Here is a 121,896-nt window from a genome sequence, read left to right on the forward strand (position 1 = left end):
CTCTATAAGCCTGAGTTTCTTAATCTTTAAATGGGAATAATTATAATATTACACTACCTACTTATCAGGGTTGTTGTGAGGAGAATGCTTTTTTAGACTTTAAAGCATTATATAATAGTAAGTTGTTATCATCATCATTATTATAGTTATTCTACATGATTTTCCTGTTTCCCTTTCCCTCATCTTGTTTACAGAGTTCAGAAAAAAAACAGAATTTACATCCAACAGCAGAACTTCAGCTTATTTTGCATCAATTTATAGTTTCCTACCCCACCCTCCTCCAGCCTCTTCTGGAAAGAGGAATGGTGCTTTCTAAATGATGAACAGTTCACAATTGATTATACCCTACACATCCCAAAGACCCCTGAAAGTCATCATCCAAACCTCATTCTCCTTCTCCTACCACCTGATTACTTATTCCCATCCCCCTCCACTCCAAAGACCCAACAAAACACTATTCACTCTTTCCACTGTGCCCTCTGGAATGCCTGTTCCATAAGCAGCAAACTTCCCTTCATCTTAAATCTTTTCCTTTCCCACTCCTTCCATCTTCTAGTAATCACCATGATACAGTCTCCCTAATGACCCTTTCCAGTACTGGCTATACCTTAATTCATTTGGCAGTAGCATTCACTTCTGAGCTCAACAGCAGGAGGAAAGTTGGAATCTTCCTTGTTCCCCATTGCCCCTTCCAGTTTAACACCCTATTTCCATCACCCAGTAATCTTTCCTCCATTGAGGTTCATGCAATTCATATCAACTACGTAATCAAAATCCTGGTAGCTGTTATCTACAGATCTCTAGGTCATTCTCCTTCTTTCCTCAATGAATTCAGTACCTGGATCACAATTTTTCCCTCCTCCCCAACTCCTGCCTTCATACTAGGGGAATTTCAACATATATACTGACTCTTCCTCAAACATCCTAACTGTCCATTTCTTGAACCTCATTACTCACTTCCCATAACCTACTCCTCCATCCCACAATAGCCATACACAAAGATGGTCATACCTTTGATCTTGTCATTACCCACAAATGCACCATTCCCATGTTTGAGAATTTTGAAGTCCCTTTATCTGATTATAATCTAATAACTTTCCAAATCTCCCTCTGCCTCCTCTTTATCCACATTGTGACCTCCAGTTCCATAACCCTTCAGTTCTCTCCCAGGCAATCTCCCCTGCACTATCCATTCTCTCTTTTCTACAACTTGACCCCCTGGTGAACCAGTTCAATTCTACACTGTCCTTTTCTACTGAATCCCCATCTGCCTCATCCTGTTGCTGACTGTACTCTGTCAAGCCTCAGCCTTGGATGACTTCCATGATTTGCTGCCTTCACTCCTAAACATGCGCTGATAAGTGAAGGTAGAAAAAATCATGCAACCACTCTGACCGGGTACACTACAAATTTATATTACAAAACCTCAACTGGGTCCTCAGTGCTGCTTGACAATCCTTTTACATTTACTTCATCAACTCACTATCCCACTATCCACAGTGACTCTTCCAAAGTTTTTCATCCCTCCCTCAGTTTATCATATCTCCCTTTCTCCCCACTCTCTCAGCTGAGAACCTTGCCTCATATTTTACAGAAAAAAAATTGAGACCATTTGCCATGAGCTCCTTCTTTCCCCTACCTCTTCCTTCACTCCTATCTCACAAGAATGGGCCGCTTTATTCCTTACCAATACTAACTCCTCTCTCTCCTCTAGTGATCCTATCTCCTCCAACAGATTGTACTCTTTTGTCATCTCACTCTATCACTTACCTTCGATTTCTCCCTTTCTACTGGCTCTTTCCCTACTGCCTACAAACATACCCATGTGTCCCTTATTCTCAAAAAACTCTCACTTGTTCTTTCTACCCCCTCTGAGCTCTGGACATTTTCTCTGGCTGTCCCCTATGCCTGTAATAATTTCTCTCCTCATCTCTGCCTACTTACTTCCTTGATTTCATTCAAGTCCCAACTAGAATCCTATATTCCACAGGAAGACTTTCTTAATCTCTCAAATCTAGAGTTTCCCCTCTGTTAATTATTTCCTATTTATCCCGTAAATAGCTTGTTTGCATATATATGTTTCTTTGTTGTCTCACTCATTAGATTGTGAACTCCTTGAGAGCAAGGATTGTCTTTTGCCTCTTCTTGTATCCCCAGCACTTAGCACGGTGCCTGGCACATAGCAAGTGTTTAATAAATGCTTTCTGACTTACTGACAATACTAAAAGAATCATAACATCTTAGAACTGGAAAGGACCTTGAGGTAATCTAGTCTAATCCCATCATTTTACAGAAAAAGAAACTGAATCTCAAACTCAAGTAACTACCTCAAATTCATATAGTCAGTAGCAGAGAACAGATATTTAATTAACCCAATATTCCTTCCATTACATCATGAAAACAATCAACAAGTTTATGGTCAAACATCGACTGAGCTTCAGCTACGTCCAAAGTAAGTATAAAACACTAGATGCACCAGATGTTGTGAAATTAAAGTAGTTTTTTAAAAAAAGGAGCCTACATTTCTTGTTTTAAAAAAAAATATACATATAAGAGATGCCTAGAAAATATTATCATGTTTAAATTGGGAAGGAAGGAAGGAAATAGGAATTTATTAAATGACTATTGTGGGCCAGGCACTGTACTAAGCCCTTTATAAATATTATATCATTTGATCCTCACAACAACCCTGTGGGGTTAGCACTATAGTAAAGTGTACCTTGTACATTAAGGTTATAGGATACAAAATGAAGGGTGAGGTTAGTCCATTTGTTTCTACCTCTTTCCAAATCCAGAAGGAACCTAGAAATAGCCCTTCTGTGAAAAGATATGGAATGTCCTCCTTTAGTGTCTTTTGAACAACTGGGCCACTAGAAGAACATCTTCAGATCATTTCTTACATTAACAGCTTTCCCAGGCATTTGACTGCCAAGGAGTGCAGAAACTTAAAACAAATTTTCTACTGAGAGAGGGACCCGAGAATCTGGAGGTTGGCCCCAAATTCCTGGAAAACCGCCACAAGGACCTGTTCTCTCAGGTCCCTCTCCTGAAGGGCATGCAAGCTACATCACCTTTTGGCATCCTATTGCCAGAATTATGCTCAAGCACAATCACTATCTTTCTTTCAAGAGAACTCAAAGCACAGATATGATCTCATTCATCCTTATAATCTGTGAGAGACAACACAAATGGTATTTCTATTTGAAAACAGGAAAAAATTTAACTACAGGGAGGATAAATGGTTTAACCCAAGACAACAGACAAGTTGTGCTAGAATTAGTCATAAAGAGTAGAAGACTGCGATGTCCAGAGGAAGCTGTCAGACTTTTCTGGGGAGCAGAACTTAAGAGACAGTAGGGAACTCCCATGATCAAATTATCTCCTTTATATTAACTTGGTCTTCTCTTCTTTTTACCTCATCAGATATCCTGAAACTCCAACCAAAAGAAACTTGATTGGGTTAATAAGCATCCTATTTTAAAACACAAACGCCCTCTTAATAATTCTATGAAGAATATTTCATGTGATTTTTTAAGTGCTAGAATTAGAGGGAGGAAGACCTAGGTTTAAACACCACCTCTGACACTTAATAGCAAAGTGACAAATGGCAAGTCACCTAACCTCCCTTAGACTGTTTCCTCATCTATAAAATGGGCATAACAGCATAGGATCATTGTAAGGATCAGATAAGAAAGTATCTAAAGTGTTTCGCCAACTTTAAAACACTATTCAAAGATCAGTTTTTAAAAAGCGTTTAGTGTCCATAAATGTTCTACACTTGTCCCAGTTTGCCTGACTCACTAATCTATATATTACATATCACTTTCACTCCTAGAAGACAGAAAGTGAAGAGGAAGACACTCCCCAAACCTTAAAACACAAGTCCTTAACTGTGCTACTTACCATCTCTGGGGCCTTAAGCAAGGCACTTCACTACTCTGAGCCTCAGTTTCCTCATCTGTAAAATGAGGGTGTTGGACTAGATGAAATCTAAATTCTATGGTCTTTGTGACCTGCATGGTCTTATTTTACAGCCCCTCTACCAGTTGATCATAATTGATCAGTCAATAAGCCTGAACTGATAGAATGTAAGAAGAAACAAAAATCTAGCATTTATATTGCACTTTAAAATTTACAAAGCACTTTCCTAATATTATATCATTTTTTCCACCTCACAACAACCTTGGGAAGTAGGTGCTATTTTACAAATGGAGAAACTGAGGCTGAGGTTGGTTAAGTGACTCAGCTAGTGTCAGAGGCAGGATCAGAACTTGGGTCTTCTTAACTCTAAGTCCAGAACTCTGTGTGCTGAAAAACTTTAACAACAAAATAATCAAAACCATGTTTAGCACATATAATGACTAAACTTGGCCACCCCTTGTTTCCAGAGGTGGAGGACTCTGGATGTGTCACTCTTCATAAAATGTCAGACTTTTTCAATATGTTGGTGAATTATGGTGAACTGTTTTCTTCTTTTTTGTTTTTAATTCTTTGTTGTAAGGGGTCGCTCATTAGGAGCTCAATAGGCTGCCCTCAATAGGCTGTTTTGTATGGGCACATAGTAGGTACTTAACAAATGTTTATTCCCTTCCTGTCTCCTACCCATATTTCCCAGCTCTGATTATGAGACACCTTTGACTTTTTCTCTGATGGTAATATGTGAATAGTTTCAGCCACCTCCTACTGCTTCACTGAAGTCCAATCAGGTATGGGGTGTTATATTCATGTTAATTACTCATATATGATTCACCTTAGACCACACAGAGCCACACCTCTTGGCAAAGACTTGCTCTACTTGAAGTGAAATCGTGACATTGTTAGCAAGCAGAGACTTGCACTGTTGGAAAGAATCTCTCAATGTCCTTTTATTCCTCATCTTAATTAAGGACAAATGCATGGGATGATGGGTTTTGGGAATTTTTCCCCAATTTAATTCCCATGTGAATGAAAATGAAAAGAAGGGTAACAAAATGTTGGCGGAGCCAAACTTATGATTGATTTCATGCCAAAGAAGGTCTATCCAACCAAAAGTATAAGAAGAGCCCTGAGAGAAAGGAAGATGAAATTTTCTAGAGTCTTCTCATTAGCTCTTGCTTTACCTTAGTAAAATATTGTTGGGAGAAGGAGTAGAGAGGAAGGGAATGAAGGAAATGAAGGTGGAAAGAAGAAGGGAACTGAAAAAATACCTAAGTTTAGAAAGTTGCCTAATGGAGTCAAATTGCAAAGCACTGCTTTAAATATTCTTTGCTAACCTTAAACCCAGTAATCAAAGACAGCAAAGGATAGACTATACTCTATACAATGATTTGGGCAAAAGCACCCAGGAGGCTGAATCAAGGAACACTTTAACATCACTTTATCTATTTGTGAGCTGGCTTTTTCAGACATATCTACAGGCAAAGGAAATCTTCAGAGTCTAGGGACCAAGGTTTCTGGGAGGTACAGTCCTGGACAGATAGTACTCTTGGTTTTTTCTTCCCACTCTGAGAGGAGCTGAGACTATTTTGAGCTCAGAGCCCTGATATAGAGCAAGCACAAGCAGTGGGATGTATTTCCATCACCACATCTGGAGCTTTTGGACTAGGTGCTGCAGCAGGTGCAGGAACAGTGGCTTGCAGCAGCAGCAGCAGCAACAGCAGCAGCAATAGTACACAACTGGAGCAAGGGAGTTGGAAGAGGGCTTCTGGTGGGAGGCTAGAGCCTGGAAGTAAAGCATCAGATGAGGCCAGCACTGAGTTATCACCAGGAAGTGAGGGTTGAGGCATATCAGCCTTTGGGGCTTTGTTGGAGTACAGCAGCTACCTACTAAAATTGGCTCAGTTGGGACAATGGTTGCCAATTTTCCATTTGGGATGAGGTATGACTAGACTGTGAAATGTGGTTTGCCTTTCTCCCTTGCCAACCTTCTTCTCTGCCTAAGTAAGAAAGGAGCTGATTCCAAAGTTTATTGTGTTCTATAAAGTTACTTTTCTAATTTCTTTTTAATCAGTTTAAATTCCTTTTGCCAGCTAGATAAATCTGATCAAATTAACTGCCATTGATCTGTGTGCTGCTTTATCTGCAAACAGGGTAGCTGCAGCACAAAGGAAATCTTGGGTATTAGTATCCTGGTCCTCCAAAGTGCCAGGCTTTCTCCTGGCTGGGGGCTGAACCAAAATGAGGAAAAATCTTTTGGTTATTATTTATTAATTTTTGAAATAAACTTTCCAAATGGCAGAACTAAACTGAATCAGGGTTTCTTTTTTGCCTGTCAGGGTAAAATGAGTTCAGAATCATTATGTTGATTGGGATAAGACTGAGTTGTCAGGTCACATGGCCTCACTCATCCATCCTTCACCCCTCTCTCCATGCATGTATAGAGAAAAGACTCTGCAGGGGGGAGTGTTGAGGGTGATAAGCAGGGAATGGGAACTGCCCAGTGGGAAGAGAAAAGGTGTGGCTAGACATGGCCCAAAAGGTAGAAAGATAAAGCATTTATTAAGTGATTACTATGTGCCAAGCACTGTGATAAATTTGGGGGATACAGAAATAAAAAAAGAAGACTACCCCTACTCTCAAACAGCTTACATTTTAGTGGGGGAAGATGACATATTAAGGGAAAGTGAAGAGATTGGAGGGAGCGGCAAGGCAGCTGGAGTATAGTTGGTACAGACAGGAGAGTAAGCCTGGAGAGAAGTGCATAACCTGGATGAGACTTCTAATGATGTGGTGGTTTGGAGCAATGATTTATTGATCACTGAATCAGTCTCAGAATGGAGTCATTGTCAGAGGGAAAGAGCAGCTGTAGTTAGTGCAAACCCATACATACTTGAAATATACCCAAGGGTATGCTGGACCCAGCTCATACCTGCTGGAGAACAGATTGCAAAATTGTCAGTGTGAGCATTTGTATCTCAGAAGTCAGCAAACACTACAAATCAGGGCTTGATTTATTATTTTGTTGATTGTCTAGATTTAAGAAAGTGATAGAGAAAATATGAATAATGCATATTAAACTTAAAAGTGTGTCCTGCATACATATTCCCTGAGAGCCAGTTGTTAAATGTTTACCAGCACGCCCTTAAATATATCCATATCTGAAGGTCAGGGTCAGAAGAGGCAGAGAATACTTTTTCCTTTGTTATCTCAGGCAAGTTGTTTCACTGGACCTCTATAAAATAAAGGAGATGTACGAGATGATCTCTAAGGACCCTTCCAGCACTGGGGTCGTATGATCTTAAGTGTAGCGCCATATGTTACATTTAAGACTCAAAGCTTCCAGTGAACAGTTATACAAAGAAGGCACAAGGAAATATCTGGTCTCTAAAGGTCTGCCAGGATATCTCCATTTGTATGTACTGCCAACACTTCATATTCAGCATGTCCAAAACTAAACTTACCACCTCTCCACAAAAAAATGCCCTTCCTCCCAACTACCCTATTTCTGTCATTGCCACCCTCATCCTCTTTGAAACTCCAGTTCAAAACCTCTAGCTCCTCCCTCCCCTTCACCCCACACATCCAAATCTGACTGTTTTGACTTTTGCAAGATCACTTTTATCTGTCCTTAACTCTTCACTCCTACTGCCATCATTCGGGGTGAGGAACCTGAGGCCTCAAGGCCACTGGTGCCATAGTTGGGGCAGCTAAGTCTTGGGTAAGGCCTTTTGACTGAGCACAAGTGTTACAGAACAAATCCTTTTTATTAAAGGAATTTACTCTGTGAAGTTTGGATTCAGTCAAAGGACTGCTCTTGAGGACCTAGAGCGACACATGTGGCCTCAAGGCTCCAGGTTCCTCACCCGTGCTCTAGTCTAAGCCACCCTCTTTTCTCATGTAGACTATTATAAAAATTATTTAATTCATCTTCCTGTCTTCAGTCTATCTACCTTTCCAGCTTATACTTCATATAACCAGAGTAACTTTTCTAAGACTCAATCACTTATCTGCTCAAAAGCCTCCAGGGATACTCCATTGACTATCAAAGGAAACATAAAGTTCCAAGCCTGGTGTTCAAAGCCATTTACAATCTATGTCAAACTTACTCACACAGCCTTATCTTCTCTTCATATATTCTGTTTTATACAAATTGGTCACCTGTTCTCATCCTGCTCTCTCATTTATATCTGTCTTTGTTCATGCTATCCTCTATGCTTACAATAGGTTCTATTAAGTCTACTAATAGGACTTAATCCTCCCACTCAAGTATTCTGGCTTCCACATCCATCAATCACCTGAAATGGCTTTCTCTATGGTTATCATTGATCTGCTGACTACAAAATTCAATAGCCTATCCTCAGTCCTCACTTCTGAACTTCTTATGGTTTTTAATACTGTAAACTGTTGACTACCTCTTCCTCCTAGATAGTATCTCACCTCTTGGCTTCCAAGACATTGTTCTGTCTTGTATCTTCTCTTGTCTGTCCCATTATTCACAGTTTCCTTTACACAAATGGCTCAAGAATTCTCCATTACAGAGAGACTGGACTACTAGAGGTTCTTTATATACTACATTCCATATCCTATCTCCATACCTTTGCACAGATGATTCCCCATGTTTGGAATGCACTCCTTCCTCATGTCTGCCTCTTGGAATCCTTAGCTTCCTTGAAGACATAGCTTAGGTGCAATCTCCTACAAAAGCCTTTCCTGATCCTCTCAGCTAATGCTCTTTCTTCAAATTGTTTTGTGTCATATTGTATAAACTTTGCATTTACTTATCAGTGTACATGTTGTATCCTCTCAAATAAAATGTAAGTCCTTTGAGGGTAGAGATTTTCATCATTCTTGTCTTCATGTTTCCTGCATCTGGTGCAGTGCTTTGCACATAGTCAATGCCCAATAAAATTTAGGTGAATTGAATTGTTGATTGAAGTCATTCTCTTCCTTTGAGGTCCAACTCGAGTACCACCTCTTCTGTGAAGCCTTTCTGATTTCCCTGGAGGAAAAGTGATCTTCTCCCCAGCTTTCTCATAGTACTTTGTCTGAGCTTCTCTTTTGCATGTAGTGTCTAATTTTTTTAATTCTAAAAGTTTTAACTCTTTAATTTTAAATTCATTTTAATTTTCCCTTGTGCCATAGTTGGGGCCACTAGATAGAGTGCTTGGCCTGAAGTCAGGAAAATTCATCTTCCTAAGTTTAAATCCGGCCTCAGACAATTTTTTTAAATGATGCAAATTAAAAAAAAATTCAAGAGCTAAAGAAAGTAGATTTCCAGAGGGGCGCTAAGTAATTTTTTTTAAAGGGGGCAGTAGGCCAATAAATTTGAGAACCTCTGATGTAGCTGATTGTAGCCTTCATAGATAGGTCACTTGCATAAAAAATCATTCAATCAATAAGGGTAATTTTCATAAAGTGGCACATACAATAGCCTGATAGCCAGTGATTAAGGTGTGATAATCAAGTTTATTCATTATACTTTCTTTACTGTTATACTTTGGAAGTATATTTATGGAACAACAAAGCCATTTACATATGTTGAAACTCACTATAAAGGAAAAAATGTTGTCTAGAATGTATTCTATGATACTTTTCCAGAGAAATTCGATTAAAAACAATTTTTTTATTTTAAAAAATTATTTATTCATTTATTCTTAGTTTACAACATTCAGTTCCACAAACTTTTGAGTTTTAAATTTTCTCTCCCTTCCTCCCAACCCCCTTCCCCAAGACGACATGCAATCTGATATAGACTGTACATATACATTCATATTAAACATATTTTCACATTAGTCATGTTGTAAAAAGAATTATAACCAATGGAAAGAAATATGAGAAAGAAGAAACAAAACAAAACAAAAGAGAGAGAAAGCAAATAGTATGCTTCGATCTGCATTCAGACTCCAGATTTCTTTCTCTGGATGTAGAAAGCATTTTCCATCATGAGCCTTTTGGAATTGAAAGACGATTTTATTTAAACCATAACACTGCATTCAGATCATGGGCTCACTTTATCTACTGGGGGGAAAAGGATAAAAATCAAAGAAAATGATCTTTTCTACTTAGTCTAAGGAAAAAGACTATCATCAGAAATACCATGTGTGAGTCATTTATTTATAATTTGTCCTAATGATTTCAACAAATTGATACTATGTTCATCTAAAAATAATGTTAAGGCATTGTAGTCTATTTTTTTTCTAGACAGAGAAATTTGTGAAGCATAAAGATGGAGATCTTTGCTGTATCTATTTACAAACTCACATATACATTTGAAAGCACTAGTAGAAAATTTGGCAGTCCGCCATAGTTATGGTAACTAGCTTTTTTTTTTAGTAATATTTAAAAATAAGGCTAAAAATACAAATGTAAACATGAGTTTTTAAAAAATTTCCATTCAATTGACATGGATTAAATTTTAGGCTTATGGTGGCAAACATTCTATATAAATATTAATCACCTATAAGACTTAAATAGAAGCATTATTGAGTGCCTTTTGTCTGTAAACCAAAAAGATTAACAAACGAATCCCTATATTTGTTGTTATAGTAAAAAAAAAAAACAAAAATAAATAAATATCAATCACCAAAAGGGCTATCGTCTTATATTTGAGCATGATCTATTTGGCTAGTGGCCTTTTTTCCACATGAGATTAATAAAAATGTATGTGATTTCATAAGAACCTCATTTTAACATAATATTTCCATTCTATTTCATGCATTAATCTCATTGCACAAAGAAATTTAACATCCTTGATAAGGCCCCAAGACTGCCCAGGGTAACTCCAAACAGGGTTAAAGGTTAAAATGCTTCTGTTAGGCACCAGCTATCTTACGAAATTAGAACTAGGGGATCTGAAGCTGTGCCATGTTAAGGATGAAGACAAGAATGTTCCCTGAGGTCTAGGGTTTATAACATCAGGAAAGGTATTGGAGAAATGAGGAAAGGAAATCCAAAGGCAAATTGATTCTTCTGGATTGTCAAGCAGGGAGCAACAAGGTATATTTTTACTTTTTCTTTAGCTAAGGAGATACACATACATATAGATCATACAGTTCATCATCATCCTCAGTCATATTTTATATAGCACCTACCATGTGCCAGGCACTGTGATAAGAGCTTTACAATTATTATCTCTTGGTCCTCACAACAACCCTGGAAGGTAGATGATATTGTTATCCCCATTTTACAGATGAAGAAATTGAGGCAAACAGATTAAGTGACTTGTCCAGGGTTACATAGCTAGTAAGTACCTGAGACTGGATTTTAACAAGTCTTCTGACTCCAGGCCACCAAGCAGCCCTCGACTCTACTATTTGCAATCTAGTTAGCCAGCTTTATATGGAATTACATGGTAAAAGCCTTAGGCTGGCAGAAGGAATTAGGTTTTCAAGATGTTTCTGCTGTAAAGAAACTTCCTCAGTAGATCTTTCACTCTGGCCTCAGACACAGATCATATCCTTCTGGCAAGGCAGTGGATAGAACAGTGGGCCTCAAACATTGACTAGCTGTATGACCCTGGGCAAGTCACTTAACATCGCCTACCCTGCAGGGCTATAGTGAGGACTAGATGAAGTAATATTTAAAAAGTGCTTAGCACAATGTCTTACACATAGTAGGTATTATACAAACGCTTATTCCCCCTTCTTAAAATACAAAATAGCCCATCATAAATGATACCTCTCTGAAGTTGGCCACTCTCTATTATTTAAATACAATGAGTAATATTTGGCATTATCTTCTGTGTCACTGGACCTTTTCCAGTTTTTAGAAGCTGTTTATTCTGACAGCAAGAGAATTTGTAATAGAAACAAACATAAGATTTTTTCAAAAGATACAGTCATCCCCACATTCAAACAAGCCATAAAAATGGAAAAAGGCAACTTGAGTGACCCTAATTATTCTCTACAAAAGTTTAACTGATCTAAAGTAATTGCCACAAAAAAAACCCAAAAGATACCAGAAACCAACTCAGCCAGCAAAAGCTTGCTCTCCTTGCTAAATAAAGAGAGATGGTGACCAAGGACAATATCAGTTTAGAATATAAACTCATTTGTAAAAACATGATGGAGGAAGATGGCCAAAGATAATCAGTGGTGTCACTGCATGAAGCAGGGAAAAGTCATGGGGGCTTGGTTTGAGACCTAAGCTACATCATTCCAAAGTGTTGGTAGATGAAGCTAACAGCTGGGCAACAAATAGAAAGAAAATGGAACACAGTTGTAATTATCTATATAATGAAATATTTCTAACATCAGTGACGGTAGAATCACCACATCTGTACCCCAATGTCACTTAAGAAGATGAAATAAAGAATAGCTAGACAAGGAGATACCCAAAGCTACAGGCCTTCATAGCCTGTTTTCTCATCTTATACACTCTTTATGAAAATGATCTACACATGCATCCAATGCATCCTTGAGGAAACAATGAAAAGAACAGGCTTTTGCAAAGGATTTTCTATAGGAGCAGGAGCACAAGGCTTCACTTATGTCTGATGATCAGTATCAGGGGAGGCATAAAATAGGAGACATTCACCAGTGTCACAGGCTCAGGGTCCAAATGGAAGAGAGATCCGTTACAGATGATGAGCTACTCCAGCTGCCCCTATTGGTATATTATCTTTTGCTCATTGCATTAAGTTCCAGAATGCTACAAGGATTCTTTCATGAAATCTATGATTACTCAAAAAAAATTGGCCTAGCAGAGGGAGCTAATGGTTCAGTAGATAGAGTGCTGGACCTACTGGAGTCTAGAAGACCTTAGTTCAAATCCAGCCTCAGACACTTACTAGCTGTGTGACTTGGCCAAGTCACTTAACCTCTTTTTGCCTCAGTTCTTCAACTGTAATGGGGATAATAATAACACTTACCTTGCAAAGCTGTCATAAGGAACAAATATTATTTGTTTTTAAAAAAGGGGAGGGGGACTTAGCATAGCGCCTGACACATAAGTAGGTACTACATAAATATTTATTCCTTCCCCCTAATAAGCCATAAAGAAAAAACTAAATCAGTGAAAAATGCAGATTGCCCATCTCCAGTTGGAAAGACCATTAGTACACATATTTGTAAGACACTGTGGATGAACAAGGAATTGAGCCCAGATTTGAATAGAAAAAAAGAGAACTAGAGGAATTAGCTTCATTTGGGAAATTATACAATTCTAATGATCTTAAGCTGTACCTTGGCATAAAAAAAATAACACAAATGTTATATGGTCACAAAACTTAGAAAGGAATATCTGAAGAATCAAAAGTTACGGCAACCCAAAGGTCACCAAAGAGACAGATGTATGTGAGCTCAGCTATGTGATATTGCATTTTCAATGATGACCTGTCCATAAGGAGTAATATAAGGGAGGTCACTCAAGAAATGTATACTTGGAAAAAGTAGTGCCTAGACATGAAGAGCTATCAAGGGATAAGTGGTGTGTGGCCTGAGTGCTGCAAGAGTACCCATAAAACAGAAAAATCTAGAAAAAGGAGGGGCAGTTCACTGGTACAGTAGATAGAACACCAGCCCTAGAGTCAGGAGGATCTGAGTTCAAATTCAGCCTCAGACACTTACTAGCTGTGTGACCCTGGTGACCCACTTAACCCCAATTGCCTCCAAAGCAAGAGCAACAACAAAAAAGAAAGGAAAAAAGGAAAAAGGACATTGGCACATTAGGTGGATATTTTGTGGAAGATCAAGGAGAGAATATGGCCAAGAATTGCACACTATACCATGGGGCAGTGAATGGGTTTCCATCCGCAAGCACCATCAACGAGGTCATAGATTCAAGCTATCAAAGTATAAGAACATGACCATACCTGTCTAAAGTTGTCTAGGCATCCTTCTCTATCATACAAATGCACAGAGGAAAGATGAGGTTTGGTTTTCTTTTTAATTCCTCCAAGTTATGTAGGATCATGGATTCAGCTTTGGAAAGGATTTTAGAGGTCATTTAATACAACCTTCTCATTTTACAGGTGAGGAAACTGAGGCTAACTGACTTGCCCAAGGTCTTACGAGTGGCAAGGCAGTGCCAGAAATAAAACCAAGTCCTTGAATTTTAAATTAACCACCTTTTCCACTAACATCAGTTTCCTAGATTTTTAAATTCTCAGCATTCAAAGATATTGAAAGAACCTGAGCCTTGTATTTATTTTCATTCCTGGCTTCAGAAAATGCCTTTTTAAAAAAAAAAAAAGTGAACAGTGGGTTTGTGCTACTAAATTAGGCTACGATTTCTTATGCAAACAATTATGCAAAATTTCCATAGGAACTTTGTTAAATGTATAAAAAACAGGAAAGTATTTTTACGTTCCTTGCTCTCTCCCTAGTAGCCAATGTATGATAATAGTCCAGTAGAATAATTAATCATTAAAATTTTTGATTTAAAAAAAATCATCTACTAAAGAGGATGTAGAACATTATGTACACAAGTTACCCAAAATGAGGTAGACTAAAATCCTATTTGCTCCAACTCCAAGGAACATTTCATGTGCCACAACCTGAATGTCTTTCTACATATTGTAAACTCTCTTTTATTCAGAATGGCTCAGGAACCTAGTGGCTTGATTCATTTAGTATTCCAATTATCATTTCCAATTCAATTCAACAAATATTTATTAAATTCCTACTATATGCCAGGCATGCGCGCACACGCACACACACGAGTCCTTGCCTTCCAGGAGATAACATTGAGGTGAAGAACCATACATAAAGATAAGCGGATATGTAATATGCAAAATTATTAGAATAGGGAAGCATTAACAACTGATAGAATCAGAAAAAGTCTCTTGGTGGAGGTGACACTTCCACTGAACCTTGAAGTAAGCTAGGTTCTAAGAAGAGGAATGAGGAAGGAGTGAATTCCAGGTATGGGGACAGCCTGTACAAAGGAGGTCAGAGACAGAAGAATGCTGTGAATGAGGATCAACAAGGCCAGCTTGGTTGGGACATATAATGCATAAAGGGAAGTCATGTGAAATCAATATGCAAATACAGGTTAGAGTCAAATTTCAAATGGCTTTACATACTGAACAAAGACATTTGCATTTTATGTTAAAGGTGACAGAGAGTCACTGAAACTTCTTGGAAAGGGAATAACACAATTAGATCTATGATTTAAGAAAATCAATTTGTCAGCCATGTGGAGGCCAGACAGGAAAGGAGGGAGACCAATTAGGAGGTTTTCACAATAATCCAGTACGAGGTGATAAGAGACTGGACTAGGAATAATGGTTTAAGAAGTTTAAGAAAATATCCAATGCTAAAATCACATTGAACACAATTCCATATTCTGCATGATTTAGAAGGCACTTGAAGATTTTGTGGTGGCTTACTCATAATTAAGGTTTCCAAGCAGAGAGTGACCAGCTGGTCCAGTATTCTATGATCTAAGTCGGTTGCTTCTTAGTGATGTTGTGACTGTTTTGTTTGGTTTTAGTTTCGATTTTATTACCCTAGTCATTATTATAAACATTGGTTATCACCAGATAGCATGGTAGGTAAGAGAGATACCAAAAACTGAGCTGAATTTGTATTGACACATCTTGAGAACTGTAACTTTGAATAAATTCCTGATACTGCTTTCTTTATTTGTCAAAGGATCATAGAATTTTAGAGCAAAAAGACAGCTTAGAAATTACCTACCTTTGTCCCTTCCAATAAAGGGAGAACATAGAAAAAAAAATTCCAATTATTTCAGCTTTCTGGTTCTTTGGATTCCAGAGATGGAAGAATTTATTTTGGTATATAGAAATACTGTCTAGATATAATTTGCTTCAAGATTGAAATGTACTTTAAGTTGGTGCTGAAGTGCTAGGAATTTTTTTAATTTAAAAGTTAGGCTCATTAAAGCATCAGCCTGGGGAAGCTAGGTAGTACAGTGGAGAAAGCACTAGCCCTGGAGTCAGGAAGACCTGGGTTCAAATCCAGCCTCAGACACTTACTAGCTGTGTGACCCTAGGAAAGTCACTTAACCCTGATTGCCTCTTTGCCCCAAAAATAAAATGTTAGCATTTATTATTTCAATATCTTTGGATAGTAGAGTTAGAGCCAAAAGGAATCTTAGTGGCTATTCAACCTCTTCGTTATACAGATAAGGAAACTGAGGCCCACAGAAATAGTGACTTACCCAAGGTCACACTGGTAGTAGACCTATGACTATGGGAAGGTGACTGAGGCTTTGTTTCTGGGGCACCAAAGACTTGTACTTCTTCATCTGGTAGAAATAACTGTGCTTAGTATCTAGTTAACAAGAATAATTAGTTAAAATAGGTCCAGATGGAGTCATAACTAGCATTTATATAGTGCTCTAAGGTTTGTAAGGGCTTTAAAAATATCTCGTTTGATCCTTAGAACAACCCTGGCAGGTAGGTGTTATTATTCTTTTCATTTTACAGAAAAGGAAAGTAAGGCAAACAGAAGTTAAGTGACTTGCTGAGCATCACAGAGCTAGTAAGTGTCTGAGGCTGTATTTGAACCCAGCTCTTCTTGACTCCTTATCTAGTTCTCCTATTTCCCAGTACATCCTGTGACCCCAGTTGTTCCTCCAGGACCCAGATATAGCCTACCCCTTTGTCGGCAATAGCCCTGTGGGATTATCTTTGCTGTGTCTCTGTCTCCCTACCATAGGGTAGTAACCCAGGGTCTCTGTCCTCTTAGGGTTTGGTATCCTGAGGTCCCAGGCATCTCCCTGGGTTTTTCCTCTAGTTGAATTTGTCTTAAAAAGTTGATTTAGGGGGGAAGAGCCAAGATGGCAGCTGGAAAGCAGGGACTTGCATGAGCTGCCCCCCAAGATCCCTCCAAAAACCTATAAAAAATGGCTCTGAACAAATTCTAGAACTGCAGAACCCATGAAATAGCAGAAGGAAGCAGGGCTCCAGCCCAGGACAGTCTGGATGGTCGCTGGGTAAGGTCTATCGCACGGAACCAGGAGCGGAGGGGAGCAGAGCCCAGCGTGAGCAGCACCTGGACCAACTAGACCAGGAGCCAGGAGGAACAGGCCCTAGCGCCCTGAATCAGTGAGCTGTGGCAGTTACCAGATTTCTCAATCCACAAACACCAAAGATAACATAGAAGGTTAGTGGGAAAAACTGCAGGGAGGGAAAGGAGTTCACGGTTTGGTCACTGCCCCGGGGCCGTGGAGGTGGTGCAGCTCTGACGACAGAGCAGCTGCAGTTGCTTCAGGCCCTAGGCCCACATGGTGGGAGGAATTAAGTGGCGGATCAGAGCAGGAATGCAGAGCCTGCTTAAGACCTGAGTCCCGTCCGGGTTGGGGGTTCTTGGGGAAGGAGGAGTGCTGGTGGGGCAGAGCTGCTGTGTAGAAATAGCTCTGAAAACAACAGCGCAACCCCTCAAGCTTGGGACAAAGTACTCGCTACTCTACAAGCAGTCATACCCCAACAAAAAACTCAGGGGTCAAGCAGTTGGCTGGGAACATGACTGGCAGCAAAAACAGGCTCAGATTCAGACTCAGACTTTGGAATCTTTCTTTGGTGACAAAGAAGACCAAAACATTCAGCCAGAAGAAGTCAACAAAGTCAGAGAGCCTACATCAAAAGAAATACATGAACTGGCCTCAGGCCATGGAAGAGCTCAAAAAGGATTTGAAAAAGTAAGTTAGAGAAGTAGGGGAAAAATTGGGAAGAGAAATGAGAAGGATGCAAGAAAACCATGAAAAACAAGTCAAGGACTTGCTAAAGGAGACCCAAAAAAATACTGAAGAAAACAACACCTTAAAAAATAGACTAACCCAAACGGCAAAAGAGCTCCAAAAAGCCAATGAAGAGAAGAATGCTTTGAAAGGCAGAATTAGCCAGATGGAAAAGGAGGTCCAAAAGACCACTGAAGAAAATACTACCTTAAAAATTAGACTGGAGCAAGTGGAAGCTAGTGACTTTATAAGAAATCAAGATATTATAAAACAGAACCAAAGGAATGAAAAAATGGAAGACAATGTGAAATATCTCATTGGAAAAACCACTGACCTGGAAAATAGATCCAGGAGAGATAATTTAAAAATTATTGGACTACCTGAAAGCCATGATCAAAAAAAGAGTCTAGATATCATCTTTCAAGAAATTATTCTGCCCTGATATTCTAGAGCCAGAGGGTAAAATAGAAATTGAAAGACTCCACCGATCACCTCCTGAAAAAGATCCCAAAAAGAAAACTCCTAGGAATATTGTCACCAAATTCCAGAGCTCCCAGAACAAGGAGAAAATACTGCAAGTAGCCAGAAAGAAACAATTTGAGTATTGTGGAAAAACAATCAGAATAATACAAGATCTATCAGCTTCTACATTAAGGGATCGAAGGGCTTGGAATATGATATTCCGGAGGTCAATGGAGCTAGGATTAAAACCAAGAATCACCTACCCAGCAAAACTGAGTATCATGCTCCAAGGCAAAATATAGATTTTCAATAAAATAGAGGACTTTCAAGCTTTCTCAGTGAAAAGATCAGAGCTGAATAGAAAATTTGACTTTCAAACATAAGAATCAAGACAAGCATGAAAAAGTAATCAAGAAAGAGAAATCTTAAGGGACTTACTAAAGTTGAACTGTTTTGTTTACATTCCTACATGGAAAGATGATGTGTATAATTCATGAGACCTCAATATTAGGGTAGCTGAGGGGAATATACATATGCATATATATACATATGCATATATATGCATATGTATATATGTGTGTGTGTATATACATATATATATGCATATGTATATATATGTGTGTGTATATACATATATATATATATATATAGACAGAGGGCACAGGGTGAGTTGAATAGGAAGGGATGATATCTAAAAAAGATCAAATTAAGGGATGAGAGAGGAATATATTGAGAGGGGGAGAAAGGGAGAGATAGAATGGGGTAAATTATCTCACATAAAAGTGGCAAGATAAAGCAGTTTTGTTGGGAGGGAAGAGGGGGCAGGTGAGAGAGAATGAGTGAATCTTGCTCTCATCGGATTTGACCTGAGGAAGAAATAACATACATACTGAATTGGGTATCTTACCCCACAGGAAAGAAGGAGGAAGGGGATAAAAAAGGGGGGACGATATAAGAGAGGGCAGATAGGGGGAGGAGGTAATCAAAAGGGACAGGTTCAAGGGAAAAAATTGAATAAAGGGGGACAGGATAGAATGGAGGGAAATATAGTTAGTCTTTCACAACATGAGTATTGTGGAAGGGTTTTCCATAATGATACACATGTGGCCTATGTTGAATTGCTTGCCTTCTTAGGGAGGGTGGGTGGGGAAGGAAGAGGGGAGAGAGTTTGGAACTCAAAGTTTTAAAAGCAGATGTTCAAAAAAAAAAAAGTTTTTGCATGCAACTAGGAAGTAAGATATACAGGCAATGGGGCATAAAAATCTATCTTGCCCTACAAGAAAGTAAGGGAAAAGGAGATGGGGGAAATGGGGTGACCGAAGGGAGGGTTGACTGGGGAACAGGGCAATCAGAATATATGCCATTTTGGAGTGGTGGGAGGGTAGAAATGGGGAAAAAATTTGTAATTCAAACTCTTGGGAAAATTAATGCTGAAAACTAAAATATTAAATAAATTTTAAAAAGAGAATTTAAAAAAGTTGATTTATGAGTACTTTACACTCCGTTTGTCACCGCACATTTTGTGCTGCTTGACCCAGAAGCCAGAATTGTTCATTATGCTTCTGAACCCAGGTCCTCAGCCTCCAGTTTGCTACACTGCCTCTTTTTTCCTAGCCACCCTCCTGCAGCACATCACTAACCAGTATAAATCACACTTCATTTACTAGAAAAAAACTACCATAATAGTGAATTTTCCAGATAACTTTTTAAACTTTCTATCTCAACAACCAATCAACAACTAAACAGACACTTAAAAATATTTACTATGTACAAAGCAACCCAATATCCAATAAACATTTATTAAGCACCTACTACATTTCAGGCAATGTGTTATCCACTGGGGATACAATTAATAAAAAGAAAGTCCCTACTCTCAAGGAACTTACAATCTAATAAAGGGAAACAACACACAGAAGAAGGCAGGAAAGGGTGGGAAACACAAGCAGTTATTGGGCACAGGGACATCTTGTTCCATGGAGTTGAAACCAGGCAGAACAGCAGATGCAGAGTGGAGTAAGCTGAGTAAGAGATGGTACCTCACCTTCCAGCCCTCTAATCAGAGGGGAGAGGAGGCTGAGGGAGGTGGTGTCAGTCAAGGCCTTGAGTTACCAGGGAGGCCATGAGATGAGAGGTGATGAGCTCAACCTGGGAGGAGCATCCTCAGAGCACAATGCCAGGAGCTGAAGTTACACGGATGAATTTTTGATGTAAAACTAGAATTCTCCCATTTTATAGATGAGGAAACTAAGGAGGCCTAGAGAAGTTAATTACCTTCCTCACAACTAGCATGTAGCAGAGTCAGGATTTAAACCTAGGTTTGGTTGGGCTCTGTTGTATTATTTAAACCAGGAGTGGGGAACCTCATGTGGCCCTCTAGGTCCTCAAGTGTGGCCCTTTGACTGAATCCAAACTTCACAGAACAAATCCCCTTAATGAAAGGATTTGTTCTGTAAAACTTGAACTTAGTCAAAAGGCCACACCCAAGGACCTAGAAGGCCACATATGGCCTTGAGGCCACAAGTTCTTCACCCTTGATTTAAACCATTTTTAATTGGCATCTTTATAAACCATATTACAAATGTCTCTATTTTCTTCAACAAAAAAGTGTTGGACATAATTTTACATTTTCTTGACAACGTGGAATTATCATTGAGAAAATAAATTGTCATGCTGGCTGAAAGAAAAAAAGAGACTTAGAATTTCTTAGGACACAAATGGCTGTTTGTCCCAATGTTCAGTAAGCCAGCCTCCTCTGCTTTTTTAGTTGCCTGCTTTTTAAATTTTATGCTTCTCCCTCAGTGTTAGCTGTCAGCTGTCACTTTTTGTGGCTCCTAATCTGCCGTGGTGTGAGAAGCCAAATAAGCAAGCTTATTTAAATTGTCTAAAACAAGAAGGGCTTTCCTAAGAATAAAGGACCTGAGTACGTGGAGTTTGTCACATCTATTTTAGCTGCTCAGAGGCTTTTTTAACTTTCTACTTCAACAACCATCACCACTAAACAATCACTTAAAAAATATTTACTATGTGCAAAGCACAGTTCTAGGAGCTGAAGTGATGAAAAAAAAATTACCAGGCCCTTGCCTTAGGGCAAGGTTCTAATCTATTCAGGGAAAGAGGGGGAGCAGACATATATGCAAATAAATATAATACGAGGTAGAAAATAAGGAGGGCAAAGGAGTGATCCTGACAAGTCTCAGTTAGCCCGAAAGACTAGCTCATTAGTACTTCAGTTCAAATGACAACATATAGGAAGAGAGGTTTACTGTTACTGAGTGGTGAAGCAAAGTTTATTTTTCAAAGATACACAGGAAAAAGGAGTCAACAGCCCTGTTAGCAAAGTGGTTACAGCAGGCCGAGAACCGGTAGCTCCACTGGTCATATTGCTCACCTTGGTCTCCAGCTTCCTGATCACTGGTGTGCATAGTGGCCCATTAATCATCAACCAGAAATCCATTGCTATAGTCAACACCACTATTCAGTGCTGAGTGAATCCACCCTTTCTGGGTCAGAGGGGTGCTATGCCCCTTAGAGCACCTGGGTTTTTCCCTGGGATACACATGATACTAGAATCTCTCCTGAAACAGAAAAATGCAGCTACCTCATCTGGGGAGTCATTATTCTCTTAAATAAGGAATCCTGTCTCAGACACTTCCTAAACTGTTTGACCCATCAGTTTCCTCATCTGTGAAACAGGTATAAAAATAGCATCTACCTCACAGGATTTTTGTAAAGATAAAACAAGATAAAGAGTTTTGCAAAGCTTGAAGAGCTATATAAATGCTAGTTATTATTATTATTATTATTATCTAGAATAATACCAGGCGATTTTCTCTTCTATAATGTGAGATATATTTGGAATTCAGCTCTCTTCTAAGCTAATCTAAGAGAGCAGTGGGCATAAAAGGAGAAGACCCAGGTGAAGTCCCAGCCCTGATATTAATTACCTAGATGACTTTGGGCAAGTCAGGGCATTTCTCCGCTTTGATTTCCTCATCTGTAAAGTGATAAGTTTGGACTAGCTGATCTCAAAGATGCTGTCCAGCTCTAGATTCTATGGCCAATACTTATGGTCTTAGATAAAAGTTCATTTTTAATTATATGTCTTTTTAAATTATAAATATTAGGGCATGGTGCTCTTGTGGATCCCTGTTGGTCTGTGAATGCTGTCAAGGACTGGTAATCTTAGGAAGGTGGTCTTGTCTTAGCAGATAAACCTGCAGGTCAATAATCTGTAAGGAAACTTGACTTAAGATTCCCGACAGTGATCTGAGACCCTGCCTTTCTTTAAGAAGATAAAATTGGATTGGGGAAACTAGCCAACCATGACAACAACTTTCATTTGTTCTACAGGAGATTAGAGCAACTAATGGAAGACTTAAATTTCCAATTTCTGGGCAACCAACTCTGGAAGTGTGTGGCTTAAGTGGATGCTTAGAATTTGAGCAGGGGAGGCCAATTAGTGTCTTTTTATATCAAATGTGGCTCTTTAGAGCTTTATATGAAGCCTTCGAAGCAAGCACAGGGAAAAATTGTCATTATGAATAGGACTTTTGATGTAACTAAAAATAATTTTGTCTTCAGAAGCACTAATATTTATAATTTAAAAAGACATATAATTAAAATATTTATTAATTCAATTTAGTAAAAAAAAGCAACTCACTATTGAGATTTGAAATGAATTTATTATGACCCTTTTTTGTTGATGATGATGAATTCTGGAAAATGAACTTTTGGTCCATTTGGTCACTTGAGACAGATTTTTATCTAAGACCAAAAATCCTGCTTTTTGCCCTGGGGAAAAAGCAGATTAGAAAGCAACCCTTTTCTGAGTCAGTTATTGAAGGCCTTACTCTGGGTAGAACCCACAAAACACACAAGAAAAAGAGGGGCAGGTTATCAGCTGCAGAGATAGAACCTAATCCCGTAGTCCTGTCAAACTAGGGTCTGTACTAATATTCTGGTTAATCTCAATGAGTTGTCGAATCTTGATGATGAGAGATGTAACCAGCACTGGATTTCAGAGTATCTGCTAGTTCATAGAATTTCCATCCTGAAGTGAATGGACAGGTACTAAAATTGTGCTGATTAATAGAACAGTCCTGCTGGCAACCCTAACTCTGAAATGCTTATTCATATAATTTTCAGTCACAAAGGCGGTCTCCATTTTCACAATTGTTGGGTGACCTAAAGAGCTAGGACAAAATCTACTAAATCGGGCAATACCCCAATAGCACTTCCTAGATAGCATTAGTTTCAGAAGTGCTAACAGGGTTTTCTCCTTTTATTTCTATCTTCACCATGTTCTGTCCCTTTTATTATTCTTTAAACTACACATTAAGGATTCATATTAGCCAGCTGATAAGATTCGAAACTGAGGTCTTTCTTGAGTTTTAGATTTATTAGAAGATAAAATGGGCTTTTTCCCTCATTCTCTTAAATATCGTCAGGTCCTAATATTGAGATATCTGTCAACAGTGATGATAATTTATATGACTAAAACTGGCCAATTATCTTTTTTTAAAGATACATATACTAGTGAACTTTTTATTTGCTTTGGTTCTTTATTTTAGCAATTCTTTAGGACAGTAGCTATAATGCTTTGAAATTCAACAATTGGACAGGAAAGACAGCAGTGTGTGTAAATACAAAGCCCAATGAACAAAGGGAATGTTTCTCCTTTTGTCAGGGGAAGTACCCTAGCATAAAGGAATTTTCTAGGATAGAGATTCCTGAGCTAGGATATTCCATTGTGAGTGAGTAATGTAGGCAATGTTTCATGCAGGGTTAGGTGAAATATCTCAGAATGAGAATTACAGAAACCAAGATTTTAGAATGGGAAGTGCCCAGAGTTCAGAAGAGATCTCTTAATGTGGAAAGACAAATTTTATGGATATGAGCCTCAGAAGAATGGTAAAAGATATCCCTAGGAAATAGTTCTGGCTAGTGATGTTGGTAGGGGATCTGATCCTGAGAAAAATTTCTATGGGTGCTTATGATGAAATAGCACTGTGGAAACCTCCATGTAGAAGGCTTCCTGATTTACAAAAATAAGAGCCATTCCCCACTTGATAAACGTTTCAAAGGATATGAACAAGCAGTTTTCAGAAGAAGAAAACAAAGCTACCTAAGGTCATATGAAAAATGCTCTAAATCACTAATAATGAAATTATTATGGAAATGGAAATTAAAACATCTGAAGTACCAACTCACACCCTTCAGATTGGCTAACATGACAGAAAAGGAAAATAATAGATGCTGGAGGGTATGTGGAAAAATAGGGACACTAATGCATTGCTAGTAAAATTGTGAACTGTCCAACCCAACCGCTCTGGAGAACAATTTGGGATTATACTCAAAGTGCTATAAAACTGTGCATACTCTTTGATCTAGCAATATCATGACTAGGTTTGTATCCCAAAGAGATTAAGGAAAAGGAAAAGGATCTATATGTACAAAAATACTTATAGCAGCTTTTTTGTGGTGGCAAAGAAGTGGAAATTGAGGGGATGCCCTTCATTTGAGGAATGGCTGAACAAGTTGTGGTATTTGATTGTTATGTAATACTAATGTGCTACAAAAAATGATAAATGGGATGGTTTCAGAAAAATATGGGAAGACTTATATGAGCTGACACAAAGTAAAGTAAACAGAACTAGGAGAGCATTGTACACAGTAATGGCAATATTGTAACAGTGATCAACTGTGAAAGACTTAGCTACTCTGATCAATACAATGATAAGCAACAATTCCAAAGGACTCGTAATGAAAAAATGCTATCTGCCTCCAGAGAGGCAGAGAATCGATGAACTCGGAGAGTAGACTGAGCACCTTTTTTTCTCTTTCTTCATTTTTCTTGCTTTTTTTTCCAATATGGCTGATATGAAAATGTTTTATTTGACTTCATATATATAATGAGTATTGTATTTCTTGCTTTCTCAATGGATGGGAAAGGGGTGGAAAGAGGGAAAGAATTTGAAACTAAAAATTCAAAAAAAAATTTTAAGAAAACTTCCCGAATATTTTCACCAATGATGTACTTTTTCACTGTAACTGCCCAAGGGGATCTCCACCTTAACATTTTTTCCCATTTTTCTTCCAAAAACCCTACTTTATGAATTTTATGAATATTTTTAGCCAGATACATGCTATGATGCAAAAAAAAAATGTAACTTAAGAACCTCTGGTCTAGAACATTCAGCTGAGTCTAACATGATGATATTAACAGGGATAAAGGCAAAATCACGTAACCAAAGAAGTATATGGAGGTCTTGGGGGTAGAAATTGTATATTAGTAGTTAATCTACTGGCATGTAGTATTGTTAATTTACCTGAAAAAGTTTTACTCTAATCAAGTTTACAGCTAGCTGTTATTCTACGGGCTCCTGCCCCTCCGGTTAGGTCAACTTCTTTAGCATAAATTCTTAAATCATACTCCTTCCTAGTCAATTCTTTGAAAGTCAGCCAGTAAGCACTTGATCAAGTACCTACTATGTACCAGGCACTATGCTAAATGCTGGGGATACAAAGAAAGGACAACAGTTACTGGTCTTGAAGAGCTCCTAATAACACACAAATACGTACAAACAAGCTATAAACAGGATAAACAGGAAACAATGAACAGGAGGAAGGCACTAGAATGAAGAGAAATTGAGAAAGGCTTTCTATAGAAGGTAGAATTTTTGCAGAGATTTAAAGGAAACCAGGGCAACCAGGAGGTGGAGATGAGGACAGAGAGTATTTCAGAATCCTAGCCCCACCGCTGATATTCCAAGCCAGGTTTATTTCTATCTCAGCTATTTTGGTCACTGAGGAAACAAGGTCCCTTCTTCTTTGGTACTCAGGACCACTCAGCTCCAGGTCAAAGTGGCTCACCCCCAGTATATATGGGTCTGATGGCTGAGACAGGATTCAAACCTAGGTCATCTTATTTCATATTTACTAGATCATGTTGCCTCCCTATAAATACTATTTGCTGCTATCATTATTATATCTTGGTCATCTTGCTTTGGATACACTCTGGCTAAATAACATCCTTCAAAGAATGTGGTTCTGAGTTAATCAAAATACTTGAGATGTGATATGACTAGGAGATAGCAGAATATGAATTCCACCTCCCTTATTCTAAATATTATACCTCTCTCGGGGCAGCTAGGTGGCACAATGGACAGAGTGCCTGGCCTGGAGTCAGGAAGACCTCACTTCAGATCTGGCCTCAGACACTTACCGGCTATGTTACTATAGGCAAATCACTTAATCCTATTTACCTCAGTTTCTTCATCTATAAAATAAGCTGGAGAAAGAAATGGCATACCACTTCAGTATCTTTGCTAAGAAAACCCCAAATGAGTTCACAGAGAGTAGGACATGAATATAGAACAACATACCTCTCCTAATTCAGTGTAAGATTGGGCTATCTTTTGGGACTGCTTTATCACACTACTGGACAAGTCCCTTCAACCTCTGTTTGTCTTAGTTTTCTTAACTGTAAAATGGAAATAATATTAGCATCTATATCCCAAGATTATAAAGCACTCAACACACTACTTGATACAGACTAGGTGCTATATAAATGCTATATAAATTCTCTCCCTTGATTCCTATTGAGTTTGCAATCTTTTTTTTTAAAGATAGCAGATTTTTGTCAGATGAACTACTATCTAGTCACACCTTCCCATCTTGTATTTGGGAAATTGCCATTTTGAACTCATGTATAATATCCAAAAATTCCAAAAGTAGTTGTCAATAATTCGGTGTAACTTGGTAGGAGGTCTCCAGAGGAGTACTGTACTAAGGCATCTGTGCTTGGGCCAGTACCATATCTAATTTTTATCAATAACTTGGATTAAGATATAGATGGAATGAATTTGCATCTGACACAAAGTTGGAAGGGATAGCTAACACAATGGATGACAGAGACAGGGTCCAAAAAAGATCTAGACAGGCTTAGAGTTGAACATAAGAAGTTGGAATTCAATCAGGATAAATGTGAAATCATACATTTGTGTTTTTAAAAAAATCAGCTTCACACGCTTAAGATGGGAGATGCATGATTAGACCATCCATTTGTCAGAAATGGATGGGGTTTTAGTAGACTCAAGCTCAAAATTAGTTAGCAGTGTGATTTGGCAGCCAAAAACCTATTGTGGTCTTAGGTTGCATTTAAAATATATATAACTTCCACCACTAAAGAGGTGATGCTCTCCCTGTACTCTGCCCTGATCTGACTACATCTGGAGTATTCCAGATGTTTTGTACTGTTATTTAAGAAGGGCACTAATGAACTGGAGAGCTTCCAGAGAAGGCAGTCCTGGGAAAAGGTCTTGAATCAACATCCTTGGTTGAAAGAACTGGGAATGTTCAGCCTAGAAAAGATAGTTTGGGAGGAGGAGCACAGAGAGGTGTTGTGGCAGGATATGGAAATGATCTTCAAGTATTGAGGGACTGGGATATGAAAGAGAGATTAAATTTGGAACCAGGAGAAGTGAAAGTTGCAAATAGGAAAATTTAAGCTACATTACTCTGTAATGTCAATGACTTGCTAAAGGAGACCCAAAAAAATACTGAAAAATACACTGAAGAAAACTTTCATGTATGGTGTTGGACTGGATTGACACCAAGGTCCCTTCCAACTCCAAACTTCTTTGGTTACGTGATTTTGCCTTTATCCCTGTTAAATATCATCATGTTAGACTCAGCTGAATGTTCTAGACCAGAGGTTCTTAAGTTACATTTTTTTTGCATCACAGACCTCTTTGGTAGTCTGGAGAAGACTTTGAACCACTCTCTAACCATGTTTTTAAATGCCTAAAATAAAATGCATAGAATTCCAAAGGAATTCAATTATACTGAAATAATTATCAGAATATTTTAAAGATCAGTTCATGGACCCCAGGTCCATGTTCTAGATGGTGGAACTCCAGTTCTAGATTATAAAGATCTTTTTGGATCCTCAAGTCTCATTTAGTATTTTAGTTATCTCTCCTAGCTAAAAATAAAAGTGAAATATTGTTTATTTCATATACCAATAAGAGGAAGTTAAAACCATCAGAGTTCTTCATCTCTTAGGTTTGATCCTTCCCATCTTTATACAACATTTAAAAATTGGCTATCTCCTCTGAGATAGATACTGGATCTTAAATAAATCTCAAACTTTGGCTTTGACACAATGAGGGGTTGGGGATAGGACTGGAAGGGAACCTGTCCCTGGTTCCCACATTTAAGTCCCCACATTGAAGAAGAATGTAGTCAACAACAACAAAATCAACCAAATAATTTGCTAAATACCTCTTACATGCAAAGCCCTGTGCTAGGTTCTAGAGATAGAAAGTTTGGGGTTTTTAAAAATATGATTCCTTAACTTAGTGAACTTACATTGTACTGGATGAGATTTGTTCTGCATAGGCAAGCATAATACAGGTAGGGTGAGATGGAGACGGAGAAGAAAGATTTAGACAAAACAATGTTCGACAATTAAAAATATATTTTATTGGTACAGTCTTCATATCATACCTCCTCTAGACTGAACATTCACTTGTGACAAAGAAAAACAATTAAGCAAAAACATAGGCTAAAGTGACCATATCTAACAGGTATATAATATTATGCCCTAGTATATAGTGACTCTAGCTGACATGTATATAATATTCTGTCCTCACATTCCATATCATGAATAAGAAAGTATGTTTTATAATCTGTTTTCCAGGACTTTCATTGGTCTTTCAATTGCTCAGAACTCAACTTCATTTTAATGATCTTTTCATTTATATTGTTGTGACATTGTACATATTTTCCTTTTGGTTTTGCTTATTTCTGTTTTTAATTTTGATGGATAGCTTTAATTTTTATGTCACCTTTATTTCTAAATTTGTCTCTTCCTCCTCCCCTATTCATAAGCTCTCTCTTGTAACAAAGGATAAAAAGAGGAGGGGGGAAAGCAATTCAGCAAAACTAAACCACATATCAACTAAATCAGACAGTATATGTTCCATACCCATGAACTCCCCCAACTCCTGCCATTTCTACAAAGAAAAAAAGAGGTGCACTGTCTTATCTTACTTGAGGAACAAGTTCGGTTATTTTGATTGCATTAGATTCAGACGTCTTATTTTATTATATTTTATTTTTTGTTTACATTGCTACAGTAATTGTGTATGTTGTTCTCCTGGTTCTATTTACTGTGTCAGTTCATACAAATCTTCTCATTTCTCTAAATTCTTCAAATTCATCATCTCTTACTATACAATAACATTCCCTTATATCCATACACTATAGCTTTTTTTGGCTATTCCCCAATTTATGGCAATCTTTAATATTTTGAAGAGAGAGAAAATATTTTTAATTGACATATCAGAGGCTTGAAGGAAGAAAATATTTCTGAAAGGCAAAGAAAAGGAGAGAATGTAATCCATATATGGAGGACAGTCTATGGATATGCATCATGTATAAAGGTGAGAGAATGCATCCCGAATTGGGGAAATAGCTATTAGTCCAACACCTTAAAAAACAGACTAACTCAAATGGCAAAAGAGCTCCAAAAAGCCAATGAGGAGAAGAATGCCTTGAAAGGCAGAATTAGCCAGATGGAAAAGGAGGTCCAAAAGACCACTGAAGAAAATACTACTTTAAAAATCAGATTGGAGCAAGTGGAAGCTAGTGACTTTATGAGAAATCAGGATATTATAAAACAGAACCAAAGGAATGAAAAAATGGAAGACGATGTGAAATATCTCCTTGGAAAAACCACTGACCTGGAAAATAGATCCAGGAGAGATAATTTAAAAATTCTTGGACTACCTGAAAGCCATGATCAAAAAAAGAGCCTAGATACCATCTTTCAAGAAATTATCAAGGAGAACTGCCCTGATATTCTAGAGCCACAGGGCAAAATAGAAATTGAAAGAATCCATCGATCGCTTCCTCAAATAGATCCCAAAAAGAAATCTCCTAGGAATATTGTCGCCAAATTCCAGAGCTCCCAGATCAAGGAGAAAATACTGCAAGTAGCCAGAAAGAAACAATTTGAATATTGTGGAAACCCAATCAGAATAATCCAAGATCTGGCAGCTTCTACATTAAGAGATCGAAGGGCTTGGAATGCGATATTCCGGAGGTCAATGGAGCTAGGATTAAAACCTAGAATCACCTACCCAGCAAAACTGAGTATCATGTTCCAAGGCAAAATATGGATTTTCAATAAAATAGAGGACCTTCAAGCTTTCTCAGTGAAAAGACCAGAACTGAATAGAAAATTTGACTTTCAAACACAAGAATCAAGAGAAGCATGAAAAGGTAATCAAGAAACGGAAATTGCAAGGGACTTACTAAAGTTGAACTGTTTTGTTTACATTCCTACATGGAAAGATGATGTGTATGATTCATGAGACCTCAGTATTAGGGTAGTTGAAGGGAATATGCATATATATATACATATGTTTATGTATATATATAAGTGAATGTGTATGTATGTATATATCTATGTGTATATGTATGTATGTGTATGTACGTGTATATGTATATATATGTGTTTATATATATGTATATATATGTGTGTATATATATATGTAAAAGAGAGAGAGCAGACACAGGGTGAGTTGAAGATGAAGGGAAGATATCTAAAAGAAATAAAATGAAATTAAGGGATGAGAGAGCAACATACTGAGAGAGGGAGATAGGGAGAGATAGAATGGGGTGGATTATCTCGCATAAAGGTGGCAAGAGGAAGCAGTTCTGTGGGAGGAGGGGAGAGGGCAGGTGAGGGGGGAATGAGTGAACCTTGCTCTCATCAGATTTGGCCTGAGGGGGAATACCATACATACTCAGTTGGGTATCTTACCCCACAGGAAAGAAGAGGGGGGAAGATAAAAAAAAAAATAAAAGAGGGGGAGGATGATGGAGGGGAGGGCAGATGGGGGTGGAGGTAATCAAAACAAACACTTTGGAAAGGGGACAGGGTCAAGGGAGAAAATTCAATAAAGCAGGATGGGTTGGGAAGGAGCAAAATGTAGTTAGCCTTTCACAACATGAGTATTGTGGAAGGGTTATACATAATGATACATGTGTGGCCTAGGTTGAATTGCTCGACTTCTTAGGGAGGGTGGGTGGGAAGGGAAGAGGGGAGAGAATTTGGAACTCAAAGTTTTAAAATCAGATGTTCAAAACCAAAAAAAGTTTTTGCATGCAACTAAAAAATAAGATACACAGGCAATGGGGCGTAGAAATTTATCTTGCCCTACAAGAAAGGAAGGGAAAAGGGGATGAGAGGGGAGGGGGGTGATAGAGGGGAGGGCTGACTGGGGAACAGGGCAACCAGAATATAAGCCATCTTGGAGTGGGGGGGAGGGTAGAAATGGGGAGAAAATTTGTAATTCAAACTGTTGTGAAAATCAATGCTGAAAACCAAATATGTTAAATAAATAAATTTAAATTAAAAAAAATTTCAACTCTATCACTTGCTGTCTTGTGATAGACAAGTCACTCTCTTTGGGCCTCAGTGTCCTCATCTGTAAAAAAAAAAAAAAAAAAAAAAAAGATGGCCTCCCTAGTCCACTTCCAGTTCCGGAGCTATGATGTATGATCCTATGACTAAATAGAAATGCTGCTACTATAAACATATAACCAATGACAAATTACATGCAAAAAGCAGCTTAGAAAAATAAAAAAGATGTGCAACTAGAAAAGAAGGTGGGCTGATCACACCACATGAGAGCAAAGGAAAACAGACAGGAAGATTGTTGGCTACACCGTTACTCATACAAGATGCCTAGAGGAAGGGCCCTAGAATGTTAAGTGGACTCCCGTAAAGGATTTATGTGAAAACATAAGAAATTCCCTAGTTGAGAAGGTATGGCTAGACTATTATCTGTATATTTTCAGGCTGTACCTATGTGCAGTGATTAGATCACAGATCCAGTGAAATGTTTAAGAAGGATATTTTAGATATGGAAATAGATATATAGACCACTACTAAAGTACTGCTCTGGTGCCTCATTTTTGTGAGAAAATAGCCCTAGGTTCTCAAAGGCTTTGACACTAGAGTCCAAACCCTGGAAGGTCCTACTCCAAATCATGAGACTTGGACTACACACCTGGCAACAGATTTAAAGTTTTTTGTCCAAGGACCAACCAAAAGACAGAGAAGCTCTTTACCAAGTTGACCACAGGGTATTGAATTTTATGATCACAGCAAATAAAAGACCGGTTACTGATCAGTAGAAAGGTCTGCAATGGTGGCAGGAAGTAATCAAACAAATGAAATCACTGATACTTGAAATATTAAAGTACATATTATATTATAGATACATGATATTTTCCTTCTATCAAACGATATATTCCTGTCCACCTGACTGATATGGGGAACTTGGAAAAATTTTGAAAGATCATATTTGTTTTACATGACATAGCTATGTGAAGACATGATTCTGTAAAAGCTAGAAATAATTTCTGCTGCTGAGTCCCAAAGTCCCTTCCCCAGGTTTCTTTTCTCTCTCCCACGGTCATTTCTCTCAGTCTAACCCTGAGGAATCCTGGAAGGTCCTTTTGGATCTTTGGTCAGGTCAAGTATGAAATATTAATTGGACCCAGTGGATAGCAATCTTTTCATCTCTGCAAGCAAGGCTGAGAGCAAATGGATCTGGGAAGAATCATAAGTCTGGAAAACAGAATGTGGTAGTGGTGCAACAAGAAATAGAGATGGGATTTTGAAAATTAGGTGAGAGAATATGGGAAGAGTTGATTCCAGAAATTTAAAATATCAAAACCATCACATTTCATTTTCCATTCTTCCTCCCTTAGCCCCAACACTCAAGTGATCCCAAGCTGCGGCAAAGGTAAACTGCCTAGGTAATATGGGACTTGAATAATTTGGAAGCTTTCCTGTTCTACTGGAGGTTGGGGTGTGGGAGCTGTCCATTACTTTTGGCTTATCTTCAATTTGTCAATCGAATTTTTTGTTTAGTGGATAGACAGTAGAGGTTGTTAGTTCTCATTATGAGCAACTTAAAAGGGTAGACAGGTATTAGAGGCTGTTAGTTCTCATTATTAGCAACTTAAAGGGTGGATGAATTGAACATATTCCATTTTCTCTTTTGTTAAGGACTTTATTTCTTGCTTCTTTATTACCCTCTTAAAATGCACTACTTGCCACTAACAAAGATTAATCAACTTTAAATTTGTTCATTCAATGAAGGAGTTATTAGATTGCTAAAAGGAAGGCAACACAACCAGAAACTACAAATATGCTGTTCGATCAACATTAGCCCCTTCGTTGCACTTAACATGTGATATCAATTTTCACTATAATATGCAATAAGATATAGAGGCAGCACAGCATAGGCAACAGAACGCTGGGTTTATAAGATAGGAAAATCTGGGTTGAAATTATGCCTCTGGCATTTATTTGCTAAGTGACCCTGGGCAAGTCACTTAACCCCTACAGCTTTCAAGCAACTTACCTAGCTCTTTTCCATTAATAGATAAGATAAATTATTACAAAATTAGTATACAATACTGCTACTAGTATTCTCATGGCATGGATATGGAGTATATGGCTCAGGGGAAAATTGTTTTTGACTTAGCTTTTAATAATTTTTCTGAAATATGTATTCATTCATTTCCTTAAAATTATTGCTCTTCAATTTGTAGTAAGGAACGAGATAATAATGACAAAATTTTCTGAAAATATTTTTCATGAATCAGCATTAGCTCTTTATTTCATAGAATTATGGAATCTCCAAAGGTAGAATAAACCAAAATTAACATTTCTTTTGCTTGGAAAAGGGTTTTCTTTCTCTCAAAAGCTAGTTCAGTGTATATTTTGCTGGCCTCCTCCTACCATGACATTCAAAAACAGGAAACTGGATCTGAAACTCTACCTGCTTTGGTCAGGGGAAAGACTAATGGATTCAAGTTAGGACTTAGGCTGAGATCTCTGTTTTGTCATTTATAATTCCCTGTATTTTTAGAAACTTAGGTAGTTTCCCATCTGCAAATGAGTGAGATTAAGATGAGATGACCTCTAAGGTCCCTTTCACCTCTGAATTTATGCTCTTATGGTTTATAGCCAGCCATCTGCACGTGTGCTACAAAAAATGCCCATCACAATAAATAACCGTCATACTGAGCCTTAAAACTATACAGTATCTGGTTCTCATCCATCTTTTCATAACTTAGTATCCTCCATAACTGACAGAGTGTCAGGACAAATCATACAAATATTCTTATGGAGAGGCACCAGAGAGTAGCAGAAAATTAGTTACTGGGCTGAAAGTTCAGTGTTCTTTTTCTAGCAGTGCCAGCTCCTCTACTGTGTGACCTTAGGCAAGTCACTTAATTGACAAGACTCAATTTCCTTATTTGTAAAATGGGATAGTTGTACTACGTAATCTCTAATGTAGCAATCCTCAAATTCTTTGGGCTCTATTACACTATTAAAAATCATCGAGAACTCCCCAAAGAGCCTTTGTTTATGTGGGCTCTATCTACCAATATTTACCATTAGATTGAAAGCTCCATGAGGGCAGGAACTGTCTTTTATCTAGCACAGTGCCTGGCACATAGTAAACACTTGATAAATGTTTATTGGATGTTTATTGATTAATTGACATTAGATATTAAAATATCTTAGTATTATTATAAAAAGTTTTGGTCTTGTAGACCCACTGAAAGGGTCTCAAGAAACCCCAGAAATCCCCAGCCCCACTTTGAGAACCACTACTTTAATGTGTCTTTTAGCTCTAGCCTTCTATTACTCTTCTTAGCACAAAGAGAAATTTCTCTAATTATTTATCATTTTCTCATTTTTTATATTACTCAGCCACCAAGACAGGGAAACCAAAAAACTTGATAAAATAATACTCTAAACTTCTACATTCCCTTTCATTATGTTATGAAAGTACTCCAAAGTGTTCATTAGTTAATTCGACCTCACAGATGGGAAAATTGTGACACAAAGATTTTATTGTGACTTGTCCATGGAAAACACAAGTGAGTTTTAGAAATGAAAATACGGCTTAAGAATTCTGATTACTAGCATCCCATTAGCTATTTAAATCAGAGGTTCTCAAACTTTCCATAGAAAAGTGGTAGAACCCTCCCATAAAGGTAGAACTCTTCAGTTTAAACAAAACTTTAGCAGAACTTTTGTAATGAAATTCTCTTTAAAAGTATTATTTCTAACGCCCATTACCAAACATTCAGGTTCATTAAAAAAAAAAAACTTGGGATGTTTCAGGATTCCTTACAGCACAGTTTGAGAGATGATGGTTTAGATAAGCATGGAGTTTTAACAGCAATAAAAATAGTTCACATTTTTATACTGTTTTGCCATTTATAAACACAATAACTCTCTTAAGGTAGGGGCAAGCATTATTCTCCTTATCTTATGGATGCGGAGACATACTCAGAGAGGGTAAGTAACTTGCCTTTGGTTACACAGCTAGCCAATGGCAGAGCCATGACAAACTAACAATATCTATAGAGGATGGCCAATACAAAAAAATTGATCATGATTTCTTTTCTGTTCAAACATTATTTTTTAAATGTTAAAAGATGCTTTACTAACTTGCTCTTGACATTTTGGAATGATATTTAAAATGTCAGATTAGACATTTGGGGCTAAAACTCTTTCGAGTGAAAGCCCAAGCTTTCAATTTGTGTGCCATTCACAGGTTTAAAATAGGAGCATGATCTGTGTTGACTATTTGTGGCCTTGGAGAACATCAGGAGGAAATGATTGCATTTGGACAACAGATGCAATGATATGGGATAAGTCTGCAAGATGATGAGACATTGGCCATGTAACTAATATCTCACATGTACAATGCAGTACCATTTATAAAGCACTTTTACATACATAGCTCATTGGCCCTTTCTAACCATCCTGTCACATAGGCAGGGTAGCTGTTATTAGGGCTGTTTGAAGGATGAGAAAAGTGAGGTTTGGAGAATTGGAATGGTTTGCCCAGGGTCACCTAGCTATTAAGTAGCATAGCTGGGACTAGACCCAAGTCTTATGACTCCAAGGCCTTATGGTATAGTGGGAACAATGATGGATTTAGAGGTCTGCAATGGACAGGTGGGATTCAAATACTGCCTGTGACAGGCGCACTGTGACTATAAGCAAGTCCTCCAACCTCTCTAAACCTTAATTTCCTCTTCTGTAGAGATACTAATAATCTGTAGTACTTCCTTCACAGGGTTGTTGTGAGGATTGGATGAAATAAGGTATGCAAAGTGCTTTGTGAACCTGGAAGTGTTTTAGAAATGCCAGTTACTGTTTGCAGCATACTACTAGGTTTGCTATTTTCAAATCCTCTGGGACTCTTCCAGATGCTTCCCATTGCTATTTTCTTCAGGGTTTAGGGGCAGCTTTGGCAACACCAGAACGCTAAGAAGGGCAGAGGTATAGAAGAGGAGCATACCAACTTCTCTTTCACATTTTACCCCTATTCCAAAGTCTCTAAAAATTGGAGTAGATTTAGTTGACAAAGGGTTGAATCAGGTTAACAAGCATTTATTAAGCTCCTGCTATGTAGGCTCAAATGAGATAATATTTGTAAATGGCTCAGCACATTGCCTAGTACATAGTAGGAACTTAATAGCTACTTCTTCTCTTCCCTGCTATGTTCCAGGTACAATACTAAGCCCTGGGGATACAAAAAAAGGCCAAAAAACTCAGATTCTTGATCTCAAGGAATATGTAATGGAGGAAGATAATGCAAACAACTAGGTAGGAACAAGAGATATATATATATAGATATATATATAGATATAGATATAGATATATAATATACATATATATATAATATACACATATATAAATACTTATATTAACGTGTATATATAGTTGTTGCTCAGTGGAGTCTGATTCTTCATGACCCCATTTGAGGTTTTCTCCACAACTGCTACTGAAGTGGTTTGCCATTTCCTTCTCCAGCACATTTTACAGATGAGGAAACTAAGGCAAACAGGGTTAAGTGACTTGCCCAGAGTCAAACAACTAGTCTCTGAAGCCAAATTTATACACACATATATATGACATATATGTATATATACATGCATATACACATATTATGACATATTTACATATACATATACATGTAAATATTTGCTGACTGATATTTTGGAAGTGAATAAATGATAACTTGGCAGTTGGCTCCTGCACACCTCTTGACAAACTTTGATTCTGGCACCCAATTAAGTCTGCACCAAATCTAAGCGCATAGTTTGCTTTTCATATATACTGAAGATAATCAACAGAGACGAGGCATTGGCCTTAAGGGGGATCAGGAAAGGCAAACTATGCACTTAGATTTGGCGTAGACTTAATTTGCTGCCAAAATCAAAGCTTGTCAAGGAGTATCCAAGAGCCAACTGTCAGGTCTGACGTTTATTAGTCTCAAAGTATCAGTCAACAAGTATTGATTAAGTACTCACTAGGTGCCAGGCCTGGGCTAAACCCTGGAAATATCGAGTAAAACAAAGTCCCTGCCCTCAACGAGTTCACATTCCAAGGGGGTGGATAACCTGCAAACAATTACGTACAAACAAAATACCTTAAGAAAGCTCTCATGAAAGAATGTTAAGGAATCTGGATTTGTTCATTGAGTGACTGTACAAACCTGATGCTAAGAGTGACGATATCTTAGGTTACCTTACAAGTAGTACGTGTGATACTCGAACTCCTCCTTTGCTGCCCTAAAGTGGGGCACAAAAAGGGGCTGAGAAGTAATAAGAATATGTGGAGTGGGCTCCTGGATGGATGGTTGTGCCCTGGAAAGTTTTACACCTGTTATTGACTGCAAGTCTCGAGCGAAGAAATCAAGCGTTTAAGACCGAGGGGATTGAAAGAGAAGAGAGAGGGATTCGTGGGGTGGGACAAGAAAGCCCTGGGTAACGCGGAGAGATCCAAGGACAGGAGCCCCTGGTGGGGTCTGGAGCAGCGTGGCTTCCCCAAGAAATCGTTCGTGGGGGAACTAGGGGATGGGCGAGTAAAAGAGGACAAAGAATTGCCGGGTGGAGTCCTCAACCTTCCCAGAAAAAAAAAAATACAACGAAAAAAACAAAAACAAGAGGGGCCTTGTCTCCCTCAACAACACTCCAGAACATCCCTTCTCCGCTAGTGTGTCTGTGGCCATGGAAACGGGAGGGGACGGCCCTAGCGCGGGCAAGCATGCGCAGTAGGACAAAGTGGCGCGGGTTGTGTGAGGTGAAGCTTCCCCTCCAGGTTCCCCCTCCTTCCGCTTGAGAACTACAACTCCCAAGAGGCCTGTGGGCTGCGGCGCGGCTCCTTTTCTCCTCCTCCTTCTACCCTCCTCCTCCCCAGCTCTTAACCCTTCCCCCTCCCCCCCCCCCCCCCCGCTTCCTATTCTCCTCCCTCCTTCCCCCGCGCGTCTCCTCCCCTCTCTTTCGCTGTGTGTCACTGACCCAGAGGCAGGGTGAGGCGGAGGGGGGACCGTGGGGGCGCCGCCGCCGCTGCGCTGCTCGGGTTCGCGGTGCGTGCGTTCTCTTCCCCCGCCGGGATCGCCCCCACGCCAGGGGGCTCCGGAGCCTCCGCGCTTTTTCTTCTCTCCCTCGCGTCTCTCCTGCTGTCTGCAGCCGATCTCCGTCGCTCCAGTTCCGGGGCCAACTTCTCGTCGGTCCGCGCTCGCCGGGCTCCAGAGAAGCCCGCGGCGGCGGCTGGAAGGACTCCGCAGCTTCCGTCGAGTCTCTCGCTTCACCGCACCGCCCCCCCCCCCCCCCCCGAGCTCCTCTTTCTCTCCGTGTCGGTGGAGGGGCTGTGAGGGATCCCAGTCACCCACGGAGATCGCCCGGTGAGTATCGCGACTGTCGGGAGGCTGCTCGCGCGCTCCTCTGAAGGGGGAGGACGGACGCTGTATGTTGGGGGGGGGGGGGGGGGGTGTTAGGGAAAGGTTTTGTTTGGAGGAGGTGGGAGAGGAAGACTCCAACTTCCCCTCGACTCTTGCTGCGTTTTCCTGGGTTTATTTCCACCCCCACCCCCCAATCTACGGCCCCCCAGAACGAAGGAGCCCCGGCTAAAGCACAGTTTCCTTCTCCTCTCCATCCCGAGCCCTGGGAAGAAAGAGGAAGTGCCTTTGTCCTGGAGCTGCCTGGCCCCGGACCCTGGTCTCCCCCCGCCCCGACCCCGCGCGGACCCCGGCCGGGAGGGGGGAGGGGGCGAGCATCCGCCAACTCTCTGCTTCTCTTCCCCCCCCATCCCCCTTCCCCGCCCCCTCACCTTAGCTCTCCTGGCTCGGGGCCTTGTGTTTTCTTGCCGAAGAAGCCGGCCCGAGTGGGCAAAGAGGGGGAAACAAAAGGGAGAGAAAGGATTGTGGAGTTGGGGGGTGGAGGGGCTCGCGGGTGTTTCTTTTGTGGTTATTGGATAAGTTCTTTTTTTTTCTCCTTCCCCTTACATAACGCCGACTCCCAACTTAGTAATTTTTTTTTATTATTGTTATGATTATTGTCATTATCTCAGCGTGTCTCTCGGGCCTCCTTTCATCTCTGGATCTCAGAACACTTTACAAATACTAATTAATTAAGCCTCCTAGCACCCCTGTGGGGGAAGTCTATAGACCCGTTTTGTAGGTGGGTATATTGAGGCTCTGGAGAAGCCCTGTAATTGATGAGTTGCGTGAAACTTGTGTTGGTGTCTGGAGAAATCTCATTGTACTTAACGCGAAATAATTCAGTTCTCAGGAGGTCCCTGGGATGAAGGTAAATATACCTACTTTACTTGTAGGTCAGCTGAAGTCTATTAGTCTTGGTAATTGTTGGGTAGTTAAAACAATGCTACCGCTTATAAAGACTTGGCTCTTAACACCAGAGAGGGTTTCTTCACTAATACTTTCTTGGTTGAGACTTAGAGAACTGTTGTGAGCCATATACTTGTTTTTGGTGGGCAGCCTAATTTTTTTTTTAAGGTTTCTGTAGAAAACTTGAGTTAGATCTTTAAACAAATTTTAATACCTCCCCAAACTCAAATGCACTTTTTAGCCATTCAACAAAAATATGTTTGTAAATATTATAGAAGGCCTGTTTAAGCAAGGTACTGTACTTCTCGTTGAATACTTAAAGGTCAGCTACCTGGTCTTGTTCAAAGTGTTCACTTTTTCCTACGCTGCAAAGTATTGTCATTTGGTTGCATAGCAGTTGAACATTTGTTTCAAAAAGTGACCAAAAAACATGGTGCGAACTTCTAAAAATTCTGGACTTTTAAAGACACTGTCGTATGTTCTGTTCTAGTTCGTAATGCCCCTTTTTTGTTTTTTTATTTCTTTCAGATAAGACATTTTGTTTTCTTAGGATGGCTAGATGTATATCTCCAGAACGTTATGTTCCGTTGTACAAATAGTTTTTCTTGTGTTTTTTTTTAATAGTTTGTATTCATCTGCGCAGCTTGATCTTGTCCGGCGTCTTAAGCTGGTCTGTGGATGCTTATGATTGTTTTTAGCCTGTTCATGAGTTCATTTTTATTTTGGTAGTTGAGCAAGTTGAAAGCTACCAGAAATGTCTTTAAATTTAATGCATTATCTCTGTGGCTTGTTTCCTGTTTCTGTAAATAATTATCACTATCACAATAACAGATGTAAAGAAGTACTTCATAGCAAATTAAGGAAAGTAATTGTTATTTGCATAGGTGTCCCCATTTGTAGGGTGCTGCTGTAAATTATGTTTCAGCCTGTTGCCCCTCATACCAAACTTATGCATTGACTGATGGTGTCTAAAAGTAAAAGTGAGTCATTGGGAGATCTACAAAGAGAGAATTATCAAAATAACAAACTGCATCCCTTTCCCTGCTCTAGTTAGATCTTGGATTAAAAACAAACAAAATAGGACTTTGGGTGTGGGAAGAAAGTAGCATTTGTGAAACCTTGTGCTGAATAAGTATAATGTGCCTTCTAAGAAATTTACCCCTTTTTTAAAGAATTAAGTGTGCCATTCAGATATATTTAAGAGCAATGGAATTAACGTAAAATGGAATGTTGTCTTGATGCTAACATTTATTTTGACATGCAAAATGAGATAGAAGTGTATTGCCCCAATAGAAACATATTTATTTTGGGTCCCTCCCCTTCCTTAACATCATCAGTTAAGTGGTCATACTTTCTGTTGGTTGACATTTACATAGCTCTGTGGCAGATTAGCAAATGAGATTTATCATGGACCCTTTGTACTTTAAAGAAGCTATTTGAACTTTCTCTTTACTCAGTCACTGGTGTCCAAAGTCAAGAAGCAGCATTGACTAGGGGAGCCTGTCTTTGCACATTCCTCAGCTTCTGTCCTTTAACCTCTGGATTCATAGCTACACTGACAAAAGGGTCTAAAGGAATGAGAGGAAAATACATGTGGAAGAATTGGGTCAGACACTGTTAAATACTACCAAAGCTGTTTTGTGAGTATGTTTCAACTTCCATTCAGCTTGTCAGAAATATGTGTATGCTGAGTATATACTGTCATGTGAAGAATATTCTAGATTGTGATAGTTTAAGTGATGAGCAGTTGTATTTTATGAACAATCATTGTTTTCAAGCTGACATTAAGTTTTGATAGCTGGTAAAATAGACAAAGCCTGAAGGACAGGTTCGTAACTTATTCACACAGATAACTACTGAAGCATAGCACAGATCCATACATGTACGTGTGTGTGTTCCTTGTCATAATAGTGTGATGAGGTTTTTTTTAAAAAGTGAGAGAGTTCTGGACTTAGCCTTAGAGTCAGAAGACATGAATTCAAGTCCTGCCTGGGAATTTTTTTTATAAGCTTTGTGAAACTAGATGTCACTTAAACTCATCAAAATCAGTTTTATTACTTGTAAAATGGGAATACCTCACAGTTGTTTTGGGAGGAAAGCACCTTGTAAACTTTCAAGCACTTCTAAATGTGAACTATCATGAAGTTATTTTCTTTTACATTTTCATTATAAAATTTTCAAAAAATCATTTTGGAATATGAAAGAAGGTAATAGGATTTTGTTGAGGGTTTCTTTTGAGAAATTACTCCCAAAGTGGAAGTTAATTAATATTTTTTTAATTGGGGGAAGCAATAGCAAAAAAAAGTTTTGAGGTCAATCTGAGAAAAGGAGAAAGGGAAAACAGTATTGTTGCTGGTAGAAAATCATGATTTTTTAATTCTCAAAATAATAAAGATTTCCTTAAATTATTTATTTTAAGCAAAATGTCTTTCTAAATCTCCAAACTATTTATAACTGAATAAGGTTGATAGCATTCTGAATTAAGACCCACAAAGTAATTTCTATGGAACACTTTAGTACAAGCCACATTTGTTGAGATTACATTCTTTTGCTTAGCATTTTATACTTTGCTGCTGCAGAGCCAGCAAAAAATTTTTCAGGTCACCTATAATTGTATCACACATCAAAACTAAATAGAAATAATAATTTCTAGGTTTGGGACTTCTGGTGTTTCATTTTTTCCTAGTTTGAACTCTGGGGCAAAATAATTCTCTAAACTGATTTTATATTAGGCCTCTAGAAGAAATAAGAGTCACTGATGTGGGTAGGATTTTCAGGACCTGCCACTAACTTTTTTTGTTATTTTGGGCAGGACACATCACTTCTCTGAATATTATATATTATGCATGATCTTACTCAATATTCATGCCTAAAATGCTATTTATCTGGCACACTAGTATAGTAAGTTAAAGCTTTCAGATATTTGTTGTTTGAATAAATTTCCAAGCAAGATACTGTTACATGATGCTATTAGGTTTAATAAAACTTTAGTTTGAAAGACCTGGGTTCACATCTAATCTCTCATATTTACCAGCTATTTGGCAACCTCAGCTTCTTTATTTGTAAAAAACAGGGTAGTGATAAATTTATAACTGCCTACCTCACAGATCTTTGAGGCTCAAGTGAGATAATGTATATGAAGCACTTTGCAAACTTTGAAGCACTGTATGAATGTCAGCTGTTAGCATTTCTTCAAGGAATGTGAGCATTTACAAGGTTTCTCTACAGTGACATTGATTATTATTAATAGCAAGTTATCTATAACATTTGATTGAAACCTTTCATTTAACATAGCTGCCTACAGAAATAAACTAAGAACAAAGACAGTAATATAGGATAACATTGAAATGAATTGTAAATTCCAAGAATTGGAAGAATCTGATTTTTTTCCAGATGCCACGATGCTTTGCCTGCTGTCATCAATACTAGGACAAGTTAATAAAAGAGCTATGTCTACGTAGTATTAACTCCTGTAATAGTCCTACATCACAAAAAAATCATTTTTAAAAGGAAAACTGATATTGATGACTACAATTGGGGGAAAACTGTGACATCCATCAGCATTATCCAGCTAAGCTAAACATTTGGAATATGATTTTTTAAAAAAATCTAAAATTCAACACATGCAGCTTCAGTGAAAATTAATTGACTTCCTTTTTCAGTGAATTTGTAGCCAATTTTTCTTTTGTAATCTGCCTCCTAAGTTGCTAATTCTAAAAATGTTAGTTCCCCACATTATCCACTACAACTTTTTGTTGTTGTTTATTTACTTACGGCTTTCCTCCCTGAACTAGGCTGTAGAATGCTTAGCTATTACTGACAATACATATAGTTGGTATAATACTTTGATTAGATCACAGCTAAATTTCAGTGACTAAAAAAGGCAAGTTTTTGTTAGGAGAAGGAATGCTACTTACAAAGATTTTTTTTTTAGAACAAACAAAATGTACAAATGAACATTGCCCTTGAGAGACTATAAGCTGCTCCCAAAAATGTTTCTGTTACTAAAAATGTGTTTAAGGATTCTCTTAAAATTGCTTTTAGAGCCAGCTTGGAACCACAGGAAAAAAAAAACTGGTCACATAGCTCCTTAGTGTTTTTAACTAAAGCTGGTAACAGTAACAAAATCACCTATTTCATCAGACATGACTGGAAAAACCCTTAGCTGTTTTCAAAAAATCAAATTTAGTGTCAAAGAATGAAGACCTCCACATGCTTAAAAGGCTTTTGCAGAAGAGAAGTTCCAAAACTATTTCAAGGGGAGGCAGCATTGTTGGAATAATGATTATTGTCTTGAAGTGTACAGAGTGATTGTCTTGAAGAGTACAACATTCTTTTGGATATATGACAATGATATGATTCTTAAAAATTGTATTGTCCTATGGCTACAGTCTGTAAAAATTCAAGTATGCAAAGCAAAGGCACTCCAGATAGATTTGTTATGTCATGAGTTTAAAGCCTGAAGAAATGGAACTTTCTCTAATTCATATGACCCTTTTCTTCTAAGTAGATATTTTACAGTATTATTCCAAAATTCTTGCGTTGATGTTGATATTTCCATTAGGTATCATAGTGATAGAGACAAAGGTTGGTTTCAGGTCTTTACACTATATCTATACCCTATTTCCAGATTTTTTTTAGTTAATTTGAGAATGTTTCTTGAAAAGAAACATTGTTGATTAGTGTTAGATGAATTGGACCCATTCCAGAAGTTTGAAAGCAATATGCCAGCACATACATACTCTGCTGCTTTTTATGTTTTTGTATTTTGCAAAGAAACTGGTTCACTCATAGAGTTTCCAACTTTTATTACTCAGGTCCCCATGATGTTTTTAAAATATTTTTTTCTACCCTAAAAAATTGAACTTATCAGTTGTACCATGTTACTTTGCCATTATTCAAGAAAGCCATCCTTTATCTTTTTTATTTATGTGTGTGTGTATAAATATACATATGTGAATAAAAAGTAATTTACCAAATAATATACCCGATTTAAAAGGAGGTTAATGAGATTTGGAATAGTTTGTGAAAACCAAACTGCACTAATGTCCTACAACAGTACTTCATTTTGGTAGGGAAATGACCCTGGATTTTAAAAGACAAGTACAAGGGAATGGAAGTGCTTATAGATTCTACCACCTGAAAACCTTTCAGGTATTGAACTAATAGTGGTGGTTTGTGTTTGTTGTTGAAAGACCAGCACAGTTGAGTTTGGAGAAGCACATTACCAAACATTGGCCAGGAAGTAGTAATTTTATTTTATTTTATTTTTTTGGTAACAGCAACTTTATGATCAAATCTAAATAGTATAGAATGAAGAATCCAATTATAATGAGAAATCAGTAAAATCTTTCCAATTTAGGTCAACATTTAATGTAGCTTCTATCTTAATCCTTTTCAATAATAGTAAGATTTTGCTTATAGTTGTTAGATGTAATGCTTAGAGTTCAGTTTACATGCTGCCTCAGTCTTACCTACTAATTGTGGAACCCTGGGCAAATCAGTTAACCTCCCTCAGCCTCAATTTCCTCATCTGTAAAATGAGGATAATACTATCTACCTCGAAGGATTGTTGTGAGGATCAAATGAGATGATATATGTAAGATGCTTTGCAAACTTGAATGCTAGCTGTTATTTAATTTGTGAGCTATAGGCTGAATTACTTAACATCCTTCGAACACTAGCCTAGTTAGCATGAAACACAGGACTTGTGTTCAATTCCTGGCTTTCCTGTTGGCTCCGAGAGACTAAACAATCAAGGTAACTTGTATGCTTTATTCATCTATGAAATAAAATAAAGAGTAGTACTTGTTTACAGTGGATTTTGAAATCCTGTAGGCAGTGATAGTGACAGTATTATATGGTGGCTCATTTTTAGAAAAGACTCGATATACCATAAGATAGCAGACTTCCAGACAAATCTGTTAGTAACTTGGATTTCCTGAAGTTATGTGACTAGATACTATCTTTATTACATATATCTTTATTACATATACTGAGGAAAGGAGTTGATGCTTTGCAAAAAATAATAATAATAAAGACACTGTATACTTTGTGTACTTAAGTATGTTGTTCATCATAAACCCTATTTGGGTACCCTCAGTTTTTAGCTGATTAAAAGTCTAGCTCAGGTGTCAGAGCTCTCTGGGATTTAATGTCAGATTCCGGGTGATTCTCTGCAGTCTGTCCATTAAACTCAAAGTATAATTTCATACCCTCTCCTCCTCTAGGTCACTTCTTGTAGCTTATGTTCTCTTCCTGTTGTCACCTTAACCATTACCTTTCCAGTGTGTTCCAGCTGCCACCTTTCTTATGTTGAGTGGATTTAGAGGTGACAGTGGAGATTTAGAGTTCTCCTTTGAGAGATTTAAAAATCATTAATCTTCAGTTTAATAGTTGTCTATAACACCAGAATACCTCTCCCTCCATTCTTCTCTTTGCAGTTCCTTTTATCTTTTCTTTTTCTTTTTGGGTCAGAAGTTTTTGTAAGAAGTATGCCCTCTATCAACTGCGTAACTGGCAGACATGTATTTGGGATATATAATTCATTTTTTGTTAATGATTTGAGAAATAGTCTATATAATATAGAAGGTGCTCTAATCTTGCTTCTCAGTGGAACTATACCTAAATAAACTAAGACAAAAGTACATTTGAATTAGCTGCCTGACTGAATTTCAGAGCTGGCTGTCATTTTTTGCTCTATTTGTCACCTTTTGTGCATAATGTTAGACATTTACTATCAATCTTAAATGGTAATCTGACCATGTAACAAGCTGCATGTGTCTGAACTGTTAAGTATCTATCTGTTTGATGTTTAGGGGCAAGAGGATAAAAATATCTGTATTATAGTGAAGTTTAACAGATGTTCCTAACCTTGCCTACTATGTGAGTGAATTATGAAATGATTAACATTGATTCTTTGCCAGCCAGTGGGTGCTCAGTCTAGTACCTCTTATGCCAGTTGATTCAAACTTAATTGTCTCTCAAAAAGATTACCTTGATTATGTTCATTAACACTACATTGGGTGAAGAGAAACAATTGGAGGTGCTTTGTTTGTTCTTCAAAACCTAAGTGCTGTATTTCTGGCTTCTGGCTGACAATATTCCTAAGTACTTTGTGTTCCTCTGGGTTTATGCCAGATTAAATGTACTGCGTGTACTGGAAACACCAAAAGCAGACTTTAATTTTAGACTACAGCTAACAATATCGATTTTTCTTCGAATTGTTCTTCCTACTGATCCTTTTAATTTACTATCAAAAGAAGACTGGCCTCTGTGTTAACAAAACTAGCTCACCAGAGCTTTGTGTGAGAAAACCTGTTGAATTTGTGGTTTTTGTAATGTAACACCTTAGCTCCAAGTTAGAAGCCATAGACTTGCAGGTTGGACTATCCTCCTTAAATGAAACCCTTTTTACTTAGTAGTGCATTATTCTCATTTTCATTAAAGAGAGGGTATGTCAGTTCCCCAGCTAAATGCTTATTTTCATCACCTGACCAAGAGCAACTTTGAAGAATTTTGAGGCCAGCTCACTCAGCTGATCAACATAGACCAGTTCTGTGACCTTAATGATCTCAGAAGTCTTTTGGCTTATGATTGATTCTTTTTCAGCAATGGAGAAGTTAGAGGCTTAATGAAAATGCTTATTTAGTTTTATTTTTTTTAGAAATAGTGTGTCTGAATTAATTTGTATCTATCTCAGTTTTTTGAATGCTAATTTTAAAGCATTTACCAGGAATTTGTCACTAAAGAATTTATAAAATTATTTGCACAAAAAGCATTTGCTAGGTTTCAGAAGTGAGTAGGCTGTTAGTGATTCAGTTTGCCCCCTCTGATTTCCCACCCACTTCTTAAATTGAAATCACCTCCTTCTTAACATCTAGTAGCCCTGAGTCATAGCCTCCACATCTTGGCAGAACTTCTAAAGAAGGATTGTCAAATGGAAAAGCTCGCATTGAAGTGAGATTTTCAGAAAACAAGCTGAATCATAGATGATTGATCATAGTGATACAAATTAGAGGTTATAGACTCACTAGTATTTTTGAAAATTCTTGCAGGTATATTTTTACCATAGGGCTTGTAAATGCTGAGAAGTTTCCTGTTAGTTCATTTTTTATAGTTTCTATCTTTAAGTGAAGTTTATTTTACAGTTTTTCTAGAGTAAGCTCTTCAGATACAATTACATATAGAAAATTCTTCCTGTCTCTTGGCATCCTCAATTTCTCGTATTCCTAAGCCCACAGTTTTGGATCAGGAAAGGAAACAAGCATTTATTAGGTGCCTACTATGTGCCAGGCACTTTTGAGTGCTTTGCAAATATTAGGTCATTTGATCCTCACAACAGCCTGGGGAGGTAGGTGTCATTATTATCTCCATTTTACACCTGAGGAAAACTGAAGCAGAGGTTAAGTGATTTACCCAAATGTTTAAGAAAGAATTTGAACTCGGGTCTTCCTGCCTCCAAATCCAGCTAATGTATTCACTATGCCACATAGTAGCAGTGGAATAAGATGTGCAGATAACCAAGCTTTGTATTTCATGTGATAGCATCACAGATAAATAGTAGAAGAAGTTCATATGAACCCTAATTCATAATTGAATGCAAACCTACAGCAGTGGGGTCATTAATGAGTCTATATGACGCCATTTTGTTGATAGGAGCAAGGTAGCTGAAAATATAATAAATAATTCTAGATCTAATCCTAGATTAATATTCACTTCTCTGAGAACCATTTTCTTCAGCAAAGCATGTAATTGGAGGAAACATCAATATCGATAATGAGTAACACTATAAAGTTTTACAGAGTGCTTTAAATACGTTGTTTCATTTGATCCTTGTGATAGCTTTTTGAAGTAGCTGAAGCAGAAAGGCATCCTGAGAGAGATAGGCAATGTGTACCAAGCAAGTCATACCATCATCACTACCTCAGCTGCCACCTCCTCTCACACACTGATAGAGATATTCCAGGCTCCATATCCATCATTGAGAGGACCAGCCTCTCTGAGAAAGGATCCTCCCCCTTTTCCTCCACCGACACCAGTGCTAATCAACCAGGAGTGGCAGGATCACCTCAGACCACCTGTCCTGTTTTCAGCTCACCATTTACAACTCTCCTCCTCCTCCTCCTCCTCTAGCTGTCAGCCTGGGAAGCAGGCCGTCTAGAAATGCCAACTGGCAGGAACCTGTGCAGGTACTGCACTCACTCTTCCTCAGGAGTCATGGCTACTGAAGACTTGGAAAATAAAGCCTTTACCACCAAAGTCCTTGGTGTGTGAAATGGTTCAACATCAGAAACAGGATTTTATCAGTGGAAATAACATTAAAGAATATGCATCACTTTCTGTTTTGCTGCTGTACCTTAAGAACCAGGGGACATTTCCAAAGGCCTTGGAAGCTGAAATCTTTCATATGTATTGTCTTCCTTATAACATGAGCTTCTTGACGGCAGAGACTGTTTTGTTCTTCTGTATCCCCAACACTTAGTATAGTGCTTCATTCTTAATAAAGGCTTTTTCATTCACTTAATTACTTAGACTACTTACCTCATCAAGTTGCTGTGAAGGAAGTGTGTAGCAAATCTTATAGTAATATATGAATATGAAATATTAACTAATATTTCATCCTTTTAAATTTTAGTACAAGCTCTTTAAAGCCCCAGATGATCTAAGACAAAAATCTCAGTTTGGTGAAGCACAAAATAAGAGTTTAAAAAAACCTGTTTCTAAAAGTCCCCAGATGCTGTTTTGTTTCCCATACTTGCAACTAAATTTGGTCTGTAGTTAACAGTATCCATAGTGTAGTCAGGATAAGTTTTCCTTCTCTAGGCTTCCTTTCCTTTCTAATGGGAGAAAGTTACTTACCAGAGAGGGTGTATCTCAGATTAGTGCCACCAAACAGGCAGCGTGGAGAAAGTAGGAAAAGTTGTAAGATCCATAACATGGTGTGCCTTTCATGTGTAGCAGTCCTGTTTTCTTATTTATTAATCTATACAATGGCATGGATATACAGTTTTAATGAAATAAAGTCCAATATGAATATTCTCTGTTGATTGTGAAAAATCCTTTTTCATGACTATTAACTGAAGTATCTTATTTTGGATTTGATAGAGTAGTAACCACTCTTGAATCTAGATAAAATTGTAAAATGCAGCAAAAATGGTGAGTTACATGACTGCCAAGTCTTTAGGGTAGGTGGTTTTATTTGGGGAGGTTGTGAGTTTTTGGTTTTTTTTTTTTGACAAATTAAATAACGAAGTATACTAGATCCTTCATGTAACATATTTTCTATAGCAAGGATGACTTCCTTAGATTTCATGGTACAGGAAGGAAAAGTTATTGGAAGCATAGTATCAGAGTGATCTTCTCTGTAGTATTTTCTCACCTAACATATCCTTAAGGTATATACTAGTCAGAGAGCATTATAATGAAGCTGCAGAGTATATCAGTGACATTTTTCTGGAACATATATACCATGATTTCCTTTGTTGACACTGACAAAGGCAAGCACAGTGTTTTGCATACAGTAATCTCAAATGTGTATTTAAAATATTACTTGGTAATTATTTCTTGATTCCCTAGGCCTTTCAGATTTGAGAGGCAAACATTTGACTATAAAGAACTAAGATTATTTGTGAAATAAACTTTTAAATGTTATAGCACTTAAATTTTAGCTGAAGCTGTTGGAGTGTCACTAGATATACAGTCAAGAGCAATTCATTTTGCCTGTCTTAAGGCGTAGCTTTTTTTCTGTGAAATAGGGTTAATAATTATTTTTTCTATACTGTTGCAAGAAAAGTAATACATAAAAAAGTGAGATATTTTATCCATTCAGGCTTCTTATATTTGAATTACAGTACACATGGTATTGAAGATATGTAATTTTCAGACATCAGCTCCCAACTGGCATTTATATAGTACTTTATGTGCACTGTTCGATCCTCGTTTTATTTGATATTCTCAACAACCCTATGAAATAATTACTATGAATGTTACTTTCCCAAGCAACCCATTATAGAGATGATGATAGGAGGGTTCAGAGAGGCAGTAAGCATTTGCCCACAGTCACTTAGTTAATTAACAAGTATGGGTAGGATTTAGACCTGCCTCTGTATTCTAGGTGAAGTTACAGAAAGATGAACTGAAAGTTTCTTTTCTTAGAGAACAAGAGAAACTGCTTCAAGATCTTTATGGAGGGTAAAAATTTTTATTGATAATTGTATAAGCTCAGTTCTTTTGAGTCTTCAATTAAAGGAAAAGCATTTAGCATGAAGTTCACACAGTCCATTCCAATGCATTGTGTATGGGGATGAGCCTGGTTTCTCAAGGGCTGCATCACAGGATTGTAGATTTAGAACTGGAAGAGACCTTTTATATCATAGATGAGGAAACTGAGGCTGAGAGAGTTTAAATGACTTGCCCAAGGCAGCACAGGTTGCTAGTACAGTGGTGGGAATTGAATGTCAACGGAGTATAGACTTTAATAGGTGCTACAATGCTGGAAAGGCTTCCAGTAATACCCCATCTAGCAACAAACAGCTTCTTGAGGACCAGTGTGCCTGGCTAAGTACATAAAGGCTGTCACCAGTAAGCTGGGGGCATTTAGTGATGAATTCTTTAACTGTGATAATCTATGAAGCAAAGAAAGACAAAATGACCTTAGGTCCTGGACAGCCCATTTTCTTATTTACATTTTTGACATTGGAGTAGTAGAAAAGGAACTAATGAGACTTACAACAAACTGTAAACATTAACTTAGCTGTTGATACTCTAAATGCAAAATCCTTGTACAGCAACCAACAAGTAGACATAAAAGAACAGAATCATTGTTCTTGAGATTGTCACTGTAAAAGCAAAGAGAAGACAAAAAGAAGTTGCTAGTAAATGTAAGGATGTTTTCCAGGTGCTTCATGGAGAGGTGAATGAATAAACTAGTAGAAGTGGCTTTCTTATTTGTCAGAAGGCAGCAAGAAACATACCTTCATGGTACATTTAGGCATCTTCTATTGCAGTGTTTGTGATAAGCATCTGCAAAAATACCACCATAATGGTAATTGCAGCTTATATACTAACTTCTGTCACACAGGATGAAGCGGTATGGAAAACTTAATAAAACCTTCCAAATTACATCAACATTTACTTTAATATTGGGTGACTTCCATGCAAGGTGGGCATAGGGAAGGAAAGTGAAAAATATTTTTGGAAAAGCATGGTTCATGAGTAAGAAACAAGAAATCAAAGGCTTCTGTTGAAGAAAAGTATTCATTATATCTAGGTATGCCTCTCCATTGACTCCTTCAACTTTAGAGATTGTGGTATTATATGTATGACTCAGAGTCATACAGTCTTTTATATAGGTGAGAGACCCAACTAAGTCAAATCATTCTGAAGGCACTCTAAGGATAAAACTCAAGGGACAATGAACAGATTAAAAGATGAAAACGTATCTCATAACTTCTATAACCAACTTCTCTATCTGTGATGAGAGAACTATCACATTTGAGCTCTAACATTATAGGCAAGCAGGCAGTAAGTATTTATTGAGGGCTTACTATGTGCAAAGTTCTGGGGATACAAGTAGAGGCCAAAAAAGACAAATTTCTGTACTCTCATACAATCTTATACGAAAAGACAGTACATAAAGGAGAGCTGGAAGTGGAGTGCATCTTGTAAGGCAGGGCTGTCCAAAATGTGGCTGCAATGCGATTTATGCGGCCTTCCTACAAGCATAGAAATTTACATAAATGCTTTAGTAAGTGAGGCTGAGCTACCACATAGCTCTCACTAAAATGGCAAATCAAAATATAGTGTCTATGGTTTCAATAAAAGCCTAAGGTTGGATAGCCCTGTTGTAAGGAATGAAGGTCCTGGGCTCAGGGGCAGTGTCAAAGTACAGAAAATCAGAAGCTCGGCCAGGACGAGGAAAAAAAAGTTGGATGGCCAGCCATAGTCCCTGATGTGCTACATGAGGAAATAGAAATGGCACTGAGGAAAAGATAGACAAAGAGCAGTTAGAATAGGCCAAGTATATACAAAGCCAGCCGAGTTTTGAGGGTATTGATAAGGCACACCTCATGAAATATGTTTGTAGAAGGGGGATACCAAAGACTTAGGGGGAAAAACGTTAAATCTTATTGGGTGAGGAGGGGGGATAACAATTGAGAATATCAACAACCATTGCTATATATGTATACCAGCCCTCCCCTACAGAATATTGATGAGAATAATCCATGTGTCCATTAAGCATTAAGGGCAAAAATGCTTGTGCAGATGAGGTTCTAGCTATTTGCAGTCACATGATTACTTTAAAGTGAGAATCCATAATGCTACATACTTACGTTTTGTTATTTGAAAGCATATGATTCAGTAGAGATTCATCTGGGTAACATATGTTGCCAAAGGTGTTTGTTTCTGGAGGGTCCAGCTTAGAGTTTGAATTAGAGTGCAGTTCCCTATACTTAAAGACCTCCAAATGTTTCAGTTCTACATACTGTTACATTGCACTAACTCCTCAAACAATGCAAAGCCTCCTAATTGAGATACATAATTACCCAAGAATCTAACCTATCTTCACAGGAAAAAACAAGTGGATAAAGAATAGCTATTGTCTAATCTATAATATGCAGAGACCTGACCAACCAACACATAGCTGGTTTATCAGTGCAAAATATCTTGAACACTTCAGTGATTCTGTAAGCAAGTCTTCTAATGGTACAGGCATCAGACAGTATCTTTGAAATTTTTCTCATTTTGTCATTGTATTTTTATACTAGCAATGTTTCATGCCAGCTCCAGCTAAAGCAGAAGTATAGTGCAGTAGAAAGAGGACTGGCTTTGGGGTCACAGGACCTGGATTTAAATCCTAGCTCTGCCACTAATGTAACTTTGAACCAGTCAGTTAGCCTCTCTGGACCTGAGTTCCCTCATCTATAAAATGAAAGGTCTTCATTCAGACTTCTGGGGGCCAAGATGGCAGAGAAAGCAGTAAATTACTGTAACTATCCCATATTCACCTCCAAACAACCATAAAATTGTGCCCCCACATAAATCCTGGAAGAAGAGAACCAGCAAAAGGATGAGACGAAACAGTTTTTCAGCCCAAGAAATTTGGCAGATTGATAAGAAAGGTCTTTCTCACTCTGGTAAAAGGGGAATACAGTCCAGGATAGGAAGCATCTCAGCATATCAGCAGCAAGCTCCACCTCAGCAAACCATGGGGAGACCCTGAGCCCTTCTGTGGTGAAGCAGGCAAACACCAACACCAGGACCACCCACATGCTTCAACATAGCCAGGGGAATGGGCAGACTCTAGCTCTGAAAACTACCACATGCTTCAGCATAGCCTTGGGCAAACAAGCAACCTCCAGCAGCCAGACTGCCATGTGCTTCTGTGTCACCCTGGGGAACACAGAAACACCTCACTGGCCTCGACATATAGCAGACATACCGGCGCTAGGACTCCCCCTTCCCCCAACTCAGCACCAGGTAAGCTGGCAGACCCCTATGGCCTCCAGCAACACCAGCCACCCCTCAGCACAGCATCAGACAGGAGCCTCGGGGTAACATCAGTGCAACACCAGGTAAATAGCCAGGGCCTGCAACCCATGGCACAAGAAGCCTAAGACATGGCCCCTTCCATCAAGGGAGCAAAGCTCAAATTTGAAAAAAAAGGAAAAAGGCCAAAAAAGATGAGCAAAAAAAGACAAAAAAAGAATCTGACCATAGAAAGTTTTATTATGGTAACAAGGAAGATCAAGACACAAACCCAGAAGAGAAAAACAGTGTCAAAACACCTAAGGGCAAACCCCAGGAAAAAAAACCAGCAGCGGTCTCAAGCTCAGAAGGAACTCGTGGAAGAGCTTAAAAATCATATAAGAGAGGTAAAAGAAAGTGGGAAAAGAGTAACGCAAAAGAATTATAAAAAAAAAGAAAAGAAAGAAACAGCCTGGAAAAAGAAAACAACTACTTAGAAAGTAGAATTGAACAATTGGAAAAGGAGATACAAAAATCCACTGAGGAAAACACTCGTGGGAGCAGAGCCAAGATGGCAGCTGGAAAGCAAGGACTTGCTTAAGCTCTCCCCCAGGTCCCTCCAAACACTTGCAAGAAATAGCTCTGAACAAATTCTAGAGCTGCAGAACCCACAGAATAGCAGAGGAAAGCAGGGCTCCAGCCCAGAACAGCCTGGATGGTCACTGGGAAGGGTCTATTGCATAGAATTGGGAGCAGAAGGGGGCAAAGCCCAGCATGGGCTGCGCCAGGACCAGCCAGACTGGGAGCCAGGCAAAACAGGCTGTAGGGCCCTGAATCATTGAGCTGTGGAAGTTACCAGACTTTTCAACCCACAACTGCCAAAAACAGCAGAGCAGCTTAGTGGAAAAACTGCTAGATTGGAGTGAGAGGAGTGCACGGTGGTCTCCAGCCCCAGGGGCAGTAGAGGTGGTGCACCTCTGCAGCTGCTTCCAGAGCTCCAGCTGTGGTTGCTTCCAGCCCCAGGCCCACCCTGTAGGAGGAATTAAGCCAAGGATCAGAGCTGGATTGCAGAGCCTGTTTTGCCCTGCTTGGATCTGGGTCACATTACTGTTTGGCAGTTCTTGGGGGAGGAGAAGTGCTGCTCTGGCAGAGCTTGCTGTGTAGAAGTAGCTCTGAAAACAGCAGCACAACCCCTCAAGCTTAGGACAAAGTACTCTCCACTCTACCAGCAATCATGCCCTGACGAAAAGCTCAAGGGTCAAGTAGTTGGCTGGGAACATGAACAGGCAGCAAAAGTGGACTCAGATTCAGACTCAGACTTTAGAATCATTTTTTGATAACAAAGAATATCAAAACATACAGCCAGAAGAAATCAAAGTCAAAGAGCCTACATCAAAAGCCTCCAAGAAAAATATGAATTGGTCTCAGGCCATGGAAGAGCTCAAAAAGGATTTGGAAAAGCAAGTAAGAGAATTAGTGAAAAAAATGGGAAGAGAAATGCGAGTGATGCAGGAAAACCATAAAAAACAAGTCAATGACTTGCTAAAGGAAACCCAAAAAATACTGAAGAAAATAACACCTTAAAAAATAGACTAACCCAAATGGCAAAACAGCTCCAAAAAGCCAATGAGAAGAATGCCTTCAAAGGCAGAATTAGCCAAATGGAAAAGGAGGTCCAAAAGACCACTGAAGAAAACACCACCTTAAAAATTATATTGGAGCAAGCGGAAGCTAGTAACTTCATGAGAAATCAAGATACTATAAAATAGAACCAAAGGAATGAAAAAATGGAAGACAATGTGAAATATCTCATTGGAAAAACCACTGACCTGGAAAATAGGTTCAGGAGAGATAATTTAAAAAATTATTGCACTACCTGAAAACCATGACCAAAATCGAGCCAAGACATCATCTTTCAAGAAATTATCAAGGAGAACTGCCCTGAATATTCTAGAGCCAGAGGGTAAAATAGAAATTGAAAGAATCCACCAATCACCTCTTGAAAAAGATCCCAAAAAGAAAACTCCTGGGAATATTGTCACCAAATTCCAGAGTTCCCAGGTCAAGGAGAAAATACTGCAAGCAGCCAGAAAGAAACAATTTGAGTATTGTAGAAATACAATCAGGATAATACAAGATCTAGCAGCTTCTACATTAATGGATCGAAGGGCTTGGAATATGATATTCTGGAGGTCAAAGGAGTTAGGATTAAAACCAAGAATCATGAGAGTTATAAACCGGGAGCAGTCTAAATGAGGCAAATTTCCAAGCCAGGAGAGTCCAAAAGGCCAACAGGATGAATCTGTAGGCTGGGAGAGCGCTCAATGTGCAGAGCTGCTCCAGACAGCACTAAAGTGGAAGCAGCTGCAGAAACCAACGTGCAAGACATCCTGGGAGAAAGCTAGGGGCCCAAAACCGGCAGAGATTCCCCAGGCCTCCCACCACAGGACGGTAGTCTGTGGAAGCAACGAGAGGCAACAGCGCAGTGCCACCGGCCCTGAGACATCAACTCCTGGGACTTGCAGCCCAAAGGTATGAAACGCATCTTCTTGAACATCGAGGAGACATAATGGCCAAGTAAATGGCTCTAATTCCTCCCCCATGACCCAGAGAATTCCTCAGGAAAAAAAGGCTGGAATAGAGGAGAAAGAAGTGGGGCTTCAGTGGCCGAGCAGTGGGAGTTCCTGAGTCCCAGAGGGGCAGAGCCAGCAGGTGTCAACACCAGGAACCCAGACATACCCTCGCACCCCGAGGGAAAGTGCCAGACACTGGCACAAACAAAAAAACAGCTGAGACCATTGCTGAAGAGCAACAGTGCTGGAGAGCAGCCCCAGGGGAAGAGTAGATCTCAGGCAGCCAGACCCCTCCCCCACACCTCAAGAAACTGAAGGCTATAATACACAAAGCGAGTTAACTAGACTCACAATCCCCAGAATAAGAAACTTGGGACAGAGAGCCCTGAGTCCCAAAAGCAGAAATTCATTGTAAAGCCAGGCAAAGGCTAACCAACCAACATGAAGAACACACACACACACACACACACACACACACACAAAAACCGAGGACCATTGATTCTTTTTGTGGAGACAGGTGTGATCAAAATACCAATTTGGAAGAGGATAGCAATGACACTATACCTACATCTGTTACCTCAAAAAGAGAATGTGAACTGGTCTCAAGCCCAACAAGCATTGCTGGAAGAGCTAAAGGAGGATTTTAAAAAACAAATTAGGGAGGTAAAAGAAAAAAGTGGAAAAAATGGAAAAAAAAAATAAAGCACTGACGAAATCAAGTCCTTACAAAATAAGATTGGTGAAATGGCTGTGGAGATTCAGGATCTAAATAGAGAAAATGACATCCTGAGAGGTAAAATCAACCAATTGGAAAAGGAGACTCAAAAGCAAAATGAAGATAGCAACTCTTTAAAAATTAGAATTGAGCAAGTGGAAGCTAATGACTCTGTGAGGCATCAAGAAGTAGTCAAACAAAATGTAAAGAATGAAAAAAATAGAAAAAAATGTGAACTATCTGATTGGAAAAATAACTAACCTGGAAAATTGATACATGAGAGACAATTTAAGAATTATTGGTCTACCAGAAGTCCACAATGAAAAAAAGAGCCTTGACAGTATCTTCGAAGAAATTATCAAAGATAACTACCCAGAGGTCCTTGAACCAGAGGGTAAAATAGTCATTGAAAGAATCCACCAATCACCCCCTGAAAGAGATCCCAAATTGAAAACATCAAGAAATATTAGATACAGTCTGGATCACGCAGGATCTCTCAGCTTCTACATTAAATGACGGGAGAAATTGGAATGTGATATCCCGAAGGGCAAAAAAAGCTGGGACTACAACCAAGGATCAACTACCCAGCAAAATTAAGCATAATTTTTCAGGCAAGGTGATGGACATTCAACCAAATGAGAGAATTCCAGACCTTCCTGATGAAAAGGCCAGAACTCAATCGAAAATTTGATCTTCAGGTACAAAACTCAAGAGAGACATGAAAAGGTAAATGGGGGAAAAACCCCCACAAACCTTATTAATCAATAAGGGCAAATTAGTTATATCTTTATATAGGATTATATCATCTTATGTATGTTATGCATACATATATGTCAGTTTTGAGAATAGTACAGCTATTATGACAATTGAAAGGGATACACAGACTGTGAATGTCTGTATAAAATACCGGATATGAGGATAAAAAACATAATTAAGAGATGTTAAGGGAGGGTTATGGGAAAAGAGGTAAGGAGGTAGTAGAAAAGGGTAAATTACATCAAATGAAGAGGCACAAAAACATTATAGTAGAGGGAAAGAAGGGAGGGAGAAGAGCAGTATTTGAGCTTTACTGTCATCTGAACTGGTTCAAGATGGTAATAACATACCCTGATAAGTATGGAAATCTACCTTGTCCTACTGGCAGTAGGAGGGGAAAGGGGGAAAAAAGGGAGGGGGGCGGTCAGATGGGAGGGAAGAAGTAGCAGTAAGATAAGGGAGGGGAATCAAGAGGGAGGGTAAACCCAGGGAGTCAGAGGTCAAAACAAAACTTTGTTGAGGAGTGGAAGGGGAAAGGGAGAAATAAAAGCATGAATGGGGGAAGTAGGATGGAGAAAGACACAAATAGAAATCGTAACTGTGAATGTGAATGGGATGAACTCTCCCATAAAATGGAAGCAGATAGCAGAATGGATTAAAAACCATAATCCTACAATATTCTGTTTACAAGAAACACATTTGAAATGGGGATACACACAGGGTAAAGGTAAAAGGCTGGAGTAAAATATATTGTGTTTCAGCTAAAGTAAAAAAAAGCAGGTGTAGCAATTCTAATCTCAGACAAAGCAAAAGTAAAGATAGATTTAATTAAAAGAGATGAGGAAGGACACTACATCCTGCTAAAAGACACCATAAGCAATGAAGCAATATCATTGTTTAACATGTATGCACCAAGTGGTATGGCATGCACATTCTTAGAGGAGAGGTTAAGGGAGTTACAGGAAGAAATAGACAGCAAAACTATAATAATGGGAGACCTCAACCTCCCCCTCTCTGAACTTTATAACTCTAACCTCAAAATAAATAAGAAAGAAGTTAAGGAGGTGAACAGAGTTTTGGAAAAGGCAGATATGATAGACTTCTGGAGAAAACTGAATGGGGATAAAAAGGAATATACTTTTTTCCTCAGGTGTACATGGCATGTACTCAAAAGTTGACCATGTACTAGGGCATAAAAAGCTCCCAATCCAGTGCAGAAAGGCAGAAGTAGTCAAAGCATGCTTTTCAGATCACAATGCAATAAAAATTATTTGTAATAAAGACCCAGGGAAAAATAAGCTAAAAATTAATTGGAAACTAAATAATCTAATTCTAAAGAATGAGTGGGCCAAAGAACAAATCATAGAAACAAGTACTAACTTCATTCAAGAGAATGACAATAATGAGACAACATACCAAAACTTACAGGATGCCCCAAAAACAGTTCTTAGGGGAAGTTTTATATCTGTAAATGCTCACATGAATAACAGAGAAAAAGGAGATCGATGAATAGGGCATGCAACTGAAAAAGCTAGAAAAAGAACAAATTGAAAATCCCTAATTAAGTACCAAATTAGAAATACTGAAAATCAAAGGAGAGATTAATAAAATTGAAACTAAGAAAACTATTGAATTAATAAAGAAAACCAAGAGCTGGTTTTATGAAAAAGCCAATGAAATTGATAAACCTTTGGTCAATTTGATTAAAAAAAAAGAAAGAAGAAAATCAGATTACCAGTATCGAAAATGAAAAGGGTGAATTCACCTCTAGTGGAGAGGAAATCAAAACAAAATCGGGAATTATTTTGCCCAGTTGTATGCATAAATTTGATGACCTTAGGGATATGGATGAATATCTACAAAAACATTAATTGCCCAGGTTAACAGAAGAGGAAGTAAAATTTCTAAATAACCCCATCTCAGAAAAAGAAATTGAGCAAGCCATCAATGAACTCCCTAGGAAAAAATCTCCAGGGCCAGATGGTTTTACATATGAATTTTCTCAAACATTTAAAGAACAATTAATTCCTATACTTTATAGACTATTTGGGAAAATAAGTGAAGGAAGGAGTCCTACCAAATTGTTTTTATGACACAAATATGGTACTAATAACCAAACCAGGTAGAGTCAAAACAGAGAAAGAAAATTATAGACCAATTTCCCTAATGAATATTGATGCAAAAATTTTAAATAAAATATTAGCAAAAAGATTGCAGCAACTTATCACAAGAATAATATACTATGACCAGGTAGGATTTATTCCAGGAATGCAATGCTGGTTCAATACTAGGAAAACTATTAGCATAATTGACCATATCAGCAACAAAACTAGCAGAAACCATGTGATCATCTCAATAGATGCAGAAAAAGCCGTTGAAAAAAATGCAACACCCATTCCTATTAAAAACACTGGAAAGCATAGGAATAAATGGAGCCTTCCTTAAAATTATAAATAGCATCTACCTGAAACCATCAACAAGCATTATTTGTAATGGGGATAATCTAGATGCATTCCCAACAAGATTGGGATGAAACAAGGATGTCCATTATCACCCCTACTATTCAATTTGGTACTAGAAACGTTAGTTGTAGCAATAAGAGGAGAAAAAGAAATTGAAGGAATTAGAATACGCAAAGAAGAAACTAAATTGTCACTTTTTGCAGATATGATGGTTTACTTAGAGAATCCTAGAGAATCAAGTAAAAAACTACTTGAAATAATAAACAACTTTAGCAAAGTAGCAGGATATAAAATGAACCCACGTAAATCCTCAGCATGCCTACACATTACTAACAAAGCCCAACAGCAAGAAATAGAAAGAGAGATTCCATTCAAAGTTACTGTAGACACTATAAAATATTTGGGAGTCTGTCTTCCAAGATGTACTCAGGGACTGTATGAACATAATTATGAAACAGTTTTCATGTGAATACAGTCAGATCTAAATATATGGAAAAATATCAGTTGCTCATGGGTGGGCCAAGCTAATATAATAAAAATGACAATTTTACCTAAATTAATCCATGTATTCAATGCCATACCAATCGAACTACCAAAAAATTATTTTACAGAGCTGGATAAAATAATAACAAAATTCATCTGGAAGAACAAGAGGTCTAGAACATCTAGGGTATTAATGAAAAAAAAATGCTAGGGAAGGTGGCCTAGCCATACCAGATATTAAACTGTACTATAAAGCAGCAGTCATCAAAACTACCTAGTACTGCCTAAGAAACAGAGTCGTGGATCATTGGAATAGGATAGGTACACAAGATGGAGAAGTCAATGACTATAGCAATCTGCTCTTTGATAAACCCAAAGAATCCAGCTTCTGGGCTAAGAATTCACTATTTCACAAAAACGTGTTGGGCAAATTGGAAATTGTTAGGGCAGAAACTGGACATAGACCAATATCTTACATAATGTACCAAAATAAAGTCAAAATGGTTTCATGATTTAGGAATAAAGGCTGATACTATAAGCAATTTGGGAAAGCAAGGAATAGTTTACCTATCAGATTTATGGAAAAGCAAAGAATTTATGATACAAGAGATAGAGAGCATCGCAAAATGGATAATTTTGATTATGTTAAATTGAAAAGTTTTTGTATAAAAAAAGCCAATGCAACAAAGATTAGGAGGGAAGCAGAAAACTGGGAGAAAATCTTTACAACCAGTGTCTCCGATAAAGGACTCATCTCTAAAATATATAGGGAACTGAGCCAAATATATAGTAATGGTCAAAGAATATGAACAGGCAGTTTTCAGAGGAAGAAATTAAAGATATCTATAGGCATATGAAAAAATGCTTGAAATCACTACTGATAAAAGAAATGCAAATCAAAACAACTCTTAGGTACCACATCTCTCCTGTCAGATTAGCTAAAATGACAAAACGGGAAAATGATAAATTCTGGGGAGGATGTGGGAAAATTGGAACATTGTTACATTGCTGGTGGAGTTGTGAACTGATCCAGTCATTCTGGAGAGCAATTTGGAACTATGCCCAAAGGGCTATAAAAATGTTCATTACCCTTTGACCCAGCAATACCACTTCTAGGGTTGTATCCCAAAGAGATCACACAAGTGGGTAAAGGACCCATATGTACAAAAATATTTATAGTGGCTCTTTTTGTAGTAGCTAAGACTTAGAAATTAAGGGGATGCCCATCAATTGGGGAATGGCTTAACAAGTTGTGGTATATGAAAATGTAATGGAATAATATTGTGCTGTAAGAAATGGGGAAGATATGGACTTCATAACAACCTGGAAAAACCTACGCCATATAATGCTGATTGGGCAGAGCAGAACCAGGAGAATGTCATACACAACCATAGATATATGGATTCTGTGAGACCTAACCCTGATAGATGTTTCTCTTCTCAGCAACACAAGGTGTAAAGACAACTCCAAAGGACTCACGATGGAGAATGCTATCTACATCCAGAGAAAGAACTATGAAGTATGAATGCAGATTGAGGCACACATTATCCCTGCCTTTTTTCCCTCTTTGTTTTCTCTCTTTTGTTTTTGTTTTTTGGGGTCTTTTGGTTCTTTCTTCTTTCTTATGATTCATCCCATTGGTCATAATTCTTCTTCACAACTTGACTAGTGTGTAAACAAGTTCAATGCGAAGTTATACATAGAAGATATATCAGATTCCATGCAGTCTTGGGGGAGGGAGGAAGAAAATCTGGAACTCAAAATTATGTAGAACTGAGGGTTGTAAACTAAAAATAAAAAAAAAAAAGTATGGACCACAATGCTAAAAAAAAAAAAAAAAAAAAAAAAAAAAAAAAACACCAAGAATCACCTGCCCAGCAAAGCTGAGTATAATGCTCCAAGGCAAAATATAGACTTTCAGTTAAATAGAGAACTTTCAAGCTTTCTGAATGAAAAGGCTGAATGAATAGAAAATTTGACTTTCAAACACAAGAATCAAGAGAAGCATGAGAAGGTAAACAAGAAAGAGAAATCATGAGGGACCTAACTAAGGTGGAACTGTTTTGTTTACATTCCTACATTGAAAGATGATGTGTGTAATTTAGGAGACCTTTCTCAGTATTAGGGGAGCTGAAGTGAATATACATATATAGATATAGATATAGACATATATATATAGATATATATATAGGGCACAGGGTGAGTTGAATATGAAGGGGTGATGTGTAAAACATAAAATCAAATTAAGGGATGAGAGAGGAATATATTGAGAGAGGAAGAAAGGGAGAGATAGAATGGGGTAAATTATCTCACATAAAAGTGGCAAGAAAAAGCAGTTCTGCTGGAAGGGAAGAGGGGGCAAGTGAGGGGGAATGAGTGAATCTTGCTCTCATTGGATTTGACTTGAGGAGGGAGTAACATACACACTCAATGGGTATCTTGCCCCACAGGAGAATGGGGGGGAGGGAATAAAAAAAGGGGGGACCTTAGAAGGGAGGGTAGATAGGGGGAAGAAGCAATCAAAAGCAAACACTTTTGAAAAGGGACAGGGTCAAGGGAGAAAATTGAATGAAGGGGGACAGGATAAGATGGAGGGAAATAGAGTTAGTCTTTCACAACATGAGTATTGTGGAAGTGTTTTACATAATGATACATGTGTGGCCTATGTTGAATTGCTTGCCTTCTTAGGGAGGGTGGGTAGGGAGGGAAGAGGGGAGAAAATTTGGAACTCAAAAGTTTTAAAAGCAGATGCTCAAAAAAAAAAAGTTGTTTTTGCATGTAACTGGGAAATAAGATATACAGGCAATGGGGCATAGAAATGTATCTTGCCCTGCAAGAAAATAAGGGTGAAGGGGATGGTGGGGGAGTGGGGTGACATAAGGGAGGGCTGACTGGGGAACAGGGCAACTAGAATATACGCCATCTTGGAGTGGGGGGGAGGGTAAAAATGGGGAGAAAATCTTGTGTAAATCAATGCTGAAAACTAAAAAATATTAAATAATAAAATATGAAATTCAGAAGAAGAAAAAAAGAAAACACTCCTTACAAAGTACAGTTGGCCAGATTGAAGGGGAAGTACAAAAGCTAATTGAATGAAACAACTTCTTGAAAGTTAGAATTGGGTAAGTGGAAGCTAAAGACTCCATGAGACATCAAGAATTATTCAGACAAATTCACAAGAATGAAAAAAATAGAAGAAAATGCAAAATACCTCATGGGAAAAACAACTAACCTGGAAAATAGATCCAGGAGAGACAATATCAGAATCATTGGATTACCTGAAAGCCATATTCTAAAGAAGGATCTGGACAGCATCTTTCAAGAAATTATCAAGGAAAAACTGCCGTGATATCCTGGAACCAGAAGGCAAAATAGGCATTGAAAGAGTCCATTGATCACTTTAGGAAAGAGATTCCAAAATAAAAACTCCAAGGAACATTGTAGCCAAATTACAGAACTATCAGGTCAAGGGAAAAGAAACAATTCAAGTATCAGAGCCACAGTCAGGATTACATAGAATTAGCAGCTGTAACATAAAGGATCAGAGGTCATGGAACATGGTATTATTCTACAAGGCAGAGGAGCTAGGACTACAACCAAGAATCACCTACCTGGCAAAATTAAGCATAATACTTCAAGGGAGAAAAATGGCTCTTCAGTGAAATAGAAGGATTTGAAGCTTTAAGAGGGAGAAGACCATAATTGAACAAAAAATTTGATCTCTAATATGAAGATCCAAGGGAAGCTTAAACAGGTAAGAAGGGGAAAGAAAACATAAGGGATTCAGTGGAGCTGAACTGTTTATATTCCTACATGAGAAGATGATACTTACAATTTTTAAAAATTATACCACTAATAGTACAGCTAGAAGGAATATACATAGATAGCGCATGAGAATACAGTGAATTGGAGGGAATGAAAGAAAAAATAAGGGAAGAGAAAGAGGAGTGCATTGGATGCAGAAGAAAGGAAGAGGTAGAATGGAGTAAATTTCGTATGAAGAGGTGCAAACAACCTGTTATAGTGGAGGGCAAGATGGGAGGGTGGGTGATGGGTACCATTTGAATCTACTTTCATCAATATTGGCTGAAAGAGGGAATAATATACACAGTCAGTTGAACATAGAAATCTATATTACCCAACAGGAAAGTTAGAGAGGAAGAGATTAAGTAAGGCAGGAAACACAGGATGGGGAACTGACAGAAGAGAGGGGAGAACTGGGGGAGGTTGTGATCAGAAGCAAAACACTGTCAAGGAGAAAAAGGATGAAAGGAGAGGACAAACAGGTGGAAAAATAAGATTGGAGGGAAATAACGCAGGTAGTAATCATAATTGTGAATGGGATAAACAGATAGCATAATGAATCAAAACCCATAATCCTACAATACGTTGTTTACAAGAAACACACTTGAAGCAGAGAGATACACACAGAGTAAAAGTAAGGGACTGGAACAGAATATATTGTGCTTCAGCAGAAGTTAAAAAAAAAAAGCAGGGGTAGCAATCCTGATCTCAGACAAAGCAAAAGCAAAAATAGACCTAATTAAAAGAGATAAGGAAGGAAAGTATTTATCTTGATAAAAAAGGTACCATAGACAATGAACCAAGTGGTGTAGCATCCAGAGTCTTAAAGAGGAAGTTAAGTGAGTTACAGGTTCATGACAAAACAAGAGATAGAGAACATTACAAAACATAAAATAAGTAATTCTGATTATATTAAAAAGCTTTTGCACTAATAAAACCAATGCACCCAAGATTAGAAGGAAACAGAAAGCTGGGGAGTAGTCTTTACAGCAAGTATCTCTGATAAAGACCTCATTTCTCACATATATAAACAGCTGAGTCAAATTTATAAGAATACAAGCCATTCCCCAATTGACAAATGGTCAAAGAATACGAAGAGGCAATTTTCAGATGAAGAAATAAAAATTAACTATAGATATATGAAGAAGTGCTCTAAATCATTTTGATTACAGAAATGTGAATTAAAACAACTGTGAGGTACCAACTGACACCTATTAGATTGGCTAATTTGACAAAAAAAGGAAAATGATAAATGTTGGAGAGGATGTAGGAAAATTAGGACACTAATGCATTCTTGTTAACTGACCCAACCTTTTTGGAGAGCAGTTTGGAACCATGCCGAAAGGGCAACCAAACTGCATGCCCTTTGATCCAGCAATCTACTAGATCTGTATGCTGAAGAGATTGTTAGAAAAAGAGGGAAAGGACCTATGTATGCAAAAATATTTATAGCAGCCTTTTTCATGATGGCAAAATATTGGAAATTGAGGGGATTCTCATCAATTGGAATGTCTGAACAAGCTGCAGTATATGAATGTAATGGAATACTATTGTGCAATAAGAAATGATGAACAGGGAGCCAAGATGGCGGCTGAAAAGCAGGGCCTAGCATGAGCTCCCTGCCGAGTCCCTCCAAAAACCTATAAAAAATGGCTCTGAACCAATTCTAGAATTGCAGAACCCACAAAAGAGCAGAGGGAAGCAGGGCTCCATCCCAGAACAGCCTGGATGGTCTCTGGGTGAGGTCTATCCCACACGGAGCTGGGAGCAGAGCAGAGCCCAGCGTGAGCAGCATGGACCAACCAGACCAGGAGCTGGGCAGAGCGGGCCCCAGCACCCTGAATCAGTGAGCTGCAGCAGTTACCAGACTTCTCAACCCACAAACACCAAAGACAACAGAGAAGGTTAGTGGGAAAAGCTGCGGGAGTGGAAGGAGTTCGCAGTTCGGCTACTGCCCCGAGGGCAGCGGAGGTGGGGCAGCTACAGAAGTACAGGTGCAGTTGCTTCAGGCCCCAGGCCCACCTGGTGGGAGGAATTAAGTGGCGGATCAGAGCAGGAGTGCACAGCCTGCTGAAGATCTAAGTCCAGTCCTGGTTGGGGGTTCTTGGGGAAGGAGGAGTGCTGGTGTGGCAGAGCTGGCATATCCCCCCAAGCTTGCAACATAGAACTCTTTAGTCTACAAGCAGTCATACCCCGCTGAAAAACTCAAGGGTCAAGTTGGTTGGGAATATGACCAGGCAGCGAAAACGCACCCAGATTCAGTCTCAGACTCTGGAATCCTTCTTTGGTGACAAAGAAGACCAAAACATACAGCCAGAAGAAGTCAACAAAGTGCAAGAGCCTACACCAAAAGCCTCCAAGAAAAAGATGAACTGGTCTCAGGCCATGGAAGAGCTCAAAAAGGATTTGGAAAAGCAAGTTAGAGAAGTAGAGGAAAAATTGGGAAGAGAAATGAGAAGAATGCAAGAAAACCATGAAAAGCAAGTCAATGACTTGCTAAAGGAGACCCAAAAAAATGCTGAAAAATACACTGAAGAAAACACCTTAAGAAATAGACTAACTCAAATGGTAAAAGAGTTCCAAAAAGCCAATGAGAAGAATGCCCTGAAAGGCAGAATTAGCCAAATGGAAAAGGAGGTCCAAAAGACCACTGAAGAAAATACTACCTTAAAAATGAGATTGGAGCAAGTGGAAGCTAGTGACTTTATGAGAAATCAAGATGTTATAAAACAGAACCAAAGGAATGAAAAAATGGAAGACAATGTGAAATATCTCATTGGAAAACCACTGACCTGGAAAATAGATCCAGGAGAGATAATTTAAAAATTATTGGACTACCTGAAAGCCATGATCAAAAAAAGAGTCTAGATATCATCTTTCAAGAAATCATCAAGAACTGCCCTGATATTCTAGAGCCACAGGGCAAAAAAGAAATTGAAAGAATCCACCAATCACCTCCTCAAATAGATCCCAAAAAGAAATCTCCTAGGAATATTGTCGCCAAATTCCAGAGCTCCCAGATCAAGGAGAAAATACTGCAAGCAGCGAGAAAGAAACAATTTGAGTATTGTGGAAACCCAATCAGAATAACCCAAGATCTAGCAGCTTCTACATTAAGAAATGGAAGGGCTTGGAATACGATATTCCGGAGGTCAGTGGAGCTAGGATTAAAACTAAGAAAACTGAGTATCATGCTCCAAGGCAAAATATGGATTTTCAATAAAATAGAGGACTTTCAAGCTTTCTCAGTGAAAAGACCAGAGCTGAATAGAAAATTTGACTTTCAAACACAAGAATCAAGAGAAGCATGAAAAGGTAATCAAGAAAAAGAAATTGCAAGGGACTTACTAAAGATGAACTGTTTTGTTTACATTCCTACATGGAAAGATGATGTGTGTGATTCATGAGACCTCAGTATTAGGGTAGTGAAGGGAATATTCATATATACATACATACATATATATATGTATATACATATACACACACACACACATATGTGTGTGTGAGTGTACATGTATGCATGTATGTATGTGTGTGTATATATATATATAGAGAGAGAGAGAGAGACAGAGAGAGAGGGGGGGGGCACAGGGTGAGGTGAAGATGAAGGGAAGATATCTAAAAGAAATAAAATCACATTAAGGGATGAGAGAGGAACATATTGAGAGAGGGAGATAGGGAGAGAAAGAATGGGGTAAATTATCTTGCATAAAAGTGGCAAGAAAAAGCAGTTCTATAGGAAGGGAAGAGAAGTCAGGTGAGGAGGGAATACCATACATACTCAATTGGGTAACTTACCCCACAGGAAAAAAGGAGGAAGAAGATAAAAAAGGGGGGATGAAAGAAGGGAGGGCAGATGGGGGTGGAGGTCATCAAAAACAAACACTTTTGAAAGGGGACAAGGTCAAGGGAGAAAATTCAATAAAGGGGGATAGGCTGGGAAGGAGCAAAATATAGTGAGTCTTTCACAACAGGAGTATTGTGGAAGGGTTATACATAATGATACGCATGTGGCCTATGTTGAATTGCTTGCCTTCTTAGGGAGGGTGGGAAGGGAAGAGGGGAGAGAATTTGGTACTCAAAGTTTTAAAAGCATGTTCAAAAACAAAAAAAAAGTTTTTGCATGCAACTAGAAAATAAGATACACAGGCAATGGAGCGTGGAAATTTATTTTGCCCTACAAGAAAGAAAGGGAAAAGGGAATGGGAGGGGAGTGGGGTGACAGAAGGGAGGGCTGACTGGGTAACACGGCAACTAGAATATATGCCGTCTTGGAGCGGGGGGGAGGGTAGAAATGGGGAGAAAATTTGTAATTCAAACTCTTGTGAAAATCAATGCTAAAAACTAAATATATTAAATAAAAAAATAATTAAAAAAAAAGAAATGATGAACAGGCAGATTTCAGAAAAACCTGAAAAGATTTGTACAAACTTATGCAAAGTATAATGAGCAGAATCAGGAAAACATTGTATACCAGTTATCAGCAACATTGTGTGATGATCAGCTATGACCGACTCAGCTTTTCTTAGCAAAATGATGATCTAAGACAAGCACAAAGGATTCATGAAGGAAAATGCTGTCCTGAAACAATAAGGTAATAATAACAACGTAGATGATAATTGTCAGAATGCCTATGTAGTTGTGTATCGCAAAGTATACAACACTCTCCACATAGAAGGTAGAAGAAGTAAACCATTTATTCAGACACCAGAGAACCACATCCCACAAAGTATTTATCCAGTCTACCACAGCAGTAAAACATTCCACACACAATATAACAACCTGGAGCCTCGCCAACCCAAAACCTTTCTTACCCCCTGCTGGGGTCTTCCCAGAAACAAACTCACAGTACAGCTAAGTCAGCCTGTTCAGTTCTAACAATCAGGATGGCGGCCATTGGCAGCCATAACATCTTTCTCTCTCAGCATTTTTCCTGTAACAAACTTCCTTTTCCTTTCAGGAAGCTCCTCCCACCGCATATATCTTAGGCTTCCTATGACATAAGCAGGTCACATGGCCTATTAATGAGTGAGAAAGATCTTCAAATCTACTTGCTACTACATGTCCACATCCTGATAAAGAATCGATGGACTCTGAATACAGATTGAAGCATACTTTTTTTTCACTTTATTCTTTTTTGTGTTTTTCTTTTCTGTTTCTTCTTTCATAACTGTGACTAATACAGAAATGTGGTTTACATGAATAACCTATATCATATTGCCCGCCATTTTTGGAAGAAGGGAGGGAGAAAAATCTGGACCTTAAAATCTTGTAAAAATGAATGCTAAAAATTGTCTTGACATGTAATTGGGGAAAAAATACTGTTTTTTAAAAAATGAAAGGGCTAAACTTATGACCTCTAAGGACCCTTCCTTCTTTAAATCTGTTGGTAATCCTTTATTGAAGTCAACAACCACATTTTTTTTTCTCTGTCCACAAGAGTACTTAGGAATTTCAGTGATAAATGTAGTAGATTTTATTTTCTGGATTTGGGCTTTGTACTTGGGTCACTTTGCATCTAGTACTTCAACAGTCTCAGTTGTCTCTGCTTATATTGGTTTCGGCAATTCCAGTTGATTTTCTCTTCAAATTGGTTATAAAGAGAGATTATTTCACTTAGAAAATGAGAATAAGAAATTAAGACAATTTTAAATTTCATTGTTGAACGTTATAAATATTTTCTATAACCATTTTTAGTTATTTCCATTTTTTAAGTTGAGGTGTTTTTGGAAACTAGATTAATATGTTGTAGTTACCAAAATGAATGATACTGAGAAATATAACAGATGTAATGGCACTTTAAACTTCCAAAAGAAGATTGTTTAATTTTGAATTTCCATGCTTCACATTCAGATGCAGACTAGCTAGCAGCTGGACAACACAATCAGTTTCATGAACTTAGGTCAGTTAATAGTGAAGAAGAAAAGTTTGCACCCATGTTATTTTGATTCCAGTCGAGTCAAATTTGATCCTGTTTGCATAGTGTTATATTAAGTATTTGCTTCCATGTGGTCACTGTCCATTGGATTGTATTCACAGCTGTGTCAGTTGGGGAGCTTATATTGACAAAAACTACTTAGCATTGTCATGAAGGATGTTCTCCTCAAGATTCAAATGGAACAGGGAAGCTCTGTTGATGACAAAGTCCTTCGGAAGCTCCCATTCAGAAATAATGTACCAATTGAATCAAGTCCCAGAACAATACGTGGTCTTTTCAGTGAGAATATAGGATCATAGGTCAAAAGCCATGTGGGACCTCATATTCAGCCTTTGTGCCTCATTTTACAGATGAGGAAACTGAGGCTTAGGGAGTTTAAATAACTTGTCCAAGATTACACAAGGTAAGCATCAGAGGCAGGACTCAAAACTAGCTACTCTGACTTGCAGAACTCAGATAAAAGCATTTTTTGAGCACCTTCTGTGTGCCAAGTACTATGTACTAAGTGCTAGAAATACAAAAACAAGGGAACAAGATGGTCCCTTTTAGTTTACATTCACATAGGGGAGGATAAAATATAACAGGGAGCTAAAAAGGGGGATGCCTATCAGGGGACAAGGCAGCTGGTGTGGAGGTGGTGCAGACAAAAAGGGAAGCTGGTGGTGAATAGTGTGGCTGAGGCTCTTTAGGATAGGGTGATCCCAGGCAAGGATTCACCAATCAATGAGCAGGCCTCAGGGCTCTCTTTACTTAAAAATAATCCAGTAAACAGTTTATATAGGAAAAGTTAAGTGGATGAAAAATGCCAGTTGTCCAGGTGGTTATATCTTCACCCCCACCCCCAAAAAATAGCCTTAGGTCCTTAAAACGAGTCTACCTTGGCATAGTAGAAAGAAATTATAGTGGTTTCTCCTTGGTTAGTATTTAATATCTACAGAATCATGAAAGCCTAGAACCAAAGGGAAGGATAAAGTTATCCTTGATAGAGTTGTCATTTGTCACCTCATTGGTCATTTCAGCTTTATTTTTATTTTCAAAAAAAAAAAGGTATAGTTAGTGGTTAAAGAAAGCTTTATGAAAGTAGAGTAAAATTCAAAAAAGAAATTTAAATTGTCCTCTAACATAGAACAAATGTTTCTTTTCTTCAGTTCTTAACACTACATACTACACGTATAATGTTATTTCTGCTACTTCTTGTCTTATAATTGTTTATTTGATGTTTGTTTTAATAGGAAAGGACTATAACAAAGTGACAGGCCTTGGTGTTTAAACTTTTACCAGAAGGATATGTTAGCATATAATTACTTACCACAGGCCCCTCATGCAGAAATATTCTATTAAGAAAAAGGTTTGTTGGTTTTGTGGTATAGTTTGGTCTTCACCACACATGAGACTGAAACTACACATTATGTTATAAAAATAAGACAATTTGATTTATTTCTTGAAAAAGATTCTTCCCCCTTTTCACATTGATGAAGCAGTAGCACAGATTTATCAGAATTAGGTAATGATAATATCTGTACATGCTGAGATTTTGACCACTTCAAAATTGGCAGATCTAAAAACATTTATTTTAAAAATTAAAATTACTTTTCTGTTACTTGTTAAGTCATTTTCAATTGTGCCTGTCCCTTTGTGGCCCCATTTGAGGTTTTCTTGGCAAAGATACTGGAGTGGTTTGCCATTTCCTTCTCTAGCTCATTTTGCAGATGATGAAATTGAGGCAAACAGGATTAAGTGACTTGCCCAGAGTCACACAGGAAGATGTTCTTCCTGACTCCAGGCCTACCACTCTGTCCATTGAGCCACCTAGCTGCCCCATTTTTCTATAGCAATTTAAAACTTACAAAGCCCTCTCCTCAAAATAACTTTATGAAGTAGCTAATACAGATATAATCTCAATTTTAAAGATAGGAAACTGAAGTTCACAGTTGTAAATTGAATTGTCCAGGGTCACAGTGTCAGCTGATATTTGAATCTAGGTCTGACTTTGAGACCAGTGTACATTGTTCTACCCTATATTACTTTTCACCAAAAATGGTAGAACTTGTTGGATTAGATTGTAGTACTTTAGACCTTACATTGTTTAGTAACTTTTTTATGGCATGGATAACATAGTAAAATTCCATTATAATGCTGGATTAAGTTAAACCACATGTCAAATTGTGTGTCCCCTACCCCAGATTACAATATTACAAAACTAGCCTTGGAAAAGTGTAAGGAGAAGACCAACATCAGTGGACCACCCATACTAACAACACTGTGAATTGGACATCGGTATAAATCAAGACTACTTTTTAAAAATTTTGTTTTTAGCTTGCAATGGACAGAAAAATGACTTGTCATGCCAGATGATCAGTTGAAAAGAAGCTCCTAATGTAATGTGGTTTCAAATGTGTCCCCCTTGGATAATTTTTATAAAAGTTCTAAATATAAAGGAAGCCATGCTTTTCATAACCATAGATAATAATGAGAATTGAATATATCTGTATCTCATTCTTAATGTGCTGAGAAAAATGGATTAGACAAGACCTGTTTTTATTTGATTCTTAGGGCAAGTAAGTCAGCTGTTATAGGAAAAATTGCCAAAATTTAAAGTTTTAATAAATTATATTGTTAAATTTATCGTGTTCTGAGAATAATATTGTGTCCATTGAATGCAAGAGGTAGATAAAATGCTTAAATTTGTATATCTTTAGAGAAAATTATTCCAACAGAGCAAATATAAACAAACATCACAGTTTCTTGCTTCCTAAAACTGTCCCTCTGCTTAACATTTTGTACTAAACGTCTTGCTTTTTTCTACCGACCCACACATTGGTAAAAACAAGTGAGAGAATGGCAAAGAGCAATGCAGTGAATTTGAGAACTTGGCTTATTTCAAAACAGAATAGACCTTTCTTGTTTTTTTTTTCCCTTTGGAATTTTTTTTTATTTAGTTTTCAGCATTGATTTTCACAAGAGTTTGAATTACATATTTTCTCCCCATTTCTACCCTCCCCACCCCACTCCAAGATGGCATATATTCTGGTTGCCTTGAGAATTGACCTTTCTTGTAAGAGTTTTACTATGTCTCAGAAACAGGATTTTTTGCACAAATCCATTTAATATGAACATCTTTATTAATTGTAAGGTCTGTTACCTTGTGCTTGCCAAGACATTTGATGAAAAGAACAACTTATTAATTAGAACCATATTTATAGTTCAGTTACATATTCAATTGAGATCCTTTGCTTTACTTTTCTTATGATAAATGAATGTAGTTACTGAGGAGGTCATTAGAAAATATAATGTGTAAAGCTTAATATGGTTATAGAAATTCAAATACAGTTATTCAACATTTAATAAATGACTCGTATTTGTATAAAACACTTTGCAAGAGTTCTTACTTTCATGGAGCCTACAGTCTATTAGAGTATGTGACAAACAGCCGTAATACATCAATGTCTAAAAGAGGTGTAAAGTGCTCTGTGCAGCTGGAGGATGGAGAAAGATCGTAATTGCCTCCTGGGTTGATCAGTGAAGGCTTCATGGAGGTAGTATTTGAAATGAGATTTAGTAGATGTGTAAAGTTTCAATGGGAGAAAGAAGTGTGGGAGGAAAGGTAATGAACTCCAAGCATAGGGAACTCAGTATATGAGCAAAGGCATGGAGATGAGAAAAACATGAGGTACCATATCAGAGGTAACAAATAGTCCAGGAATGTTGTTTAGGACTACAGATAGGCTAAGGGAGTTGAAGTTTATTTGATAAAAACAGGGAATAATTGGAGACTATAGCAGGAGAGTGACAAGATCAGATCTCTGAAAAAGAAAAGCTAATTTAACAGTATTTAAAGGAGGAAGCACTGAAATAGTGAAAGTATGTATGTAGTAGTTATGTTTTATTCTTGAAGAAATGACATCACGGTGCTAGAGTCAAGTTACAATGTGTCGGACTATGGCTGATCAGACCAATAAGAATGCTCTACTACAGGTTGGGCACACATAGTCCATGTGAACATTTGGGGTGGATTTTCTAAATTTGTGCATCTCGTGTTCCTTTTGAGTGACTTCAGTTCTACTTTGCCCATATAGCACAGCCTTTCTCTGATGTGGGCACGCCATTCTGGGTGGTCCTGTGCCATTGGCTCCCATGTCACACAATCACTTCCAAAGTTAAGAGAGACCTTGAGAGTGTGTGTCCTTGTATCACTTTTTCTGACCATCGTGTGAGCACTTGCCCTCTATGAGTTCTCTAGAAAAGTCTTTTTGGCAACTGTACATTTGGCATTCGAACAATGTGGCCGGCCCATCAGAGTTGCATTCTCTGCCATAGAATGTGAGATGCTTGGCAGTTTAGTTCAAGAAAGGACCTCAGTGTCTGATATCTTATTCTCCCAGGTGATCTTCAGAATCTAAAAGACAGTTCAAATGGAAGCAATTCTGTTTCCTGGTATGGTGCTGGTATGCTGTCCAGGTTTCACAGGCATACAGCACTGAGATCAGCGTGTGTGTGTGTGTGTGTGTGTGTGTGTGTGTGTGTGTGTACACGCACACACATATGCCTGTATGCATTTTGGAGGACTGGTTAAGAAATTTTTACAGTAGTCCAGGAGGGGGGACAATAAATGCCTGAAATAGGCTAGTGGCAGTGGGAATAGAGATCATGAGACAAGATTTGAAAGAGATTGCTGAGGTGTGGATTTAGCCAATGATTGGATTATGAGAAGTAAAGAAAAGAGAAGAGCCAGAGGTAACTGAGGTTTCAAACATGAGGCCACTAGCAGAAATAGGGAAGTCAGAAGAAGGACCAGGTTGGGAGTGGAGAAGAGATGTTTGATTTTAGACAGTGTGATGAAGCTTCTGGAACCTTTCTCAGACTGTTTTTAAATGCATAAAATAAAATTCATAGAATTGCAAAGGAAACCAATTATATTGAAATATAGTTACCAAAATATTTTTTCAGAACTAAGTTCATGAACCCCAGGTTAACAATTCCTGGTATAGTTGAAGCTTGGGTGTGAAAGCTAGGCTGAGAACAGCCTTGTGGAATCACTAATCTTTAAGGGGTTGAGGAGACTGAAAAGGAGCTTTTAGAAAGTTTGAGAGAGAAACAGAGGGAGGAGCCAAGAAAGAAGAGAGTATCCAGGATGTGGGAGGGTTGGTGTGTACTAACAGTCAAGAATGATGACAGTTGGATGATCAGGAAGTCTCATTGATAACTTTAAGAGAGCAGTTTGAGTAGAGTGATGAAGAGTATGTCAAGAAAACAAGCATTTTATTAAGCATCTACTAGGTGCCATACTCTCATTTGAGTCTCATAACAATCCTGGGAGATGGGTGCAGTGACACAGATAAGGAAATTGGGGCAAACAGAAGTTTGTGATTTACCCAAGGTCACATAAAGCATCTGAGGTGGTATTTGAACTCGGGTCTGCTTCTCCACCAGCTGTCATTATAAAAGATTGAGAAGAGAGTAATAGTAAGAAAGTATATTGATTACTTTGCATCAGGTGTCTGTAGTTTATTTTTCATAAAGTTTGGTAAAGAAAGAAAAGAGGTGGTGCAGTGGCTAGAACAAAAGGTTCTGTTTTGCAATTGGGGAATACTGAGTATATTTAGAAACAAATGGGAAAGAGCCAGGAGGGGAGAGAAATGAAGCTGACGATAATAACTGATGTGTGTACAGCACTTTAATGTTTGCAATGTGTTTTACAATATGTGTGTGTATAGAATATCAGAGAAAGGGTGATTACTGTAGACATCTCAAACTCAGTATGTCTAAAACAGAACTCATTATCTTTCCCTCTAAAGCCTCTCTTTCTCCTAACTACCTTATACAGTTAGAGGGCATCTCCATCCTCCCAGTCCCTCAGGCTTGCAACCTAGGAGTCATTCTGGCCTACTCAGTATCTCTCACTTCCCCTTATCCAAGCTGTGGTCAAGGCCTGTTGATTTCACATTTGCAACATCTCTCAATTATGCCCTCTTCTCTCCTCTGACACTGCCATCACTCTAGTTGAGACCCTGTTCACTTCATGCTGGATTTACTACGTTAGCCTGCTGGTGGGTATACCTGTCTTAGGGCTTTCCCCACTTCAATCCATTCTCCAGCGAGCCTCTAAAGTGATTTTCCTAAAGCTCAGGCCTAATCATGTCCCCCAACGAATACTCGCTAAATTACAGTGCTTTTTTTTAAGGCCTCCAGGATCAAATACAGAATGATCAGTTTGATATTCAAAGTCCTTCAGAACCTAGCCCCTCCTACCTTTCTAGCCTTTTTACACCTCATCCCTCCCACCATATACTTTTTGATCTAATGACACTGGCCTCCTGGTTGTTTCTTTTTTGGCTCAGGCATTTTCTCTGGCTGTCCCCCATGCCTGAAACACTCACTCTCCTCTACTCAAGACTGATGACTTCTTTGGCTTCCTTTAAGTCTCAACTAAAATCCCACTTTCTGCAGGAAGCCTTTCCCAGCCCCTCTTAATCCCAGTGCTTCTCCTCTTATTTTCTTTTTATCCAGTATATAGCTTGCTTTTTTTTTGTATATTTGTTTGCACGTTGTCTCCCCCTTAGTTGTAAGTTTCTTGAGGACAGGGACTGTCTTGCCTCCTTTTGTATCCCCAGTGCTTGACACAGTTCCTGGCACATAGCTAATGTTTAGTAGAGATGGATGGATGGATGGATGGATGGATGGATGGATGGATGGATGGATGGATAGATGGATAGATGAAGGCCCTGGTGGAAGTAAATGGAGATGGTAGAATTTAGAGGGGTTGGGTTGGGCTGAGCCTCAGTCAAGTCAGCTCCATGATAGTTTATCTTCAGTATTGGAACAAAATGAGACACTCGGGTCATTCATCAGTTAACCATAGGAGATTTACTTAGTCATAAAAGAAGATGTGCAACAAGAATATGCACTGAGAATACCTCAAGCTGATTCAGCTGAGCTTCCTTGCCTAAGTAGCTCCTAGCTGTTATTTTGTACTTTGGAGTCCAGGAAGTGATGTCAACAGTCTGAGCCTTTAGTCCTCATAGCCAATCAAGTCTTAAGGATGGTCTTAGTACCTTTTAAAGGAAATCTAGCTTAATTTGCATGAGAGTTTGGTGGAGGCATAGGGACCTCTCTTTTTGAGACAGGAAAGAGTAAGATTAAGGAGAGGATGGTACAAAGTTTTGAGAAGTTGAAGAAGCTCATATGGAATCTTCTAGGAAAGACCAGATCATTTGCCAGGGAAGAGAAGAGCTACTTGAGGACTCGGGGATTTTCTTAAGTGACATTCATCACTCAAAAATTTTTTAGTAATGATTTTTGGTATTAATATTTCTGTGTACTTATAAGTACAGTTTGCATTTTTTTAAAGACTGATAAATTTGGCGTATTAGTTTCACAACTGCCCTGTTTGTGCCTCCTTCTGAACTTCTTTTTCTCTTCTTTGCATTTTAAAAAATGCTGCTGTGATTGTCTTTTCTCTGCCCCATCTAAAATCCCCCTACTTTTACTTTTTTTAAAAGTCTTCACTTGTAAATGACGATGATGATAGCAGCTAGTGTTTATGCAGCACTTTAAGGTTTGCAAAGAGCTTTATAAATATTAGGGCGGTATGTGCTATTATTAGCTCCATTTTACAGATGAAGCAACTGGAGAAAACAGGTTAAATGATTTGCCCAAGGTCATACAACTAGCAGGAACAGTCTGAGGCTAGTTTTGAACTCGCGTCTTCTTGACTCCAGGTTCCTCACTATCTACTGCACCATACAGTGTAGTCAAGCAAAACAAATCAATTATTTGGCTATGCCTGAAAATCAGGTCCTCTATCTCTGTCAGGTGGGGGATAGCATGCCTCTTCATCAGTCCTCTGGAGAAGTGTTTGGTCATTGCACTGATCTCAGTTCTTAAGTCTTTCAGAATTGTTTTTCTTGCTGCAAAAAATTTTCCCCTCTCAGTTAACTATTTCCTTTCTAATTTTAGCTACACCAATTTTGTTTGTGTAGAAGCCTTTCAGTGTTAAATAATCAGAATTGTCCATTTGATGTTCTCTGTTCCTTTGTTTGTCATGAGCTCTTTTCTTCTTCATATTTGTGAATGGCATCTCATAGTGTAGGCCTGCACAACATATGGCCCTTGTACCACTTGTGACCTGCCAAAGGGTTTTGGACAGCCTGCAAAAAATCTAGAGGATGTAAAACAGGCATGCACAACATACTGCCCATGGGCCATATTTTGTGCAGGCCTGTCTTAGAGCATACCAAGAGAGTAGTGACCAGACGTCTCCCTTCATCACACTGCCTGGGAAGCACCAAAAACTTCCAGACCCCAAGAACTAGCTCTAAAAACAGCAATGCAAAAACAAATCTAAAGCTTGAGATAGAACCACCTGCTGGGAACAAAGCCCAGCATTAACATAAAGTTCCAAATCATGAAATAGTGTGGAAAATTGAGTAAACAATGAAAAAATAACCTGACCACAAAAAGCTACTTTGGTGACAGAGAAGATCAAGACAAACTTAGAAGAAGACAGTGAAGTCAAAACTGCTACAAAGTCTCCAAGAAAAAAGAAAAACAAACTAAATTGGACCCAAGCCCAACAAGAATTCCTAGAAGAGCAAAAAAAAATTATTTTCAAAGTCAAATAACAGTGATAGAAGAAAAATTAGGTAAAGAAATGAAAGTAGGGGAAGAAAATTATGAAAAGATAATTAGCAGCCTAGTAAAAGAGGCACAAAAAAATACTAAAGAAAATAACGTCTTAAAAAGCGGAATTGGCTTAATGAACAAAGAGGCACAAAAATTCAATGAAAACTCTTTAAAAAGCAGAACTGGGCAAATACAAAAAGAGGTACAAAAGTCCACTGAAGAAAATAAGTCCTTAAAAGTTAGAATTGGGCAAGTAGAAGCTAATGACTCCATGAGACACCATGAAACAATAAAACAAAGTCAGAAGAATAGAAAAAAAAAAAACAGAAGAAAATGTGAAATATCTCATAGGAAAAATACCCTGACCTGGAAAATAAATCAAGGAGAGATTTTTTTTTTTAGTTAGAAACATTACACTTCATTGAATTCTGGAGATGCTAACCCCAATATCCTCCCCTGCTGACCACTGACAGTAAGATGGGGAGAAAAATAAAAGCAGAAAAGATTAAAACAAAAAGTGGATTCTCAGCAATTACAAGGCCCACTGTGTCTTATCTGGGCCAGTATACTGCTGGGGGGCGTGGGGCAGGGAAGGGAGTGGACCCCTAGGGTGCAGTGAGGGGTGATTTGTACTTGTTCCGCAAATCAATACCAGGTTTCATTCTGGAGTACTGAGATGTATCTGCACTGATTGTGCCCTGGACTTCATAAAGCAATAGTTGACAGACCACATTTCCCAACCTGTACCACTGTTCAGGCAGGGCGGGGTCAGGGGCTAGGCTACATCTACCAATAACATCACTGATTTCACATGTTGGGATAGAAAAGGAATCCTCCTTGCCCATTTCCAGGGGTAATTGCTTTGTCCAAGTCTTCAGGCTGGACTGGAAATTTTCAGACTGAATTTGTAGGACATCTTTTGAAAAATAGTAGGCTTCTGTGCTGTTAGGGTGGAAATGTGAATGTGTCAGCAGCCTGTACTATAGGAGGCAGAACAGGACACATGCAGCCCAGGTCAGGTGGTGAAAATTAGGAAGCTCTGCCAAACCAAATCTAAAACATAGACAAGATGCATTTCTAGGTTATTGACTCAGAGGCATTAAGGACATTAAAAAGCTTAGAAAGGGAAAGTTAGTCTTCTTAAACAACTAAATTTGGTATAGGAAAAAAAATACATTTCCCCTCTAAAATACAATACTCTGTAATGCACTGAAAATGATGGGTCTAGAGTAATAGTACAATATATTAACATATAACATTGTCAGACTGTCTGCCCCCTCTTGGTCTGGCTCTACCTCCCCTCCAATCCCCCACTGCTGTTTAGTTATTTAAATAGAAACCAATGTAATACATCATTGATAGAAAGGACAAGGAAGCAGTGTCGTAACTAGTAATAGGAGGGAGCCACCACTATGCAGTTGGTTCTGAATTCACTAATTTTGAACCATCTGCAAGGAGTGTAGATATATAAAACGTTTTAAAACATGGTTGACTGATAAGAATTTTTTTTTAAGTCTTCAGAAACTTCCCAGATGTACCTCTGGTGGAGTCCCCACCACCACGAACCCAAATAGGGAACCATCTCCCTTCCTGCTGAGTCCTAATAGAGCTTGTTTACTAAATATTTCAGTTTTCTTAATTCCTTTTTTCTCACTCCTCTTTTTCATCCTCATCCTCTTCATCATGGCAGTGTGTAATTTCCTAAGGAGCCAACAGGAAAACATTGGGAGGTTTGATTTCATTGATAGAGCATGTAATCTGGTCTTGTTTATAGTCAGTGTCTTTAAAATCCACAGCTGTACAGTTCTGCGTAGCAAGGGTAGATTTCATCTCATTGATGTCCACATGGATGTGCTCCACTGTTAATTCAGTGAGGCATCAGGACATAAGCAGCTATACAGGAGGTTGATAAAAGAGGCAGCATAGAGACCTGCATAATATGTCACTTGGATTGGCAAGGAGCATCTGCTTTGAGCCACTGCAGAAAAGACTTCCCAGAGGCAGCTAGGTGGCGCAGTGAGCAGAACACCGGCCCTGGAGTCAGAAGTACCTGAGTTCAAATGCGGCCTCAGACACTTGACATATTTACTAGCTGTGTGACCTTGGGCAAGTCGCCCAACCCCAATTGCCCTGCCTTCTCCGCTGCAAAAAAAAAAAACAAAAACGCTTCCCATCATCCCGTAGCACATGTCCATGTCATGAGTTACTTTCTTGATTTGTTTCAGAATGGAGCTGATGTCTGGGTGCAAAACTTCTACCAAAAATATATCCAACCTCTGCAGCTCCTCAAAAATTGAGCTTTTTTCAGTCCAGGTGTGCAGCTCCTGTGCCAGTTTGGGAATCACAATAAAAAGACTGCCATCTTTGTCATTTCTTTGATTTCAAATATCCCCAAAAACATGATCTCCAGTATGAAGAATTTCTATGCCCGTGGCCCCCAAGGGATGCCAGATTATATCAGATGAACCTCCTGAGTAGACATTTCCATGCTGGAGGGAGCTTATGTAGATACCAATCTTTAGTTTTCCAGTTTTAGTGTCCACCTACCTCAGGACTGTGCCTTCTCCAAAGAACTGGTTTTTGTGCAGTCCGCAAGGATTAAATCAAAACAGGACCACCATGGTCAATGTGAGCTCCCTGGCTCAGGACCATGCAGAAAAGCAAACAGGCAAGTCATAATTTTATCAGTATATTTATTGTCATTGTCGGTAGCAAGAAATACTTTTCCTACTTCCTTCATTTGGTTTAGAAGCAAAGGTAGCTTTCCATCTTTGACCACACGTTTCTGTAGATTTTTCAACCATCTTTTCTTGAGGGAACCCTTATAATGAATGTAAGCAATGGCATCTCTCACCTCCTGAAACATACTTCAGAAGGACATAAAGAGATCTCTATCTTTAAATCCTGTCTCATAGCTGGAATATGTGGCACACTTAGAAAAAAAATCTACTAGACAGGCCAACAGGTAGTAGGTCTCTGGGAGGTTTACGTAAAATCACTCTGTCATCTCACTGGATAAATTTATTTGGGTACTGTTCCCGAGTTTCAGGTCCCTTTATGAAGTTAAATCCGTGTGCACATACTAGGTTTCCATAAGCATCAACTTTCAGCAAGTTTCCATACGATGTCAGAGAGCAGTCTTCTGATAGGGAATGCAGAATCTTAGACAAAACTGAGCAGCTCCTGGGAATATCCAATGGAAACTAATCTTAGCAGTCATGTCAAAACCAAGAGATTCGTGCACCAGGGATTTATACATAGCAAGTGTGTAATCCATATCAAAACCAAAATACTTTATCTTTTCTATGTTTAAACTCTGGTTCACAAACATCTGGTTATAGGCTTCTCTCCAATACTTTTTCGGTGCATGCCTGTCTTATGTTAGCTTGCATCTTTGCTGTGTTCTATAACTGATCACTCCAGGAAGTCATCTTTTTTTTTTAACATATGTGGCCCTCTGCAGAAAATGCAACACACGGCTGCAACATTGCTGCTCTCTGGACCCCCTGCCCCTTCCTGCTCATGCTCTGGACCCTTTCCCAACCACTACAGAGACCATGCTCCTTGATGACTCCAAGCAGGGCCAGGGAGCAGCACAAGAGGTTCAGCGCCTAGGCTCTGGCATAGAATTCTTCTAAGGAAGATAATTTAAGAATTACTGTATTACTTGAAAGCCGTCCCATTCCAAGAAATTATCAAGAAAAACTGCCCTGACGTCCTAAAACCAGAGGGTAAAATAGAAATTGAAAATCCACCAATCACCACCTCAAAGAGATTTCAAAATGCAAACTCCCAGAAATGTTATAGCCACATTCCGGAGTTCCAAAGGGAAAGAGAAAATGCTGCAAGAAGCATGAAAACAATTCAAGTATTATGGAGCCATAGTCAGGATTACACAAGATTTAGCAGTTACCACATTGAAGGAGCAGAGGGCTTGGAATATATTCCAAAAGGCAAAAGAGCTGGGATTACAACCAAGAATAACCTACTCAGCAAAACTGAATATAGTCCTTCAAATGAAAAAAATGAATATTTAATGAAATAGAGGATTTTCAAGCATTCTTAATGAAAAGACCAGAGCTAAATAGAAAATCTGACTTTCAAATACAAGACTCAAGAGAAGCATAAAAAGGTAAATGTGAAAGAGAGAAATAATAAGGGACTCAGTGAGATTAAACTGTTTATCTTTCTATATGGGAAGATGATACGTGAGTCTTTTAAGACCTTTATAATTATGAAGGCAGTTATAAGAATTCTATGTAAGAAGAGGCCATGAGAGTGAGTCAGTTGTGTTGAGATGATATTTTTTAAAATGGATAGGTAAAAAGGAAGGATGCCGTAGGAGAAGGGGGGGGTGTAGAGGGAGAAGAAGAATAGGGACAAAATTATCTCACATAAAAGAGGCATGCAAGGAAGAGTTTTTATGGTGGAAGTGGAAATTGTGGGTGGGACAGGCAATGCTTGAACCTTACACATCTAAATTGATTCAAAGAGGAAAAAATACATCAACATACTTAGTTAATATGGAAGAGGGATAAGAGGGATCATAATCAAAATAGATTGTAGAGGAGGGGCAGGATAAAGAGAGAGAGAGAGAGAGAATAAGAATAAATAGAAGAAAATAGGAAGTAGCACAGGAATAGAGAACCTGTAGCTTCGAGGCCACATGTGGCCCTCTACGTCCTCAAGTGCAACCCTTTGACTGAATCTAAATGTCACAGAATAAATCTCCATAATAAAAGGATTTGTTCTGTAAAACTTGAACTCAGTCAAAAGGCTGTCTGTACCCAAGGACTTAGGCCACATGTGGCCTCAAGGCTACAGGTTCCCCACCTTGATGTAGAGAAATGTATAGTTAGTAGTCATACCTCTGAGTGGGATGAACTCACCCATAAAACAGAAGCAGATTGCAAAATGGATTAGAAAGCAGAATCCAACATGTTGTTTACAAGAAACACACTTGAAACAGAGACATACATAGAGTTAAAATAAGAGACTGAAGCAGAATCTTTTATGCTTTAGGTGAAATAAAAATGGCAGAGGTACCAAACATGATTTCAGACAAAGCAAAAGAAAAAAAAAGACCTAAGAAAAAGGGATAGGCAGGAAAATTACATCTTGCTAAAAGGAACCATAGACAAGTAATATGTATACTGAAGATAGATGCACCAAATAACATAGCATCTAAATTTTTAAAGGAATAGTTAAATGAATTACAGTTGGAAATAGACAATAAAACTATACTAGTAGGGGATCTCAACTTTCTCCTCTCAGAGCTAGATAAATCTAACCATAAAATAAGAAAAAATTCAAAAGAGATGAATAGTACCTTAGAAAAGTTAGATATGATAGACCTCTAGAGAAAACTGAATGAATAGAAAGTATACCTTTTTCTTAGCTGTACAGTGCACCTTCACAAAAATTGGCCATGTATTATTAGGACATAAAAACCTCACAACCAAATGCAGAAAAATTATAAATGCACCCTTTTCAGACCATAATGCAATAAAAATTGCATTTAATAAAGGTCCATGGAAGTGTAGATTAAAAGCTAATTGGAAATTAATCTAATCCTGAAGAATGAGTGGGTCAGAGAACAAATCATAGAAACAATAATTTTATTGAAGAGAGTAACAGCAATGAGATAACATTCTGAAATTTATGGGATGTAGCCAAAGCAGTACTTAGGGGGAAAACATATTTCTAAATGCATCAAAAGAGAGAAAGATCAGATCAATGAATTGGTTCTGCAGCTTGAAAAAAAAAAACTAGAAAAAAAGAACAAATTTTAAATCTCCAATTAAACACCAAAATAACAACCCCAACAATGAAAGAAGAGATGAACAAAATTGAAAGCAAAAAAACCCATTGGTTAATTTGATTTTTTAAAAAAAACCCCACTAAAGTACTAGTATCAAAAATGAAAAAGGGGAAATGCACTACCAGTGAAGATGAAATTAAAGATTTATTTTGCCCAGTTCCATGCCAGTAAAACTGACAGTCTAAATGAAATGGGTGAATATTTAGAAAATAAACTGCCCAGATTAACAGGTGAGAAAATAGAATAATTAAGTAAACCTGTCTTAGAAAAAGAAATTAAAGAAGAGAATAGTATCTCCTTCTTTCCATCTGTAATTTATGATGTGACTTTTTATATCTAGGTTATGTGATTGATCCCTTTTTAAATGAGAGTTACCCTTCCAGAACCATATTTCAGCCATCAGAAAGGTCCCATTTTGCCAAGTCTCAATAATGTTTCTTGGGTCAAATTTACCTCTTTGTATTAGGATCCATGTTGCCCATGCTTTATACATTTACATATAGATACTCAAGGACCTGGGTTTTATTGCTGGCTCCTGCTTTGGATTTTATCTCAACAATTTCTGGTTATTTCTGTTGCTATTTTTCCTACATTATAGTTTTTTTTTTATGAAATCTAGCTTGATAGGTATATTTAGCTAATTCACTCTTGCCTTTCTTTCTCCTTTAAAGCCCATTTGATTAGATTTGCAAAACTCTAGACAAATACAGTCTTACCCCCTGTAAGGTGGTGCTACACCCCTGCCAAGATCTCATCATTCCTATATTTTGAGACATGGTCCAGAAATCCAAATGAAACACCAGTTAAGAGCTGTTTACTTCCCAAATCTGCCTCTTGATCTGCACCACCTCTGCTCTTAAAGGCTTTGCTTCTTGCCCAGTACTCTATAGTCCCTGGCAGTGATGGTCCCTTCCCCTTGCCAAATTTGAAGTTCTCTGACAGTACCTTGGGGTCTTTATCATTCATTATTCTTTTACCAGCCAATTGCATACTTCTCAAAGGACCCAGCTTCTCTCATCTTTGGTAAGAACTTCATATCTCAACAATTCATTCATTCAGGCTTCTACTATGTGCCAAGAATTACACTAATCCCTGAGGATACAAATAAGAGAAAGAAAGACTGTCCTTGCTGTCAAGGAACTTTCAGTCTAATGGGGGAAGATAGCATACGAAAAGAAGCTGAAGGGGGAGGAGCCACAGCAGACACCAGCAGGTATCCTGGGCACAGGCATCTTGTTCTGTGGTGTTCAAACCAAACAACTGCAAATGAGAAATAGTGATCTGGAAAGTTCACATTCTGTCCTCTATAACAGAAAGCTTTGGGAAAAGCTTAATGCTCCACTCACCAGAAGAGAAAGGAGGCAGTTGGGGAAGGTAATGAGTATCTAAAATTGAGGTAACAGAATCATGAGATTTCAGGTGATCAGCTTATCCTGGGAAGGGCATTATGTTCAGTGGAGTTCAAACCAAGCAAAATTCCAGATGGAAAGTGGACAAAAATGAATCACCTTTTATTAAGCACATGCTACATGACAGGCACTATTCTAAACCCTGGGAATACAAATGCACACAAAAAGAAAGACTGTTGAGTTGTTTCATTCAGCACTGTATCCATTGAGCCACCTAGCTGCCCCATGGCATTGTTTATATCACCTTTTAATAAATTGATGGGTTTTTTTTTAAATTTACTCCTGCAAAGTTTTTCTAATAGTTGTGTTTTTATAGATGTAGTTAATAATGTTGCTAAGTGGAATGTACTTGTTCTTCTCCACAATAGCTTCAGACACAGTTGCTCAGTAAGTATTTGATGAATCAGTGAATGAGTTATTAGTAAATACAGAAGAATAAAACTGGAAATGGATTAGGTATGTGGGCTCTCTCCAAATTAATTGGTCAAACAGTTTGGCAGTAATAAAGACAAAGAGCCTTTTAACTGAAATCTTTGGTAGAGAAAATAATCAACAAATAATTTGTGGGTGTTAGTAGTAGCAGACAAGGAAATTAACCAAGATTATCGCTTGTCTTGTAGTACAACACTGACCTTGTTAAGCAACATAAGAAACATCAGAGTATGACAGGGTATTAATTTTTATCTAGTCAGCCACATAATAAATCTTCTAGCTACTTTGCCACATAAGACGAGTAATTGTTTAAAAACCAAGTATTTGTATCATGTATTAAGTACTTATTTACTGTAGAAAGGCAGTCTGTTGGTTTGACGATACTGTGTATATATAGACTAGGCCCTGGGCTTCTGCATAATCTTTCTAGTCAACCTTCATCATTTCCTAGTTCATTCCCCCACACTTAGTGTTCCAAACGTTTTCCTCCCACCTTTTCATCCCCAGCCATACCCACACTCCTAGCTGAAGACTTTGCCTCCTAATTCACTGAGTCAGGATTAAGACCATCTAATATGGACTCCTTAGCTCCATTTTTCAAAATTTTGCAGTAGTATCAGCCACTTTCTCTTCCTTTGTCTTTGGCCACAGAAGCATGTATTCCTGCTCTTCATTCAAGCTGATTTCTTCTACCTACTTCCTTGATGCCATTCTCTCCCTCTTCTAGCACCTTCCTCCTAGCATTCATCAGCTTTTCTCTTCTGTATCTTAAATTATGTCATCCACTTTCAGGTATCCCAAGTTCTTTTTTAAATTAAAAAAAAAAAGCCTTTGCTTATTCCCCTTATCCATTCAGCTACTATCCCAACTCTAATTCACCTTCACTGCTAAACTTCTTGGAAAAAGTTATCCATATCCAGTGCCTCCACTTATCTTCTCCCCTCAACCTCCTGTAATCTGGCTTCTACTCCTGCCACTTTACTGAAACTGAAATCTGAGGTTACCACTTATTTTCTGATTAGTTGCTATATTCAGTGCTCTTATTTTAGTCTTTATCTGTCTTAACCTTTGTAGCATTGAACACATAAGAACCCTTTCCACCCTTGACCTCTAGAGATACCACCCTCACCTGGTTTTCCTCCTATTGCAAACCTTTGCTTCTCTGTCTCCTTCACTGTTCTTTGTTCATTTCCCTATCCCTTAACGTCAGTACTTTGCAATAGCCTTATAACTCATCGTTTCTTCTTCCTCTTCCCATATATATGTATGTGTGTGTAACTTTTCATTTGCATTCCCTCACCTACTTCATCTATGTAGATGACTAATTCAACAAACTTTTTTCCGCTCTTCCGAAGTGCAAGCACTATGTTAGGTGCTTTTCTAAGCATTACAGGTTGACCCTTAGCTGCTGAGATGACACACTGTATGTGCATAATGGAAGGAAAAAAAGCTAAGGGAGTATTTGTTGCTTTCCTTTGTCAATCACAAACCTCTTAGGCAAGACAAAGTATGCAGAAGAGTAGAAAACAGGGATACAGGCTGTTTTCCATAGTGAATGCTTCTGGGCTTATCAGATCTTGCCAGTGTCATGAAGGGTGACTAAGATAAAGTTTTTAAGAATTAATCAGGACCTTATTGGAAAAGAAAAGAGTGGAATTACATACAGCCTAGTCTTTTCCTCTGTAAATGTTGATTTGGGCTTCTATTCCAAAGACAGAATAATGGTAATTCATTCAGGGTGCATGAGGCTTTCTTCACTCAAATTTTCCAATTATGTTGCATTAAGAAAAATAAAGTAGATTAGAAGTTTGGCATAAATATAACACTGAAATATTGTAATGGAACTTTAACTTTGTACTAACTTAGTACCAAGTGTGTTGTTCAGTTGTCAGTAAGCATCAGAGGCTAAAGAATTTATGTATACGTTTCACTAAAATGCTGGTACACCAAGAAGTGGAAACCAGATTCAGAAAGCCAGTATGGTATGCTATTGAAGAGACTGGTCTCAAAAAGTTAATAACAACTGCATTCTTTTTTTTCTGTGAGTCCTAGACCTTTCATCTGGCTTCTTGAGCAATTTACCCATGAGCCATACTTAACATCAAATGGTGAGACAGGTTCACCAATAATAAAGTCCTAGAACACAATCGTGCCATCATTTTTGAAAATATGTTTACTGGGCTTGAAGCACAATCCCATTAGGCTAGATGTTTACAAAAGTTGAATAAAAGCAGTGTACTCATGCTGCACAGCAATCTAAAGTGCATCTACTGCCCACAGAATGAATAAAAAGTAGTTTACTGAAGTATAACTTTTAAGCAAAGTGATATTGCTGTTTCCCATTATTTAACAGCCAAAGCAGTCTAATCAGTGATATACAGCAGTTATATATGGCTCATTTTGAGCCAAAACATTAAGATGTGGGGTTAGTCTCTATATTCAGAACAGACCAAAGGTTAAATATTCACATGTTCACAGTATTAAAAGGAATGTAAGACATAGCTGTCTTTTTTGGCCTTTCCAATATGTATGTATTGATAAAAACAATTTCCATCCTCTCTCAGAAAACACCAGTGAGGTCCTAATTACCAGACTTTTTCTCTGTACTGTCTTTTTGGCTGTACTATCCTATCCCTTGTTGATAGTATCCCTCACCTTGCTTTCCATAATACCACATTCAGTCATGGGTCTCCTACTTTTACTGTCCTGTCTTTCCTGACTCTTCCTGACTTCTTAAGGTAGGTGTTTACCAAGATTTTAGCTTTTGACCACTCCTATCTCTTCCCCTCACAGTTTCAAATAGCATCTGTGTGGATGACTTTGAAATTTATTTCTCCACCCCCTGACTTCTCTCCTGAGTGCTAGACCCACATTTTCATGTATATAGTGTACATTATCCCCTGAATTTCCCCTTCCCTCAAACTCATCTTGTCAGAATTTATCATCTTTTCTCCCAAACAGATCTCTTGGTCAATCTTCCCAATTTCTGTTAATGGTTTCATTCTGTAATCACTCATGCTTGAAACCTTGGCATTATCTTTGATTTCATCTCCTTACCTCCAGTATATAACCAGTTACTAAGTTATGTTGATTCTCCTTCTAGATATCACTTGAATCCATCTCCTACTGTCTTATCTGCCACTACCCTACAGACCCTTATTGCCACATACCTGAATTACTACAACCTCCTAACTGACCTTCCCACCCCCTTCTAATCTATCCCATTGCCTATATCTACCGTATTGCTGGATGATTTGGATTTGATTTTTATTGTTTGACTCAGCACTTCATTTTTTCCCTGTTGCCTATTTAATAAAAACTGGGCTTATGGTTACCTTACATATATTTTATACTTCAACTAAACTGTACTACTATGCTTTCTCCCCTTTACAACTCTAGAGATTTTTCGTCTCTTCTTTTGCTCTCCCATCTCTACTTTTTGATATTCAGCAGTTCTCCAAAGCTTAACTCAAAGGCTGCCTTCTCCATAAATTGTTTTTCATTTTTCTGATCTCTCACATGACACTTGGTATCCCTTTGTTCTTGAGCAGTCAACAATTCACCTAAGAAGTTCTGGAAATAGGGCAAAAAATGAAACAAATGAAAGCTCCTCATGGAGCTTACATTCTGTTGAGGGGAGACATGTATACACATATGACATGCACATGCAGAATAAATTGAAGGTAATTCTGCACTATATTGGTACATCTCACAGAGTCTCATTGTCCATTATGTACTTGAAAAGGAATCCTTTATACAACACAATTTATGCATTATGCATGTCCATCCAGCTTTTTCTTGAAGACCTCTTAGTCCTAGGAAACCAACTGTTAGTTGGGACAGTGGATAAGCTGGATTATTAGGAAGGCTTTCCTTCTGTCAAGCCCTGTATGTCTCTCTGTAACTTCTGCCCGTTGCTCCAGGTTATTTTTATATTTGCAGAAGAGGGAATTGAGGCCCAGAGAAGTGAAATAAGTTTCTCAAGGCCACCTAGGTGATAACAACTGAGATTGGAACCCTTTCCTCCAACTCCAGAACCAGAGCTTGTTCACATTATCTTAATAATGTTCTTAATATTGTTTTCTTAAGTGTGGTATCTTTCTTCCCAGATTGAACTGTTAGTTTGCTAAATTTTATTATTTTGGAAGAAATTATGTTGCTGTCACCAAGTGACAGTTTGGCAGGTTAGCTATGCTTTTGAAAATACAGAGCAGCATGACAGAGCTAACAATTTGTACAGTTACAGCTCAGTCAGGCTTTTGAGAAATAGAATGTTCTCTTTGGAGACATTGTATTCTATAACTCAAAGTCAGACTTTTGTTAAAAAACAGTTCTTTATTTCTCCTTTCACTTCTGTTTCTTCGGGTTTTGGCCATATACCTCCTCAGGGACAAAGTAATAAGCAAGATGTGGATTCTGATTTCAATCCATAGAATGTAGGACAATGTAATGTTTACCTAGTTTGTATTACATAGTCCTGCCCCCACACATTATGGACTGCTTAAGTAAAAGAACACTGAGCAGACAAAGTCAGCGTGTGAATCTCAAGTGTGCTTAGGCACTGCTTAGGCTACCTGGATTGGATCCTTTGATGAGCATAGGTTGTTTTTGTCTAGCTTGTGGTGATAAAGAGCTAATAAAGGTAGGTGTTTTTTGGCTTATCTTTAAGTATCACCTTGCTGCTGCCTTGGTAGATCTCTGATCTCAGATGAAACTACGTAAGGAATGTTAATTAGATACTTTGTATGAAATATTTCAGTTTTTTTTAAACAAATATCAAATAGAAGTATATATAAACTGCCCTTTCATTTAGGGAGAGAAATAAATTTTATCCTCCAAGGGTTTCATATTTTCATACACTGTTCATCTCAATTCTCTTAGCATCCTGAAGGAAAACAAAAGAACAAAAAGTGACTTTGTCAAAAAAGTGTAATACTTAATAAATTGACTGCAAACTACTGAAAACCATTTTCCCTCTAGTCTAAGCTGTATGGTATTTGGTTTTTCACACAATTTAGGACTTGATATTGTCCATTGTCATCTTCTGAATCATCAGATGAAAGGATTGTGTTAGTGTCTAAAGCTTATTCCTTTGGTGCTGTCTAATGATGGTGTTTTAGAAGCATTGGCAGGTTTTAGTGAGTCATTGACCATTTATTCCAAATCTAGATCTTCAGCCATAAATATTGGCTCAGGGTCCATTCTTTTATACATATCTCTGCCAGTACAACAGATTAGAATTCTCAATCAAAACAGACTCACAAATCTTTTGGCAAATCAGGAAAAAAACTGAAAAGCCTTTTTAAAAATGAGGTAAGTGAATTATGTGTATGGAGTTGGTAAGACTTTGTCTTTCTTGCCTAAATGATTTTTTCCTTTCTTATGATGGGGGTGGGGGGGATGACAAACCGAGATTTAATTATAGATGTTGTGATTAGTGTTCTTTTTGCTTGAAAAATGGCAATACTCATTCTCTTTTCTCTTTATTTTCCCTTTATCTTCATTCAAAAAGTAGAACTGAAGTTTTTTCTTCTCCTTAAGAACTGATACAAGAAAAGCTTAGCATGTTTTTTAGAAGGAACACAATAACCTATTGAGTGAGATTCCTCTCAGAACAATTCCTTCTTGTGTATTTGGAAGAGAGAACACTAACTCTATCTTTTTTTGGCTATATTCTCCCTGAAATTGTAATGCTGTGGAATTTAGTCATGGCAACCAGATGAGTAAAATTGTAAATCTTTGGAGGAGTGGGCCATTTTTTAGTGTTTCTGCCCTTATACATCTTTATTTACATGGGGAAAGAGGGAAAACTAACAGGTATAAAGTATACACTTACACTAATAAAAAGGATTAGAGTAAATTACTTTTAAATATCTACTCTGCTAAAAGAAAAAATTCTTAGCTTTCCACACATAATGTCTCAGAAATGCTGTTATTGCAGTTTGTGGGAAGATATTACGGTTTTATCTGAGGAGAAGTTTCTTCTATCTCCTGCCAAAAAAATTTTTATAATGAAAATTCTTATAAAACGGAATTTATTCTATTAATGTGGCGTGGTGTTAAGTCTATCTTTTAAAATATTTCTTCTCTGTCATTAGCCCTGATTTTTTTTTAATCTCAGCTCTTATTAGAAACTATCTAGTTTTCCTTCAAAGCCTACGTACATTTATATCTAGAACTCAGTTTAAATCTGTATTTCTCTCCACCTTACGCCTTCCAAAATTAAGCAAATAACACTTATCTGAAAAACGACAAAATTTATATTAGTTATATATCTTTATATCTGGTCTTTGAAATATTCCTTGAAATTTGAAAAATGCCCAGTCTAAGTGGGTGGTCTGGTTTTAGGGTAGGATCCCTTCCATAATGGAAAGCAGTAGCATCACTTTGAATAAAACCTGCAGGGAAACAGATGTCACTCATGTGATAGTGAAACATCCCACTCACTGCTTCTCAATCAGCAATTTCTGTTATAACTCGTATATAACTGTTCTTTTGATTGTTTCACCTATATAGACTCAGTGATAAAATATTTGAATGACATTCATTTTGGGAGTGGTACATTTGAAAGTGTTGTAGGATTTGAAGTCAGAAGATTTGGTTTTGAATCCTAGCTTTGCCACTTACTACCTGTGTGGCCTTGAAAAAGTCATTTAATCTCTTTGGGCCTCAGTTCTTTCATCTGTAAAATGAGGGAATTAAAATAGATGATCCCTAAGATCCCTTATGATTCTAAATTCTGAATCTATGACTGTTAAGATCTATATGTACTAATTCCATTTGTTACTAATGAAAAAGGTTTATGGTGTTAGAATCAGAGACTTAAAAGTAAACAACTGAATTTGGCCTTGAAACTACAATTACAATGATTGATTCTTTAATATATTTGAGTGCCTGTAATATGTCAGGTGCAGTACAGAAAACTTAAAATTATTATATATTATTGATGTGGCAGCTAGGTAGCACAGTGGATAGAGTGCCAGGCCCGAGTCAGGAAGACTCCTCTTCCTGATTTCAAATCTGAACTCAGATACTTACTAGCTGTGTGACCCTGGGCAATCTACTTAACCCTATTTGCCTTGGTTTCTTTATCTGTAAAATGAGCTGGAAAAAGAAATGGCAAACTACTCCAGTGTCTTTGTCAAGAAAACCCCACATGGGGTCATGAACTGTTGAACATGAAGGAAAAGCTGCTAAACAACAAATTATTAGTGTTGTTCCCTTCTCCTCCTTCCTCATTGTGCTAAGTGCTGGAAATACATATAGAAAAATTAAGACAGAACCTGCCCTTAAGGAGCTGATGTTCAAAAAGGGGGAGACAGCACAAATAGGAAGGTTTAGTTTCAAGTTAAATGGAAAGAACTTCACTAACTTTGCTGATAAGTATAGTCTTCATTTTAATTTTATAAAAGGTGATGAGTTTTGGAAACATGATTAAGAAGGAACCTAATTAATAGTTTCCTTGTCCATCAGACCACCAAGTATTTATTGAGAGCCTCCCTTATACTAATGTGCATGCTAGTTGTAGTAGGGATTAAATTAAAACTTTATTATTGGTTGTTTTTGTACTTAGTGGAAGTTTGGGAATCTGAGATAGCCCCCTTATCAGTTACTTGGGCAAACCACTTAAATTCTTCTGGGTCTTAATTTCTTCCTATATAAAGTGAGGCTGTTGACCTAGATGATCCCATAGCCATCATTGAGGGGATCCACCTCTGTGGAGAAGGGGCTTGCCATCTCTGCTACCACCAATGCCAGTTGCCACTGGTGGACAGGAATCCTAAGATCCCTGGGAATACCACTGTTCCTCAGAGTAGTACCATGTCATTAAGGGGAGCAGCCTTTATGGAGAAGCAGTTCCCCATCTCCACCACTACCAATACCAGCTGCTGGCCAACTACCACTGATGAGGCAGGCAAGCCAACTAAGCTGAAAGTGACAAAGCTCCCTGAGGGAGAAACAGGAGGAAGCAGATACTAGGAGAGTCAACCCACCTTGACAGCCACCTCCCTTACTACCCTAAGGGAGATGCATAGTATGCTGAGCCCAAGAGGCTAGGAATGGCAGTCCATCCACATCCCCATTCACTCCTTCACCCCAATGATCATCAGTTCTGCCTCCGTCTTTACCCTTGTAGCCATAATGAAGTGAAGCAGCCCTTGCAGAAAAGGAATCCATCATCCCATGAACCACTGACAACTGCCACTAACTGCTCTCAGGAGCATTGAGAATAGCAACTGTCCCCCATTCCCATCCCCTCAACCACTGATCCTGCTTCCAGGTTGGCCCTTCCCAGAGAAACAACCCCTGTGAAGATGTGACCTGGTACCTCCCTCTGCAGGTGCTGTGGCCCATATCTCCTCAGCAACCATAGATACAAAGACCAGGAAAATGGAATTCTTGCCACCCACAAATAGTTCAGCATCAGAAATCAATATGGTTTTATTAAAGAAGCTGCATTTTCATCTGCTTTGCCACTGTAACTTAACACTATGGGTTCTTTGCATTTAACTTGAGCTAAACTATTCTACGTGTGTGGTCTCCCCCCTTTTGAATTTGAGCTCCTTAAGGGCAAGTCCAGTCTTAATTTTTCTGTTTTATCTTCAGCATTTAGCACAATGAGGAAGGGGTGAAGGGAATAAGCATTTATATAGTGCCCACTAGGTGCCAGGCACTGTGCTAAGCATTTTACAAACATCTCATTTAACCCTCATAATCCTGTGAGGTAGGTGCTGTTATTACCGTAACAAACAGGTTGTTACTTGCCCAAGGTCACACAGCTAGTAAATATGTGGGGTTTTTGCACATAGTAAGCACTTGATAAATGCTTGTTGACTTGACTTAAGAGCTTGCTGTCCATTTGGTAGCCAGAACTAATAGAAATGAAGTAATATGTCAGTTGGCAGCTAGGTGGTGCAATCTAGTGCCTCACACAGCCTCCTCTTCCTGAGTTCAAATGTGGCCTCAGGCACTTACTACTTGTATGACCCTGGACAAGTCACTTAGCCCTTTTGGCCTCAGCTTCCTCATTTGTAAAATGAGCCAGAGAAAGAAATGGCAAACCACTTCGGTATCTTTGATAAGAAATGAGGTAACAAAGAGTCAGATACAACTGAAAAACAACCAAATGATAAGTCAGTATTCGATGACATGAAGGAGGCAGTGTGATGCAGTGGAAAGAGTTCTGGATTTGGAGTCAGAGGACCTAGTTCAAATCCTGGCTCTTCCAGGTTCTATCTTGGGCAATTCATTTCACACTCTGGGCCTCAGTTTCCTCATCTGTAAAACGAAGAGTTGGTTTAAATGTCTTCTAAGGTCCCTTCCAGCCCTAAATCTTTGATCCTCTGTCCTAAAATTTTCCTTGCTTCTTTCCTTGTTCTAGAGTTTCTTTCAGTAAACTTTCCTTTCAGTTCTTTTTAGTGTTATGGATAGCACGCTTTATATGGATAAGTAGTTAGAACTGGAGTAATTTCAAATATAGCTAAAGATAAGACTTCTATAATAATAGTGCCATATGGACCAGAATTGGAAAATATATGCATGCACCATTATTTTCTCAAAAATTTTCAATAGATGCTATAAAAAAATGTAAAGCCCTGTCAAGTGTAGTGCTGTCAGATTCTGTTCATTTTTTAAATCATTTTTTCTGGTATGAATGTTAAAATATAGGAAAGGTAGCAGAAGATACCTTTAGGCTCAGTTTTTATTTCTTGGAAATTATTGTCAAGATGTGTTATGGAGTGTATTTTGAGTGATTTTATGATACTGATGTTGCCATAACTAATTTTGGGAGGTGAGAGTATTTTAGATATACTGAGGCAAAATCCATGATAGATAGCTGCTGTTAGGTAAGGTAAACAGTGAAAAGATCAGCAATTTTAGGATCAAATTTGTGTCAACGTTATTGTCGAGATAGCTATAAAATTACTCAGCCTTTGTTAAGGTAGTTAGTGCTTCCTTCTTGTTCATACCTAATTCTTATTTAGAAGATTAATTAACTTTAATGTGTTACTTTTTTAAAAATTACATAATGAGAGATTTTCTAGTTTATATCTTTTTTGTTTTTTGGTTGATGATAGTCCTTAGAGTTGAGCATGGTGAGGTTCAAGTTGAGGTTTCTTTCCAAGTATGGAATAATATTTTATTTCTTCATGGAAGGAATACATATGGACATGGCCCTGTGTGAGTCTCCTACTCTAAAGACCTGATCACCAGATGGTCCTAGTTCAGACACTTGGCATGATATATTCCCATAAATCCTTTCTACCCCAAATTTTATCTCCTGTGTGTTTGCAGAAAGGTTTTGCTGATGTCAGCACTGCTCTTGAAGCACTTGGTTCACTCTCTGCCATCACAGGACTCCTTGCATCCTTGGAGTGCTCCTTGCCACATACCCTGCTTCCATTTACAAAGCTAGCACTTTTTTCACTCTCCATCACTATTATCATCTGTGAAAACAGTGGTTTAACCTCTCTGTAACCTAGGTAGGTGAGGGGTCCACTTCTGATAAAGAGAAAAAAGATAAGCTTCTTAAGGATAGAGGTTGTTCCATTTTTGTCTAAGTATCTCTAGCACCTGTCACAGTGCCTAGCACGTCATAAAATTTAATAGATGCCTGTTGAATGAATAAATGAAAAAGTGCTGCTGATATCACTTCCCCTGCCTCAATCCTTCATTAGGATTGGCAGCTATGTCCTGCCTGAGACTTCAAGCCTCCTTTATCATATGACCCTTCCAACTGTTATTACTGTCAAAAATAGGACTAGTTCCTTTCAGGAATTGTGATGAAGAGGAAGGAAGAGTGCAGTAGCTTCTCCAGCCAAGAACTGTCCGGTTTAGTTTCTTCCTTTCCCAAAATACCTTCCAAACCATCATTACTATTACATTTCTGTCCCTAGTACCACCATGAATTCACAGAATCTAAAGTGGAAGATATCTCAGAGATTCTCTAGTCTCAACTTATACAATAATCCCTTCCACATAACCAAGTGGGTCATATGGGTCTTTTTTGAAGACCTCCAGTGAGATAAAAGTCCACTAACTCCTGGGATAGTCCATTCAAGTTTTAGATAGCTGTCATCTTTGGCACTTTGCTTTGTTTTGTTTTCCTCCTTCCATTATACCTATATTTTCATCTTTGCAACTTCTATCTATTGTTTCTAATTCTAAGAAGATTTAGTCTAATCATTCATCTACAAGACAATCTTTAGAATACTTGAAAACCACTGTCATGTGCAAAGAGATCAAAGAAGGATTAAAAGGACTGATATGTGTATAAATATCTATAGCAGCTCTTTCTGTAGTGGAAAAGAACTAGAAATTAAGTGGGATATCTGTCAGTTGGAAATGGCTAGACCAAATTATGGTATATGAATGTAATTGAATACCATTGAAATGATCAAGGGACAGTTACAAACTTTAAAAGACTTGTAAGAGTTGCTGCAGAGTGAAGTGAACAAAACCAGGAGACAGTTTATATACTAACAACATTGTTTAGACAAGCAGCCCTCAAACTCTTGAAAACTTTGATAATGCAAAGACTGGTCACAATTCCTGAAATCATTATCCACCTTCTAATGGAAATGATAGACATGATGCAGGGGTAAGACATGCATTTTTGGACATGACCAATATAGGCATTTGTTTTGCTAAACTGTGCATATTTGTTACAAGAGTTTTTTCTTTTCTTTTTTTTTTTCATTTTTTTTTCTTTTCGTTTTGTTCTATTTTTTTCCCTGGGAATGAGGAGTGTGGGAGGGAGGGAGAGAGAAAATAATGTGCTTTAATTGAAAAAAGAAAAAAATAATAGAAAACCACTATTCTCCATTCCTACTTCACCCCGCTCCCATAAGTCTTTCCTCCAGACTAAATAGCCCATTTCTTTTAGCCAATCCTCATATGGCATCCTGAGTCCCTTTGCCTTCCTTATTGGCCTTTCCAGTTTATTATTAATACCTTTCCTAAAATGTGGCACCCAGAACTGAACAAAATACTTCCAATATTCCAGATAAGGCTTGAACAGGGAATAATACAGCATAACTTATCACCTCCTTAGTCCCTGAACACTGTACTTCTTTTAATGTAGTCTAAGAACATAACAACATTTTTGGTTTGGTTATTAACTTGAGATTTTGATCCACCAAAATTCCCAGATCTTTTTCTGCTATTTAGACGTTCCTCCTTATGACTTACTTGGAAAATCCTTGTTTTTACCCAAAATACATTACATTTATTCCTTTTTCTAGATTTGACCCAATGTTCTAGCCTGCTCATTGGGAATCCTATCATCCTTATTAACGGTCCATCCCTGCTTTATGTCAGATGTAAATCTGTATATCATGCCTTCATCTTCATCACTTGATCAAAATGTTGGATAGCACTGAGTTAAACACTGATCCCTGTGGCCTTTCATGAAAGACCCTTTTTCTAAGTAAAACATCAAACCATTGGTGTCTGTTCTGTGTCTGTGGCTATTTTCATCAATCACAAAGTCCACTCAGTTGTTAATAATAACATGAGAGAAGTCAGATGCTTTGCTAAAACCTAGATCACCTGTATCATTAGCATTTCTCTAATATACATTGCTACTTCCCCAGTTAATAAGTACCAGCCTCCTCTTCAGTTTCTGTGATTCATTCTGTCTGCTGAAACAAAAATTCTTACCTCCTCTCCTTCACTTAATTTCAACTCAGCCCTTCTCCTCTCTAATCAGTATATTTCCTTTGTAATCTTAGTTATTTTATGCACTTAAATACATTATTTGGAGAAGGGTCTATAGGTTTCACCAGAGTGCCAAGAGGGTCCATGATGCAAAAAGGTGAAGAATCTAGGAAGATCAACTTCAGTAATGTCAGAGTTCCCTCCAATACTTTATTCCTTGAAAATCTCTCACTCTTGTAGTTGGCTCTGCCGCAGAAAAGTACTGTTGTTTGTTTGTTTGTTTATATAAAAATTGTCATTGCTTAGAAACTGAATTTAAAAAAAGGCGGCTTTATTTTTTCTTTAGGGTTACTTGATTTCAATTTACAGAATTAATTGCAGGATCTTTTTTTTTCTCTGTTTTTTATATAGTATAGCAGGAATAGTATCTGACACATATGCTAGGGATAGGTATATAGCTCTCCAAAGGAAATAATGCGTATAAAGGGCTTTGCAAGTTTTAAAGTGCTACTTGAATGTCAGTAATATCATTATTATCCCTGCCTCCTCATCACAATCTATCTGTGCCTTTTCATCTTGTGTGATTCTTGTCAGCGTAGAGAGGATCTTCCCCTTTCCTGAACACAGTAGAGGAAGGCACCTGGGCGTTTTCACCTTTCAAGAGTACCAGTGGAATACTCAGAATATCCATCTGTTTGTTCCTTGCTGATACCACATAATGGACTTGCTTCCTTTTCTTATCCATATCCCTTACCGCAATTTTCTTTCACAGAAACACTACTTTAGGGACCATTTGTTTAGGTAATTCTTAAGATCATCTTTTTTTTTGCCCTTTTATATTTAAGATAGAATTCGCTTTTTATGGAGAGTAGAGTGGCAGGCATTAGGGGAATACCTTATAAGTGCCAGTAACTCTGGCTTTCCCTAAATTTCTGATCAGCTGAATTTACCACCAACTCTGCATGACCCCATTTGTGTTTTCTTGATGGAGATACTGGAATTAGACTGGTTTTGCCATTTCCTTCTCCAGCTCATTTTACAGATGAGGAAGCTGAGGCAAACAGGGTAAAGTGACTTGCCCAGGGAACCATAGCTATTAAGTGTCTGAGGCTAGCTTTGAACTCAGGCAGATGATTCCCCACATATCTCCTGGAATATATTTGTCAAAGTAGTCTTTCTCCCTTAGCATCAACAAATAATTGTAGGCAGTAATTTTATAAGTCAATTCCAACACCTTTCTAACTGAATGACTCTGGCTAGGTCATGTAAATGGGAAAGAGAACTTTAAAGATTAATGGAGTATACTGAAGGTGGTATGCTACTATAATCCAGATTGCTCACATAATTTCTATTCCCCTGACGTCCATTTTTAGAATGACAAAAACAGGGATAACAGAAAAAAATGATGTGACTAAATACATCAAGATTAACAAGGGAAGAACAATTAGAAATTGTGTTTTGAGTTCATGCTTCTATTATCAAGGTTAATAATTTGTTTTAACTATGACGATCAAGCCTAGTGATTATGAGCAAATGAAACTGTTTTAAGTCTGGAACCCTACATTTTATTTCAGGGCACAAGGCCCCACAAACCCTATTATTGACATGATATCAAAGTACATATCTATCTTAAATTAATAAATTATCTTAAGCTCACTGATTTGAAACTGAAATGGCTACCTGATGAAGTATACCAGGGCTGTCCAAAATCCAAAGTGTGATTTATGTGGCCCGCCGACAAGCATAGAAATTTACATAAGTGCTTTAGTAAACGAAGCCGAGCTACCACAGAGCTCTCGCTAAAATGGCAAATCAAAATATATTGTCTATTGTTTCAATAAAAACTTAAGGTTGGACAGCCCTGAAGTATACAATAAAAAAATGAAAAGAACTTTAATTCAAAAATATCATAGCTTCTTTTCCCTGCTGCTTAAATGTTGACAGTATACATATATACATTATAGTTGTTCAATTGTATCTGACTTTTCATGTCCCTGTGGTCCATGGCACAGTAATACTGTCCATGGGATTTTTTTTGGCAAAGATATTGAAGTGGTTTGCCATTTCTTTCTCCAGTGGATTGAAGCAAACAGAGGTTAAGTGACTTTCCCAGGGTCACACAGCTAGTAAGTGTCTGAGGCTGAATTTGAACTCAGCTCTTCCTGACTACGCCCAACACTCTATCCACTGAGCCATCTAGTTGCCTGTACATACATACATACTGTACATACCAAGCCTCAAATATTCCTTGGTCATATTCTGATCAAGAAAGGGTTTTTTTGGTGGGGTGGGGGTAGGGAGGAGAATGTACTAAATGGATTTAGTCACCTCACATAGAACAAAGTCTTATCACATTGAGCATGAATGAATGAAAAAGCATTAAATGCTTACTATATGCTAGGAGCTAAGGAGAGTGCTACATCTGGAGTCAGGAAGACTCATCTGCCTGAGTTCAAAGCTAGCCTCAGACACTTAATAGCTATGGTTCCCTGGGCAAGTCACTTTACCCTGTTTGCCTCAGGTTTCATGGTCTTCAGAAAGCTACTAAGTCGTAAGGGCCCAGACCCCATTTGAGTAGGACTTTTTATATCCCTATGTGACCAGGAGGCTGAGAGCAAGAGAGGCACAGCTCAAGCCTTGCTTAGCCCCCGCTCCCAAACCTGTCTTTTCCCAGTCCATAGTGGGTGGGAGGGGGTAGACATGTCCTATCATAACATGCTGGAGTTTCCCATTACCTCTTAACCAGGGAATCATTTGTCTAATACATTGTTTGAAGAGAGATAGTATTTCCTTTTGGACTCTGATATGAACTCCAGATTTCTTGGAAAAGAGAAATACTTTGGTGAGGTATTCAAACTTGTTTCAATTCCTCATCATCCTTTGGTCTCTGACTATCTAACTATTTTCTTTAAAGGAAAACCTCAAGTATAGTTTTTTATTGCATTAGCAAATAATATTTCTTGAGTATGTTGAGCGTGTATGTATCTAAAATAACTCTAAATTGGTGATCTATGTCAAGTTGAAGAAAAAAAGTGAAATATTTCTACCATTTCACTGTTCTCTGATGTAATCAATATGCTGCTAAATTTTTCTGTACTATTAAAAATACATCTTTCATCCTTCAGATAAGTGGGTAGTTTTTTTTAGTAATCTCTCTTATGAAGCTGCAATTTGCTTCTGCCTTTTATGAAGCATCTTCCTTATGGTAAGGGTTATGCCATGAAACTGAAGCAGTAGATTGTTAGTCACTAGAGAAAGGATGGATGTATGGAACTTCAGGTCTTAGTTTAGCCGCAGCTGAAATGGACAATCTGAGCATGTATGTTGTAGTGAGTTTGGGATTATCTGAGTTGAAAATCAGATTTTCCTTTCTCCTGTATCTTATGTTTTACTTTTTAAAATATTGAAACAGTTTTGTCAGATGTGTAACAACCGGTGATATGAAAGCACTCTCTGAGCAACCAGACTAGTTTTTGGTTATATCGTTTACATCATAGATTTTCATTAGGTCAGAGAGCTCTATCTACATATCAGTCAGCAAGGACATATTAAGTATCTGCTATGTGCCAATCGTAGTGGTAGGTGCTAGAGATAGAGACAAAATTAAAACAGTGCCTATCCTTAAGAATTTACATTCTATAGGGAGGACAACATGCATATATAAATAGATACATAAAAAACAACACTCTAACCATAGAGTGGAAAGCACTAGCAGACAGGGTGACCAGAAAAGGCTTCATGCAGAAGGTGTCTCTTAAGCTGACTTTTGAAGGAAACCAAGAGTCCAGGGGTTAGTGGTAAGGAGAAACAGCATCACAGGCATTGGGGAAGTACAAAGGCATGAGGGGATAAGAATGGAATCTCAGGTATAAGGAACAGCAGGACCAGTGTGTCTGGCCTATAGGGGCCATGGAGAAGAGCAATGTGGAACAAGGCAATATGGAGCTAAGTTGTGAAGAGCTTTACATGACACACAGAGGAGTTTCTTGAGTCTTGGTTGGGGGTGGGGGGAGGGGGAATAGAAGGGAATGACCTAAACAGACTTTCACTTCAGGAAAATCACTGGCTGCTCTGTGGAGGATATATTGGATTGGGGAGAGATTTGGATTGGGGAGAGATTTGAGTCAGGGAACCATTTAGGAGGCTATTACAGTAGTCCAGGCAAGATGGTGATGACAGGTATGAGTGGAGGGAAGGGGATAGTCATGAGAAATGTTACAGTGATAGAAATGAAGAAAAATTGGCAGCAGATTAGATATGTGGGATGAGTGATAGTACAACCTCAATGTCACCTTCAGTTCCTCAGGCCTGAGTGACTAGAAGGATGGTAGTGCCCTCAACAGAAATCCGAGAGGTGTCCATGTTCAGTATGTAGAAGGAGGGGGATGCCTACAGGGCATCAAATTTAAAATGTCCATTAGGCAGTTTATAACATGGGACTGGAGCTCAAGAGAGCAACTAGAGCAGGATACATGAATCTGGAAGTTGTCAGGATAGAGATGATAATTAAATCCATAGGAACTGATAAGATCAGCAAGTAGGAGAGTCTTGAGAAAAAAGCACAAAGAAGCCAAGAGAGAACTTTGGAGTATATCCATTGTAGAAGACAAAGGGCTTATACCTAATGATTATGCTAATCATGCCAACAGACATCTAATTGTCCATACATATATATATCTAGTGAGATTCATTTTTCATGCCACTAATGAAAAAATTATCTTTTTTTCTTTTAGGAAATAATGCAAAAGGTGTCCCCAGGCTCCTGATCAGTGAACAAGGAATTGAGACAGAAAACCAAGCTCATGTTTTCTCCTGATCAAGAAAATCATCCATCTAAGTCACCAGTAAAATATGGTGAACTCATTGTCTTAGGGTAAGGCTTAATAAACACAGAATAGCTATCCGGTAAAAATAGGAACAGTAGAGTCTGTGAAGCTATAAAATAGTACTATTGGGTCAGGCTGCTACAAAAATGAAAACAATTTTTATATATCATTCTATTCTAAGGCTTTCAAAATGCTGTGTAGACACCAGCCTCATATTGTCAATGAAAATAGCATGTTTGACAAATGGGGAAACTAAGACGCTTAACCAAGGCCACATTCATTAGAAGCTTTTCCCTGATGTTTTCTTTTACACTCCTCACAAGATAACGAGTTTTCCACACTAAGTTTGGCAAAAGATCCATACCCTTTTCCCATGTTGTAAATACCGTTTACAAAAGGAACAAGGTTCTTACTGCTATGTTGCCCCTTGAGGTACTTAAGTTTTTTGTTGCCTTTTTTTTTTAAGAACTGCCTGTGTTGAAGTTGGAATTAGCTCCATAACTCTGTTGTGGATAAGAAGGAGCTTTTGATGCTTAAAAACACATTCCTTCCTTTTTGTTAAGTCTGTAAAATATATCAGTGGCATCTCATCTATATACCTCATAGACATGCTCCCTGAATTTAAGTCAGAAAAAAATTCATTAATTTGTTCCATCTTCTGTAACCAGTTGACCGAATGAACCAATGACCAAGGTTAGTCACTGGGACTTAGCTCAGCTCCCACAGGAAACCACTTCACACATTACAAATATCTACAGTAGTAGTGAGGTTGGTATAGATGTTACATATATGAAAATGTTCAGTGCCACAAAGAAGAGAGTATTAGTAATTGAGAAAGCAGTGTGTTATGATGGAAAGATGACAATGCTAGAAGTCAAGAACTCTGTCACTTGTGTCACTTTGGGCAAGTCATTTAACCTGTAGGACAGTGATTCTTAACCTGGAGTTCATGAAACTTTAAAAATATTTTGACAGTTGTATTTCAGTATAATTGCTTTCCTTGGTAATCCTACGTATTTTATCTTATGCATTTAAAACCATTCTAAGAAGAGGTCCAGAGACTTCACCTGTCCAAGAGTTTAAAAATAGGAACCCCTGCCGTAAGTTTCAATTTTCTGTAAAAGAAGGGATTAGATAAGACAATCTTTAGGCTTCTTCCTACATCTAAAATTTTTCTGAGTACTATTAGAAATATAGCTTTTAGAATGCCTTTTGAACTTATTATAGTAGTTAGTATATTGTTTCAATTCTAACCCATACAGATTTCAGGTAATGGGATGAACAAATAGCTCTTCACTTCTGAGAAAAACTGTGTTAAGTCTAACTCCCTTAGCAAGAGAATTGAGAGCCATGTGAATAACAGTTTGAAATTTGGTCCACGTGTTTTTCCATATTACATTCATTTCCAGCTAGCATTGTGTTGTCTTTTCCTACTTATTTCTCTTAATCCACAACCATAGCAGTCGATTTTGTACATGATGCTCCTTTCTTTAAAGTGAAAGTGATGCTTCCCCCTAACAATCTAGAAGTAACAAAATAAAGCTGGAAAGGCTTGTTAATTTTATGCTCTTGCTACTTAGAAAAATACTTTGAGCTTCAGATGTACAATATAGGGACAGTCAAAATACAGATCCTTAAGGGGGAGGAATGAGTCAGAACTAAAGAGAGATTAGTAAGGGGGGCAAGAAACTGCACCACAGTGGTTTAGAATAGCAAATTTGTTGTATTAGTTTAGTTAATGGATTAAATTCCCCAGTGTGAGAGATGCAGAGATTTTCTGTAATAGATGTTACATATATGTGATGTGTTTATATTTTTTAATTATCAATATAATCTCTGAAATCCAATATTCCAAGCTTTAAAAAGTATATTATCCATGCCAGCCAGTAATCTTTTCCTCTCTATCCTTGGGTTAGACAAGAATTCAAGGAGCAACATTCAGTTCTTTAGTTTAAGATAACTACATTTTTGGTTTTGTTGTCTTTGGCCTCTACTGCAGGCCCATATCAAGCTTTTAGAAAAAGTTGAAAAGATTGGCCAAGTGTTGGACTGATGCAGCTCAGGGTGAGACATAAGTCCAACCTGAAAAGGAAGGAGATAATTCTGAAGTTCTTGCTTGTTTGGCCTTTTGTTAATATTAGCCTGATCTCTTACAACCATTATTTCTGGAGACAGGATTTGAGTCAGTAAAGAAAAATATCCATAGAGATATCTTCTAGTTGGCATGCATGTCAGTTGAATAGGTAGCCTATTTACATATTTCTGACAACACAATGTGTGTATGCATTTGAGAGTTAATTTTCTTCAACTAACACATCTAAAAATTCCTTATTTCAAAAGTTCAGTTATTTAAAGCTTTTGCTCCACAACTAAAGCAGATTCTATTTTGAACAATACATACTGTACTTTTAAAGGTTGTATTAGCACATGCAAACAGTCACCATTTTTAAAAAAGTGAGTCATAAGTAGATAGCAGCTCTGCCATTAATCAGCCCTTGATTATCTTTGATAGTGAAGGGGGAAAGGGGTGCCATTAATTCAGAACAATAGCTAATCCAAGTCATTTCTCTGTAGCTGTGAAACAAGACAGAATGTTCCCTCCTCTCCCTCACCCCACCCCCACTGCCGACCAGTCCCCCTTCTGTCAGCAGCTAGTATGAGAATCTCCCATAGATGGGAGAAGATTCTGAATGTAGATAACAATTTTGGAGATAATTGAGAATTTACTTTGTAAGGAAAAAAAATGTTTAAAGGTTATAATCATAAGTAATCACTTTTTTTTTCTTTCAGGTATAATGGGTCACTCCCAAATGGTGATAGAGGAAGGAGAAAAAGTAGGTTTGCTTTGTTTAAAAGACCTAAGGCAAATGGGGTGAAGCCTAGTACTGTGCATATTGCCTGCACTCCTCAGGCTGCAAAGGTAATTAGACTTTTGTATGAAAGGGAAAAGTGAACTTTGTTTGGGGAAATCAATTGTGCTTGTGTTGATTATCCTATTCTAATTTCTCCTCATGGCAATAGAGAACTTCAAGTTCTCAAAGGCTATACCAGCAAAAGCCCTGGTAAGCTTTAGTGGATCCCACCAAGCCTCAAAGACTTAGAGTGTGGTTTTCTTGACAGATGATATATCTGAAGAGCAGTCTAAGTTTGAAGGCAGAAAGTGTGTGTGTGTGTGTGTGTGTGTGTGTGAAGTATGAGTTGATTGTGTCCTGTAACGTTATTTTCACATTTCTACTTCATACTTCCTTTCTCAGAGCTTAGATAGTTATCTGTAGCTTAATCTAGGAAAGGTTAAAAGGAATATTGATGTTAACATAAAGTTATAAGGAATAGCATAGATATGATTTCTGCATTCAAGAAGCTTAGGACCTAAGTTCATAATTAACAGAGATCCAGTTCATACCGAAAATCAAACTATAGTCATTACATCATTTTTTAACATTCAGATCGAGCCCTTCCTTGAAAATAAAACAACCTCTCCCCCCCAATTAAAAATACCCCAATCAGTGACCATTTCTGACACTGTGTACATTCTGCCCTAGTTGTATCTTCTGCCTCTCTGTTTCTCACAGTATTTGGGTGGGCATGTAGGCTTTCAGCACTGATCTCTCCTGAGAAGCTTTGCAGGGGAAAGAAAAATTAAGAAGGGGAAGAGTTATTTAGGTTCTTTCTTCTCCTATGACCTTCCTACCATCATAATACAGTGGCTCTGAAAAAAGATATTGAAGTTAAAGGATAGGCAACCCTAATTTTTCTTATTTGCCAATTAACCCATTGCTATCAGGAAGTACCCCAGGTCTTGGGCTACCAAAGTACAATTGTTGCACAAACTGAACTCTTTAAGAATTAAGTATATTTAACTTTGGAAAAAAAAAGGGAAAAAAATAGAGATTTGATTGGAACTAGACTACGATATGTAATTGTAGATTGCCAGCCCCTATATTTCTGTTGATGATGTGCCACAGGCATTGCCTTTAATTCAGTTGGTTCCCAAAGTAAGAATCCTTGCATCTTCTCTAAACTGAGATTTCCTTCCCCCCCCCCACCCCAAAAAAAGGCAGTTCTGTCATTGTCTTTGCATCAGGATCCCACTGTTAAAGTAGAGGTCCTAGGACACAACTAGCTCTTTTGCTGTCCCCAGTATTGTCCTACCTTTCCAGTAGGAAAGTAATGATCAGAGCATGTGATGGAAGTATTGTATTAGTGAAAAAATTTAGTGAGTAGCTTTGGGGACCTTCTAGATTTTGAGGAAAATAAATTGGCAAGGTACGTATATGTACATGCATGAGAATCCCTCCTTTTAAACTTGGAATATTCATCCTCTCAAACACACTGGTTACCTCTCAGTTAAGGAACTACTCAGTTCCCATGACCTACTTTGTTCCACCTTAGCCATACCCAGGGATGGCCTTACCATTGAGTTAATCATTACTATGCTTCTCTTCCATGGTGAAGAACTCTGAAATTCTGTCTAACTATAACCTGTCCGTCCATCTCTCTGCTTCACTCCTTCTACACCTATTCATCTCCATGAACTTTAGGCCCTTCTTCCCTCAATAGTTTCCTAAACTTCTGCCTTTCCTCTGGCTTCATTTTTTTTCTTTCCAATCAGTCTTATAATTGAGTAGTTCATCTATACACTGCCCTTCTTACTTAAATTTATTTTCTTATTGTCTAATTTATTACCAAACATGCTTTTTTTTTTTTTGGCAAAACACCAACCCTGAATTATCACCACCATCTACCTTCTCTCCTATTCACATGCTACTGAATCATGTTAGAGGAAGTCATGCCTATGTTCACTGGTTTTTCTACAGATGCATGTTACCTGCTCTCAACTCTCTTCATTCCTACAAGGCAATCCTTTTAGTTTTCCCTGATTCACTATTTGGGCAGCTAGGTGGTACAACGGATAGAGTCCTGGACCTGGAATCAGGAAGACCTGAGTTCAAACTCTGAGTTCAGAAACATACTAGCTGTGACCTGGCGAGTCACTTCACCCTGTTTGCCTTGGTTTCCTCATCTGTAAAATGAGCTGAAGAAGGAAATGGCAAACCACTGCAGTGTCTTTGCCAAGAAAATCCTAAGTGCAGTCATGAAGAGTCGGACCCATTATCTTCTCATCTCTCACGTTATCCCATTCCTTCTCATTGAGGACCTTATCTCATACTTTGCTGAGAAAATAAGAGGCCATCTACCATGAGCTTCCTCTTTCCTTCCCCCTTCTCTACATCACCAAAGCCTTTGACATTGTCCCTAATGTCTTCTTTTTTGCCAGTCAGTGATGAAGAAGTGGTCCTTCTTCTTAGCTCTTCTCTTCTTGTGTCCTTGACCCTGTCTTCTCTTGTCTTCTTTGGCATTTTGTCCCCACAGTAATCCATTTTTTCCCCTAATTTTTCATCTCCATGTACTGGCTCCTTCCTGTTGCTTATACATACATCCAAATCTACTCCCTCCTTTAAAAAACCATACCCTCACTCAACCCTATCATAGAAAGAACTAAATTGATTGCCACCACTTCCTCTCATCTCACTCATTTTTCATTTCCTTACAATGTGGCTTCCAACCTTGTAATGCAACTGAAACTTGTTTCTCCAGAACTACCAATTCTTAATTGCCAAAGCCAATTTTCTTTAGCCTTCTTAATTCATTTGACCTCACTTCAGTTTTTGAAACCGGACACCTCGCCCAACCCCCTTCTCTCCTTTTTGTATCCAGAAGGATACATTTTCTTCCCTGGGTTGTTCTGACATGGTTCTCTGCTGATTCTCCTACCTGTCTGACTATTCTTTTCAGTCTCCTTTGCTGGAGCATCATTTAAGAAGGCATATCCCTCAACCCTGTGCCTACAGTTGATCCCCAAGCCTCTGCCCTAAACCCTTTTTTCTCTTTTAGCACCTTTTCTTCATCTCATTTTATCAGAGCTCATGTGTTCAGTTATCATATGACTCAGAGATCCTTGTACGGCCCCAGTCTTTCTCCTGAGGTCTGATCCCATGTTACCAGCTACCAATTAAACATTTGTAACTGGATGTCCCATAGGCATCTCAAACTCAGTTGTCCAAAATAGAACTTATTATTTCTATATATACCCTTCCCTAAGCTATCCTTTCTTCTTAATGTCCCTGTTTCTGTTGAGGTCACTGCCATCCTTCTAGTCATCAAATTTTGCATTTTCAGTCTGTAACTTCTTTACCCTCTACCCTAAATAGCCCATCACTTACCACAACTTGTTGATTCTCTGATTTTACCTCCATTACATTTATTACATTTGTGCTCTTCTCTCCACTCACATGACCAATACCCTTATTTGGGCACTCATTACCTCCTCTTAATTAGGATCTCAGCCTTCAGTATCTTTCCTTTCCAGTCCATTTTTCACACAGCTGCCATATTAATAGTCCTAAAGCACAGGAGTGTGTTACTCTTCTGTTCAGGAAACTCCATTGGCTCTCTATTGCCTAGAAGACACAAGCTCCTCTGTTTGGCATTAAAAGCCCTTCACAATTGAACTCCACCCTGGCTTTTCAGGCTTACCGAACAGTCATAATTCCCCCTTATGCATATCGAAAGCAGCCTGCATGCCAGTCTTTGTACGTGAAACTTTTTTCATGTCCTTGGCACCAACTATTCCCCATGCTCGAAATGCTCTTCTTTCTCACTTATGCCTTTTGGAATCCCTGGGCTTTTCTCCCGTCCCTCTTCCCTATTGTGTTGTATTTACTCTCTCTCTATTTTTTTTATTTAATCTGCCTTCATGTTGTTCCTCTCCCCCTATGTCTGGCATATAATAGCTTCTTATACTACCAATGCTTGTTCAATGAAGAAAGTTGCTATCGAGGAGCTTATTACTCAGGCATATAGGGATTTGGGACTAGCATCTAAAACCTTATCATTCAGCCCGATAACTCACCAGAGACCTTATTTCATTAGATTTTCATCACCATCCTAAAAGTAGAATTAACTGAAAAATATTTGGAATTGTTTGTTTTTATAAGTATTTTGTCATCAAACTTTGACTTTAAAATATAGTCCACACTTGATATAAAATTCTGTCCTCATAATGTTTTATTACTTGCAGATAAGCCATCACTTTGAGACCAAGCAAAAATGTGCAATATTGAAGCTTTAATCAGGATACATATTTATTCATTAACTTCTTTGCTGTGGAAAAGTTAGAAGTGTAGTCACATCAGTATCATGTTCATTTCCTTTTGTGATGCTTAATCATTCTATGTACCTTTTTATGTCTAGCCAGCATATGGCTAACACTTGGCATCACTAATGTGTGTCTCTCATAGCAACATCTGTGAGGCTAAAAGCATGGTTAAGAGAACTTGTTAAATCTGCTTTTCTACAAATTTATTCTTTTACTCTGACCTTTCTTTATTCTAACTTTATTCTTTTGTTTCAAAAAGATTTTTATTCAGTTCGTATGTGTCTAATGACTTGAGTATCTTCCTTTTTAAAACAGTTTTAAAAATTGTTTTTCATCTTTGTGTAGTCTTTTGGTTTAGATTACCTAATTTTGATAATGCATAATAGGCAGACCCAAAGATTTATGGTGTATTTTTAAATCTAATTAAGAATTAGAAGTCAAACATTTACTGCTTCGATACATTGTTTCTAAAATCTGTTATTGCAAGGACTTAGCAAATATTGCACTACTAACTTCTAAACCATCTCATTTTATGTTTAAAATCTGTGTAGTTATAAAGATGTAAGGGATGGCTAGGAAAATGCTAGGGTACTTTGTGTCTGTGTGTGTCTGGAGGATGCTATGATGTTTGTGGTGCTGGTTTTGTGTTTAAAGAGTTTATCTCTTTTTTTGGAGGGAGGAAGGCAGGGCAATTGGTTAAGTGACTTGCCCAAGGTCACGCAGCTAATAAGTGTCAAATGTCTGAGGCTGGATTTGAACTCAGGTCCTCCTGACTCCAAGGTCAGTGCTTTACTCACTGCGCCACCTAGCTGCCCCCAAGAGTTTATCTTATCCCACAGATTAGTCCGGATAGTTTTTTGCATTTTTTTCCTTCATCAACCAAGGGCATTGAATTAAATCATGCAATTGATATTAGCCTGTTGTTGGCCACTATTAGTCCTAAACTTCAGGGGAAAAACAAAAACTTAATCAGATTTATTTTATATAACAATTATGCCTTTCTTGTTTTGATATATAAATATTCTGATTGTCATCCATGCTTAGTTGTGCTATTTACTTTTTCTTTCATAGGCAATAAGCAATAAGGACCAACATAGCATATCATATACCTTGTCTCGAGCTCAGACGGTGGTGGTTGAATACACTCATGACAGCAACACTGACATGTTCCAGGTATCTCCAAATTTGCATTTTTTTTTTCTTTAGGAAGATGACTACTTTGCTCTGTTAGTTATTCTTCTGATGCAGTTAAAAATTCCTATTAAAAAACTAAAATTTTTGAAATATTAAAATGTATTCTATACTAATGTATACAACATATTCTACACATGCTTTCGCAATTAAAACAAGGCCATTCTAGATTATACATTTGTAGATTATTTGTGTTGCACATAATCCATATGTGGTTAGCATAGATAAGGACTGGTGGTTGATGGTGCCTGTGACTCAGGTCCTACTCAGGGGATTATCCAGAGGTGACTGGCTGCAAGGTAAGTTAACTGTAGTCAGTTCTGCCTTCTTAATCTCCACCAGGGCAGTGCTACTGGTTATATACACTGCTGGGGGCTAGATCACTTTCTACTCAAACAGTTGTAAATGAACTTCGTCAGATCTCCATCCTTAACTTTGAATTTGGAATGTCTTTTTTTTTTAAACAACCAAACTTAAATAGAATTTTTTTTTAAGTTCTTCATTATATCCCATTAAAGGGGGTTCTGAGGTCAAATAGGAAAAAAATCTTACATACCAAAAACTCTCTTTGAAAGTTTTTTCAAAATACACTTTTAATGAATTGTGAGGTCTTTCTTAAAGTATCCTCTGTGCAGGCAGTGTTTGAATCTGATATACCTTTTTAACATACCTTCTTGCTTTTACTAAAATATAGCAGCCTCAGTGAAGATTTGGGGTAGGGATTTTGTTAGATCCCACAACAAACATTGGTGTTTTTCACTGACAACCTATTAAAGTGCCATTCAGTATAATTTTTAAATTCAATTTTTTAGAGGATTAGAAAGTTCTTCCTGACAAACACTTTATTATAACTTTGTTGGTAGAAAAGCCAGATATTTTCACATTGCATCAAAGTAATTATTTTTAAAAATATATATTCTACTCTATCAAAGCACAAACTCCTATGACAGGTTAGTCTGTGCCTTGAAGACTCAGCTTTTTCTTAGTATTTCTGGGACCTAGTTGTCTGTTTGGACCAGTAAGATTTCCAGTCAGTCAGATATAGCTTCCACCTGTAATCACCACCCCTGGCAAAAGAAATAGATTTATTTAATTCTTGTTTCCTTCCCAAAAGCAATCATTTATTTAGGCCATGTATGTTCTACTATTTCCTTTCAGAGTCAGCAGGAACACATTTCAGGTGTGGTACTGGTACTTAGAACACACTTTTGGAATTTGATAACATTTGACAAATCCACTTTCTTTTCGATATGTAACTTCATTAATACTATTGATTTACCTTTTTCAATTGTGGTCTGTGATGAACACCTCTGTATTCACCCTTTATCCCATCCACTTATATCTTCTCTAGAAAATGGCCACCACAATCATTCTCTTTGCTGCCTCTGCCTCTTTTCTCCCACTGTGCCTGTCTCTCTCTCTCACACACACACACACACACACACACACTCTTCAGTTTCTCCTTATCCACTGAATTTTTTTGTTTGTTTTTTTGCTGATCACAAAATACTAAGCTTTCTCCTATCCTTTATCCGTCACTAGTCCTACTCAGGCTTTTGTCCTATATTTTTCATTCTTTTTACAGATAAACTCCAAGAAAAGGCTGTTTACACTCATTATCTCCACTTCCTTTTCTCCCACTCAGTCCTCAGCCCTTCTCAAGATAGCTTCCAAACCTCATCACTCCAAAGCTGCCAGTGATCTCTTAATTGCTAAATCCAGTGACTTTTTCTCAGCCCTCATCCTTCTTGGCCCCTGCAACATTTGGCAGGGTTGACCATTCTTTCTTCTCTACTTTTTCGTGAAACTGCTATCTTGGTTCCCCTCCTACCTCTCTGATTCTTCTGGGTTTCCTTATTAGAGCACCGTTGATGTTGTTCCCCCTCTAGCTCTAGGTGTTTCCTAAAACGGTGTCCTGGACCATCGTATCTTCTCTCTGCATTCCCTCTTTTGGTCATCTCATTAGTTCCTGTGGGATTCAGTTATCTCTGTGCAAATGAATCCCGAATCTATACCCAGCTCCAGTTGCCATCACTAACTATTGAACATTTCAAACTGGATTGCCCATTGCTATCTCAAACTCATTCTAGCTAAGACAGAATATATTCTCATCCCCAGACCCACCCCTCTATCCAGCTTTTTTACTTCTTCCAAAGATGCTAGTATCATTCTTGGGTTTGCAGCCTTGAAGTTATCCTTGTCATTTCACACTCTCATCTCACATATGCAGGGATTTGCCAGCTCTTACCATTTCTACCTCTACAACATATCTCACATCCGTCCACTTCTTTTTACTCACATCCTTCATTTAGGCTTCTGCTACCTCTCATTGGACTTTTGCAGTTGTTTGCTAATGAATATTACTGCCTCAAGTTTTTGGCCCCTCAGGCAATCTTCCATACAGCTGCCCAAGTAATTTTTCTAAAATGTTGGTCTGACCATGATTAGTTACCTCCTGTGTATCCTTCAGTAAATTCCAGTGGTTTGTTACCTCTGTGCTGAAATACAAACTTCTCTGCTTGATTTTTAAAGCCCTTCCCATCTTGGCCCCATTGTCTCTATCCTCTCTCCTGCACTGTGTAGTCCAGCCATGCTAGCCTTCCTGTATCACTCAAATGTGACACCATCTCTGAACTTTGCACAAGCTTTCTGTCCTTTGTGCCTAAAATATACTCCCTTCCCACTTCCACCTCCTGAAATTCCTAATCTTCTTCAGAACTCAGCTTAAGTGCTGACTTATACATGAAGCCTTTCCTGATTTCCATCCTTCCCAATACCCACCCCCCAAAAATTCACTTTGTATTTATTTTGTGTATATATAATATCACCTTCTGTGTATACATGCAGTTTTTATGATCGAATGTAAATTTCTTGAAGACAGAGATTATTCATTTCTCAATTGTATCTTTATCTCCAACCTCAGTGCCCGGAACATAATAGATTTTTGGCACAAAGGGTCTTTTAAATTTGGAAAGTATCACTGTACTTTGTAAAAGCCTGATGCTGTTTGTTCAGTACACAAGAAGCTAGAAATAATAAAGAAAGGCATCCTTTCTAGTATTACCTATAAACCAGACAATTGAGGCTTAATGCTATGCAAAAAGATACAGTGAAAGCCTTCATACCTTTCATGAAGATAACGACTCCCCAAAAGGTACAATTTTGTTTACAAGTATATTTGTGCTAATATAACAGTAATGAGGTTCAGTGAGGCATAGAATGCCTTTTCCAAATCCTTGGTTTGGTTAGAAAATAATTTTTTTCTCCAGTATCTACACTTTGCAATTTTTTTTAAACTGTCTCCTGATAGAAACTAATGAACTAGACTAACACGTGAGATATTAACTCAATTGGAAAAGTGTTTCAAGGTATCATTTAACGGAGGCAGCCCTCAAAATGAAATTAATTTAAGTTGAAAATTGCATTTGCCATGGTGTAGGAATAAAGTGTTAAGAAGATTTTTATCTATATATAATTCAGCTATAAGGCAGCCTCAAATATATAAAGCACAGAAGGGAAATTTTGGAATAGTGAATGGAAAGAACACTGGCCTTGGAGCCAGAAGAACCAAGTACATTGTGGTTCTCTTACTAGCTAGGTGACCTTGTTCAAGTCACTTGACTTTTATAAGCTTCAGTTTTATCATCTTTAAAGAAGAGGTGAGGTGGGAAGAGGAGAGAGTTAATACCTGACCTGCTCAGTTCACACAATTGTCATAAGGATAAAATGAGAGACTGTAAAATAACATGAAAGTAAAGTGGTGGCATCATATGTATGTACACACACACACACACATTCTGAATAGCCAAGGTAGATATCACTAAAAATGCATTTTACTCCTAAAGAGACTTCAGTAGGCTCCCTTCCAAACTAAGTTTCTACACAGTTCTAACAAGTTCTTTGGCATCTCTACCTATAGCATATAGTAGAAGCAGAATATGCACTACTTCAAAAAAACATGGTTTTTGAGGGCCATTGAGTGTAGGGGTGCACTCCTAAGCCCCCTTCAAGAACCTCTGGGGACATAACAGTGCAGATATTACTTTTCATAATGGCTGCATTCAGCAGTGATCCTAAGTCACTAAAAAGTTCACTTATATTCAGTATACTTTCAGAAGGCAGGGGAGTGTGTAGAACGCATGTAGAAAGGTTTCTCTTCAAAACATTTAAAATAAGCTTTGATGTTTAAAGGAACTAACCTTCATCTGGCTAGAAGGATTCCAGATAAATGCAATTTTTCTATAATCCAAAGTCACAAGTCTATACTTAAATTCATGCTACAAAGTGATTACTGTATCAGAAATATTCTTCCAAAATGGTTGGTTTCTAAGGACATAATCTCACATCTGAAAGTGGTAACTTTGAGCCTTAGAAACTTAAGAGGTTTGTTGCTTTAAAAACCCTTTTGTTCTCCATTATGTTAAATTAGTTTTCTTCAGGGATTTTATAATCTTTTATTTCTTCCCCAGATTGGACGATCTACTGAAAGCCCCATTGATTTTGTGGTAACTGATACAGTTCCTGGAAGTCAAAGCAATTCTGATACACAGTCAGTGCAAAGTACTATCTCAAGATTTGCATGTCGAATCATATGTGAACGGAATCCTCCCTTCACAGCCAGGATATATGCTGCAGGATTTGATTCATCAAAGAACATCTTTCTTGGGGTAAAAAATCTTTTTTTCCTGAACCAGGCTTTATACTTATACCAGCTTGTAATTCGTATTTACAGATAAATGGATGTTCTTTCATTGTTACTCTTCTAGGAAAAGGCTGCCAAGTGGAAGACTGCAGACGGGCAAATGGATGGTTTGACCACAAATGGAGTTCTCGTTATGCATCCACGCAATGGTTTTACTGAAGACTCTAAACCAGGGGTGTGGAGAGAGATCTCGGTTTGTGGAAATGTATTCAGCCTGCGTGAAACCAGATCAGCTCAGCAAAGAGGGAAAATGGTAAGTTTGGAGAGAACTTTTTTATTCAATGTTCCGCAGTCAAGAAAGCACCAACTATCAATAGTGACTTGAAATAAATAGATTGTGATACTTGCAAAAGAACTGCTTCTTCACATCTACTAATACGAGATCACCATGTCTGTATGTACTAGGTTTATATATAAATTATATGTCATATATAAAAATATTAAATGTGATACTAGATGATAACTCACCATTTTACATTCTTGTGATTACCTTCTTGTGTCTTTCATATTTATTAGTCTGAAATCCAAAGTTTCCTAGATTGAAAGCTACAGAGAATGAAATCTGGATAGTGTTTGATTCTGTCTTACCCAGCTACATTTGGTCTGAGATTTGCCCATCTTTCACCTATGGTTTTTTATCTGGTTCAAAATATTATTACCATTTCAATTATCTACCATTACCTTGCAACTTAAAAAGCACATGTCATTTTCTCAGATTACAGTATCTTCATTTCTAAACATCTCTTTTGTTATGACTGCATCCCAAGGATTTTGATAAGTTCCTAAACAGCAGCAATGGGTTATTTGATGCCCTTTATAAGCAACATTGAAAACTGAAATGGTCATGTGTAGAGCCAATTTAACACTGCTTCTTCTTTCCCTACCTTGTGCCCTCCCCGCCCCCCAGGTGGAAATCGAAACCAACCAGTTACAGGATGGCTCCTTGATTGACCTGTGTGGTGCCACCTTGCTGTGGCGGACAGCAGAAGGCCTTTCACACACTCCAACAGTAAAGCATCTGGAAGCTTTGAGACAGGAGATCAATGCTGCACGGCCTCAGTGCCCTGTTGGGTTCAACACACTTGCTTTTCCTAGTATGAAAAGAAAAGATGTCGTTGATGAAAAGCAGCCCTGGGTGTATCTGAACTGTGGCCATGTTCACGGGTATCACAACTGGGGAAACAAAGAAGAGAGAGATGGGAAGGACCGTGAATGCCCCATGTGTAGGTCGGTTGGCCCCTACGTCCCCCTCTGGCTTGGCTGTGAAGCTGGATTTTATGTGGACGCTGGCCCTCCAACTCATGCCTTCAGCCCTTGTGGACATGTGTGTTCAGAGAAAACAACTGCCTACTGGTCCCAGATCCCGCTTCCTCATGGCACTCACACTTTCCATGCGGCCTGCCCTTTTTGTGCACACCAGCTGGCCGGTGAGCAGGGCTACATCAGACTCATATTTCAAGGACCTCTAGACTAATAAACGTGCATTAGGGTGGCGCTAAATTTATAAGCTAAGTGATGCAGGTTTTTCCCACCAATTGTCTACAGATTTCTCTGCTTTGATCATTTACATTAAGATGAAGACTTTTTTTAAAAAAAAAATTTTGTATTTGTAACAAAAATTCTTGAGAAAAGTCTGGAAAAGTCAAGCAAAGGAATCTGGTGCATTTCCAGACTTCCATATTCTGTGTCTGAGTATATATTTTGAAGAAAAAATTACGGTCTAATTCAATGCCTTCATTTCTGTGTTTTTTGAATCACTCCTCGGTGTCTAAGAGATGTTTTGTATTACTGAGGTACTGTTGGTTCAAACTATGTTAGTTTACAGTTTGGATGCAAACATTGTAAAATATAGCAACGTGTACATTAACTTTCTTTTTCTATTTATCTTCTTTATAGAAAATATCTGAGAGTGTATTTGCTAGAGTAGCACAGTAGTGTAACATCCCTGGCGCAGATGCTTTGAGTCGCTAGCTGAGGGCAGGGATTTGCAAGGTTAGGAAAAACATTATGAAACAATCTTTTCTTTTTTTAATCAAAAATAATAAATTTGGTAGATTTAGTAGAATGCTTTGTAAAACTGAATTCATGCAAATTACATTGTGTAAGATTTGTTTGTTTTTAACCACATTAAAGATAATCAGGAAGGATTTTCTTAAAATGTTTCTCTAGTGTGTAGTACTATGATAAAAAAAACTTATCACTAAGAAACATTTTATATGCTCCTTTGAATATGCAATTTAATCTAGATTATATATTTTTCTCCCATGATAACTAATCTGTTTTTAGTATTAGCAACATTCGGCAGGTTTATTTTTTTTTTAGACACAAACTGTGGTTCATCTGTTCACTGGAAAAATCTTTCATAATTAGAAACTGCATAAATTAGCAAGGAGGGAGAGTGACTTGACTCTTTAGAAAAGGAGATGCTTAAATTGGCTGTTCTACATTTGGCCTAATCTACAGATTTGGGGATCTAATGATACAGACAGAAGTACAGTGGTTTGAATGGCAAAAACATGTTTGTCTTTGAACCCAGAAGACCAGTACCTAACCTATGGACTTAGGTCCTCAGAATAATTGATTTACATTAAAACTTTCAGTGGAAATCAGGTTCAGATCCCAATATTCTCCAAAGCACTGGTCACTTCAGCAGGCAATAGTTAACAGGAAAACTGAAAGAGGTCATACACAAAGTCCACTTGTGAAACAAAGCAGCCTTTAAAACTTTGCTTTCAAGAAGCATGAAAAATTCCCTCCTTTTTTCATGCACTGAGTACATAAAAGTTTAAGCTAGGTATGTGACATCAAAAAAGGGTCTTGGGACATATTTGTAAATCAGTATACCCTGGGATTAGGTTGAGGTTTTTCCATTTATGATGTTTTTCCTTTGGTTTGAGGGAAAAAAAAGGTATATAATAAAAATTGACAGTAGCAAATTCCTGTACTTTGTAGCATAGCTTTGATTTTCTCAGTAAAAAGAACAAAAAAGAATCTTGCTTAGAAGCCATGAACTGTTTTTCTTCAGCTGTCAGATTTTCCTTGTTTTTTTAAAAAAACAAAAACAAAAAACAATTGTTTGGATTCACTCAGGAAATGCATGTCAGGAAACCTGTATTATAAGTATAAGTAACTGCTGTTACACCCTTTTCATAGAAATATAATTGTTTTTGAAATTTTCTAGATTGTTCACATGCATTGTGACTGATGCAACAAAGAAATCAACCCCTATATTGTATTTGTTTTAATCATTTCTGTTTGGGCTATACCATAGCTAATTTTTTTTTTTGCAATTTAATTTATTCAAACTGTAAGTAAATACTTTTCAAAATAGAAATGTGAAGTTTTTTTCTTTTGGTTTAAGTTTTTTGTTTTATTGGGTTTTTGGGTTTTTTTTTTTTTTTGGTATGTGGAAAAAGGAGACAGGAATGGGAGATTGGGGATGTTGGGGTGAGAACAGGCTGTCTCGCAGACTGGAAGAATTCATTTCAAGTAGGTGAAAGGTTTACATTTAATATCAGTCCTTTCTCTTTCCAAAGCATTTCTTAGGATCACTCAATCAGTAAACATTTATTAAGCACCTACTAGGTGCCAGGCACTATACTAACTGTTGGGAATACAAAAAGATGTAAAAGACAGGCCCTGCCTTAAAGGAGCTTATAGTCTAATGGAGACAACATGCAAAAATAAATAAATAAATGAAGAGCAAGCTATATAGATAATATAAATAAATAAAAAGAGGGAAAACACTAAATTTAAGAGGGGTTGAGAAAGGTTTCCTGTAGAAGACAGGATTCTAGAAGCCAGGGGGGTCAGTAGTTGGAGCAGAAAAGGGAGAGCATACCAGACATAGGGGTAGCCAGAGCAAATGCCCAGAAATGAGATGGAACTTCTTGTTTCTGGAGTAACCAGGAGGCCAGTGTTATCACATCAAAGACTACATGCCAGGGAGTAAGGTGTAAGAGACTGAAAAGGTAAAAGGAGCCAAGTTATAAAGGGCTTTGGATGCCAAACAGGGCATTTTGTATTTGCTCCTGGAAGTATTAGGAAGCCACTGGAATTTATTGCATGGGGGAAAAGTGTGAGTGGGGAGAGGGGGTGGGG

At 38.1% G+C, this 121,896-nt stretch overlaps 1 protein-coding gene and 1 pseudogene across 1 annotated transcript; one reads left to right on the plus strand and one right to left on the minus strand.

Moving 5' to 3' along the window:
- The first annotated feature begins 38,378 nt into the window (after positions 1-38,378).
- On the plus strand, positions 38,379-121,140 carry PELI1 (pellino E3 ubiquitin protein ligase 1). The gene is made up of 7 exons (XM_036751924.1): positions 38,379-38,831; positions 104,651-104,790; positions 107,534-107,663; positions 112,974-113,075; positions 117,563-117,760; positions 117,860-118,048; positions 118,703-121,140. The coding sequence occupies exons 2-7, from the start codon at positions 104,720-104,722 to the stop codon at positions 119,267-119,269; spliced, it is 1,257 nt and encodes a 418-aa protein (XP_036607819.1). The 5' UTR covers positions 38,379-38,831; positions 104,651-104,719; the 3' UTR covers positions 119,270-121,140.
- On the minus strand, positions 81,246-83,026 carry LOC118842547 (annotated as a pseudogene).
- Positions 121,141-121,896: the final 756 nt, after the last annotated feature.

Source organism: Trichosurus vulpecula, chromosome 3 (genome assembly GCF_011100635.1).
Source record: "Trichosurus vulpecula isolate mTriVul1 chromosome 3, mTriVul1.pri, whole genome shotgun sequence".
NCBI classification, from domain to species: Eukaryota; Metazoa; Chordata; class Mammalia; order Diprotodontia; family Phalangeridae; genus Trichosurus; species Trichosurus vulpecula.

Excerpts from the sequence above, each read along its gene's own strand:
- PELI1 (XM_036751924.1), top strand. The coding sequence starts at position 104,720 with ATGTTTTCTCCTGATCAAGAAAATCATCCATCTAAGTCACCAGTAAAA. Across the intron at positions 117,761-117,859 it reads CAAAGAACATCTTTCTTGGG|GAAAAGGCTGCCAAGTGGAA; the intron begins GTAAAAAATCTT and ends TTACTCTTCTAG. Across the intron at positions 118,049-118,702 it reads CTCAGCAAAGAGGGAAAATG|GTGGAAATCGAAACCAACCA; the intron begins GTAAGTTTGGAG and ends CCCGCCCCCCAG.